General features: G+C 40.3%; 11 protein-coding genes across 24 annotated transcripts; 5 read left to right on the top strand and 6 right to left on the bottom strand.

The window, feature by feature from the left end:
* Positions 1 to 520: 520 nt before the first annotated feature.
* Positions 521 to 12,046, top strand: atad5a (ATPase family AAA domain containing 5a). The gene is made up of 22 exons (XM_006791574.2): positions 521 to 867; positions 2,024 to 2,087; positions 2,187 to 4,009; positions 4,113 to 4,188; positions 4,294 to 4,443; positions 4,952 to 5,084; positions 5,176 to 5,436; positions 5,515 to 5,663; positions 5,856 to 6,006; positions 6,194 to 6,502; positions 6,737 to 6,833; positions 6,935 to 7,017; positions 7,103 to 7,239; positions 7,324 to 7,501; positions 7,604 to 7,756; positions 7,850 to 8,071; positions 8,155 to 8,219; positions 8,323 to 8,512; positions 8,627 to 8,760; positions 10,106 to 10,932; positions 11,032 to 11,190; positions 11,415 to 12,046. The coding sequence occupies exons 2-22, from the start codon at positions 2,037 to 2,039 to the stop codon at positions 11,491 to 11,493; spliced, it is 5,427 nt and encodes a 1,808-aa protein (XP_006791637.2). The 5' UTR covers positions 521 to 867; positions 2,024 to 2,036; the 3' UTR covers positions 11,494 to 12,046.
* Positions 12,047 to 12,487: 441 nt separating this feature from the next.
* On the top strand, positions 12,488 to 19,169 carry adap2 (ArfGAP with dual PH domains 2). Its single transcript, XM_087840278.1, has 11 exons — positions 12,488 to 12,811; positions 13,282 to 13,406; positions 13,509 to 13,600; positions 13,842 to 13,930; positions 14,167 to 14,279; positions 15,462 to 15,611; positions 15,721 to 15,804; positions 15,903 to 15,965; positions 16,272 to 16,349; positions 16,440 to 16,668; positions 18,785 to 19,169. The coding sequence occupies exons 1-11, from the start codon at positions 12,724 to 12,726 to the stop codon at positions 18,811 to 18,813; spliced, it is 1,140 nt and encodes a 379-aa protein (XP_087696404.1). The 5' UTR covers positions 12,488 to 12,723; the 3' UTR covers positions 18,814 to 19,169.
* Positions 19,170 to 19,849: 680 nt separating this feature from the next.
* Positions 19,850 to 41,079, top strand: rhot1a (ras homolog family member T1a). Of its 8 annotated transcripts, XM_035907953.2 has the most exons (21): positions 19,850 to 19,939; positions 20,336 to 20,577; positions 24,649 to 24,707; positions 24,812 to 24,893; positions 25,158 to 25,201; positions 25,293 to 25,346; positions 26,012 to 26,064; positions 26,378 to 26,486; positions 27,593 to 27,694; positions 28,677 to 28,775; positions 28,989 to 29,097; positions 29,248 to 29,368; positions 29,506 to 29,590; positions 29,723 to 29,868; positions 29,997 to 30,097; positions 31,461 to 31,591; positions 32,270 to 32,353; positions 32,512 to 32,634; positions 32,712 to 32,914; positions 34,199 to 34,321; positions 39,997 to 41,079. In XM_035907953.2, exons 2-21 carry the CDS (start codon positions 20,541 to 20,543, stop codon positions 40,112 to 40,114), a joined length of 1,983 nt encoding a protein of 660 aa, XP_035763846.1. In that variant the 5' UTR covers positions 19,850 to 19,939; positions 20,336 to 20,540; the 3' UTR covers positions 40,115 to 41,079. The 8 variants fall into 8 exon arrangements, with proteins under 8 accessions (XP_035763846.1, XP_006791635.1, XP_035763847.1 ...); XM_006791572.3 differs by lacking the exon at positions 19,850 to 19,939 and having other exon boundaries at positions 20,194 to 20,577; XM_035907954.2 differs by lacking the exon at positions 19,850 to 19,939 and having other exon boundaries at positions 20,194 to 20,577; positions 25,161 to 25,201.
* Positions 41,080 to 41,210: 131 nt separating this feature from the next.
* On the top strand, positions 41,211 to 43,899 carry LOC118454200 (uncharacterized). The gene is made up of 10 exons (XM_035907984.2): positions 41,211 to 41,391; positions 41,485 to 41,562; positions 41,695 to 41,727; positions 42,218 to 42,304; positions 42,420 to 42,517; positions 42,600 to 42,946; positions 43,026 to 43,118; positions 43,212 to 43,298; positions 43,389 to 43,445; positions 43,538 to 43,899. Exons 1-10 carry the CDS (start codon positions 41,329 to 41,331, stop codon positions 43,573 to 43,575), a joined length of 981 nt encoding a protein of 326 aa, XP_035763877.2. The 5' UTR covers positions 41,211 to 41,328; the 3' UTR covers positions 43,576 to 43,899.
* A 128-nt stretch (positions 43,900 to 44,027) lies between these two features.
* Positions 44,028 to 50,493, bottom strand: c4h17orf75 (chromosome 4 C17orf75 homolog). 3 transcript variants are annotated; one of them, XM_087839766.1, is made up of 11 exons: positions 50,453 to 50,493; positions 48,967 to 49,134; positions 48,588 to 48,662; positions 48,009 to 48,134; positions 47,461 to 47,591; positions 47,254 to 47,312; positions 47,035 to 47,154; positions 46,161 to 46,225; positions 45,903 to 46,042; positions 45,720 to 45,823; positions 44,028 to 45,384 (listed from the first exon to the last, which is right to left on the bottom strand). In XM_087839766.1, exons 2-11 carry the CDS (start codon positions 49,107 to 49,109, stop codon positions 45,169 to 45,171), a joined length of 1,179 nt encoding a protein of 392 aa, XP_087695892.1. In that variant the 5' UTR covers positions 49,110 to 49,134; positions 50,453 to 50,493; the 3' UTR covers positions 44,028 to 45,168. The 3 variants fall into 3 exon arrangements, with proteins under 3 accessions (XP_087695892.1, XP_087695891.1, XP_087695890.1); XM_087839765.1 differs by lacking the exon at positions 50,453 to 50,493 and adding an exon at positions 49,225 to 49,278; XM_087839764.1 differs by lacking the exon at positions 50,453 to 50,493 and having other exon boundaries at positions 48,967 to 49,281.
* LOC102790164 (BUB3-interacting and GLEBS motif-containing protein ZNF207-like) lies at positions 50,094 to 57,567 on the top strand. Of its 5 annotated transcripts, XR_015718982.1 has the most exons (13): positions 50,094 to 50,228; positions 50,504 to 50,630; positions 50,721 to 50,859; positions 50,934 to 51,119; positions 52,559 to 52,634; positions 52,734 to 52,786; positions 52,937 to 53,085; positions 53,281 to 53,373; positions 54,226 to 54,453; positions 54,608 to 54,737; positions 54,937 to 55,120; positions 55,374 to 55,454; positions 55,970 to 57,566. XR_015718982.1 is itself a non-coding variant. In XM_035907981.2 (12 exons), exons 1-11 carry the CDS (start codon positions 50,188 to 50,190, stop codon positions 55,098 to 55,100), a joined length of 1,386 nt encoding a protein of 461 aa, XP_035763874.2. In that variant the 5' UTR covers positions 50,094 to 50,187; the 3' UTR covers positions 55,101 to 55,120; positions 55,374 to 55,960. The 5 variants fall into 5 exon arrangements, 3 of the variants coding, with proteins under 3 accessions (XP_035763874.2, XP_006791634.2, XP_035763875.2); XR_015718981.1 differs by having other exon boundaries at positions 54,937 to 55,454; positions 55,970 to 57,567; XM_035907981.2 differs by lacking the exon at positions 55,970 to 57,566 and having other exon boundaries at positions 55,374 to 55,960.
* On the bottom strand, positions 57,438 to 90,274 carry LOC102789392 (sterile alpha motif domain-containing protein 9-like). The gene is made up of 3 exons (XM_087840420.1): positions 90,226 to 90,274; positions 87,826 to 87,999; positions 57,438 to 63,024 (listed from the first exon to the last, which is right to left on the bottom strand). Exons 1-3 carry the CDS (start codon positions 90,272 to 90,274, stop codon positions 58,379 to 58,381), a joined length of 4,869 nt encoding a protein of 1,622 aa, XP_087696546.1. The 3' UTR covers positions 57,438 to 58,378.
* Positions 90,275 to 92,893: 2,619 nt separating this feature from the next.
* LOC102789215 (uncharacterized) lies at positions 92,894 to 94,620 on the bottom strand. The gene has a single exon (XM_087840279.1). The coding sequence runs from the start codon at positions 94,595 to 94,597 to the stop codon at positions 93,575 to 93,577; it is 1,023 nt and encodes a 340-aa protein (XP_087696405.1). The 5' UTR covers positions 94,598 to 94,620; the 3' UTR covers positions 92,894 to 93,574.
* An 8,022-nt stretch (positions 94,621 to 102,642) lies between these two features.
* LOC118454205 (uncharacterized) lies at positions 102,643 to 105,319 on the bottom strand. Its single transcript, XM_035908006.2, has 2 exons — positions 105,018 to 105,319; positions 102,643 to 103,475 (listed from the first exon to the last, which is right to left on the bottom strand). Exon 2 carries the CDS (start codon positions 103,472 to 103,474, stop codon positions 102,767 to 102,769), a length of 708 nt encoding a protein of 235 aa, XP_035763899.2. The 5' UTR covers position 103,475; positions 105,018 to 105,319; the 3' UTR covers positions 102,643 to 102,766.
* Positions 105,320 to 107,889: 2,570 nt separating this feature from the next.
* LOC118454213 (uncharacterized) lies at positions 107,890 to 109,781 on the bottom strand. Its single transcript, XM_035908060.2, has 2 exons — positions 109,770 to 109,781; positions 107,890 to 108,837 (listed from the first exon to the last, which is right to left on the bottom strand). The coding sequence occupies exon 2, from the start codon at positions 108,834 to 108,836 to the stop codon at positions 108,027 to 108,029; it is 810 nt and encodes a 269-aa protein (XP_035763953.2). The 5' UTR covers position 108,837; positions 109,770 to 109,781; the 3' UTR covers positions 107,890 to 108,026.
* Positions 109,782 to 116,662: 6,881 nt separating this feature from the next.
* Positions 116,663 to 119,133, bottom strand: LOC102788624 (zona pellucida sperm-binding protein 3-like). Its single transcript, XM_006791566.3, has 10 exons — positions 118,744 to 119,133; positions 118,551 to 118,666; positions 118,364 to 118,467; positions 118,122 to 118,296; positions 117,743 to 117,860; positions 117,583 to 117,665; positions 117,331 to 117,500; positions 117,050 to 117,202; positions 116,895 to 116,975; positions 116,663 to 116,820 (listed from the first exon to the last, which is right to left on the bottom strand). The coding sequence occupies exons 1-10, from the start codon at positions 119,131 to 119,133 to the stop codon at positions 116,663 to 116,665; spliced, it is 1,548 nt and encodes a 515-aa protein (XP_006791629.2).
* Positions 119,134 to 121,095: the final 1,962 nt, after the last annotated feature.

The following is a 121,095-nucleotide window of genomic DNA, read 5'->3' on the forward strand; positions in this document are numbered from 1 at the left end:
TCCAGGTTAAATGAGCTTCAGTAACAGGGTTGCTGATATGTTTTTGGGGAAAAACATTTATTATTCTTCATCTTTAACATATTGATGTGATGAAAAAAATGGTGTAACAATATAAAAGACACAATTAGAAAATGAATTGTAACTCTTTGACATGAAATATGGTTATCAAGAAGTTGGGATAAAATGTAAAAAAAAAAAACAGCTTCTTGATCTATTTTGTACTTTAAATATTTTGGAACCATTTTTTTTTAACAACTAGCTTTAGCTTTTTCTCCCAAGTGTAATTTACACAAAAAAATTATATTTTAATAGCTTTTACGTGGATGGATGGGATATAATTTTGTGAAACGTGAAATGCTCACACTAGAGGGAGCTGTCGTTATTTTACCTCTCCATTAAAGGCGACGCCACACGCCATCTTTGTTATGGGCGGACTAGGACAGCTGATGACGGAGGCGTTTTCTTCCCTGTGATTGGTGGACTGACGCCATGCCAAAGGTCGTGTATATTTCGCGCTCTCGATTCACAACCGAACTGGCGCGCTATTGAAACAGCCGCAGTATGTGAAGAAATACGAACCTTTGGTTCGGTTTCGGAGCAGTTCGGAAAATATCCGTGTAACATTTTAGCACTTTGCCTTCTTATATACTTGTCTGACACGCCGGCAAATGTTTGGAGCACTTCTGGGATCTGTGGGAAGCTTTTAGACTAGCATCTAGCGAAGACAGCTAGCTTGTTGTTTTACAGTAACATATTTCTTTTGGCAACAAACAGACTCACACGATGATTTTATGTTTAGTTGTTTGTTCAGTCAGTCGTAGACGTGAATGACAAACCTTTGCAGCAAGTTCCGGTTCGGCTTCATCGGTGAGTGTTTCCTTTGTTTACGTGGTTTCTCTCTCTTGTGTCGCACAAACCTGGAAGTTCCTGGGCGCCATGTCAGGAATAATATCATTTTACAGCTTAGTTGTTGTTTGCAAACACCATAAGTAACACACACGTGAGCCTACTGTTTATTAGCTTTTTCATACTGACAGTGTTTTAGCAAAACTTCTACTTGGCTGTCGTGACATTAACAAAAAGCGCTGACAGACCACCGCTTTAAAGAAAAGGAAAGGCTTTGTGTTATCACTTGTAAATACACTTAGTGTTAAAGTAATTATTAATATTTCTGAATGTAAATACCACATGCTTTTATCACAATGCCAAAACATAATAAACACTCGTAATCCGCGCAACAAAATAAAAGGAAAACGGCTAAATCATCCAGAACATACCTGAATGCAGATGCATCATATAAGGTACAACTAACCTGCACATAGCTTTATTTTAATTGTTGATTTTCATTCCCCCCCCCCCCCCCCCCTTTCTTTCCCCATTGTTATTTTTCCGGGTCCTTTTTTTCTTGCCACCAGACTCGCTGCCTGGTGATTGTAGTGAATTTTTCACATTCAGCGACTGATTGCAACTTGTGGTGACTAAAGATTGCCCACTCACGACCAATTTTGATTGCACAGGTTGCCTAGTAGGAGGCAACCTTTTTGCAGTCAGTCTGACTTTGACTGACTGCCATTACTCGTTTAAGGTTTGCAAATAGTTACATCTAATTTATAAACACTGACTTATTGTTGGTTATTGTAAATATTGGATATTTACAAAGTTTAACTTTGAGGACATCATTTGCAGTTAACAAAAGGTTCAAAGATCTCAATATAAGTCAATGAAATACTCGGCAAAAATAAAAAAAAAAGATTGTGATAATATCATATTATGGAGTGTCTGGTGAGTCCCACCTGTAGCTTTTAGTTATTATTTTCTCTAAAAATGGTAAAGTCACAGAGGAGGAGAGACGGCTCCTTGGCAGGAATCAGTATGAGGGAAAATTAGAAAATGTCAGGTGACAGGATGGGTCACCTGGGAAAAGGAAAGCAGTTAAACTTTCACCTGAATCTCTGATGTGTCTTTGCTGATCTGTTCTTCTGCAGAGTTGTGTGTAACAGTGTTTTATTTATTTCTGCTTTAGGTCTCGTCAGATAATGGCTGGTGTTGTGGCTATGCCTTCTGTCATTGAGGACTTTGACAGCCAGGTGTGTTATGACTCTGATTTGAGCAGCGCATCAAATGCACCAACTATTTTTAACTGCCTCGCATTTTTATCTTTGATTAAATTTGTCTTTCTTTTGCAGCCTTGCAAGAAATCTCGCAAAGATGGTGGCAGTCCTGTTGTCAAAACAATCACCAACTATTTCTCTCCTGTGCCTAAGCCTGTGGAGAAACCCTTCTCTCCTCCACGTTCCAACAACATCATGAACTACTTTCGCAAGATGGCTCCATCCTGTAAAGAGAAAACCAGCTCACCAGAGCAAACTAAAGAAGCAGGGAGGCCTCATTTTGCAGAAAAACACACCAATCCGGAGACGGTAAAACAGCTGTCTCAGAAACGGGGTCGAAAAACCAGCAAAGCTGCAAGGAAACTTGTGGGGGCTGAAGGTGTCAGTTCCACCGAGGAGTCAAGTTGCGTGACTGTACAAGAATCGCATGAAAGCAAAGACCAGGCTGTAGATGCAGTTAAAAGTTTTGGAGTCCTTGGCAGCGATACAGCAGCTCTACTGGCCCAGCTTAGTGCTGAGAGCTGCATTCCTGCAGAAACATCAGAGAGAAATGCCACTAAGATTATCACGGATGAGCAGGCTGAGAAAGATGATGATCAGGAAGATGGTTCTAAATGTGTTGAACTTAAAACAGCACTAAACACTATTGAGTTGTCTCCGATTGTACCCTCAAAGTATGAAGCAAAACAGGTTAAAACCACACCACAAAATACCAGGAAGAGGCAGCAACAAGAGGCAAAGCAGTCAGAGCCAGAGGAGAAAGAAGCAGAAACTGAGAACTCTCTCCGTGATGTAAGCACGGAGGTCAATGTTGATGACTCTTCTCAGTTGAACAGCAGCACAGTAAGAATCTCCTTTGAGGATTTTGTGCGGAGTCAGAGTCAGGATGAGGCTGAAGAGGACAGAGAAGATGAAGAAGTAAAAGATGATGACCGTAAAATAAAAACTGAGACAAAGGAAACAAACTTGGGTGAGCTGGATATTTCTAAATCTGAAGAAAACATGGTTCCTAAGGAGTCGCCATCATTTCAGGTTTCACCCCGAACTGTCACCATCCAGGCTCAAGTGCACGTCTCACCAAAACAAGAACCAAGCAAAGCAGTGGGAAAGTTGGCTTCCATCTTCAACCGGAAAAAAGGTGGGCGTAGTCCTGCAGAGAGATTCTCACCTTCTCTCGCAGAGGCTGGACACCAGCTTCCTTCTCTGACTACCAAACGGAAATCCAACGTGGTTCTCCAGGAGGAGGATCTAGAGCTGGCAGTGCTCGAGAGCGAATCCACTCCTAAGTGCAGTGAAGTCGAGAGGAAGCAGTTTATGGCCGCTTTTAAGCAGCCCACTGCAGACGGCTCCAAATCCAAGCCTGTCAAGAGCCAAAGCAAGCAGAAGCAACCAGGAGAGCAAAGTTTGGATGCTGCTGATAAAGCTGCTGAAGCTGAAACTGAAAGTCTGCTGACTGTTCAGCAAACATCTCAACCCTCTCAAGGAAAGAAAGCCACTAAGAAGAAAACAGCTAAAAAGGGGAGAAAGAAAGCTAAAGAAGGAGAGGAGACTGTGAGTGCGTCTCCTGCTGCTGCTGATGAAGAAACGCCAAACATGACTGTTGAGGTCGAGGAGAAAAGGCCAGAGTCTCCCATCACCACATCTCCGTCCATGCCAGCTCTGAGAAGATCCAGACGGGAGGCCGTAGTGCAGAAAACACCTGAAACCACCCCAACAAGTCCTCTCAGAAAAACCAGGAGACAAACTCAAACAGAGTCAAAGGACACTGATGTTCCTGCTTTACTTCATCCTGAGGACGGCCCTATAAAGATGTCCACCCCAAAGACCCGCAAGTCCAAATATGGCGTCTTTCAATCGGAGCTGATGTGCCCGTCTGAGGATAAAGAGAGTCCAATCAGGTGACGCATGTTTTTTGTTTAATCTGCCTCCTGATCTTATCCATTTTTAACATAAAAATAAAAATGTGTAATGTTTTTTTTCTTCTTCTTTTTTTTTTTTTAGGATGAAATTTACACGATCCAGTAAAAATGTTTCCACATCTAAGGCTGAAGGCATAAATGCGTCTTTGCCTACTAAAGTAAGCATGGCATTTTTTATTTTGTGAACTTGGGGAAAAAATACTAAACCATCATAATTGTGGTGTGAAGATAATTAAACACTTGTTCTAATTCATCCTATTCAGACATCGAGTGAGTCTAAGAAGAGAGAACAGGCCAAGAGGTTGGTGCAAAAAGCCAAAGTGATTCAGCAGAATAAAAAAACTTTGGAGGAGAAGAGCTCTCTGAGGCGCTCATCGCGAACTTCCATCAAGAGGAGCTACTGTGAAGATGAGGTAGAGTCAGTGGCAAGCGAGGAAGATGAAGTGTGTGTTAAGATGAGGCTGTGAGTGGTGTTGTGTGACTGTGTAAACAAGAACTAAGGCAGACTGGTCTCAGATTACTGAGACTACAAAATCGAACGTAACTAATACACACGTATGTTAATACACACTAAACTACACATTTATTTCTCAGTCATGTTGTGGATGTTTACTCAGTTTAATCCTTAAGGGTCTTTATAAGACATTACTCGGAGAACATTTGACTGTGGTAGAGGTTTCAGAGGGGCGGTTATTTCAAACCTATGCCATAACTTTCCACCTGAAACATAAATCCTCAGTCATTAGTCACCACTGACCCAGATGTTTTTAAAATTGATAAAAATCTGAACAGTTATCAGTCTTAATGCATCAGGCCTAAATATTACCTCGCTGTCGCCCTCATGAGTCTTTCTGGAGTAAAACTTAAAATACAACACCATAAAAAAGGCTCTCTGTGTTTTTGTTTGTTTGTGTTTGTCAGGATTCTGTCATCTGCGTCGATGACCAGACTGCCTCTCCTCTCAAAGAACCTGAAAAGATGAAAACCCAGAAGCCTTTACGCAGTCTGAATGATGTTTTGGGCAAAGCCGCCCCACCTGGCAAAGCCTCTTCAGGTAGTTTTTATAGTTTCCTCTTAACTAAAACTGTAATTTATTGATTTATTTTGTAATATCTTCTAACAGATATGTGTTTTCTTTGTTTAAGGCTCCAGAGTAGGCTCACACAGCCAAGACAAGACTGCTCGCAAGCTGTCAGGCGTGATCTCCATCTTTGATGACAGCAGCCGCGAGGGCTCGGAGAACTCGCAGGATGATGAGCAGTTCAGGGCGCGCAGAGAGTTCCTGAAGAGCGGTTTGCCCGAGTCCTTTAAAAAACAGATAGCCAAGACTGCTGCCACGAAGGAGGCGTACTCTGCCTCCTGTTCCTCCTTTCAGCTAGTGACACACACCAGGCAACCACCAAACGGTAAGCATATTTATATTCAGTAATCAAATATCACACTGAAGTTTTAAGGCAAAGCCTAATTTCTGTGCATACCGACAGATTGCTCTCTCTGGAGTCTGCCATGGCCCGAGTCCTCATTGCTGTGTCAGCTAAAAGAGCTTCGGAGGCAAACATCCAAACCTCTGCCAGCAGTCAGTGGCTCGCTTTGTGTGAAGACTGCACCAGCCTGTCGGAGCTTTTGTAAAAGGGTACGCTGTTTTAATAACCTGATCCTCAACACCCATCACTTAATATCCAGCTGTAATCCCTCCCATCTAAAGGCACATGTATAATAACAATGTTATATTTTTAAAAAAGGATGTTTATATAAAAATGCTTAAAACCCCCTTTTGGCTGTATTGTACTGGGATAAATAAAGAGTGTACTTGTTTTGGTTCCAGGGTTCAGGCTGGAGACCTGAGATCTCTGAAAGTGTTCGTCAGCTTCTAGTTGAGGAGTTCAGCACCAGCAACCCTCAGTTCCCTGCACAGATGTTCATCGCTCGCTTCCTGAAGAAACGCGCTGACCATCAGAAGCAATTTACACACTCAGGTCAGTGTCTATAAGCAGATAAGTACAAGGACACGTGTTAAACTGCAGTGGCTGTGTGTTTTAGGGTAAAAAGACAGTCTGCTTAGTCCTTTTGACTGTAATTAATGTTCACCTTGTTTGAGTGAAAATGGGACAAATGTGCTTGTCCTGAATTATCCTGACCAAATACTGAATTTTACTTTCTCAGAAGAAGAGGCTGCGACCAGAGATGCAGCTGAACCAGCGGGAGGGAAGAGGAAAAGAACGAGTGAAGGAGAAAATATGGCAAAGGTGGCTAAAAAGCGTCGATCCAACCATTCAGAGGAGAACGTCTCCACAGCAGAGCCAACGAAGCGTGGAGGCCGTACAAGACGATCTCTGAGATCCAGGCGAGGAGAGGAGGAAGAGGCGACAGAGAAAACCAAGCCACCGCTCCATGCTGCTCCCATCCCACCTGACGATGACAGCATGTGCATAGTAGAGGACTTGCTTTCAGGAGAGGACACTGGGAAAAAAGGTTTGGTAGCTTTTCTGTGTGTGTTTGAATCACTGCTGTTGCCTTAAAGGAGTCTGTAGTTCTTCTCAGTATATATCAGTATTTATCCGCTTTTGAGATGAAGTTTGTTTTACAGCCTGTTCTCTGCTGCCCCCAACTGGCCAAAAAAAGAAAAACAGTAATTGCAAATATAAATCCTCAGATTAAAATCTGAAACTCAGTCTGGTGTATTTTTTGTTTTGTTTTTTCCTACAGATGTGGTGAAGGAGGATGTGCTCTGGACTGACAAATATCTACCACAACACTCCAGTGACATCATAGGCAACACCGCCTCAGTGAGGAGGCTGCACAGGTACTGTACTCGTTTTTATAATGCTGTGCCTCTCATTTAAAAAAACAAATCTGCACTGTATGGAGATCATATACTGACTCTATATATTCTTTTTCGGCTAGCTGGCTGAAGGAATGGAAACTCCGTGCTGACAGAGAAGAAAGAAAAAAGCAGAAGGAGAAGAAAAAAGAGGACGGCAGCTATGGTGAGAGATAAGAACAACAATAAAAATCTTAACTACTACTTTTAGCTGCATGTTTGTTATAACTATGGATTTTTTAAATCCCCAGACTCAGACTGGGACGGTGTAGAGGACGACTCCCAGGATGGAGAGGACATGTTGTGTAACACAGTGCTGATCACAGGACCCACCGGAGTAGGAAAGACTGCTGCAGTGTATGCTTGTGCCCAGGAGCTGGGCTTCAAGGTACAGACGTGTCACGTGACTCTGATACGATGCGTTTGCTCGATGGATACCTGGATAACTTAAGTTCCTAAATTGTCTCTTCAGGTGTTTGAGGTGAATGCTTCATCGCAGCGAAGTGGTCGTCTTATTCTGTCCCAGCTGAAAGAAGCCACTCAGTCACATCAGGTGGATAGTCAGGGGGTCAATGCCCACAAACCCACATACTTCAACAGCTATGGCACGAGCAGCAGCACCGGCTCTCTCAGGCCTGGATCTTCTCCAAGTATGTGAAAATATCACTCTCTCTTTTTTAAATTTTACATTCTGCACAATCTGCATGAGAATATTACAAGATGACTCTCTGATCGTCTTCCATGTCTTTCAGGAAAGCTGAACTCCCCTCGCAGGGTGGTTTCCTCCCCCAGGAAACCGCAGTCGCCCAGAGGTGTTAAAAAAGGAAGCCTGACTCCAGTTTCTTTAGCTAAATTCTTTAAAACAGCGGCGTCCAGCACCAAGGAGCCACTAAACACTACAAAAGGTAAGCAGACGGGTAAATTTTAATCTTCTTTGATGATAAAACCTGCATGAAGGGTTTTAATTGGGGACTTTATTCTTTCATTTCTACTTCCAGCTGCTTCCAAGAAAGTTGGGAAAGCCAATGAGGCTGTCCTTCCTGTGAAATCACCACCAGCTCCCAAAGAGAAGGGCAGCGAAGAACAGAGCAAGAAGACGCCAACGTCGCTCATCCTGTTTGAAGAAGTGGATGTTATATTTGACGAGGACTCTGGATTTCTAGCTGCCATCAAGACGTTCATGACGACGACTAAGAGGCCAGTCGTCCTCACGACCAGTGGTTAGTCTTTCAGTGTGGCCTGTGCTAATGGTGTGTTTATCTACTGTTTGCATATTGAGTTTAAATGATGTTTGTTTTTGTAGATCCGGCTTTCAGCAGCATGTTTGATGGAACCTTTGAGGAGATACATTTCAAGGCCCCATCTCTGGTGAGTGGAGGGTTGTTCAGCGTGATTGTGTAGGCTCTGATGGAGTCATTCAGCCCAGCATTCATGTTTGGTTTTTTGTTTGTTTGGTTTTTTCCTGCTACAGTTAAACGTGAGCAGTTACCTGCAGCTGCTGTGTTTGGCTGAGGACATGAGGACGGACCCCGCGGACATCCGGTCTCTGCTCAGACTCAACGGCTGCGACATCAGGCAGAGTTTGCTGCAGCTGCAGTTCTGGACTCGCAGTGCAGGCGCACGCCACGGGGCAAGGCCTTTAGTGCCGACGGGCAAAAATGGTAAGAAGATGATCAGGGACAGTTTGAGCTTTAATACCTTCTGTTTTTGCATAATAAAATAATTTTCTGTAGCTGTGACTCGCTCTAAAAGTGTTTTCTCCCTCATTTTATTAGAAACTGAAGTAAAGCCAGAAGCTGAAGAGGCAGCAGACAAATCCACCCTGCCTCCCTGTGACACTGGCTGCACTGAGAGCAAGCTTGGCCTGCTCAATAATGGACAAGAGAGAGACGTTTTGGAGCTGCTCAAGGTAAATTGTTTATTTAGCACACAGAGTGCATAATAGGCAGTCACGTCTATTAATGGATTGTGGCTCTGGTACTCAGGCAACAATTCCTGTCACTCGAGGGGCACCGAAAGTTTACTCACCTTCAGGCTGCTCATTCTTTCAAGTTAATTTTAGATGTATGGAAATACACTATCAAATAAAAGCACATTAACTGGCACATTCGTTTGTAACTAAAGTGTGAAGCAGAACAGAAATGTCAGACTTTTAATTGTATTACACGCATTTTGTAGCTTTTCCTGCTGATAAAGAGCTCCCTGTGGCCATTCATCCTGCATTAAAGTAATGAGATAATAGATTTCTATAGGTTTACACATTTACTTCTTAAAATTTAAGCCCAAAGAGTCGCAGTGACAGATTTCTTTCTGTTGAAATGCAGATTACTCAGGGATTAAATGTGTAGTTAAATCTCTGTACACTGACAGAAAGGGCAGTTTCAAACTTTGATCTTACTCAAATGAGTGTGACACCCCTGATCTGTAGTGTGGACTTAGTCAATATTATTAAAATCTCATACAGGTAATTTGGCTGCAGTGACAAACAGAAACATGAATTAACTAGTAGTAGGTTGGACATCGTTCTGTTATCTAACATTAAATTACACCAAAGGAATCTCTGATTCCAGTAGGGAAAAATGTTTTTGTGAAATCAAGGAGTGGACGATATAGGAAGAAACGCGGACTGTCGTATCGATGTTTGCAGGATGCTGCAGTTAAAAGTGTCAGTAAATAAAAATCCTTCATCCTTCTTTTCCAATAAGCTGCTCTCAGTGATGACACACTTCCTAAGTAACATAACCTTAAAACTCTTCAGGAGATGCACAATATTTTCACGTAATAAAACAGAAAAATATATTTCTACCTCACATGCTGTGCCTTGTAACCAGCTACCACATAACCACATCAATAATTTCCATCCCCTGTTTCCTCCTCCTCTCATATGGAGTGCCGAAAGTGAGAGCACCTTGCAACGGTTCAAGTCCTTTGTTTACATTTGGGTCACACATCACCAGCTCCTCGTATCACCTCCACGATTGATGATTTCCTGAGTGAAATCATCAATCGGGACAATAAGGAGAATGATGTGCTGTGTTTAAAGGGGTGAAAATTTTATTTTGAAGAGTAGTATTGGACGCTTATATGGCCCCACACTTTGAATAATGTCTGGCTTTAACAGGAGGAAAAAGTAGACACAGTTTGTTGGTTTGAAAGTTCAAATGCTGTTATAGTCCTGCAGGACTCGCACAGCACTTTGAGCTGAGCTGGAGTTAAGCGTGTCCAGTATGACTGAGTGTGTGTTGTTTCTGCAGAGCCACAGTCTGGTGGAGGAGCCGGGTTGTTGGGAGCTGCTGACGGACTGCAAACGACGTGGAGTCGACTTGCTCTACTCGAACATGGAGATCCTTTTACCTCTGCCGCTCACACATTTGACTACCTCTACCCGCAACCCAGAGCAGTGTGCTTCTGTATCGCAAGACCAGCCTTCTGCCAGTCCGAAAGAGCAACCGTCATCCACGCTGCTATCGACAGAGTCAGCTGATTGCTCAGACGGCAACAGTCCAGTCAAAATGTCTAACAGGATGAGGAAGAACAAGAGGAGACACAATCTACCTGACCAAGCTGGAGCTGACTCTGACTCAGACTCAGAAGATAGATTTCTTTCTCTCTGTAAGCCTCAGAACGCTCCTCAGGCCAAAGAGAAAGTCAAAGCTTCAGAAAGGGCTAAAAGGAAGCCACTGACTCCTGAGGAGCGCTTAAAAAGCCTCCCAGTGTCACAGTGTCTGGAATCAATAGCAGACTTCTTAGACAGCATGTCCTACATGGACTCGTTGCTCGACAGGGCTGACAGTCACAGAGGTCTGTCATCTGTAAGTGTGGTCATAAAAGATGGGATGACAGACGAGTCAAGTGTGGAGATCGAAAGAGGGAGCTCGATGACAGCAACTGGCCTGGAGATCCAGGCGGCGGTCGAGGCTCTGAGCTTCCGCAAGTTCCGGGTATCGGCAGAGGAGGCTTTGGAGAGAACACGACAGCTGGAAGGGGAGCTGGCCAAAGAGGCTGCAGCAGAGCTCAGCCTCCCCGTGGCTGCTCATCGGGAATGTTTCAGCTTCACACAGGACGGGCCCTCAGAGCCACAGTGAGTTTGGACCCTGAGAAAATGCCACGTTGCCCAACAAACGTGTAAAAGTAGTTTCAATGGTTTTAGCTGACGTTGATGTCCGGTGTTGCTTTCCAGGTTGGTTGAGCGGAGGAGAGAAGTGATGGAGAGTCTGATGCTGAAAGGAGTGTTTGGTACTCTTGGCAACAGTCCACCAGCTGCTCTGGACTATTTACCAATCATGCGCTGCATCTGCAGATCTGAGAAGCTTAAGGAGCAAGGCAAAGTTAAGCGAAGGTGAGGACAGAATTGCTGCTCCTTCAGCTGGTCAGCGGTGGCGGGTTTGGATTCAAACCGTTGGCAGGATGTGGTAAAGATGACGATGGTGGTAGTGAGGTTTCATTTTGTCACATTTGAATATGAGGCTACAAATAAATAAAATAAAATGTGGTGCATTAATGCAAAGTCATTTATATGAGTCCACAGATAATGCTGAGCTGTTTATTTTCCGCCTCCTCCAGGTTTCTGCACTACCTCGACGCGATCCACTTGGGTCTCGAAAAAAGGACTCTACAGCTGCTCGCTGAAGATTTCCCCTAAAACACAAAGACGACCAGACTGGACTCCAGTCACACACAGGCCTCCAATAAGTACTCTCTGGCTCTCAGAAGGACTGGTGTACAGATCTAAATAAATAAGTGTGTGTCATCCTCTGAGATGGTGACAGAGCACACGGTGAGAGGCGCATGAGCACAGAGGACCGCTTCCACATTGGTACCAACATAGAGGCGACTGAATAGTAAAGATTTAATCTGAGCTAAAGGACGGACAACTAACTAACCTCACTTGTGTCATCTTTTGGTGCTCTAAAAACTAAAATTTTACAATTTTGTCATCTTTATATTTTTGTACAGTAGTGCTCTATAGGGATGCGTATCGGTGGTTTTTATTTTGCAAAGTGCTGTTTTTATGAAGTAGAATTTTTTTCTTACTAAGCCCCTGGGGTCCCTCGTGTGTGGGTGTGTGCAAAATATAATTTGTAAGTTACTGAATCGAAGTGCACATGCATGTCTGGCAGCTTCAGATGTCTGCAGCCAAGCACATCTTTCTGCACAATAACTTACAATTAAAGGAATTTAAAAAAAAACCAAAACGACTTCACGCACTCCATGCTTTACACCACCTGTAAGAGATTAACATGTAAAATAAATCTTGCTTCTGTATTTGTGTAAATTGTCACTGATTTATTTCTTTTATTATTTTTTTGGTTCATACAGTTAATAAAGACGTGCAGCTCTTGATCCAAAGCTTACTGTGACATCATCAGTCATTTTGCTCTCTTTAATGTTTTAAATATGGACACTTTCTTCACCACAGTGGGGATTTCCTTACACAGCAATAAACGTTTATCATCCAAACAAGCCTAAAGGTGTCATAAATCTGCTAAATTTAACAGACTTCCGTGTAAATTAGCAGCGCGCTGATGTGCTCGCATCTGCGCGGCGGGCAGACCGGTTTGTGGTTAGTTTCCTCTTTACCTTCATCACAGAGAGTAGCAGGTGTGCTCTGTGCACGAAGGTGCATTGTTTATTTAAAAAAAAAAAAATCAAAGGGAGCACCCTCTGTGACAAGCTCGCAGCTGGACGCGCTCCAGGGGGAGGCGGTCCGCTTCGCGTTGAGACATCCAAAGCTCTTCTGTCGCAAGTTCCACTTTTTCTTTCTTTTTAATTTTTTTCTTAGTCGCCTTTTGTTGTTTGTCGAACCATGTGACCGCCACGCTCAAGTTCAACCGCGGGATCCATCAGTGTATGAGCCTGACTGTGCAGAGAAATGGCAAACCGTGAGCGGAACAAAAAGATTTTACTGGAACTGGTGAAACAGTCAGACAACAGCCGGTGCGCTGACTGCGGCGAGCCCGGTAAGCAAATATATAAACGTTGGTACGTTTGTTATCGAAATAAAGTGAGGCGCGGATCCGAATTTGATATGCGGGTACTACTCAGAGGCCTCGAGATATTCAGATTCATTGATTTATTTTCATGCAGTTTAACCGGTTTGTTAATGTTATTTCTGAGGCTTGAAAAGACTGTTGCCCTGCATGAACGCGTGCACCCTGAAGCATGTCCATCACGACTAAAGCTTGGTGATGGGCTGACATTGAGGGGCTAAAAAGGGTTTCCTGTTTTTGAACTTGAAAACTTAATACTTAAAAACTCAAAAAGTCACTTTCCCGGGCATAGATGAAGCCTAATTGTGAACTAAACATTTACAGATTTCAGTGGAAATCTTAAATGATTGATTAGATTTTGTATATGTTCTTAACCTCCTAATAGAGTGGCAGGAAGAAGTATTTATCTGACTCATGTCTCTTCTTCTCACCTCTCCCAGAACCGGACTGGGCCTCCTACAAGTTGGGAATTTTTGTGTGTCTGAACTGCTCCGGGATCCACCGCAGCCTGTCCAGCCATGTCAAATCTATCAGGCTGGACTTCTGGGAGGACAAACTAGTAGAGGTGATCACTGTTTTATCAGTCACCCACCTCTATTTTTGCTGTATCAGACTGTGTCTGTGTGTAATCCTAATGTGTGTGTGTTTTTATTCTGGGGGATGGAAGTTCATGAAATCCAATGGCAATGCCAGGGCCCAGGCTCAATATGAGAAAGCTGTTCCACCGTACTACTATCGACCCCAGCGGGAAGACTGCAAGTAGGTCTTTTCCAGGATGATGATATTTACCAACCTCTGTCGCCATGGCAGAATCATTTATGTGTAATACCAGACTGCTGACGAGGCAGAGCCACAAAGTAGAGAAGTGAGAGCTTCTGGCTGTAGAAGTGAAATATAGATGAATTTCTGCTGCTAAATCAAGCTTCAATGATCCAGGTTTTTATAAGAGCACTTTGCTATTGAACTGTGAATACTTTTATATTTTCACTGTGATCCACAGTATCCTCAGGGAGCAGTGGATCCGTGCTAAATACGAGAGAAAGGAGTTCACAGGAGACACCAAGTATCCACCGCTGCCATACACCACAGGTGACTTTTTTAACGATTTACTTATGAACTCTTTGGGGCTTACATTCTTGTCAGTATCGGGGTAAAGGAAAACCTGTTCTTTGCATGCAGAACTGTGCCAGAAAAACCCGTTCTTTGCACAATGAACCATCCAGGAAGTGAAATCTAGCCACTGTCTCTTTGAGCAACCAGAAGGTTTTCATTTTAAGTGAAACCTTTTTTCTTATTCCCCTGTGACTCTCTTGGATTCATACTAGGGTTCTATGAAGGAATACTGTTGAAGAAAGGCAAAGACAACACACAGTTTCTGAAGAGAAAGTTTGTGCTGTCGGAGAGAGAATTCACCCTGAGCTACTACAACAAAGAAGATGTGAGTTCCCTGCAGCTTTGACACAGTTACACCACCCGCTAGAACATGAATCACCAAGAGCGATGACCCTTAAATACTGCAAGATGTGTAGTTATTATGGCGTAATCATTGCTTATGTTGAAGAAATTTTATCTTGTATCTAAGCTATTTGTTTATCTTTTGCACACACAACTTCAAATGTTTCTTCAAAGATCTATTGTAAGCAGAAAAGCCACCTTAGAATCAGTCAATCAGTTTCCTATAGCTTTACATACACCAGCAACTATAAAGGCAGACGTTCACCATTTATCGGAGGAAATTCAGCTAATTTGGTTTTAGTTTTACCGCTAAAGGTCAAACAAGGAGATTTTTGGTACTCGTCCACAGATGCTTATCAGATTATCAGGTTATTACCATAATCAGCCATCTGCTATGGCCAGCTAAGGTGAAAGGAGGGAAATGGGATAAAAGACACACTGTGGAAGCAATAGTCTTATCTTAGGATTTATTTGACTAATTTCACTTCGATATATGGTGGATGTTTCCATCTGAAATTCATAAACTTGGATGATTTTTATTGCAGAAAATCAGGGTAATAACTGGCTCACAACAAGATAACGGCAGCAATAATAAAAAGTTGCACACATGAGGTGTCCCTTACACATTACGGGGCCTTATCTATATTATTTGCATCTGCACTGAATCCATGTGGAGCCTATGACATAAGCCTATTCAACTGGTCAACGCCACAGATAAACCTGAGCAGCTGTGATAATGGCGGCATGCAGTTACATTTCTAGAAAGGAGCATGTACGGTTAAGGTGTAGAGTTTCAGAAGAGTTTTAACGCAATTCGTTTCACTATAGGTCTCATAAACGTAAAAGAAAGTTAAAAAAGAACTAAAGGGAAAGTGAGAAGATCACTAAAGTAATTTGGATTCATCCTCTGGACATCATGAATGTTTGTGCTCCAACTGATGCTGAGCAGTTTCGATCTAAGTGACATTGATCCAGTTTTCCCAGCAACAACAGCTGTATAAACTGGATGCCTTCCTGTTATGCCTCCCTCTGGGCTTCAACCAGGGATCCTTCACTTTTTATGCGCCTGTGGTGATCACTACTTGCAGCCAGCATGGCTCAGACAAGTGTAAAAACAGCAGCACAAAGCCTCCAAATCTGAACTGCCCTTGTGTATTTGTTACAGGAGTCTAAAGGCCCCAAAGCTGTAATATCCATCAAGGACCTGAACGCCACCTTTCAGCCAGAGAAGATCAATCATTCTAACGGACTGCAGATCACCTACCAAGACGGGGATCACACCAGGAACCTCTATGTTTATCACGAGCGTTCTGAAGTCAGTCGACATGATCGTCTATAGCATCAATATTAACACCTGGTAGGTCTCATATGTTGTTTTGTGGTTCTAATAGAAGCTCAAAGTTTTTGTTTTTGCTTTACTTCAGGAAATAGTCACATGGTACAATGCGATTCGAGCCGCTCGCTATGCGTACTTGAAGACGGCCTACCCGACAGGAAGCGATGAAGAAGTAAGTGTCAAACTATTTCATTTTAAGCCAGCTGTATGTCAGTTTTTAGCTTGTACATTTTAGTATTTGACATGTTTACTGTCTTGTGTCTTCATCAGTTGTTACCAATGATAACAAGAAACTACCTCAAAGAGGGTTACATGGAAAAGACGGGGCCTACGGTGAGCTCACTGAAGTCACTCGAGCGTCATTCGCACGCCCATATTATTTCTCTTCTACTTTGATTTTTACTCACACTCACCAGCAAAGTTGTTTGTGACTACATTATGTGTGATCAGTACATCTGAATGTGTCTCTGTTCCTCTTTTAGACTCTGACTCACATGTGCGTGCAGCTCGAATCTTTTTTCTTTTTTAAGAATCAGTTTCTGCGATAGAAGGTTTTGAGGAAATGAAGTCGGATGAGCACATTTTTCAAATGCACATTTTATTTTTTAAATCAAATGTTTTCTTTTATTTTGTACGCAGCAAACAGAGTCATTCAAAAGGAGGTGGTTCATTTTAGACTCTCAAAACAGGAAGTTGCTCTACTTCAAAGGCTGTCTGGTGAGGACACTACCTCTTTTTTCAATCTCGCTCTAACCCCACACTGTACACCTATGAAGTATGTGAGTCACGTGCTTTTTCTTGTTGTAGGATGCAGAGGAGCTAGGGGCCATTTTTATCGGCACAGAGTGCAAAGGTTACTCGGTTAAGGAGTGTGTCCCGCTAAACGCCCGGGGAAACAAGTGGAAGTGCGGATTGATGGTGGAAACGCCCGAGCGACAGTTCGTCTTCATGTGCGAGCAGGAGAGGGACCAGAGGGAGTGGCTGGAAGCGCTCAGGAAGGTTTTGTCCAGACCCATGTCACCCCAGGATTATACCAGTAAGCAAGACTTCAGTGTGCTTTAAATATGCTGGTGCCCAATTTTCCATATTATTTTTCTTTGTATTCAGAGGAAAAATTGAACTCCATTAACTAAATACTGTACGCGCTGCCACTAATTAATCCTCCACAGGCACAACCCATAACCATCACCCCATTTTACAGAAAGGGTTGGACATTGTGGAAATTATCAGTAAAAGCAGAATGACATATTTTGCACAAATTTTAAATCTTATCTCTTATCTATGATGTTGAAACTGGGAAAATGTGTTGGGTTTTGCTCATTTTTAATTTAATGAATTAAATGGCAGGAACACATTTCAAAAAAGTTGGGCGAGGGGGATTAAATGACTGGAAAAGTTGTGTAATGCTGTAAAACAAACATGTGATGGAGAGTGATGACAGTAAATAGTTTAAAATACTGTCTATTGTCTATTTAATCCATTACTGACCAGTTAATCCATCATTGGGATTGTTTTCAATCCCTATAAGGGGATTGGAACTAGTCAAACACTTGAAAGACTGCAACTGCAAAGAATTTGAGGAATTTTTCATTCACAGAACAAAATGTTATAAAAGACTCTGTATGAAGAGGACGAGGCTGAAAACCTATATTGCATGACCATTATCTTTAGGTCCAGTCATGATTCTGGTCGCGCTTTATGGTTTTCTCACTGCTGCATGCAAAAATGCAATTTTGCCTTTTTCCTTTTACTTTGTAAAGAAAAAAAATTTTATGCTTCAAAAACACTGCCACCTTCTCTGGACCTCAGTTTTTTAAGGCCTCACTCACCCAGGCCTAGAGACTGATTGGCCAACCAATGGTCACTAGGGAAAAATGTGTATCCCCTCCCTGATTGGCGAGTAGTTGCTAGGTGACACACTCACAATGAAGGATCTGCACTAAAAATCTCTTCATGATTATTCTTGTTGCTAGCACATGGACTTGCAGGGATGACATTTTGTTTGATAAGTGTTGCTAACTACTGCCTGAGCTCCAGTGAAACTTAAAAAGTGCAACACAAACTGGAAATGGAGAACTTTCACTTTCAAAGTAAAATTCCAGCTTTACTGCTGCAACCAGTTCCATTACAGTAGTGCAATCTTTACTCTGAAGGTGAAGGGTCTCCGTTCAAAAACTTGCATCTCTGATGGTATGGAGGCACATCAGTGTCCATGGAATTGGTAGCTTGCGCATCTAGAAAGGCAGCATTAATGCTGAAAATACATACAGGTTTTAGAGCAGGGGTGGGGGAACTCCAGGCCTAAATGGCCAGTCCTGCAGACTTTAGATATCACCCTGGTCAACACACCTGACCACCCTTGAGGCCTGGACTTCCCCCACCCCTGTTTTAGAGCAATGGATGGATGGAGTACCATCCATTGCTTGAATCCATTGCTTGGTATCCTTGGATGGATACCACTACCCCAGACTGTCCTCCTTTTTAAAGAATTCAACGCATTACAGCCACCAAGTACACTGAGAAATAACTGATGCTTTTAACATGGTAGGACCAAAACAGAAAAAATGTTTAGCAGTTTGGAGCATACTGGATGCTCCCATCCAGTATGCTAAACCACATACTGCTCAGTTTAAAGATTCATTATCTATTGTGTTCTACTGTGAATAAAATATGTGTTTAAGTTGATATTTCCAAATCATTTGAATCTGTTTTTATTTATATTTCACATAACACACTCCCATCTACTTTTTAAACTGGGGTTATATTTGGTTTCAATGAATGAACCTTGACATGTATTTACTTAAGATATAGTGTGCAGCAGCGGCAAGACACATGCTGTCTGTCTGTAGCTGTTTCTGTCTGTCTGAGAAGAGGCAGAGAGAAAAAAAGCATCTTGTGTTATTACAGTTATGTATTTTTGGGCTTGTTTAGCACATTCAAATATGGTGTTGGTACGTTTTTAGGTAATATTTTAAGCCCTTAGATGGCATGCTTATCCTCTAAATGTAGCTCGTTACAGTGCAAAAGCAAAGTGCCTCAAGCAATCTGGCCTCCCTGCTACAGCTTTAATATACATATGTAATTATTTATAGAAAGCTGTAGTAGCTGATCGTTAGTGTGTTAAGCTCTAATGATGTTCTTTCTTATTCCAGCCGAAGCCGTCATGAAGTATAAGCGATGATCGATGAAGCTGCAAGCGAGAGAACAGAGACCTGCTGTCAGCTGCACTGACTCTCAGTACTGACTGATTCATGCTGTACAGAGCATTAAAGGGCATCAGTACGCTCACTTCAACTGACACTGTTTCTAATGCTAAAATAAGGCCTCACATGTGTTTATCATTTTACATAAAATGCATTCTGCTGTTAAACACCTGATCAGCATTGATATATCACTGGGTACACCCATGCTGTATATGAATGTATTTCTAAATTTTAATAAATTTATTTTGGATATTTAATGAGTGGATACATTTATATTTGAAAGTGAAGATGCTACATGACACTATGGCCACAAAATAAATGTCTTTTTTTTTGAATGGTGTCTTTTTTGCAAGGTTTTTATTTCCATGTGCAGACAAATTGCAAACACTTATTAGAAATGGTGCTAATGAATCAAGATTATGTCACAATATCACAGCTTTTTAAATTAATGCCATTTTGGTGCTTGCTCTTTCTTGTTCCTCAATTAGTTTTGCTTTTTTATTTTTTATTTTCTCATGCTGCCTTTAGGGGTCGCCAAAGCGGACCATCTGCATCCATCTCTGTCACACCAACTATGTGCATGTCTTCCTTCACTACATCCATCCAATGAAAATTTGAACATGAGCTCGAAAACACAATAACGTTTATAAAACATTATTTGACTTGATGCTTCCATAAACACAGCAAACATACAGAAAATAAAATTAGAAATCAAACCGAATCCATGAATTTAACCTGGTAAAGGCCCGTGTCTGTATGGATTCTGTTCAGGTTTTCTGGCTTACTCTTACAGTCCAGAGCCATGCATATTAGATTAACTGGTATCAAAAAATTGACCCTAGCTGTGAGTGTGTGCATGTGTCTCTCAGTCCTGCGATAGACTGGTGACCTGTCCAAGACAGCTGGAACAGGCTCCAGCCCAATCACAACCCTGAATATGGAAGAACATGGATGGACGGAAAACCTCAGCACTGATATAACAGGCTGCCTGACAGAAACTACGATGCCTTGGCATGAAAACACTTCATCCAGCTTTGTCCATATATCCTGTTTTGGGGGAAATTACTAGCTGAGCTGTTTAACGTGTAAAGCTGTCCACAAAAGGTAAGAAAGGGTCAGTGCCATAATAGATAATATTATAGATATTATTATAAAGCAGTCATCTTATCAACCAAATAAAACCAAATATATTGTTTGCTGCTTGTTTTAGTAAAGTTTTAATTTTTAATATTTTATTTGGACACGCAGGAGACGCCAAATCATTGCACTTCCACGTTTTAAATCCAGGGGGCAGCATGGAGTGTTTTCTTCTCATTTTTTAAAATTTCTGGTGCGCGTTTTGTCCTGTCTGGCTTGCCGTAGATACCCGGTCTTGTAGGTCGGGCATGCCCGTGAACCATCCCCTGCGAAATCCTCTGCCAGCGCCTTCAAGAGAGCGATTAACGTTCGCTTACAGAGATATGTGACACATACTGCATTTAACGTTGTCTTTCTGTCCAGCGGATAAGCAATAAGTCCAGCAGAAGCGTGCGGAAAATTGCGAGCAGGACCCGAAAAGTGTCCGTCCGTTTTGTCCTACAAAGGCGCGGAGTGTTTGACAGCGGCAGGGCCCAACGGTAGTTAACTGCCTGAGAAGGAGGACGGCATCCAGAGGTCTACATGAAACAATAAAGACGGTCCTCTGTGCAGGAAAACAAGTGCCAACATGAGGAAAGACGTGAGGATACTCCTTGTAGGGGAGCGTAAGTAGCAACTTCTTTAATCTTCACTAGCTAATATGCTAGTAGCTACAGCTACTTTCTATCAGTTACATATCGTGTGATGAGCTGTGAGAGTCAGCGGAATAGCTTCATTATCCCACAGAGCTTGATAATCACACACTTCGACTGGTCCTGTTATTAGAATAAATAGCAGGCTTTGTTTATGTCGAGCGGTCATAGCCAAATCATTATCACATGGTGCATGACAGCTGCCTCATCAGGGCTTACATGCACTGCTCGGCTCGCTGCTTCTTATTTGAAGGGAAAATGTGAGCCAAACAGTACAGTTTGGAGTATGGACATCACTATAGCTATTTTATGTTGATATCTGTAGAAAATGTTTGTGTACCATTTTTGTGGCTTGTGAGTCATTCTCAAAGTATGTGTAATGGGATTCAGGGAGAGTCTGAAACCATGCATGCACAAACAGAACAATTACAAGTCAGTTAGGGTGGTTTATTTAACATATTATTGTAGTATTTGTTAACGCGATAGTGATCTGAAGGCAAACCTCTGTATGTTCTAAAGAGTCCTAAAACAGAATATCAATACTACAGATTAGATGTGATACAAGTATTTGTATTTTTTTTAAAAAAAACTACAGTTGCTTTAATTGGTTAATTACTGTAATTTGGCTTATCGGAGTCAAGCGATGAGGATTTAGGAGGATGTAAACTGAGTTTATTAACTAAAGTCCTCTTAATTGGGATACAGCCTTGGTAAGAAAAGCAGAGAAGTAATTAAGTGGTAATAAACACCCCCAGATATCGCAGGGTATAATAAATATGTGAATCATGATTTTTTTTGTGCGTTTTTAATTGTATATTTGTAGGTGACATATTCTGATAGTTCTGTATTATTAAGTGATTGAAGAGCTATTGTGCCGATTAGATGGTGTAAGAGTTTTGAGCTGTGACAAAGATCACAGGAATTCAAAGACTTCTGGAAATACCGTGAAGTTAAGGTCATTCTGTGGTATAAAAAGTTTTATTGGCTTAAGATAACATAACACATGATAAGATAAGGTACGAAATACTTTATTCATTTCAAAAATTGGGAAGTTCTTGTTGAAATGAAACAGTCTATAGTAAAATAGTTTGAATAAACAGAATAAATATTTAAGCTTGTTTAAAAATACAGGAAGCATAAAGAAATTTCACATAAAAACTACACAAGAGAAAGAGGGTGAAAGAATCTAAACGCACTGCTATTACAAAAAACTTTATCTCTTATTAAAAAAAATTAACATCTATGTAGTACAACGAAGCAAAATATCTTATTTAATAAGTCAAAATAAAATAAAATATAGTTTAATACATTTAGCAAGAAAAAAACTACAGCAAATGAAAATAATAATGTTCACTGTTTCTCAAATGTTATTTCTTTGTCTTGTAAAATGGTTTACGTAAACTACTTGAAACCCAAAGTGATCTCCTCACTTTACTCATTTTTTTGGACTCAGAGCTTCAGAACCGGGAAGCTTGAAGCAGAAGATATTACATAAATCATCCATCCATCTATTTTTCTTCTGCTTAAATAATCCAGGTTCACCTTTGGGTTGGAGCCTATCACAACATACATTGGACAGCTTGGCACACTGGCTGCTCATCTATCACAGTCCTTAAATAAATGATTTGAACTTTTATTTTGAAGAGCTGTTTGTTGACCGATTGTGCCAGTTTTACATGGCAGAGGATATTATGGGTAAACAGCTGCATGTTTACAGATCCTGACCTTTTCAAGGACTTTGAAATGACCTGTAAAGCCAGCATGTCCCACCCTGCGTGTTTCACCGTGTCTGTTTGTTCTCTTTTGAGCACACATGTCGACAGTACTATTTATGTTCAAGTTGTGGCTCTTCAGGATGGCACACATTGCTACTTTAGGAGAGTTAGTGCTTAAGGAGGTGCAGCCAGAAAGCTACGTGCCAGCCTGTGTGTTATGAAGTTCAGGTTGTGAGATTAACTGTGAACACACCGAGAGGCAAATGGCAGGGAAACGCAGGGCTGCGGTTTCAAATAATTGCAATTGACTGTTAACGTCTATAAAAATGAACAAATATAAAAAATATCCTGTCACAGGAATCATCAGTGATGTCAGGGAAGTGGTAGCTTTGTCCAACTCACGATTCAAAAGTAAGTTTGCTGGAAAAAGGCAAATCACCACATTTCCAAAGCTGTAAATCGCTCATGTTTCAGGGTGTTTTGGCTTCATTTATTGCATTGTGTGATTCAACTAATCGTTCAGTCAACACATCATTTCACTCCCAGTCCTTAGATCTAGAGTTTGAGGTTTTTCTTGATAAATACTGCCTGTATTAACAAAATGGCAATGGCCACGTCCTGTGTGTAAGACGGATCATGTTGTTGTCGGCTGTTTACCTCGATTGTTATACATTTATTTTTTATTTTTTGTAAATCTGAAGCCTATCCAGCGATCATGGGGCGAGAGGTGGAGCAGACTCTGGACAAGTCTTCAGTGCATCACAGGGCTAACACAGAGAGACAGACAATAACAACTTAGAATCAACAATTACCTTAACCCCACTAACTGCATGTCTCGGACTGTGGTAGGAAGCCAAAGTATTCACAAGGGGGAGAAAATACAAACTCCATACAGAAAGGCTCCGGCCAGATTAACATACATGGAGTTGAACTCAGGAGTAGGGCTGTTCGATATAACGATATATATCGGATGACGATATAAAAACGTCTATCGTTTCATTTTACGCTATCGTTTGTTTCGTGGTGTCGCAAAATAAACTGTTTACAGCAATATTTTTTCATTATTTTGATGGTCACTGGAGTGGCTATATTAATTTCTTAAAGTTCTCTTTTTCTCTTACATTTAATATAACCACACTACAGACAGACAAGTGTTTGTTTTTATGCATTGTCGTTAGAAACAACGATGGTAAAACCACCACGTGTCCGCTTGTTCCACATAAACCTTTCACAATAAAGCTCAAGATCCTATTAAGACTTTTCAAAATAAACTGAATCACATGAAAGATGCAGATTATTTATGGATGAAAAGTAAAAAAGAGCTGTCGGGTGCTAAAAAATAGACCTTAGACTCAAACGTTAGAACAGGCTTTTCCCCGCAGCACGTTGTGTAATAAATATTCACAAAGAAAACGGCAGCCGTTACAACTTATGTCTAAAAATGTATCGTTTCATGCATCGGTTAAAACACTCGACTCCAGGTATGCGACGCGCAGCTGGAAACACTTCACGCAAGTCGAGCTTCCCGAGATTCACAGAATTTACAGAAAATGTTACATTTTTGTGATTTATATCGTTATCAGACGATAGATGTCTTAATATCGGGATATGAGATTTTGGTCATATCGCAGAGCCCTACTCAGGAGTGTTTTTTTGCTGTGAGGCAACAGTGTGGACCACCACACCTTAATATCTTAAATACTACTAAATCTACACTAATTTGAGTTTAAAATACTCATTTACATGACTTTATATGACTTTACTTTCAACAATTTGCTACATGTCAGACACTTTAACCCTCACATTCATATCAATAAGTGTCTTTCACCCTCAGTTAATAGTGTACAGTCGTAATGGATCAGTATATTATGATGGTTCTGTAAGTGCATGCTTTAGTTGGATGAAGAAGAAGGTGCTACCTTTGAACCTGTATTGATTTAACCGTACCATTAACAATAAACCTCTGTTGATTTGATGGTGGGGGTTTGTTATTAGATTTTGCAAATTCCTTAAGTTTAAAGTAAAGAAAGCTCTGATAATTACAGGTTTAATCATTTCTGGATGTTTTATTCACATAACAGTGTAGCTCTTTGACCTGCCTTTCCAGTGCAGGCCTATTTGCAGACTGCGTTACCTCTCCATGTTCTGGATTCACTGGATGGTGGCCTTTAGTGAGCGCTCAGCTGTGATCGGTGGCACTTGGCTGCAGCTCTTCAGCTGCTCTTATCTGTTCCTGTCATTTCACACATCACCCAGATCTGTCATGAAAATGGCAGAGTTTTTGCATGTTAATGACCCTGTTCTATCTTTTTCTTGTTGTGCTCTACAGCTAAGGTGGGGAAGACGTCCCTGATTATGTCTTTAGTCAGTGAGGAGTTTCCAGATGAGGTATGTGTGATGAGGCACTGTGGTTATGGTTAAAAGCCTCCTTTTGAGTGTTCACTGTTGACTGTCATTTTATCATTGTTTGACATCATTGTCCTGTTTTCCAGGTTCCACTCCGAGCTGAAGAGATCACCATCCCAGCCGATGTCACCCCGGAGAGGGTGCCCACACACATTGTGGACTACTCAGGTATCTCCCCCTCTACACACAGTCTTTCAAACTGAAACAAGAACAGTGTAGCTAATAAAAAGAAGCCCATTCAAATCCTTCCGGTACAAGGAAGTATTGAGTGTTCAGCTGACATCATTTTGTGCGTGGCTGCAGCTCTTATCTGTTCCACTGGGTTTCAAGATGTAGGTCATGAGAAGTGTCTCCATTTTTATTTGAGAAAAACAAAGTGACCACAAGAGGTGTTAGGTAACATAATACTGTACTAATTTTCCTTTTGCACAGAAGCAGAGCAGTCAGATGAGCAGCTGTATCAGGAAATATCCAAGGTCGGTGTTATTTCATTCTTGCTTTGCCCTGTTTGTGCTGCATATTGTTGATGTGTGCTTCATAAGGTAATGTTGCTTTTTCTCTTCTTAGGCTAATGTGATCTGCATAGTTTACTCAGTCAACAACAAGAAGTCGATTGAGAAGGTGAGCCTGGTGTCAGTGTACTTATGTTTCATATTACGACATAAGTTGGTTTCTTTGTAAGAAGTTGTCAAAAGCTGGTTGCTGTTATTATTTTACTGTCCATAAACAATCTTTAATGTTATCTTGGGGTGACACCAGAGAAGAGTAATGGATGTAGTGATGGAGGACATGCAGTGGTTGGTGTGACAGGGTGAGATGAAGGCGGTCGATCTGCTGTGGTGTCCCCTTAAGGGAGAAGCCAAAAGAAGAAGTTATTTACACTAAAGCTCACATTCATCCTTTCACACACACACAAATAAAGCTGTTTTAGAATCAGAATACTTCATTAATCCCATTTGAGATATGCAGCACTACCTCCTGAGCCAGCAACAACTCCAATACCATTAAACACCACGGTGGTCACTGGCATCCCTCATAATAAAAGTCAGATCATATTTCACCAGTTAAAAGCTTTTAATGTGACACTGCGGCAGAAATGTTTGATTTGCACTTCCAGTAGCTTTTACTGGGATGGTTGCCATAGACACAGACTGAATTACTCTGCATATATTGCAGTACTTTCATCAGACTGGGTTACCTTTTTTATTCAGTTTGGCCAGGCATTTATTTAAATGAAAACCTTTGTGTTGGTGCTGCATGTTTGTCATTGTGTGTTCCTTCTCTAGGTGACGAGCCACTGGATTCCTCTCATAAACGACAGAACGGACAAAGACAGCAGGTGTGTACGTCAGCTACGGTTATTTTTATCATCAGCTCATCTACCGACCGTTTTCTTACTTAACTTATTCAGTGTTTGGTCTATACAGTGTCAAAAATTGTAGTTAAATTTTTCTCCTCTTCCAACCAGAATAAACACGTTTACAGTATTATTTTTTTTTAAATGAGGCTGGAAAATCCTTCCCTTTAGATACCAACTGCTGATTTTAAAGCAATTATAAAAACACATGATCTACATGATCTAATTAGCTTTAGTCTGATTTTCTGTTGATTGGCTGATTGTTGCTGCTCTGTAATAAATGGCTTCACTGCAGGGTGCCATTGATTCTTGTGGGGAACAAGTCAGACCTGGTGGAGCACAGCAGCATGGAGACCATCCTGCCAATCATGAACCAATACCAGGATATTGAGACGTGTGTAGAGGTAAAGCAAAAGTGATACAAACAGACACACACACACTTGGACTCATAACTATGATTGGGTCTATTGAGGCTGTTTGGAGGTCCCACTCAGTTAAATGTCAAAGTCTGATGAAACTGTTGAGAGCAGTGAAACTGCAAATAAAGTTTAAAAGGCTGATTGAAAATCCAATACTGGCAGAGTGTGTCAGAGAGAGACAACCTGTGTGGAGGACAGATTGACCCCCAGCTGCTCTTAGAGTGCAATCCAGATCCTGACTGCACATACACTCTGAGACCTGAATAGATTTATATTACTGCGCTCCGGGGCCACAGCCTGCTGACTGACTGAATGTGCCGTGAGGCTCGGCTGTCATGGAGCGAGGGAATGGGAATCTGCCTCCCTCTGCGTTTATTCAAATTTCCCTCTGCCGCCTGCGACGGCTCGGTCCTGCCCTTCTGAGCTGGCTTAGTTACGAGGTTAAAAGAGGGACGCATGGTGGACGTGAGGGACAGCACATACACAGTGGGAACAGACTGGGGTCAGTCACTCTGCTATGAGAAATATGTGATCCTGTGAGGTTCTTAGATTTCAGATATAACTGTGTCAAAAATAAAAGCAGCAGCACAGTTTAAAGTACAGTCTTTATGAAGCTTTTTAGAAAATCATGTTTAAGATAAGTCTGCATTTACTCAACCCCCCCAAATGAGATGTTTTTAAGGGGAAATGATCAGAATTATTTGGACAGTAAGCTGCATTTTAAGTCAGTTTTTTATATGGACTGCAGTACCCAGTATAATGTTCAGAATCTCCTTAAGTCAGAACTGTGTTGTGCCTGAGTTTAGTATTACCTACTTCATGCATTCAGCTCTTTTTCTATTCATTTATTTTTTGTTTATTGAAACCATTCATAACAACATGGTAACCTGAGCTGCACAGTGGATCAGTGGTTAGCACTGCTGCCTCACGGTTAGGGCTCTGGGTTCAAACCTCCGGCTAATGAAAAGCATGTTCTGTCAGCCATGCTTTCGTCATACCCATCATACTCTTGGAGAAGAGATTCTCAATCTCAAGAGTTTCACTTCCTGGTAAATAAAAGTTTAAAATAAGGCGGCCTGTTTTTCTCTCAGTGCTCTGCAAAAAACCTGAAGAATATCTCCGAGCTGTTCTACTACGCCCAGAAGGCCGTTCTCCACCCAACAGGACCCCTGTACTGCCCAGAGGAGAAGGAGGTGGGTTCTGACTTGTTGAACACAGGTAGCTTTAATGGAAATGTTGGTTTGCAGCGTTCAGAAACCTGGTGGAGTTCATACAGGTTTGCCTGCTTTAGGCCTAGAGACAGGACAGCGACTATCAGCCAACCAGTGGTTACTAGGGAAAAGATGTGTGTGTTCCCCCACTGGTTGCAAATAGTTGCTGGCAGTTGCTGTGAAAGTGTTAAAGTTCCATTCACACAGGCTTAGAGACCGGTGCTAACCTCTGGTCTCTAGGGAAACCAGAGAGTGGCTTATGGAAGTTGCTTGCGTGAAATTGGTTGCAAAGGGGAATACAGTGCTGCACTGAAACCTCCTTGTGACTGCTTTGCCACTGTTGCCAGTAGTTTACATTGGAGATGTCGACTTGTCTGAAAACCCTTCAAGTGGCAGTGAAACTGTGAAAAGGGAAAAGAGACTGCTCACCTTTCAAGTAAAAGCTGAACCTTTTGAAATGTGTCCACTGCAGCGGTAAGGCACAGCTCAGAGTTCAACTAATAGTTTAAACTACCGCTCAGCCAGTAGTGAGTGCGTGTTTGCAGATAAAACAGCATCTACTGTGGAAACTATGGGCAGCTGTGTCAATCTGCTGGCAATCAATCGCAAGGAAGTTTTAAGTGCATCCTCTTTGTGACCGATTTCAGCTGGCAACAAGTAGCAACCACTCACGAGCAGACTAGAAAAGATTTTTCACTAGCGGCCGGAGGTTGTCAGGGATACACCGACCAGGCTGTAGGTCTGTGACGGCATTATTCTTTGATTACACTCGCAATAAAATCTGCAACTGTGCAAGAATCACCTAAATCTGTTCTTCATGTATTTTATCCTCACTGTGGCCTGTTTTTCTGTTAGAGAGAGATCAAGAGTAAAGCTAAGGAAATAAGAAAAGCAGATTTAAATCTTGGTGCATCACAGAAGTGTATTTTGTCTCCTAAAAAATTGTATTTCTCCTGTATTACAGCTGAAGCCTTCATGCATTAAGGCTTTAACAAGAATATTTAAAATCTCTGACCTGGACAATGACGGCACCCTTAATGACAGCGAGCTCAACTTCTTTCAGGTAATGTTTTCCTCTTTAGTAACATCAGCGTCTGTTGGTTAGATTGTGAGTACTGAGACGGTTTAAGGTTCAGTGTTGGTCTGTTTCTTTATGAGGAAAACAACCTGTAACGGGTTTAGGGAGATGGGCTTTGACATGAAACAGTGCGCTCATAACAACACATGTCACAGCAGCAGCATCTGAAAACTGCATATATGTTGTGTATGCATATAGAGAACATGCTTCAATACACCACTGGCACCCCAGGCGTTAGAGGACGTAAAGAACGTGGTCAGAAGAAACATGATGGATGGAGTCAAAGACAATGGGCTCACGCTCAAAGGTCGGACACTGCCCCGTTCTTCCTTTGTTTTTATGTGTTTCTTATACTTAGTGGCTTTGTGAACATAATTCGTACTGTCTGAATCACTTTTCTGAGTGTTCACCCTCTCTCTCAAATTGTGTCCACTTTTTTTCTTTTTTTTAATTGCAGGCTTCCTCTTCCTGCACACCCTCTTCATACAGCGAGGTCGGCACGAGACCACATGGACCGTGCTGAGGAGGTTCGGTTATGACGACGACCTGGAGCTCACGCAGGAGTACCTGTTCCCCCTGTGAGTGCAGATTAGTTTGCATGTCACTTTGAGGGGTGTTCAATTTTAAGCAAGAAGTGGAGAAAAAAGAAGGTACCTGAATAAAACCAGAAAGCTGCAAATTCACCAAAACGTATGTTTTTGTTCCTTTATACCAGGATAAAGATCCCTCCAGACTGCACCACGGAGCTTAACCACAACGCTTACCTCTTTCTTCAGAGTGTCTTTGACAAGCATGACAAAGTGAGTGGTCATGTTTGTTGGTTTGTTTTTTCCCTTAGCACTTTTATTTCCATATTTATGACTAGATTTCAGCAAGATGAACCTTTCTGTGCTCAATTGAATTTGTGTGTGTTTATCTCTGCGGTCTTCCAGGACAGAGACTGCGCGCTGTCGCCAGAGGAGGTGAAAGACTTGTTTAAAGTGTTTCCCTACATGCCCTGGGGTCCAGATGTAAACAACACAGTTTGCACTAATGAACAGGGATGGCTCACATACCAGGGATACCTCTCCCAGTGGACGTGAGTGTGTATATTGTTACGCATCTGTTTTAACTCCATGCACCTTGAAAAACTTCACTCTGGGACAGATTAACAGGCACTTCTCAGTCATGTAAAATCTTCTCACTTCTCTTCCTTTCCTTTGGTAGGTTAACAACATATCTGGACGTGCAGCGTAGTTTGGAGTACTTGGGTTACCTCGGCTACTCTATTATCTATGAGCAGGAATCCCAAGCGGCTGCAATTACAGGTAGGTAGAATTGGGAAGTAATAAAGTACAGATACTTTGTTACTGTACTTAAGTACAATTTTCAGGTATTTGTGTTTTACCTGAGTAGTTTTCTTTTTTTACTCCCAACATTTTTAAATAAATATATGTATATCTGTCTATACATTTTCAAAACAGGCTCATTACTTTTGGTTTTAACACATTTGCGTTAATATTTTGTCGCTGCGAACCTCCACGTTTGAGCCTAAACAGAAACGCATTAAAGGCAGTCCTGTTTGTTTATTAATCAGCAGAGGATGTCTCAATAAAAAGAGATGACGCGTGCCAAAGTCAGAGGTTAAAAGTGAGAGGGTGTTTTTATTGATTTATGTATTTATCGCCACAACACTGGAACGACTCCAGGTGTCTGTAAGTTGTGGTTGCGCTGCTTCGCATCTAGCTAGCTCTGCTGATGAGGGAGAATAAAAGGAGTGGCAGTGTTTTTATCACCTCAACAAACATCAGCAAAATCACATATAGGGTCTGTACATGTGACATATATATTTTTTTAAATTATTATTGAGAAACATGCTGCAAATCAAACTGAGGTAGACTGTGCTTTTTAAAGGTTGCATGAAAATCCTCTGCAGGTTAGTGCAGGATAAACAGTTTGCAGTACTGTGATGGATTTAGAGTTAAGTATAGCCTGTGACTGCTGCACAGTGGCTGTGGATTCATAGTCAGAGTTGTTACATCAAGTGTAGCAGAGATTCATTCATGATTTTCAGCTGATGATGCTGAGATCCATTGACTGAATTCCACCTTCATACCAACTTTATGCAGTCCAATATAAAGACAGCATAAGCAGTGTACTGTCAGTGTAGAGGATGGAAATCAGCCAGGACAACTCATGAAACATCTGCTGACATCTGGTTGAATTCAGTTGTGTCCATCCACAAAGAGCAGCAGGTCAGCTGATCACAGCCTGTACACTAAGAAAATTTACCGCAGCGCACAGTAGAAATCGTTGAGTTTTGATCCATTACAACTGATTTTAGAGATCCTGCTGAATCCACTTTATCCCCTGATTGTGCTCATTTTCCTGTTTTGAAGCAAAGTCACCATCTACAATGTAGGCAATGTTTATTTTCCTTTTTTTATTTTTATTTTCCAAGCTGAGTATAATTAAATTGTATTCGCATGTATGTTATTTCATCATTATGTTAAAATAGCACAAGGTTCAGTTCACAAAAAAGAAACCTCCAAAGAGCTCATTTTACTTACATTGAGTACATTTCAGAGGTTAAGTACCGAACTTAAGTACAGAATGTCTGTACTTTTACCAGCTTTGTATATTACTAATTGTATTATAAAGCTACAAGAAAAATGTTTCCTGTTCCTTCAGTGACCCGTAACAAGCGCATTGACCTGCAGAAGAAGCAAACCCAGCGCAGCGTCTTCCGCTGCAACGTTTTAGGAGCACGGGGCAGCGGGAAGAGCGGCTTCCTCCAAGCATTTCTCGGCAGGAACCTGCAGGTCAGTGGAAATCTTTAACAGAAAGCCAGTTAAACTTTATGAAACATGCTAATTCTGCAGCTATCGCAACTGTTTCCGATATGTACAAAATAAAGTGGGATGTATGAAGTGAATATAGGTACAGATCTTATAAATGGTGAGTAATTTTTAAAAAAAAAAGGTTAATTTTGAGGACTTTTACTCTAACTTGTCAGAATTTAAGGATAATGGTCACTATGATGAGGAAGCCTAAATTCTAACCAATGCAAAGCTCGTAATTAAGCCATTTTTTTCCTACCCTGTCTACATGGAGCACATCACAGGAGGACTTGCAGCTCTCAGTTGATTTTGCTTACAGATCCAGTGTTGAATGTGAACTCTGTTTCACTTTCAACACTGGATCAACATTTTATTATCATCATCATCTGTCACTGATTGATGGATGGCACTCAAGAGTCACACATGCACAGTTTGACTCTGAATTGGATAAGAGGAAGAGACTGGATGGATGGTTCTGTGCATTTTTACACAGCTTGGATCCCTAATAACATTTTGCCGTTCTTAATGAGGTTATATTCATAATCTAAATCATCAAAAATTAACTACATAATGTAAAATAAAGAATTTTTTCCCCTAAATTAAATAAATAAATAAAACAATAGTCTTGACGGGCGACACTGGCTTTGCTTTCCTCCACAGCGACAGAGGCGGATTAGAGAAGAGCACAAGTCCTTCTATGCCATCAGCACGACTTACGTTTACGGTCAGGAGAAGTACCTGCTGGTAAGATCCATTTACTCTGAGGAGTCATCAGCTGCTCGCTGGATTACTGCTATATAATCTGAGTGCTTTACTGAGTTTCAGCATTACAAATGTTAATCCCTCCGTCTGCACCCTCTGTTGCTCTGTCCCTGCTCCCTGCCCTGGCTGCTCACTACAAGCTCCACGAGATGATGCCGGATTTAGACTTCCTGACGGAGATGGACTTGGCCTGCGATGTGGTCTGCCTGGTGTACGACGTCAACAATCCTCGCTCATTTGAGTACTGCGCAAAAGTGTACAAGGTGTGTAAACTGAGAGCATCTTATCAGGCCTTATTTTAAAAGTCTTGCCTCCTGACATGGAGTTCTTGTGTTGGCAGCAATACTTCATAGACAGCAAGACGCCGTGTGTGGTGATAGCCGCCAAGTCGGACCTGCACGAGGTGCGGCAGCACTACAGCCTGTCGCCGCATGACTTCTGCCGGAAACACAAGCTCCACCCACCCCAGCCTTTCACCTGCAGCACGAACGAAGCACCCAGCAAAGACATCTACACTAGACTCACCACCATGGCTATGTACCCGTAAGAATTAAAATTCAGCTTCACTGTTTCTTCGCCACTTGTGCTTCTTTTACCTCTCTCTTGGGTGATTTTATGACATTTAGCACTCAGTGATGTTAGGAAAATAAATACTAGCCACCTTCAATGTATTGTGTAGCACTGAAACTTTACAGTTTGGACCTTAACCCAATGATTTTTGCAATCATTCGATCACACCGGTCAGTACACGAAGACTTGACACTCTGAAATACACTGCAGCCAGTTCTTTAATTTATGGGCCCTGCAGGGTGTCCTAAGTCCTCAAAGCTCTCTGAGCAGATTGGATTTCAGTAGCTTAATTAATTGGCACTTAACGGATGTGCCCGTTAAAGCTCATTGTAGCAGTCCACAAATCCTATTGGCTAAAATCTGAAATCATTGGATCTGCTGCGCTCTAGAGCATTAGTCTGAGTAGATTTAAGCAGAAGTGCTTACTGAAAGGCGACTTTCTGCTGAGAGCCAGAGAGTAGACTGCTCCGGCGACTTGTAGTTAACTCAGTTATTAGATGAAATAGAATAAAGTCTGAGCTTTAAACTCAGCACTGTGTTGATTTTTACTTTGATTTTAATCGTACAGCGCTTGGTAATTGTAGCATTATCATGCATGCTGTGTGGTCAACTCTCAGACTTCCTGTGCAACTCTACAAAACTGCCCGGATCTTCACTGTGTAGCGTAAATGTTGGTAAGTTTATTGTGTCAAACAATAAGCTCCCATCACTCAGGCGTCATTAGTTTCTAAAGGTGTTTAACAGTTACATTTTAATGCGTAGCAGGTTCAGTGCTTTAGCTGTCTCAGCAGTGAAGCTGCAGATAGTTTGTTTGGTCAGCTGAAACCACTGTGGCTGTCTGTTATTTACAGGTGACTGTGGTCTCTGAAAACTCGTATTGCATAAGCCACGTTTTTCTCTGGTTTTAGCTGCCTCTGAAGTATCTAAAAGTAAACGCAGCTGACAAAAAGTCAGTCTGAGATTGTTTTAGTTGTGATGTCTGTTTTGTGGTTTTCCCTCCTTTCCTCTTGTTTTGTGTTACAGATATCAGTAATTCTATTCCATTGGATGAAAGTAAGAGTTTGAGGTAACCAACAGCAGTGCAGGTTTCATATTACAGTGAAGGTCATGCTTTGATGTAGTTTAGCAGTTAAACAAACTTAATTGCTTTTTATCTGTCAGGCTTTGGTCCCTCCTCCTGTGAGTGTGTGTCCTTCTGTGTTTGTGTGTGTGTTGGCGTGGTGGTGAATACACGCATTTCTGTGTATCTTTCTGCAGCCACGCCCGTCTCCGCTGCATGTGTGCCTGCAACAGGTGCACATATTGCCTCTGTCAGAACCTCCTCAAGTTGGAGCTGCTGCGCAGCATTAAGGCCCAACTCCGCACGGTCGTGTTCAACAGGTTCATACACAAAATAAACTCTAGTGTTTAACATAGACTCATTCCTCCTCTCTGTCTCCGATCCTGGGGCTGGACCTCCACGATGGGACGCAGAGAGGCTTTTACCCAAGCTCACTAACACTGGTGGTAGTGACAGCTCCTCTGCTTTCCCTCAGTGTTCCCCACTGGTCAGGTTTACACTGCATATCAACTGTAAGGAGAGGGGGACACCATTATTGTTTAAATATTTCTGCTGATAAATTATTGGCTTTTCCTGCCACAGTTGGGTTATAGTACTCGTACAGAGCAGGCTGTTCTCTGCTCAATTAGAAACACAGTGATGAAGTCGTTAGCAGTAGTAAAGTTAATAATAATATAGTTAACAGTTAATCTCTGTTATCAAATGATGATCGTGTTTCCCAGAGGTCATTGTTTCAGCTGAATAAGAGCTGAAGGTCTTTAAATCTTCTGCACCGTGTGGGAAAATGCGTCCTCAGACTTTCTCAGGCAGGTCGTCAGGAATGCGTAGAGTTAGCAGCTGTAGCAATGACACAAATAAAAACCAGCTGCTTGACTGTCGATGCAGTTGTGGGTGGATTTTGTGCTATTCAGTGAAGTTTAAACTGTGACGTCAGTTTATCTCTATCAGCTGCAGAGAGATTCTGATGCTGCAGATGGTTCATTTCCTAAAATTCCAAAAGTTATTTTTCCAACTTTAAAATCATAACACATTTGGAATAATATTACATCAATTTACATGCAGCATATTGACTATTCTCACATTCACTGACACAGGCCAGACACAACTGTCTGTAGACCCTAACGGCCTGCTGTCTTGGCTCAGGAGTTCTCTGAGTGAATGAATAAAAGCCTTGTTAAAAGCTCTTAAGCAGGAACTCTTTGCTTGTGATTTAGGACTGCTGGGAGTAACTTCCCTATAAATGATGTCAGATATCTCGCTTTCTGCTCCAGCTCCAGGCAGCCGAGCCGCTCTCTGTACAGTCTGACACGGCGAGCTGTGACGGTGCTCTGCCAGCTAACAAACAGCCTGGTAGCCAGGGAGGTACCTGTGTGACTGTGTTGCGATGCATGATGCTTGCACCACAAACTCGGCTCCTAATACTGACTCCCACACTAACATGCAGTAAAAGAAACTTCAGCCCCAGATAACTGATCGCTTTATATTTGTGAATTTTTTTTAAAACTAAATAACAGAATTTTTATGTTGGCCTGAATTTTGAATGATAAAAAAGGAACTTTGATGATTCCAGGTGTGAATTAGAGCTTTTCTCCGAGTCACGTGTGCCCCCTCCTGTCCTGCAGTGGATATGCAGACAGTAAATTTGACTAACAGGCTTTGTGTGCACAAAATGAGAAACAACCAATTTCTTTGGTTTGTTTGTGGTTCAAAATGAAAACGTCATTGCTCTCTACATGTTTGCATGTTTGATTTCATTCACAGAGAAGTATGTTAAAAAGCACCTTTTGCCTGTTACATCTGTTTCCAGCTGTTTGATTATTTGTGACGTTTTCAGCCTTATTTTGTCTCCATTTCCATTCTTAACCTTGAAGTCTGCGCCCACAGGAGAGACATTAGTCTGAAAAGCATTGCTCTTAATGGGCGAAATAAAAACTAAACCAGTCTGTTTCTTGTCCTCCTGAAGGGTTAAGACTTGATGAACTGATGTTTGAAATCAAATGTGTTTAAATGATTGAATTTGATTGTTTTTGTTCTTCTCCAATTACTCGGTCATTTCATCCTGTTTTCCCCTCCTGTCTTCTATTTCCTGTCTTTGTGTTCTTCCTTCCACTCTGTAGGTGTTCACGCACACGTTTGTGGCTGCCCCTCGTCCTCTTCCTCTTGCATGTGTTCACTCTCTGCTAATCTGCATGGCTCACCTGTTCACTTCAGCCTCTGTATTTAAAGGCATGCCTCAGTCCTCTGTGAAATACTGCCATCTGCTGGCAGCTGGGGAAGGTTCTGCATCTGTCTGTACAGTGTAGTGAGCTTGGTGTTTGAATTTAATTGCGCAGGTTTGCTGAGCTACACTGCAGGTGTGAATGTGTTTAAATGTGTTTTGAGTGCGTGCGTTTCTAATTTTTGTAAATTATTGTTAGTCACTCAGGCAGGGCTAGATGAAGTGTTGCACTCAACAACTAACCCTTGTGTCGACATTGTCTCTGGGAGTTGTTATCAGTGACCTTAATCAGGCAGAGTGAGGGCCTGACAACCTAAAATCTAACATTAAAGTAACATTTCCGGTCCGATTGATTACAAGCATCGAGATTAAGGTGCATTGAGCCAAAGTGCTCATTAAGATTAGAAATTAACTGAGTAACAAGTACAGACCATCCTTTATACTCTGTTGTTAAAGAATGTAACACGCCAAGAACACAAACTATTATTTTATTTGGTAACAAACTATACAGCTTGTTTATGGTGTGTGTGTGTGTGCTTTTGTTTGAGATATGAAATGAAAGTTGGTCAGGTATCGTTGTGGTTGTGTTCAAGCTTTTGTTTCAGAGTTGGTGTTTGGCCTACTTTTCGGACTCAGTGGAGCTGGGCGATACAGATGACTCTTTAGTATTTTTCACATGCTCTCGTTTATCTTATTGGTGCATTTTATTGTATCTCCTTCACTCTTATAAATAAAAACAGTTGTTTTGTTTTTTGTTTTTTAGAAAAGAAGAAATAACCAAAATAACTACTTCACATCAGCTAAAAGGGAAAATCTATTTTGCTGAAAAAGTGTAGTTAATAGTTTTTACTGTTAATGAGGATATAATGTAATATAGAACCAAGTATATACAGTATGCACCACATATATGTGGCCATTTCCTCATTTTATGTAAAAACAGTTCCCACACATATAGTATTTCTCGGCTTCAGTCTCCCTCGTGAATATTTCCGGGGTTTTTTTTCGTCTCCTGTGATTAAAGACTATATTTTTAAGTGCTGTTGGGTCAGACCAAACCTGACAATATTCTTTTTAGCTCAAACAAGTGTTTAAAAAAACAAACAAACAAAAAACACGAATGTTTTTCTGAGCAACCAGAATATTAGGATGGCTGTAAATAGATTTTCTACCAGCAGCCGCCCACAGACTGTGTTTGCAGGCCTATTTATGTCAATGAGGTGATGGTCAGATAACCTATAAAGATAGCCATTACCATTTCCTACTGATTCAGACTACAAAACCACAGTTGAAAATTTTTTTTAAGTGAATGCCTGCACAGACCAGCATCGTGTGACCGGACCACAGGCACGGTGTAGAGTCCACACAGAAACAGAGTTTTGATGAAAATTTGGTAAAAGCAAACGACAGCAGTGCAGATGCAGACCCCGTGTAAACTCTAGTCTGTAAAGGACGTGCATCCTTCCTTTATTCGATGCCAGAAACAAAGGATAAACTCTTAGGGACAGAGTCTACATTTTATTTCTACAACAACAACTATTGTTGCGCAATCACAACTACAGTTGCCTCACGGTGCTTTATATTTTAAGGTAAACCCTACAATAATACAAGAAAAAACGAGAAGACCCCAACAATCATATGACACTCTATGAGCTAGCGCTTTGGCAACAACGGGAAGAAAAAACTAGCTTTTAACAGGAAGAATCCTTATGCAGAACCAGGCTTGGTGAGGGACATCTATCTGCTGCGACCGGTCATGATGAGGAGAATGAGGATCTTCTTTAAAATTAAGTGCAGGAGACTTTGTTGCCCTGCAGGCAAAACACAGTGTAAGATGCTTAACTGTCTTATACACTACAGCACATGAAAACATCCTTCCAGATTCCTCACGTGACAACATGCTGTCATTACTTTCACCTCGCTTACTTGAAGAAGAGATTCTTCTGATAAGATGACAGCTTGAGGGCCTCGTGCAGGTTTCCTGCTGTGCAATACTTATTTGCATATATCCTGTAGCTATGGCAACTCAGTTAACAGGTAACTGTGCGTGTCATTACGTGCTCCATGTTAATTACAATTATGAGAACCTGTGTAAGTGATTTCACTAAATGAATGAACAATGACTAAAGTATAAACACGTGTTAAAAAGAGATGTTGGTATATATTGTATGATGGTGTATGAATTATCTACCTAGCAACCAAGCAAACATCATCGTTTACTATGCCAACACCAATTTGTGTTTAAAACATGTTTACAGAAAGTTTTGATGTTCAGTAAACTGCACCTTCGTTTTTTTTTTTTGTTTTTAATCCCCAGAAAGAAAGTGTTAGCTGGTTGTTAGGGAAAATGTTTCTCGTAGAAACCACTGCCGCCCCTGAAAACTTCCGCTGCGTTGTGGAGGATGCTTGAACCGGGTTTCATGCTTTAATCACTAACTGAGCGGTTCTGGCTGTGATAAATGTGTTGATTGTTTAACAAATTCAAAGTACCTCCCTGCTTCACCTGCTGCATTTGACTCCTTTTGTGACTGTGTGAGAGGCTGCCTGGTTGGGTGGAGTTTGTGGGGTGGGGGTGGTGGTGAGGCAAGCTGCCTGCTGTCAGAGGAGGATTTCAGCCTGAAGCAGCAGGTTTCAGCCATCTCCATCGTGGAGGGGGGGGGGGGTCCATCTTTTATGGAGGCCTCCGCTGAACCAGTAATTCCCCCACAAAGGTAACGACAGAAATCAGAGAGAGGGGATGTTTGATTTTTATACCCATGGAAGGATGGGCGAACACATGCATGTGACTGTATCTCATAATGGCAGCAGGTTTATCAGGTTTTGACCTATAAGAGTCATGTCGATATCTACTGCCAGAGGCGTTTTCCTCTTTTTTTCAGTAGATGGAGCATGAGTCTGGCTTTTCTTTGGATCCTACGGGAGTAACAGGACATTTGAAGGGTTGAGTGGTGATCTGTCTGTCCCCAGATCAGCTTCTCAAATTTCCGATGAAGCTATACAATCAGTATATTATCTATACGGGGCACTTGGGCTACTCCCTTTCTCCTCCCTCCTCCTCCTCCGTTGCTTTTACCTGTCATTGCAGGCTGCATAGTTCACCTTGTGTTTCCTTCCAGCTCAGTCTGTTGTTTTAGAAGTTTTAACGCAGTTCTATGAAGCTCGGGTGGTGTCATGTACACACATGCGCTTAATCTTAAAATAATGCGTTGCCTACCTCATTGTTGCCACAGGTATATTTAGGTGTGAGATTTATTTCACTCTACGCCTCATTTAAATTAAAGCGCTGTTTAGATCTATACTCTGCATCAAAGCTGTTCTCTGCCCTTTGTGAGAGGAGATGAAGCCAAATTATAGAGAAATGATCCAATCAGCAGCACTGTAAATACCAAATTTATTTAGTTTAGACACCACCTGGGCTCCATATAATTTTAACAATCCTTTAAGGTACATAGCAGGTGCTTCTTTAAGACTCTGCTCTTTCCCTTTTTTACGTATCCCAAACTGAAACAAACAATGACAAGAGAAGGCATGTGTTTCTCTTTCATGCTGCCATGAGAGGATCCTCGGATTCGTCATTTGTGGTCAGGCTTTGGGAAGTTTTCACCCAGAGGGGGAAACACATGACTTTGTGTCATTTGGCAATTTCTCTCGTGGTTTTACGAGCAGCAAAATGTGGCACTAGATTCGTCATTGTGTTTTAAGCTGCTCCCCTTTTCTGCTATTCATGTATTTTCCCAGCCTCTCACCTGCTCTCTGTGTGTTTCCTGCTTCTTCTCTCAGGCACATGGCTCAGGCAGACCTGAAGAACTCCACCTTTTGGCTGAGGGCGAGCGTTGGCGCCACAGTGTTTGCCGTGCTGGGCTTCGCCATGTACAGAGCGCTTCTCAAACAGCGGTGATCAGACAGAACCAGACTTCCCCTCTCTGGTCCTTCTGTTGACTCTGCTCCTTCTCCTCCCACCACTCATACCTGGGGAAAGAAAAGACTCACAAAGACTGCCTGACCCACCAGCCAGGCCTCATTTCTTGGTCACCATGAACAAACGTGCAGACTTATAGGTACCTTTTATATAAGGGAGTGTGGTGTCTTTCTCCTTCTTTATGTTTTGAAGAGGGGGGCAGGTTACGTTTGAAACATCACCTCGGTTTGTAAATGCTGGCATCGTTTGGTCTGTTGGTTTAGTCTAGGTGAGATTAGACATGAGTAGTCAGCTGGTCCAGTCCTCTTTTTAATTCCCCCACCTCCTCAGGTCAGTATAATTAGATATTTGGACACCAGAGAGAGGCAGACATCCACAGATCCACCACAAAGGGACTTGAATCTGTTTATAGATATGTAGATGCAGGTATTATGTATGTATTCCTTTAAAAAAACATTTTAGGATCAAAGCTAAAGCCAGAACAGGAGGCGATGGGACAAAGAGCGCTGCATCTAACACTAAAAAGGTCACGGATGCCGTGCACTTGTTTATTTTGTGTGTTTAATTTATTAACCTGTTTCTCTCTCTCGTCTGTTTTCCGAGTGCACCGCATGAAACTCTGGGATTTTTTTCTTTTTCATGTATTTTTGTATTTAGTATTATCGAAGCCATTTTCATGGTGAACGACTACCTGCTGTCTGTTTTTATTTTTGTTTTTCTGCCTTTTGAATAAAGCTTTTTTCCTCCTTATATTTTTATGAAGTTAGACGCACCGTTTAAACCAGGCATCATCATATTAACAGCTGTTCGCCCTTTTTCCCACTTTGAGTCTTGTCATTCTTCATCTTCGGCGTTTTTAATAACGACTTGTGCCGTACGGATGCTGGTGGACAAGGACAAATGAAATGGTTTTAAATATCTGTAATAAATGACCTTTACACCCACTTATGTCACAGTGTGTGTTTGTGTGTCACTGAATAGAAGCAGCAGTCATAGTAGAAATGGTCATTGCTGTACTAGCTTTGTGACGTGAACTCAAACAAATAGGACTTCTGTGCAGAATGCAGAAGTGAGAAGGTGATGTGGCTGCAAGCGATACTGCTCTCAGTTCGAGCGATGAGGAAGTCTCACCACATGCACACAGGTAGCAAGAACTGGCAGCCACAGTGTGAAATTGTAATCTGAAGGTTAACATGTCTGTGGATGGGACCGAGCTGCTTTTTGAGAGCTTTCTACAAAAAAGAAAAGACACGGTGGTAAGTTATAAAGCTCCTTTTGCCCTTGAGTTACTGTGAACGTTACGGTTGTTGTTAGAAAGTGACTTTGGTCACTCTCTGCTGTGGTTGTAGAAAATGAGATGGGTCACATACTGGTTCAGGCTTCAAAACACAACCTTGTTCTTCTACACTAAGAAGAATGGAAGTGCTGTAAGTGTTTTTGTTTTATTTAATTAGTAATTCCAGTTTAATTGTGGTTTCATTACAGGTAGAAGTAGAAAATGCCTCTTGTAAAGATCTCACTGCTTTTTATGTTCACACTGGACATTTTTCTCTTTGCAGTCGAGCTTGAGAGGATTTTACTACATATACACAGTAAGTCTTTCATATCCCCGATTATTACAGTTTATATGCAGGAAGCTGATTTTGCACTTGTGGCAGTAAGTGCCCAAATTAACCACAGTAAGCATTTTTACTGAGTGTTTTTTATTTGTTAGCACTAGCAGTGGTGCCTCACTAATTGATGCCTCTGATGAACTACATTCATTTGATGGCTTCACTCACAGGTTGTCTCACAATAATGTGAAATAAAATTAAAAATAAAATGTATTCTTTCATTTTACCCTACAACTATTATAAGCCAGTCTCACACTCATGACTGCTTTAACCTCTTCTCTTAATAAGGAAAGTGCTGTATTTAAGGCTGTGAGCACCCTTTCTCTTTAAATGAGCACCACTTCTCTGAAATGCACTAGCACATATTTTCCAGTCTGTTTGTGATTTCTGGGGTACTTCCGCAGCTGTTGCGCCGTCTCCTGTACGTGAGTTTGGATTACCTAAATGTGTCATCTGTCCTCTGGGTCAGGTGCAGTCAGTGCGAGAGGTCCAGAAAGCTGACAGGAAGCGCTTTATTTTTGAAATAACCATGACAAATGGGAAGAAAAAAGTGTTGGTGAGTCATTAGTGTGTTTTAGAGATGTCATATTTCTAATTTTGATATGCATGTTGTCAATTGTACGCTCAATCCTTTTCCCTCTTCAACCACTGGACGCGTGTGTGTGGTGCAGGCAGCAGAGACGGAGGACCTCAGGAAGGAGTGGGTGGGATACCTCTGGCAGGCCATGCATCTCTCTGCCTCCATGACCTCCGTCTCTGAGGACGCACAGTAAGATCTGAATTTACAATCATATCCCGGCAAATCTTCTTTCTTTTGTTTTTTTTGACCTTTCACTTTTTCTGCTCCTCAGACTTGATGTGTGTGAGCAGCGAGAAAGACTACATAGCATGGCACCCATCTGCTCACACCGCGAAAGTGTCATGGAGGAGCTTCCAATTCGGCCCCTCTCTGCGCCCCCTCCCTCTGACTACATCTACGCACAACCCCATAAAATCTGCCCCCGCACCAAAGACACCTTGCATCCCAAAGACACCTGGCAACCCAAGGAGACCTCTCAGCCCCAAAACACCTGGCAACCCAAAGACACCTGGCAACCCAAGGAGACCTCTCAGCCCCAAAACACCTGGCAGCCCATAGAGCAGGACAACGAGGAAGACATTTATCAGAACACAGGGAAAGCCTACCAGAATCGCAACGGTAAACATGATCATGACTGTCTCTCTGCACCATCACAGCTTGAATTGTTATTTCTGGTGCTAAATGCTGCTGTTCTCAGATGACTGTCCCAGCGATCCCCAGTGGTCCAGCCAGATGAGCAGTGCAGAAGCCGGACAAGAAGGACACTATGATGTTTTGCCTATTAGAAACAGTATGACCAAAAACTTTCTTGAAATAATAAAGCTTTCACAATAAGAGTATGCAGATGTCCAAGAGGGGGCTCTAATGTGTGTCACATCTTCAGGATTGTGTAAGGTGAACCGCTCAGCGGAGGCAGAAGAGGACGTTTACGATGTCCCTGCGTCCTACAGACAGACTGCTGAATGTCATGGTGAGACTGTGGTTTGCTTGTAGAGGAAAGAAGTGAAAAGTCTGAATATTTGTTGTTTGCTGATGTTTTATCCATTTCACACCCTCGCAGAGAGTGTCTATGACGTGCCAAGCTCACTCCTGAGAACCATGTCTGATCACACCATAGGTAACTTCTATGACTTTACCCAGTTAAACAATTAAATAACCCAGTTCTTCATAAACTACGACACATTTGACAGTGTTTGTTTGCATCTGCAGACGATCAGCCAGAGGAAGGAACCTACTGGAATATATGAGGTGTAGTTTCAGAGCATCGGTGGAGGCCGGCAAACTCGCCAGCTTTGGATTGGAAGACCGTCGCTGCTTCATCTCTTTATCTTTGTGTTTCAGTTTTAAATGAAACTAATCGCGTCTTCTACTCTGGTTTATGCTAGATGCTGGTATGTAAAGACACAGGCAGTAAAAACTGCATCAGTTCTGTGAAATGCACTTGCACACAGTTTCATTGTATCGGTTGCAGCCAAAGGAAGGAACTAAGTGGATGATTTGAGCTGTGGTTTCAGAACATCTGCACATGCAACTCCACACGCTGTCAACCTTGGGAACTGTTCATTTCTGTATTTTGTTTTGTTTTACTAGAAGTAGCAGTATTGGATACTAGTACTATTTATACAAATGTAAATAATATCCCTCATCTTTGTTCAATGTTTCGTCTAAAACTAGGCAACAGATACGACCGCAGCAGAGGTTCAACTGTGGTATTTATTTACTCCTTCTATACAAGACCAGAGAACCACAAACACATTTATAGGTAGATAAAACATGCTGTACAGAAATGTGTACACACAAAGAACTGCAGGGTCAGTCACACTATGTTTCACAAAAGTAAAAACAATTCATTTTACATGTCAAACCTGGTTCACAGTTTAAAAGTATACACCATTATACTTTACTGATATTGCTGTATTACACACTTTGGACTTGATTTAATGGGAATGATCTGAGCTTAATGCTAAAACACTTTAAAAGAAGGAAAGAAAGTAAAAGTCTACTATGAGCTTGTTGTCAAATCTGTATTTTTAATCTCTTATTTCATTTATTTTGTGGGAAACTCTTTAAACGCCACGCACTCAGTTTAGTGATGTAGCGAGCGATCACGTGGTGCCTGTGAGCTGATGAAGGCTGTGATACTGAATGTAAACAAAAATATTCACACATTACAAATACGACAATTAATTTTTTTTTCCGTTACCAGAATAAGACTAAACATACAGTTGGTACACAGAGTATCCTTACTCATTAAAATAATTTAGTAGTGCATATATTGTGTTGAAATACAAGCAAAAACAAGGCGCACGTATGTAACAAGCAATGCGTAAAAAGTGATTTGTGCAGTCGCAGTAATTTTTTTCCTCTCACAATCAAAATAAATTCTAAATATTAATGAATTGATAAGAATAGAATTAAATAAGCCACACTCCACACCCTGTTGTCATCTTTGTCAGTTAGCAAAAATACCAGAAATAATATTTGGTTCATAGTATCGTGATACACAACACAAGCTGCACTACCCTCTCAAAAACTGCAGTTTAAACAATCTGTTTTTCTTCAATTTGTACTTATCTTCACTGAGGTAATGTCCTTAGAAAGTTATAATTTGTGAATTACAGCTGGCGTTAATAGTTGTCATTGTTAATACAGTGATGCTACTAAATCTGTCACTGCTTTACAGTACAGTATATTCCAAGTCTGACCACCAGTCTCCAAAACATAGTTTTATAACTTACACATTTTATTACGCAGCAGCCTCGACAGCTGCGATTCTCTCAGGATATCTGATATTTTAGATTGTAGTGTGAGGTTTGCTGGTAGTGCACGTCCGTCGGGGATCACGCTTGGGCCTGGGATTGTTCCCTGAGGAACTCCTCCAGGACCGTGATGATGCTGCAGGCTTCGGGCAGGTCGCTGTGCTCGGCCCGGGCGTTCTGCAGGAGCACGTCTCCGTTTCCGCAACCCTGCAGGAACTGGCAGCAGCGAAATAGTGCGTAGTGACTCATCTCTGCCTGCCGCACAAAGCGCTTCAAGCTGTTCATGTCCTGGATGGCCTGCAGGGGGAGAGACAAAGTAGTGGGTTTTACAAAAAGGGAAGAGGCGAGGATGAAAAAAAATGCAACAAGTAAAAAAATAAAAAAGAAGTTGTGCCTGATATTAGGAAATGAGAAGCTGTGGGCTAGTGGAAAATATATGAATTGATATGTGTCTGTCATTAATATATTCATTAAAATAACATTTTAATGTCCACTTAAATATAATTGAATGCGTGTTATCTCATAAAAGAACGCTATATTTAAACTGAAATTAATCTGACTTTAGAAACAGAAAACGGGGTCCAGAAAGCCAGAGAAACCCTGCTACAGTCTGTGTGTGTGTGTTTTCCCACCTTAAGTTTAAAGTTCTCCAGAATCTGTCTGAGCAGGAACGGATTGCAACGCTCTGCAGCGTTCAGAAATGCTTGAATCCAGTCATCACAGAAACGGTTACTGACTGAGGGGACAAAACATTTTTATTAGTTGCTCAGACATTACAAAGACAGAGTACATACATGTCACAGTGTGTGAGTTACCAGTTTTTGCGAGTGTGGGCGGGCTGGTGGAGCAGTCTATAATCAGGGCAGACTGTGCGTCCTCTGAGATGGCCTTGCACAGAGAAGCGGTCGTGGTGTCTTGCTGAGAAAGTCCCTGCAAACTGGCTGCTTTGATGAACCTGAGAGCATAACGTGGATGTTTTTTTTTTCTTCACACTGAACTGCTGAACATGAACAACAGGAAGAAAGACAGACCTGATACATGAGGATCAGCATGGACTTCGTCACCTCACTCACCTGGAAACGTCAGCCTTCGTCCGCTCGTCTGAATTGATGACCTCGACATGTGTGTGACTCAGAGCCTGTGCACACAAGGTTTTAGAGGTTGAAATGAATTAAGCTGGAAACAAACCGACAGCTAAACCATGATTTCAAAACCAGTTCACCCAGAACCAAAGTAACACTCATCTTCCTCCTTGGTGTAATTATGTCAAAATGAACTGAGGTTTCAAGCACCTCGTTGAATCTAAGCAATAAAGAATTTATTCTTCTATGAAGGCCAAAGGGGGTGCAACCTGCTATTACTGAGGTGTACTGAATAAAGTGGTCAGTGAGTATATGTAGTTCCAATACTTTTCAGATGTGTAAAATACTGTTTACAAACCAGGATAAAGACTGATCACAGACAGTGAATGTGTGGAAACCCTGGCAAGTCTCACTGTAGTTATGGAAACCTGTGCTTAATTCAATTTGTTTTTTTTAGCGCCCCACACATTTTATAAAAATCTATTTATTCAGTAAAAAAATTAAATTGCCTTGAGTCTTGAGGATCAAGTGAGGAGTGATTTGATGATAGAAATGATGTCATATTCTTGAAATGAGAGCAAACCAAACCTCGGTCACACCTGTAACTTGGTAACTGTTATGTAATATCTTCCTCATCAGGGTTATGTCACAAGCTTCTGATATTATTCCAACACTTGTCTCATGGAGACAAGTACCTATTAAACAAAATTCCTCTCTAGAGCAACTCGCAGTGTTATTCTTGAGTCCTCCATTCTTATCTTAATTATTTATTCTCTTGTATCAGATGAGTGTTTGTTTTGTGAGCACTTATCTTTACTGGATATACTTCAATAAGTAAACAGTGTAGTGGTGAGAAATGACTCACAGCGTGGAGCAGGAAGCTGATGTTGCTCTGGACCAGCTGCACCACTCGATGAATGTGCATCACAGACTCCTCGTACCACTGACTCAGATAGGGGCGCACCTCCGTCTCAAGGTTCTGCAGCTAAACACAAACAAAGTGGGACACATCAGTCTTGCACGGATAATACTATAACATATACATTTAGTGGTACACAGTTACACTGTTATTGCACTGTCATACCTCTGGGGTTTGCAGGCTGCTGTGCAGGCCTTGGACGTACTTATCGAGCTCTAATCTGAATGTGTATGCAGTCAAGGAATTTGAACTGTAACACGGACGCACCACAACAATGCAGTGAAACACATTCCGTAACAGCAAGGAGGATCACGTATAATAGTCCTGGAAAGCAATTTACTTATAACTTTGGCTTATTTTATACAAAAGGATATAAATTCAGTCCTTTTTCAGACCCTCCCATAAAGCAGATGACATATCCATTTCCATCGGAATCCGGCTGTTCAGGAGACCGTTCCTGCTCCAGGAGGCAGCAGTAGCAGCCGACGGCCTGCTCTGGAATACTGTCGAGTAAAAATTCAGAACGGTTGTGTTAATAAACGTATACATTTCCACTGCTGAGACATATTTCCAGTTAAACTTTAGCTTTTCATTAGTGTGGTTAAATGAAACAGGCTATATTCACTATAATATAAATACATAATATGCTTCCACATCATGACCTGCACAAGTCTAACAAATGAGATGAGGTTCAAAACATGTGCTCAAATATCCAGCTGAAGTTAAGCCAGAAGCTTGTGGACTTTGTGTGGATTAGAGAAAATCTTAAATAAATTGAAGCTTGTGCACCCAGTTCTTGTTTTATTTTTAAAGTTCTTAAAGATGTAGCTGTACAATCATTCCACACTGGAAGAAGAACAGTTCAAAGAAAGCATATTGAGTGTGTGTAAGCTTACCACTGCTGTATGTAAAATTATTACCTGAGTTCCACAGTGGCAATGTTGCCCATGCCTCCAAGCAGGGCTCCTTTGCTCAGCCTCCTTGAAATGTAGGTCCGCAGCTCTGGCTCTGCCTCTGATGGCAGGCTGCTGTCAATTAGTGTGAGGCTGTGGGCAAAGCAGAGAGTCAGTGTGGATAAAAACAGCCAGCGCAGGGATGAGAAGTTTGTGGAAGCCACTGAAGTCAATGGAGAGGAGATGGAGAAAGCTGATGACAATAGGCAGCACACAACACACAACTGAGTCACATAGTTGTTAAACTTTTCCAAACTCTACAAAGACATTCAAAGTTATTTTTTATTTTTTATTTTTATTTTTTTTACCAACAGTAGTTGATACATAAAAGTGGAGCCACTGTTTACATCAGGAGGCACCTTAAGGCCACGTAACTCAGAAGCAGAGTGATGACCAGTCGGAACAAAAACCATGAATGAAAACAGCACTGAATCCATGTTAATCGGATTGCCGGTGGCAGCTCGTGGAAACACTGATGCACAACAAAGAAAGCCAGAGAGAAACCAGGCAAAGCAAGTGGAAGGTAGGCGCTGGCTCCTTCGTTACCTAAAGTCTTCCTGACTGGTTGTGGAGTCTGCTCGTCTCTGGTTCCATGCCACATTTTCCCCAGAAGCCTCAGATCTAAGACAATCGACAGTTTACTCATCACCTGGTTAGAGTTTAATGTATAAAGTGGGCTTTACCCGCATAATAGCATGAGAAGGGACAAATACAGCTAAATAAAACCATAAACTACACAGAGATATCTTTCCTGGATGTGTTCAGAAATAAAAGGAGGACAAGGGTTATCCACAGTAATAATCCAAACATTTTAAACATGCTCCTAAATTCGAGTTATCGATGCAAGAAGCAGAACCATAGGTATCATATGGTTGCAGCAAAGCTCTGCAAAGCAGAAACCTAGCAGAGAAATAGCCACGGTTACCTTGTGCCTTGATAAAGATAGATGGTGTAGTAGCAGTTCAGCTGAATCTTCTGGCTGTATCCAGCTATTTCTTCGCTGTCAAAGTCATCTCTCTCCTCCACGTCGATTGAATCTTGGAAGGACGAGGTTTGGGAGGCAAACATGCTGCACGGAGAAAGCTAGCAGCGGCTACAGTGGAAGATAACAAGGACAAACTTTATTGTTTAGCTGAGCTGCTTTAATATGAAAAAAAGGACTGTAAACGTTGCAAGCCCTCACTGATATTAAACTGAAAGCCAACAAACAACGGCTTCGTTTATGGTCCTACTGCGCATGTCCTCTTTGTACGTTTCAAAATACGTCCGACTTCAAAGTGGTTTGCTGGAAGTTCCTGGGTCCGACCAGGTAAATAAAAGCAGAGGGTAACGTCCTATAACGAAAGAGCTTAAAACCCATTAAATCTCGCAACGTTTTTAGTGTCTTTATTTAATGCCAATGTAACTCTGGCGTCTTTTTTTTTAATATATCTTGTTTGTGTTTCTGTTATGATCGGCTTATTTTGCATACTGTGATTCATATAGCTCAATCTTGTAGTTTTAAATTTACTTCATTTTGTATCGTAAATTAATAATAACAGGCTAATAATTAATTAATAATTTGACATCTAGAAATTGATAATTAGGAATTATTATTGTATCCTTAAGCTAATTTGTAAATATATTATGCATAATACCTGCACATGTTTATAGTGTATTTTTATTAATTAGTACACCTGTTCACCGGCTTAATACAAATATCTAACCAGCCTATCACGTGGCAGCACATGTAGATGTGGTCAGGCCGACCTGCTGAAGTTCAAACCGAGCATCAGAATGAGGAAAAAATGTGATGGAAAAAATGTGATTGAAGTGACTTTGAACATGTTGGTCTGAGTATTTCAGAAACTGTTGGTCTACACAGCTATCTCTAGAGTTTACAGAGAAGGCTGCTGTTAAATAACAGATATGAATAAATAAATAAAAATCACATGTATATGAACCTACAGATATGTTTAAGGTAACCAGGTATCGTCAAATACTGAAAATCTTTAATAATAGTGATTTTGTCCTGACAGGTTTTAAGGTGAGTGTTTGTTTAAATCACAGAGGTGGCCGCAGTGTGTTATGGGATGTTGGAGAGCTGACGCCATCTCTGTGAGGTGTTTTTATTTTTAGCAGGCAGTGAACTGACAACGCTAAAATCATGGGCAGGAAGAAGAAAAAGCAGATGAAGCCTTGGTGTTGGTATCCTTTAGCACACCTTACATTATACTGTTATATTACGCCAGTCGGCACCCGTTTCTATGTCTTGTCAGCTAACGGTTGTGTGAATTAGCAGCTCTTAACCAACACTTAGCTAACATGACAGTTATTTGTTTACTTGGGATGTGGTTGTTCAGCTTATTTTTAGCGATACTAAATAAAATACATATTAAAAAATATCTGTAGTAACTAAACTATATTTTCACCTGGAAGTGCAGCGAGTTTATCATCCAAAGTTTCCTCAGCCGTTATCTCAGGTACTGTAACAGAGATTTCGATGATGAAAAAATTCTCATCCAGCATCAGAAAGCCAAACACTTCAAGTGCCACATCTGTCATAAGAAGCTGTACACCGGCCCCGGGCTCGCCATCCACTGTATGCAGGTGAGGAAACGATAATAATGCAAGTGAAGTGAAGCTAAATTGTGTTTTTGTGCAGTGAAGTTACCACGCCGTACCACTTCACATGTGTAGGTACATAAAGAGACCATTGATGGAGTTCCTAATGCAATACCTGGAAGAATAGATATTGAACTGGAGATATACGGCATGGAGGGTATTCCAGAGAAAGACATGGAGGAGAGGAGAAGGATGTTAGAGCAGAAGAACCAAGGTATTAACACCACGATAATCCCAGAATCCATCTCTTTAAGCTACATGTCTGACTCTGCTCATCCTGATTTTCAGAGACTCAGAAGAAGAAGCAGAACCAGGATGACTCTGATGAATATGACGACGACGATGAGCCCGGTCCCTCCTTTCAGCAGCCTGCTGCACGTCAGCCACAAGCTGGCTATGTCCCCCCTATGACCCAGCCTGGAATGCTTCCTGTTGGATCTGGGACCCCAGCATTACCACCAGGCAGCTACTCAGGTGGGGAACAGATACTTAACTTGATCTGCAATGTTCAAGACTGTTGTAACACTGTAATGGAGTCCTTCTTCCTTTTTCATGTCTTAGTTTGAGATGCAAGGAAGGACATCTATCCTTTGTAGCCTCAGCGTAATTTATGTGTAGCATTTGACAGAGATGTATTTTATTAGTTTAGCTATAACAGTGTTCATAAATGTTACGTTAGTTGCTGTGCCACAAGATAGACCTGTTTTTGTCACAAAAATAGTGAAAGGAAGAAAGTGTGGTCATGCTAAAAAAAGTGTCCTCCTTGCACTGTGGTTTGTATATTCCAGCAGTGTGCCTCGCCTCTTTTACGCACGCAGACGTACGCTTTATAGGTTTAAGCTTCTGGGAAGCCTCGTCTCCTCTTTCTTCTGAAAGCATTTTAGGAACTGAAACATCCTTGAAACATCCGTCACAGTCTACAAGGCACGAATTAGAGAAATGAGAAAGGCCTCTGGTGTTTGCATGACTCAATGGTGACCCCATGTGGCTGTTCAACATAGTATTTCTGCTTTTTTTTTGTTTTGTTTTTTTGCCTTGGTGCAAAATTATCTAATTGCTGGTTCCCAAATACTGAGCCTCATTCCTGTTGTTTTGTAAGTTTACATAAAGTATCAAACATCAAAGATGCTGACTACATTATGTGTGCAACACGTAGCTTGTAGCCAAAACGTGGAAACCACATGGTGTACGTTACATAGACACACATCCCTTTGAGGGTACTGACAAAGGGATTCCTCGGGTCAGAGTCGTAACTATTGTGAGCTAAACCGGTACTCTCTTACGTGAATTTGAATGACCTCCTGTGTCTCATCTGAAGTAACTATTTGATCCACAACGGGGCGTAATATATTGTATTTATCAATGATTGTAGGTGCTCATCAGTGATGTTAAACTCAATTTACATTATAGGCTACATACAGCACACTTTGATCATAAGTGGGGTAGATCAGTGAAACTCCCCTTTCTGTCAGTATAAAGAAGTTAAACTGCAAACAGAATCCATCAGATTATTAATATTTGAAAAAGCATTGAAATTTTAACAGCATGTCTCATTTATTTTTGCATAATAAAGTGACGTTCCTGTAGTGAATTAAGGAATCTTTCAGCAGACACTTTGGACTTAAACTGTAATAACTAAATGTGAAAAAGTTCTTGTTGAGTCACAGAATATGTGTTTGTTTATTCTCCCTCTTTTTTTCCTTTTTATTTATTTATTTATTTATTTTACTGTGAGCACGCTGTAAAAAACTGACTTTTTAAAATCTCCTTCACATTTTCTAAAGCTAACCAATAGACAGGACCTAGAGTGTTTGGCCACAATTCTGGCCACTGGGACTTATTCCCCCGGTGCACATAATGAAGTGGCAGGATCGTCTGTTTTGATATAAGTAAAAATGTTTTAATTGCTTCAGGAATTCCCCCGATGATGCCAGGTGTGCCACCCATGATTCCAGCGACGCCCCCTGTAATGCCAGGAATGCCTCCAGGGTAAATCTTTGTCATTTTTAATCAAATCTTTCTATCAGTCAAACCCTATATATTATATATATTGTATATTGTAAACATCATGTTTTCTTATGTATTTAGGATGATCCCAATGGGTGGGATGATGCCTCCGATGATGCCCGGTGTACCACCAGGTAATGCCCTGTTTGCATACACCCTCAGGATCCACTTAGATCTCTGTAGCTCAGTTTCATTTATTTCTTTTTAATATTTTTAAATCCTAAGTAACACTACTGCAGTGAGGTGTTTGCACACATAGAATTAATTTGTTCTGCTGGTATCAGGCATTCCTCCTCCAATGGGTACCCGTCCAGCCATCACTCACATGCCTCAGCTCCCGCCTGCTGCAGGCGTGCTGCCCAGACCTGCAGTTCCTGCCGGCCCGTCGGTGCAACCTGATGTCACAAAACCTCTTTTCCCGAGTGCTGGGCAGGTAAAACCCTTGACGCCTTTTTATTGCTGCACAGTTTTCACCTCCTCTCAGCATTCTGACAGGACATTACAGTTTTCTTCAGTAAGAGATGTCTAAACTTGCACGGGCTGATTAAAAAAGGAGACTTTACACAGGAATTCTTTTAATTAAAAGACTTTTCTGTTTACTTTTCTTTACTTTTTTCCTGTGCTACAGATGGCCGGTCAAGTTGCAAGTACAAGTAAAGCCTCACCAAGCGCAGACACTCAGTCCGCTTCCCCTAAAGCTCTGTTCCCTAGCACTTCACAAGTATGAGGCTGTCTGCCCTCTTTACTCTGACAACCTGCTGCTTTACAGCTGGCATGCACACAACTGTGTATAGTTTGCTTGTGGCGGGCAGGTTGAATCTCTTTCATTTGCAAAGCTGTTTTTTCTTATTTTTTTCTTAATTAAAATGTTTAGCTATTTTTTTATTTGCTTTTTAATTTATCTGCATTCACTCAATATTAAAAATAGCTTCATCACCTTAAAATCAAATGTTAAAGTGAAGAATTATGTGGATATGTGTAATATATGGGCTTCTGTTGTTGCAAAATATGACAGCATGCTCAGCACTTCATTAGTTTTTCTGCAGATCTAAATAAACTGGTTTTATTTTAGTCAAACTTTGAAAGATTACTTATTATGTTACGAAGTTGGAGTAAAATGTTACAGATCCATCTTATAGGCTTGGCATTAATATGGTAAAAGCTTGTTTAGTCAGATGAATTAGATATTTGTACTGCTTCACAAAATTAGTCCTGTAAGGTTTCGTTTTGGTGTTTTAAATTTTAAAATGTAAATTTACAGTTTAGTGAGTATAAAAAATCTAGGGTCATAAATTCTCATTTTAAAAAAGAACACATGAAAGAAACATTTTTCGATTGTCATCTATTACGGATACAAGGAAGAGTTCAAAGTATTAAAATTTCTGTCTATAGCTGTTCCAGACAAATGCATTTTATTCCTGCTCATGAACGTTATGAATGCCAAGGCTAAAAAGGACCAAATAATCTATATCATTGGAGTAATCTTGGAGTTTGACTAAAATTGACCCCCCTGTGAAATTCAAAGGTCTTTCTGCTGAGTGTCTCTAACCTGCTTTCCTGTCTCTTCCCTCAGAGTCAGCAGTCAGTGTTGGGGTCCCCTCACACTCCCCCCTCCACCACCTCCGACCTCACAAAGCCCACTTTCCCAGCCTACACTCAGTCCTCCGCCGGTTTGGCCAGCCCAAATGCTGGCAGCAGTACGGTCTCCAAACCTCCCTCCACAGTAACCAGTAAGCCTGCCACGCTCACCACCTCCAGTGCAACCAGTAAGTTGATCCACCCTGATGAGGATATCTCACTGGTAAGTATTCTAGCTGGAACACTCTTGTTAAAGTAAGTAGTTATGCAATGTTCTTGTTATTTTAAAAAAATATATTTTTCTTGTTTTTTTCCTCCCAGCTGAGCTACACATGTCAAGTGTCAAATCACTTTTATTTGCTTTTTTTGTGCCGTAGGAAGAGTTTCGGGCTCAGTTGTCCCAGTACCAGTGCAGTATTCCTCGTCAAGGCCAGACCACCAGTGCTACAGCGTCAGTGGGTGGCATGATGGCTCCTCAGCAGCACAGCATGAGGCATCCCATACCTGGTATACACTGCTGGTAGTTTTAGACCAACTGTAAACCAAAGAATTTAATTTAATTGGCTTAATTTTTTTGTAGTCTTGAAAATGTTTAACTCTATTTCAGCTTAATTGTTTTAGAAAGTGCTCTATAGATAATATTTGTAGAGTTTTAAAAGGGCTGCAGTAAAAATTATGTTTTTACCAATGAGCCTGGTCCTTGCAGGTCAGTATGGTGGGCCACAGCAGGGGATGCCAGGCTACATACCTGGGCGAATACCTCCGTATATTCAGGCCCCTCCTGTTGTTCCCCCAGTGTACCAGGGAGGCCCTCCACGGCCAACCATTGTCACGAGACCCCCTGTCATGTCTCCTGGAGGCCACTACTGAAGTCTCCCTCTCTTCAATAGGTTTGGACTCTCAACCCTTTTCTAATGCCCTCAGCGGCTAGTAGAGAAACCAGTATTGGTACTATATTACCAAAGTATACTGATGTTCTGCTACTGAGCTATGAGGAAGAGACATTAAATAAACAGCAAAGACAGGAGCTGTAAACATCCCATGGCATGGGAAATATTACATTCAATCTATCAAAGACCTGTTTGATTTGATTCTGATTGAAACCATCTCTGTTTTGTGGCTTTTTTTCCTTTTCATGTTTAGGTGTATAGAAGTGTAGTAGATATGGTTCGTAGTGTTGTGAAGGCGCTGGAGTTACATGGGCAGTACCCACCCTTTATCAAGGCAAGTTTGATGTAAATACCTTTCTGTTCTAAGCTAAACAGTGAGGCCTTCACAGCACGTAGTGCTGTTGGACTTGTGTCCCCAACTTTGTTTGGTGAGGGCTTCTACTACCTGTTCATGCTCTAATTCTGTCTTTGTGTTGATATTTGTATGAACAATTACTCCCTTAACTCTAAATAAAGGAGGTATTTATTAGTATATGTATGACTGTGAAACTGTATTGTGATGAAATGTTAGATTTTTTTGTGTGATGTTGCTGGGCTGAGACGTCACAACAGGTTTGTACTCCTGGTATAAACTGCATTGTGACTGCTCTTCTGTTATTATGAAGGTGAACAGTAAAGATTAATATCTTGTATATGAAATGCAAAATGCTTGTAAATATTGTCTTTTATCTAGGGAGTCTTTTACTGATGCTCTGTACATGTCACTGATAGAAAGCACTGTACAGGTGCATAACATCCAGATCATTAAAGGCTGTAGTGCTAAAACCCAGATTTTTCTTCTCCCTGTAGCAATGCCATTGGGGGGAACTGGCTGAGGCCCTGTCTCAGTGTAGCCCTGTTTCAGCCAGAGGCAAGTCTCACTGTTTTCTGTCTTCTCATTCATTATCAGGGGCCCTCACAGCTTACATGCTGTTGGATATCATTATCCCCAAACTTGCAGCAAGTTTGGTGAAGGTCCTTGTTTGTGTTCTTGTATTTAGGCATCTTTTTCTTTAAACATGTAAACAAACGTAAACAATATTTCATTGTTTGTCATTAAACTATCTACCCTGTCCTCCATTTACTGGTCAAGCTCTAGTCTGCCTGAACCCTAAGCCTGGATACTAAACTCAGTCTCAGTATTACTATCCTGATTCTGTTATCTTGTCCTGGGTTTTTGAACATTTTGTGTAATAGTGTGGAATAGATCAGAAAAAAACACATGTGATCGATCAGGCAGCACTGATCATGGTGGAAGTGTTGTACAAAGTGGATCTGTAGTAAATGACCTGTGAGAATGAGTATTCCTGTGCAGCCATAACCATGGAACAAGCAATTGCCACTATAGTTCAAAAGGGAAAATGTCACTGCTGCTTTTAAAATAAAAGCAGTCCATGCTGCTTCCGTCGGCAAGAGAGGGAAAACCACCATCAGCTTTCTTGACAAAGAATGGCATCACAGCCAGGCACAGAAGAAAAAAGTTTTAAAATGAAACTTGAGTTTCATTTTTAACCAACTTAAAATTCATAATTACTTTTTGGCAGAAGTTTTCTCTGAAATCTTTAGGATCTTTAGACCAGTGAGATCTCTGTGGGTGAGACCATCTGAAAAGTATAGAGCTTTCAAATGTATTTTACTATTAAACAGACTATTAAAGGCATGTTCAAGGCCTAAAAGTTCTACAGTAGCATCACCATTTGCAGTTAAAATGTGTGGCAGGATGTTTGAATGAACAAACTACTTTTCACATGATCCTAAAATGGCTTTACTACTTAATCCTGTTTGTTTTATTAGTTTTCCTCATTTGATCATTTGAATTGAACTATTTACTTGAAGGAGAATCTCTGCCAGTAATGGGTTAGTTAAAGCAGTAAGTACCACAACTATAATTGATTGATGATGTTTGTCAAATTGTATTTGGTATGGCATTTTTTTTTTTTATGTCTGACACAATCGTCTGAAAAAACTGCATCCTTCATAAATCTGAAAGGAATTTTATATTGGTGTGCTGCAATTGTTTTTCACTACTACTAATAAATGCTAGTTAGCATTTGAAAATGATTTCAGCAATATACAGATGTCATTCAGGCAGACTTTATTGGTAAGTATAGTCTTATTATTATTTTTTTAATTCTGTAAACTGTTTACTTCTTGAAGTATACCATTCCATGAAAGAAAATTAATTTGCTCATATTTATGAAATAATGTACTTTGCTTCAGTTTTCAACCTAAAACTTTCAATGTAAAATGTCTCAATTTAAATAAACCAATTCATAACTTCTGATGTATTTAACTTTATTTAACTTGTATTTTTTCTGCACTGGATGTTGAACACTGAGGTTTTCACTAAATAAATGTAAATGCAAATAACATTTCTACATTTCATGATACGAACACAAAATGAATACAAACAGTAAGTTATGAAAGTACTATCATCAAATATTGTCAAGTAGTAAAAGCAATGCTTGTGGGAAAGCAGTCTGTATTTACATGAACGTCTGTACAAGAACTGTATTGTCCCACATTAAAATGATCTCAGAACACATTTGCAGTCTCTCAAGAATATCCTTTTTTTTCCAGAAATGAGGCACACTTTGTTTCACCATCCAAAGATCATTTAAAAAATATGCTAACAACAGAAAAACACAATGTTCAACATTTTTCCAAATGTAAACACTGTTAAAAATAGTTTCAGAAATGATTTACAGTGATTCTTTTTCTTTTTTTTGCATGTTTTTTTTTTTTTTAAATGACTTTTTGAACATTCTTCTTTTTATTTTTGTTATCCTTTATTTATCCAAGTAAAAATGTAATTTGGATTAAAAACTCTTTTTTAAGACATTTTTGTGGGCAAATTTCACAATTTTAGAAGTAAAGAAACAACATTGATATCAAGTCAACACAAACGAGAATCATATGTAATTACCGATATGAACTACTGTTAGAACAGTACAAGTTTAACTCCATATATCCATCCCAGTAAGGACTTATATTAATGCAGCATTGTGTGCATATGTGTCACAGTTGTCATAATTATAAAGATCAGTAGTACATGCAAAAAAAGGTATTTGGAACTGAAACAATAACAAACTCAGAAAGAAATAACTCGTGTTTCACACTGGCCTTATTAAATTTGACTCTGTAACTTTTTATAGCTCAAGATCATGTAAACTAGATTTACTATTACTTATTATTTATTGGAGAGTTACACTGAAGACATTAGTCCATCACTTCGATGTCATAGGCAACTACACCGTCAAACGAAAAGCCCAAGTAGAAGTTAACCTTTTCGTTTCTTTGATGCAGGGAGTGACTGTACACAGGAATGACTCTGATCTTGCTGCCTTTGCGTCCACACTTCACAAACAAGGTTTCATTTTCTGTCCACCCTTCAACCCGTTTGAGAAGTTGCACAACTTGTTCTGTCTTCCATACTTCTCCTGTACGCCATTTTGCGTTTCCTAGAGTGCTTCTGTGAACAATCTTGTTAAGACCTCTTGCCTTTCCCAGACAGAAGTGAGTTATGATCTTGCTTTTCCTCTGAGACCTATGTTGAATCTTTTGCTCATAGAGTTTTTGAAGTGCATCAATGGCAGATAAAAGAATTTCAGTATCATTATGACTGACTTCATCACTTGTCTCGGGCCAAAACAGAAGGGAGAGAAGGAAGAGAGCATTTGCCGGTGACATGTTTTTCCCTTTTGTCACAAATCTCTTGCTGAGTTCTTGTAGCTTTTGAAGGGACAAAAGCTTTGAGGAACCAGGTAGAATACAGTTGAGAGCTATCTGACAAAAGATGAAGTTTGTGAGTTCTGTTGGATCAAGGTCCTTCCAGGTCAGGTTTTCTGGGTACAGGCTAAAGATTGTCTCAAGTTTTTTTCCTGCTTCCTTTGCATTTTTGTCATAAAGTAGGGAGAGGATGGATGTAACGTTTCCTCCACCAAGATTGTAGGTCCTCATCTGTCTTTGGAATGGAGAAAGCTTTTCAACTGGACCAACCATGTCAATGTCATTGCTTTCATTTGCTAGACCACTCTCATCTGGTGCATTGCAGAAAAATCCAGCATATACAGCACTCTTTTTTGTCAGCCACTCTCTTGGCTTGTGCACTTGCTCTGCATCCCTTGCATCAAGCTCTTTATCCTCCTCATTACGGTCAGTTTGAAAATAGCTGAGTTCCTCAGAAATGCACTCAAGTGCTTGGCTCAAGCTTTTCTGTAAGCCTTTCAACTGCTGATGAAACTTCTGCCAGGGTGTTTTGACCTCTGCTGGTATGTAGTCTGTCAGTAGGTACTGCATCAGCTCTGATTTTCCAGTAGTGTTTGAAAAGACGTCTACTCCTGACAGGAATTTTAGGAGGCTGCAGCCAACATCTACTTCCCCATAATATGAGCTGTTAAAGCTGACAGTATCATATATTGGTGTTTTTTCAGAGGCCCGAAAGGCAGAAATTCCTCTGAGCGCTGTGCTTATGATTTCAGTGCACCTTTCAGGAGATGGTTCTTTTTCTGCAAGGGTATCATACAAGTGATAAAACCACCGCTTATAAACTTGTCCTACTGTGTCGAGTATAAATGTGTCATTTGGAAGAAGAGATTTTGCTTCTTTGGCCCATTCAAGAGCCTCTTCAAATCTATTATGAGTGTAAAGCAGCCGAGCAAGCTGTTGTGCTACAAGTGCATCCTTTCCTAAATCTATGTAAGCAGCTTTCATAAGATCAACAGCTTTCTGAACACCCCCTTTATCAACATCACAGACATGCTCAATAAGGGGTGAAAAGGTTGTGTCTTTAGGATCTCCTCTGCTCTTCTTGTTGCGTCTAATGAAAAGAGCTCTGACAAGCCTCAGAAATTCATCTCTGCCAAACCTGTGATTGATCAGTACCTTATCACTGATGAGATCCGTGGCAATATCACTCTGAGGCAAATTAGCAGACAGCTGACTCAGAATTTCTTCTGCCACCAATGGATGAATAATTCGTATGGATTCAATGTGTGTTGAACTTTGGTTAAGGTGGATGAAAATGAGCCTGGCTTCTTCACTTAGATAATCCACAAAGGCATGGTACTGAGTTCTATCCATATATGTTGCAATGCCGAGAGATGCCTCACAGTGTGACACAGATATGTATGAATCTTTTACGTAGCAATTCAAGAGAGCCACAAATCTGATAAGACGAGTTGTGGATGATGAATGATCGGTTTTATCTAGAAGATTTTTTACAAAGTCTTTAATGTAGCTTCGCTCAAACCCTTTAGTCATCAGTACAAATGTGAGGATAAAGTCCTCACATTTGTACTGTGAGGACTTTATAAAGTCCTCACAGTACGGTTCAAGTTGCAGTTTGAGTTGCTCCAGCTTTTTTGAGAACAGAGGCTTCTCTTCTACGGACAGTTTGTGAGTGACTGCTACTTTTTGAGATGGTGCTTTTCTGCAAATTCTTTCTGGATCGTTTGACCTGTTGCAGATGAGCAGGATAAAGCACAACACAGAGGAACTTATCTTTTTGGTTGCAATGACATTTTGAAGGTGCACTTGGATGTCATTGATGTAATCTGGATTGTGGTCCTCTAGCAGGAGCAGCACTGGGACACAGTTATTTTTGTCGCTTTCATCATGTTCCCTCAATTTCACTGCATGTTCACACACAGTTGTGATTTCCTTACCCTGCTTAACAACGGCACATCGCACTTTATTTTTCCACCTCCAGAGGATCTGCCGTGCAACTGTACTTCCACCACTACCTGGATGATGGTATATGTTCACACTCTCTATGGGGCGTATGGCTTTGGGACGATGTGCTATTTTGTCTAGCAAGCTATTTACTTCTTTGTAGGCATCTCTCTCTATTATTACCTCACACTTGTGTTTATCAGCAAGCCGGAAATTGATCCAGTTGATCTTTCCACCTCGATAGAAGTAGCTCTCAGTTTGTTGGATTTCCTCCTTACTCATGATCTCTAGTTTTGTATCATCACACTGGTCAACACTGATGACTTCCAAAGAATCTAGCTTAGCCTCGTCATCGGACTTTAGGAAGCATATGCCTCCATTTCGGACTGGTAATGTCCTTGTGGATTGATTTTTCAATAGTTGAATGCTTTGAACTGTGGCATCCACGTGACTCAGTGGCATTCCAACAATGCTGATTTCTTTGAGATCAGAAATGGGGGAGGACACCTGGGCAAGACTTGACCACTTCTTGTAGTTTTCCTTTGACTCTGATATGACTGCCAAAAATTCATGTCCGCTCATTTCTGAGTAGAATTCATGGAAAGTCTCAACAAGTGGCTGTTCAACATCGGACATGAGCAGGAAAAGGACAACAAATGAATGTCTGGGAAGGATTTCATTACAGATGAGTGACACTACTTTTTTCAGTTTCTTTTTTCTATCTTTGAGCCAGGTTTTCTCATCACAAGGGTGTTCGCCACCAGGGAAGTCGTTTCTTCCATTGCAGAAAATCCAACTTATTCTCTCCAAAAGTTGTAAAGACTTTTTGATGTCATCAGTTGCTAATCTCTTGTCTTTTGCATAGTCATCAAAAAAGTGAAGGTTTACTGCTTTCTGTTCCTTGTATTTTCCACAAAGACCAGACGTCTTTGAATCTGGGTCAAAGTCAAACACACAAAATAATTTCATGTGAACTAAGAAGCTTATGCTGTCAAGATGTGCTGGTTGGAATTTGTTTGTTACAACAATGTAAAACAGAGAGTTGTCAATGTGTTTTTTCCCACATGTTAGGAGGATAGAAAGTTTCCTCTTTTGATCCTCTTCAAACTCCAGAGGAGTTTCATTGCTTATAGATTCTGCCTCCTCTCTTTCTTGGTCTTTTTCTCTCAGTCCTTGAATGAAACGAACAAGTTCATCTTTAGGTACACGTGGTGTGTTTGCTCCAACTCTGTAATAGGGAACTTTCTCTTCACACTTTACTTTGTCTTCTTTCTCAGAGAATTTAGGAACACCAACAGAGTAAAGCTTATCTTTTACAATGCTTGCTTTTGGGACAATGTCATATTCAATGACCCATGTGTTCCCACTACTTTCCTTGTCAAGCACCTCAATGAATCGCGGGTGCCTTATGCATTTTCTGGCATCAACTTTGTGTTGTGACTCTTCAAAGCATTTTTCAATGTAATTTAATGCTTCCATAAAGTTTTCTCGGTTGTTTACAGGTATCCCAATGATTTCTCCATGTTTGTGAGTTCCTTTGACTTTATCCATGATGCCAAAGTGAATTGTCCCATTTGCTCTCATATTCATGCATGCACATGCAAATCTTAACACTTCACTGGCTACTTTTACTTCTAGCTTTTTTGAGTCTAGTTTGTGCGCAATCTCAAGTGACTTATATTCATGACATGGAACCATCATGTTTTCATTCCCTGTCTCAGGAGGAAGCACATGATGTTTCACATACCTGAAGTCCTTTTCATCCTGGTCAAATTTACGATAGTCACAGAAAATCACTTCCGTAGTGGATATGTTATCATTGCTCTCTGTAGGAATATTTTTATCCTCTGCTCCATCACATAGCTCGTGTGATGAAATCTTTGGTTCTTGTCCTACATCTGTATCAGCTTCTTTTTTGCCATCTCTACACTTACGAGGAAAATCACTTTTATTTTTTATTTTCTGCTCTTCCGGTCTTAAAAGTTCATCTCGTTTCTTCAGCAGGTGTTTAATTTGGCCACTTTTCATTCCAATTATTTCGTTGAGGAAATCCCGGTCTACACTTTCGAGTACTGGTCCCGTCACTTCCGCCTCCAACATTTTTACTCTGTACATTTCTTTTATTCCAATGGATTTCAGCCAGGAACTAACATGAGATTCTGTCCAGCTGTTATACGGCAGCTCACACCACTCTGAAACAAAATTTTGAAATCAATTAAGTTATTTACATTAAGTTACTTACTGCCACTTACACCCAACAATTTGAAATAACCTTGTAGTATACTTAGTATACTATACTTGTCTCGGTGGAGTTTAGTAAACTCAGCTCTTTGCTCCCTCAAATATAACAGGAAACTGGAGTAAATTCTACAATCTCACACTTCTGTTTAATCAGTTCTTTGTTTGACATTTATTCAGCTCTGTGAAAACTATAACTTCAATCTCAGCCAACCCGATTTACTTAGGAACAAATAAAACACTGAAAAAAGCCAAACAATAACATTTTTAAGTTATCTAAGTGACTAAAGCTGGGCATACACTGCGCGACTTTTTTCAGTCGTGTTATTCAACTTCTGCACAAACTGTACGATTGACTCGCAGGGGTTAGAAGTTCGTAGGTCATAATGGAGGGTCTCACACTATACAGCCCGATGCTCTGATGCGACCCGAGTGCTCACACTGTGCGTCCATAAAAATGAAGGTTATAACAGAAAATCTGTCGCTCACTCTCCCTCTCTGTCTTTCACTCACACAGACATGCACACCACCACCATCAACTTTGCTAAATTGCTAATGAAAAACATTGATCAGGCAGCTGATTGAGCAGCAATGTAAATCCAACTATTTTCACAGTTGTTGTGGTCGTGATAATTTTGTGAGGCCACATTGAAAAGGCTCGGATGAGCTTTCCAAAGTTCTACAAGTGCCTCCATCGCTTGTGTCCAGATCACACGCTGCACTGCCGTGCTACTCCGTCTTTTTCACCGACATTTATGTGTTTGCGCGTGCGCAGTGTGAGAAGCTGCGGTGACACCCTCACGACGGTCGTGAGGATTTCACACAGGGTTGAAAACAATGTGCTGGGAGTTCGCTGTTCTAGCCGGCTCTTGTGAGCCTTGAACCCCCGGCTAGCTTTTGAGCTGGTGGGTAACTGACGTCTCCGAAAACGTCACAGCACTTGTGATGCCAGCAGATAATTTGAAGTTTACACAGCTACATTCTTGCCTGAAAATATCTTAAAAATTTATTTTGTGACCCAGAAAGAGTAGTAATCAAACTAAGTAACTGCCGCCATTGCTTGTATGTTGTCTTTGCAGATGTTTGTAAAGAGCTCAAGATGTGTTAGCAGTTGTCTTTATCTTGGACACACTTTGCACTTTACTCTTATTTTGATTGCACAAAGAACAAGAGCACAAAGGTAATGTTCATATTGCCACTCCTCAAAAGTTGTAGACTGCTCAAAAAATTTTCCTCAGCTAATTAACACACACAAAAAAACCCTGCACTGAATTGATCTTGTAGTTAGGCCCATAACAACACAGTAGAAATGTTTCCAGGGTAACCTGATTGTCTGAAAAAAATAAGTTTACGATAATTGTGAAGTATCTCATTTATGCTTAGAGATATGTAATTTTTCGATATATTGATAGAATGTCTCATCCTTATTTAGGTCTGCTGAGGGTCTAGGTGCACTCTACACATTCTTAAGGTCATGAGGAGGTTGCATCTTGTCTGTGATATATGGTATGGCAGAACACATACATATCTGTTCAGTGTCAAGCCTTAGTTGATTGCAGCAAGGAGGACTTTCCCAGAAGACTCCTGGCGCCAGCTATATGGGGAGTTGTTCACAGGGTCATATTTTCACACACACCCACACGTACACACAGATATCCTCTATTCACACAAATGCCTATTCTAACATGTCACATGTTAATGAAACTATGCATATTCATGTAACAAGAATAAAAGGAGTGCTACGGGAAAGCCGGCCGAGAGTCTGACGGAGTTCAAGTAAAGGAACGGCGCTTGACCTCGATCGGCCTCCCTCACGCGCGAAAATATATAAAGAGCTCTGTCTTGCATCTTGTTTTGCTGCTGCAGTAGGTTGTCTCATATTGTTCCAGCAAGGTTTTTACTTGGATAAACCTAACATCAGTCATTTTCTTGTAACCCCCAAACATAGGGGGACACTGCGAGTGAACAGTCTCTGGGTCTCACTGACAGAGAGCTAGAAGATATTTGGGTTAAATTTGCACCATATGGCTGAGATGGCATCTCACATCCAGCGGCTGGGAGGACAGCCAGTGCTGAAAATCCCACTTCCTCAGTACTGCCTGAGGGGTGAGAGAGGCCATTGGCTCTGTCAGCTGCAAGCAAGCTCTTAATAATTCAGTTTTGCTTCCCTTGCAAAATTGAATGAGGTGCTGGTGAAATTTCTAATAATTTTGGTTTTATTTTAATTGGTTTTTATAAATACCCTTGGTATTTATTATAAGGTGAGATTTCTGTTTGTCTGCTTTAAGCCTAACAATCTGATGACCAAAATGACATCACCTAAATTTAAGCATACTCAACACGGAAACTATAATATAATTTGGTCTGCATGGGTCTTGAAGCAGCTTCCATAACAAAACAGACCCAGAGCTATTTTAGGCTTCTGGGATGCTGGTGGAATTGCAAGAATCATCTTCCATTTAGCGTGATCAGCTCCTGTGGCCACGACAGAGCTAAAATGCAATGCAGCCCCCCCCCCATTTATTCCAGCCCAGAAGAGTTAAACTAGTTTAATTAAGGCCTTGTTTTCAGTGGTGTCTTTGTATAGTAAAATAGCTATTTTATCCATGATTGATTTATAATTAATAAACAATTTTAAACATTACTGGTTTTCAGTTAAAAGATAAATTTGAGAGGCAATTTAAATGGGCAGTAAAGCATTTTTCATCCTGATTCATGGCTATTATACAGTAAAATGGTTTCTCGTATTTCTTAGGGAAGATATCACAACAATAAAAATATCATATTAACATTATAACCTTTAAACAAAAGCCATTGCTTGGAATATAAAGGAGAGAGCATTTAACCATTAGCATTTAAGTATTAATATTATAGGCTTTGACAACCTTTTAATGGTCAGTTTATTCCTGCGTTTCAAGATTCAAGAAGTTTATTGTCATGTACCTCGTGGTTATGCAAAGCAATGAAAATTTTTACTTTGCAGGTTCCCTTCACACAATTAAATATCAACTAACTAAACTAAAGAGTAAACTTAACTCTGAGCATAGAAAATAATAAATAAATACATTTACTGTATTTTTCAGGCCATTAGGCGCACCAGAGGCGCATTAAACGAAACAAAACAGTCAAACTTTACTCAACTCATTCTTCTTGCTTCCTCCACTTCCGTACCATTGATTCATTACTGTTGAATTCTTTCGCAGCCGCTCTATTCCCATGTTGTTGCAGTATATGAATGACTAACCTCGTATTGTGGATGGATCATCTCAGTTGTTCTCCTGACTGAAGTTTGGTCTGTTTACAGCACCCTGCCATGTGATTACATTTGTCCCTAACCATCGATCACGTAACACATCATTATATACCAGCTAGTCCAACTTCAGTAACCCTACAAACGTGCTGTTTAGTTTTCCGTCTTCATTTATGTTGGAAGTGATAGCAGAGGTGTACATTTAAATTTTTTCAGAAATCTCTCAGAACATGGTATATCATGTTTAGGTGGAAACTAGCAAGCAAACGCCCTGCTAACTTCTAACTCTGTTAAATTTAATAAATTCTGTTTTCATGGATGCCTGGATGTTGAACTTTGTTGTTACACCTGGTAAAGCAGCAACATTGATCATTTTATTATAGATGAAAGAATTTAGACAGTTTTTAACGCTCAGTAATGCCACAGTATTTGTTTGACTTTGGGACCTGAAGCGTAGTTTGGACCCAGATCACTCTGCGAGGCTCCTGACTACGGCAGCCATAATGCTCTGACAATCCATCAAGCGGTGCGGCTTCGTAGCTCAACAAAGTCAAACTAAAACATTTTTTGACAGATTTTTGAGCGCCGTGTACCACATAAAATTGATTCAATGTCAGTAAGCACAACCAGAATTCATACACTGATGATTTTTGAGAAAATTCATTAAGTGCGCCTTATAGTCCGAAAAATACGGTATGTTAATATAAATTTTAATCCAAATATTACAGTGACCTAGTTATATCAGTACATTATTACCAAGAAATTTACTGCTTATCGATGTTTTATCAAATTAGTAGCAAGCAGTAAACTAATTTGAATTAAATTAGAATATTTATTACATTAAAGAATTTCCCAAATATGAAATGAACAAAGTATTTCTTTTTATTCTCTGGTTACAGATAGAAACATAATTGAACTGTACTTTTCTACCTATATTAGGCCTTTATTTCTAAACTGGTCTTTTGATATACAGCATTTAATACTTACCCATGTCTGAGCAGCTGCTTTCCATTTTTTATTGTTTCTATAAATAGCAAAAACATTACATTTAATATTTACTATGTTGTATATTCTAATAAATTGACTTGCACAGGTGCAGTAGAAGTGCATACTTACCACATCGACAAGACTATAGAGCACCAGTTTAGTTGATCATCCCTCTTTCAGTATTTCTGTTGGTGACAAAATCAGGATGCTCTCAAATTTTAAAATGAAATGTTTGAAAATTACATGTACCCAAAATTCACTGTTGACACAGATCAGGCATACTGGGTCAGGGTAATGAGTGGCCAAGGCTCACCAATACATATGGGCAGTGAGGGTTGGCCCATTTGGTAAAAGGAATAGACAAACTACTGGCTGCTGAAAAAGTTCATGATGTTTCTGATAAAAATGTGACAGAATACACAGTGCTACAGTTTGTTGCATATGGAGCTACATAGCCACAGAGCTGTCAGGGTGCCCATACTGACTCCTAAGGAGCTTGGAAAGAAAAGTGTCTGTACTTCTTTGAGTTGCTTGAAGACGTTTCACCTCTCATCCGAGAAGCTTCTTCAGTTCTAAGGGTCCAATTGGTGGGGAGTCCCAGATTTAAACCCAGTGGGAGTATCCCCCCAAAGAGGGACAAAGGACCCCCCGATGATCCTCTACCTAATCACATGAGCCAAGGTGAGAAAGCGGGTGTGGGTCCTAATCAGCCAGGGCTTCGGGTGAGCTCATTGTGAAACCTGGCCCCACCCTATCATGTGATTTCCTGAGGTCAGATGGCCCAGGATGTGAGTGGGCGTTAAGGCGTCTGGGAAGAGATCTCAAAACAGGATTATAGATGGCAGACAGTTGGTGTCGTAAACCACCGCCTCTGTTCAAAGATAGTCGCTCACAGTGGACGTAAATGGCTTCGTTTGAAAGAGGAGTGAAAGAAGCCATTTACTGATTACTGTTATTCGGTTTCTGTGTTCATGCATCGTATGATAAGTTCAAAAAGTCACTTACTCCAGTGATAGGCATAAGTCATATTCTCTTTATGGAACTGAAAGAATTTCCCTCATCTCATGGTTAACACACTCTCAGATATTAGCTTTCTGCTCCCTGGAATGAAGCCCTGGAACAAAAAATGCGAGAGAGAACACAACACTGATACAGAGAAACACAGGGCTTAAATACACTGCGGGATAACGAGGGAAATGAGACAGAGAAGGAGAGCACCATCACACAAAACCTAAGAACTCACTTGACAACCATAGCTGAAACCTGACAATAATCAAAGCAGTACAACCAAGGACTTAGAACATAAACCAAAATATAAAATACAAGAACTCAAAATGCTGCGTCACAAAGATCCAGAACCATCACAGCAGCAGATGCTTTCTAATCTAACTAAATTATAAGCTTTTTTTTTTTTTTTTGTGATTTGCAATGTTAAACTACAACTTTGTTTTGTTTTTTAAAATTATTATTACAGATTTTTTTGTGCGCAGAGACCGTACCAGCAGTGCACAATTGCGCGCGCAGCTTAGAGGGAATATGACTACTGCGCACAAAAAAAATCTGCGTTGCGCACAAAAAAATCTAACCTGAATTGAAATTAAAATTAAAAACAATTCTGTTTTGCAGTATTAGTCAGTAAGTGACTGGCTGCTCCAGTATGGGATTACAACGATACCTTATCCCATAGTCCAGCCGATAATGCGATTCACATTCGTATATACGCAGCTAATCAACGTTGTTGACAGGCTATGACAGCGTCCTTATGTGCCGACACCGGCGTTTTAGCTGGTAAAGCGGCGTGGCTGATGGGGAGTGAAGCCACGTTAATGACAACGTGTACAACCATTGGAGATATGAGCAGGACTGACAGAAAGACTAACCGAAAAAGTGTGGACTTTATACCAGTTTTTAAATTGTGTTGATAGGCCATGTAAAACCAGAGTGATAATAAAAATATATGCAATGTTTAGTTTTCTTCCTGAATACTATTGTTGTTTATATTTACTGCGGGAAGAAACGGTAAAAACGGTGTTTTATAAGGAAAACGCTCGAAAGTACTCCACATGTGAGCAAAAACAAAACAACCCCCCCCCCTTTCCTATTGGTCGAAAAATGTGTCGACCATGTCAGAAAATAATATGGCAACATGGCATTTAGGGAGGGGGGAAGTTTTAGGAGTGACGGAGGTGTTACAGGAGTGATATATTTCCTGTTGTCAGGCCTGCAGGTATCAGGCTGTTGTTCTCCTTTATCTCATAGTGAATTACTCCAGAAATTATTTTTGGAGTGGCACAAATAATTTATGTGGCATCAAATTTGATGCAGAACACCTGATTGTTCTGTAACTAGTTTGAAATGTTTATTTAAAAAACGCCTTGGCTGCATTTTTAGGTAAACAGCTGTAAAAAAAAACTTTGTTGTTTGCATAACTCAGTTACTTTTTTGAAGAAGTAACTATATAATTAATTACCCAGCATTGATCATTATATACTGTATTTTGCAGACAGAGTTACAGGACTCTCTCCCAGACCACAGACTCATAGTCATAATACAAGACAGAGCTTTATAAAAAATAAAAAAAAGATAAAATTAATAAAAAAGTTGTGTTTTCAAAATTGGATTTCAAGTTATTTTTTTTTTTTTACTTCCAATAGTGTTAACATACTACACAGGTCATGAACAAGATTTTTTTTTACATTTTTATTGTAAATGGGCTAAAGCAGTTAATTAAAAGTAGTCTAACATAAATGTAGATGCTGTAATTTGATAATTTTAATAAACCATGAAACTTGGATGGATTAGATGCTGGTGTGACCACAGTGCACACGTCTGATGTCGCTCACAGTGGTCCAAGGGATCGTTCAGGGAGTTTGTGTGTTCGCTCAGACACGTGAAAAATTAGAGGGAACATTGATTGGGAATGTCATAGGCACCGATCGGTTTTCTATCGCCCATTTGCTGGGAGTAAGGGCGCCCTCGTTTGCGAAGTGCGCCTGCTGCTTGCGGCACAGGGTGGAGAGGGCGAGGCGGCGGGGGATTCTCTGGCTGGCTGGAGCAGCATCTAATAACCGACCCGCAAAATAAAACAAAATAAAAACAAACCAACAAACACGAAAACACCAGACATTATGATACAGACTTATAATTTGCACCGATGTTTTTTTCGAAATTCTATACGCGAAAAGTGAGCGCGAGAGCCCTCGGTGCGCCTGCTCGCTGCTGAAGTCAAAGTAAACTTTATTGTCATCTCCGCTACATACAGTCCAGTATATAGAGAAACGAGGCTCCAGTTACAACAGTGCAAGTAAACAAACAACAAATATAAGAAGAGTAAGAAAATAAATATACACTTTAGGACCAGGGGTAAAGGGATCAATAACAATTTAAAATTTATATTTGATTATTTAAAGTCTCGCACACAACCCGTCGAAAGGGTAGGGGGCGGCTGCTTCCAAACAGAGCACATTTCATTCATAATGTTGTTAATCCAAAACCATTATGTATTCATGATTTCGTGAGAAATGCACCCTAGACAAAGTGATTCTGTGAACTAAGGTGTAGGTCTATTAGATCATGTTGTGGTGATCCTCGGGTTGGGGGGTGATTGTTCAAACTGGAGTGCAAAATTAAAACCAATGGAAAATGGACAAGAAAAGTTCAAAGCCATCAGGTGCTCAGTTTAGAAAAAAAGAGAAAAGAAGAAGAGGAGAAATGAGCAAAAGATACAGGAAAGCAGATGTGTCATTGAATAATGGCAGGTCATCCTGAAACAATCAGAATCAGAATACTTAACACTAACAGACTAAACTCCAAACATTATGTAACAGTGTAATAGTTTTGTTGTGTGTGTCGGAACAATGAGGCGACTGCTGAATGTTACAGGTGTTACAGGAGTGATATATCTCCTGTTGTCAGGCCTGCAGTTTTCAGGCTGTTGTTCTCCTTTATCTCATAGTGGACAGAAATAATTTTTTGGAGTGACACAAATAATTTGTGTGGCATCAGATTTGATGCAGAACAGCTGATTGTTCTGTAAATAGTTTGAAATGTTTATTTGAAAATGCCTTGGCTGCATTTAAAAAAATAGCTGCAAAAAACTTTGTTGTTTGCCAAACTGAGTTACTTTTTTGAAGAAGTAACTATATAATTAATTACCCAGCATTGATCATTATATACTGTATTTTGCAGACAGAACACGGAAGTGCAACAGTAGTCGTACAAGTGTCACCTGGCAGTTTGTTGCTCTCTGCCAGGTGATTGGCTGAAGAGCTGTGAAAAGGTAGTGGGTGTGTGCAGTGGCGGTTCTAGCCTGTTCGGTGCCCTGGGCGAACACTCCCTCTATAAATATTGCACCCAGGGCACCGAACAGGCTAGAACCGCCACTGCACACACCCACTACCTTTTCACAGCTCTTCAGCCAATCACCTGGCAGAGAGCAACAAAGTGCAAGGTGACACTTGTTACAGTCGTCAGTCGTCTGACGGCTGTAACAAGCTGATATCTGTCAATGCAAATAATCCGGGCGCTGCAGCTTTAAGCAGCTGCGCGCGGACGGCAATCATTTTCTGGCACAACTTCGTCTCGACAACATCCATATTTTTATATCTATGTATAAAAACAAAACTGAGACGAGAAACTTAATCCGAGCTGTAAGCATCACAGCAGACGCCTTTGTGTCAAAGTAACTGAGGATAAAACACACATAACCGCCTTAAACAAATATTCTGCAGTAGAACAAAAGCGAAAGAAAACCACGAATATGAACATTACCTGATGGTACTGAAGTGAAGAAGAGGTTACAGGGGTTTGATTAGAGACAGCTGCTAAGCGTTTTGCAATTTGGCATAATTTGCAAAACTTTACATTAGCCTACTTCGGTATTGAACAGCAGAAATTAGGCTTTCTTGTCGGAAGACTTTTCAGAAGTAATTTTTTGGACCCCCCCCCCCCCAAAACAAACAAACAAACAAACAAACAAACAGACAAACAAAAACAAAAACAGCGGTGTATACATCGGTACACTAGTACGTGATAAGCAAGCGGATAATGGAGAAAACTGAGATTTAAGATGGGAAACTATTCTTGAAGTACACGGCGGTTGTTGAAATTGTTTTGTGAGCTTTAACCTGAGATTCTGGTGTTTCTGGCAAAATACATTTATATTTTAAAATTCAGGATTCAGGATTTAATTAATCGAGATAGCATTATTAAAACTAAAATCGATTTGAATCAGGAAATCGATCTTTTAAACCCACCCCTAGTAAAGTACTTACCTAATCTGATCAGTAGACTTTTACACCCTTCCTGGAACTGGGGATTTGTGGGTTTGTGCTGCACAAAGAACTGCTTTAGTGATCTTGGGAGTGTCTTTTCTGACTGGGACTAGGCACTGCTGAAAACGAAAGTGCAGTAATAGAAACTATGGAAGAAATTAAAACTTAAGTATTCTCTCGTTAGAAAGTTGAAATGCCTAACAGGAAGTGTTTTTATTCAATTTGTCTCGTGGTTTTACACTGCATGACCGTTCAATGGTGCCATCCTGAGTAAGTGCAGCATAAAAGGTTGGATTGTGAGGTTCTCTCTTTAAGTTTTATTAATCAGCTACACAATGAATGAATGAATGAAAGCCTTTATTTGTCACATACAGGTTGCCCTGCTGCGAAATGGAGACCCCCCCCCCCCCGACCTTACACACAAGACACAAACATTACATGGGGTTACAAGTCGGAGATAGGTAGCGTTACAGAAAAACACCGAAATGTCCACACAACGGGAAGGTACAAGAGGAAAAAAAGAGACCTCCCCTCATGCTGTGCTTCCATGGTAGGACAGCACGAGAACAGGAAACAAAAAAACTCCTCTGCACAAAAAAGCACATGAATGTCCACGTCACAACATAATAAGACATAACAAGCCACAGGGTTGGGTAGGGGATAAGGAGTAGCCCCAGGCAACACAGCAGCAATCCTTCCACAGCGCCGTCTCTTGTACAGCGCGGGCCCAGACCCGCCTCGTGTTCCCGGGGGACAAGAAGCATCGAAGGCGTTGGAAAAAGGGGGGGGGGGGGGGGGGGGGATGACTGAGTGCTTATCAGTGTAAGTGTGTGTGTGTGCGTGTCCATAGTTCAGCTGAGACAGTGTCCTTCGCCCTATCAGGCTAAGTAAACAGTCCTCCAGCCAATCCAGGTGTCCTTGCATGGGATGGGGAGAATAGTCATATCACAGTCGTTATCAGGGAGTGTTTGTCCGGCTTCAGCCTTGGGCCTATACAGCTGGCGCCGTGGTGGTGTCTGCATTTTCATCCCGAATTTGTTGATTTCCTTTCCAAACGAGCAGCTCACGAGAATTTTCAAGCTGATCTTACACTGATGCTGGTCTCTCGATCTCCCGTTGGAGAGCCGCGAGCCTGCCCATGATGGTATCAACAAGCCACGTAGTTAAACCATCACTTGACCCAGCTTACCTACTTAATAATTATACTTAATACACTTAATAATTAGACTTAACAGTCTTAGGACAGTCTCCAACCTTCCTTTTTTCTCAGAAATCCTTGAAAGAGTAGTTGTAAGGGTACTGGGAGGGAATGAGGGATACTAGGTACTTTGTGTCAAACCAGTGAGTGAGTGCACTCCCTGTCACATGTAATAAAGGAAGTAATAAAAGTTAATGGCATTTTTATGAATATCAAAAATTATGATATTTCATAACTTGGTAATAATCAATAATAATATTCCCCAAAATATGAAATAGGATGATTTTGATCCAGAGCTGTTTGTTCAATGGTGATCTTCATGAATTTGCAACGAGATAGTAAGCACAAATAAATCTCAGAGAGGATGGTTAGTTAGAGGTAAGTGTTTTTCAACCCTGTTTAAAAAAAATCACTATCCCTTCAGCTTGTTTGCGGCATAAAGTGTCCACTAGCAGATTAGGTCTGTAATTGTTATTTTTTTTGTTTTTGTTTTTTGGGTTTTTTTTGTTTTTTTTTTTTTTGGCGGGGAGGTGCTACTTTTTCTGCATAAAAGTTTTTTTTTAATAAATATAAAATAGTCATTACTTTTTACATTTTTAACCCATAAAACACATTTTTTGGTACAATCCACTCAAAACTCACTATTTCACTATTTATGCTACTGGAAATTCTTGTGTTATTAACAGTAGAGTCTGGGACATGTAATTGATTAACATCACATTGATTATTATGCATTATTATGCAAGGAGAGCAAAATAGATAAAACTCCCTCTCAGCTTGTTTGTTGCCAAAAATGGCCACCTTTTGTTTACGTCCACAAAATGCTATAAAATTTGTATATATTAAAACATTTTTCTACTTTGACCAACTTGACTCTTTAAATTAGCACCAGTCCTTGTCACCAAAACCAAAATTTTATCTAAATTCATTTTTTACCCTTTAAATGCCAGTGAAATTATATATTACCAGTAACCTTTCAGAAAAAAGGGATAAAGTTCTAATTTTTTCACCATATAATTGATGAAACTTCCTTTTTTTTTTCCAGCTGAGCATCGAGGACAAGCCTGTCTTGCAATTGTTGAGGTCACTAGTGTGCGCCCCATTTTTTCCAGGATCACTCTTCATTTGTAGGTTTTAGAGGACTCCTACTACTGTGAAGGGGTTTTCACAGGACAAAGGTATTGTATTCTAAGACATCCAGGAGATCGTAGAAATGAGCAGTAATGCCCTTCTTGCCATCTTTCCAGAATAATAAGTGACCTGGAAGCTGTTAGGCTTACAACAGTAGCACTTTCTGCACCTGCATAAACTCCAGGACACATTTACTAGCAGTGTTTTTGCTGTATGTGCTGCAGCTGCAGCTTATAATTTTTTTTGAGAGTTAATATTTTGGCTATGGTATCTTGTATGAAATGTACAAGAGTAAAAGTGTCTTGATGCATGCTCAGTCATCCAGGTAAGTAAATCTCCAAAAGTTGATTCTGTTCATCTGCCATTCCATAAGCCTCAGTTTCATTTAGCACAGAGGGTAGAGCATATGATGTTCTACCGAAGATTCAGAAAATGGTTTAGATACTGGAGACAAGACATCGAGAGGGAGAGGGGCTCATTAAAGAGTTCAGTGGGGAGCAGTCCTGATAGTGGTGGCGGACTTGGCATTGAAGAATGCTGACATGACAATAAATGCCTTGCCATATCCCCACGCCGTATATTTGTCATTTTACAGACAGGGCAGTGAAAGTGTCCTGTTGTCCTACATGGCAGCCTGCACCGGCATATCATTTTGTCTGTAAGAGAGGAAAACCCCCCACATGTAATTTAAATGTTTTGGTATAGAATGCAATCAGTTTATCTAACAATCACATTGTACATATTAACAAAAACATCCAAGCCATCCTCAATAATGAAAGCAAAATGGTATGGATCACAAGAGCTGTCAAGAAATTTAGTGAACAGGAAATAAAAACATAATTAATGAAAACACCTTTTTTCTTGCTGATGAATGCACTGAACTGTACAATGTGAATAACAACTTTTAAATCAACAAAGAGACTGTAGAATTGCTGAGAATAAGTGCATATTTATAATTTTAACTATAAGGTATATTTAATACCAACATACCTTTGAAGGCAAAGCATTTTTAATGTGTCCATCTTTGCCCTGACAGTATGGCTGAAAGTGGGGCACAGAGGGCAGTGAAAGAATCTTTTACAACACGTGGTGCATTCCTGCAATTCTGGCTTGGAGGCAGAATTCTAAGTTGACATATGCATCTAAAACAGAAAGAAAAACAGATAAACACCATATACACATTTAAGTTCAGGTTTTAGAAGAAATAACACGTTACACTTAGCATGTAATAGATTTGGGGAGAAAATTCATGAGAGACATGAATAAAGTGCAATATGCAGTAAATGGAACTATGTGCATTGATGTTACAGATAGTGATAGTAATAAACAAATACGTTTGAAACTGACCACTAAATGCTAACCAGAGGTGTCAAAAGTACACACATTTGTAACTGAAGTTTAGATACCTCTCTTTAAGAATACTCGACTAAAAGTTGAAGTATTGACTCAAGTTTTTACTCAAGTGGAAGTAAGAAGTGGGGGGGGGAGGGGGGGCATTAATATATACAATAGAAATAGAACATAAAAATACAAATATTACAAATAAATATAGACAGAAAGGAGACAAAATATGGAGGTGTGAAAAAGAGATGTAGGACTCATATGAGTTGTTCCTTTTTTGATTAAGTGGCTTGGTTTAAATGCACTCACTGTATTGGTACACGGATGTGGGGCGTGACTCATGGGTGTGTTAGGTGATAAATGTGGTTGCACTCACCTGTTCACGGCACCTGATGTTGATGAGCAGAAAGGTAGGGTGAGCATGAGGCGAAACCTTCTGTTGACTGCAGCTTGAGCGCAGCTTGAATCATTTTGATGCATTTTTTGACTGTAACTTGATGGTTGTGTATACTTATGCACTAAGTTATGCAATAGGCCAATGTTGTAATTTGGCATAGTAAATGGTGCAGTTATTTGTGCAGTCTGTGCATTTGTTTAATGGTTTGAGCCCGTGTGCCAATTTGTATAGTGGACAGTTGTATGTGGAATAAAAGTAGCAAATAGTACAGTGGTGTATCTCATGTATTTACTGTTGCGCGTCATCTGTGTCCTCAAGTTTAGCCTGCCGCGGCCGTTGGTTGGAGGAGCCGCAATAGTTTGGAAAGGAAGGAAGCAGTAAGGTCAGTTTCCATTCTGGGTTTTCAGCATTAATAAAGAAACCTGCAACAAGGTGAGTAATGTTTGAGGTCCAAAATAAATCAACACAGAGAAATTTTTACAGTGCTTTTCTACTCTACCTGAACATTCAAAGCGCTCTATACAGGTTGCCTCATTCACACCTCTTCATAGAAGCCCTTTTCTGTGCTTTCTATCTAATATTCACACACATTCATACTCTGATGAATGCATCAGAGAGTGACTTGGGGTTAATGTCTTGCCCAAGGACAGTTAGCATGCAGTCTGGAGCAGCCAGGGATCGACCCAAAAACCATCTGATTAGTAGATGACCTGCTCCACCTCCTGAGCCACAGCCACCCCTTTTAGAGGTAAAGAATCAATTAGAAAGTAAGTACAGTAATTTTTTGAGATGATTTGATTAAAAAAATCATTTTTGCTTCTAATTACATAATTAAGGTGTAATTACATCTTCTAACAAATTGATACATAAACGTATCATTTATCTACTAAAAATACATAGGAGCTGGCGTCATGTTGTGGAAGCTGCCATCTTGCCCCACCATTATACACTGGCTGAGATGGGCATCGCTGCTCCGCCTTTTCATGTTTTATGTAAGTGGATTTATACATTACTTTGAATTTAAAGATGTCAAATAGCTCTTTCACACTACATATGACCATTTCACATTTGTACATGTATATTTTGGTGATCTCTTTCTCAGTATGTTTTTCTTCTTATGGAAATAAGCTAAGATTAAACCGGTTAATGTTAGGCTCCAGTGTCCTAAAAAATCACACCTTTCCCCTGATAAACAAATTGATTGGATTCTCACATTGTGTGGGAATTGATTATCAATTACAACTTCAATGAGCCACTTCAAAGAAAGTTTCACAGCAGCAACAGAAAGTCCAGATGTGGAAACAGAAGGTTTCCACATTAAAATATCGATATTTAATCATTTTGGGTAAAATTGTAGTTTTTCATTAACAGGAACACAGTGGAAAGAAACTATCATTCGGATTGTCTACATTGGAAAGAACTACTCCCTCCTCCGCCTTTTATAGTCATGTGTGAAATACGGCTGTATAAATGTGTGGCAGCCTCTGGCGTGCGCACTCACAACAATGGCTGAGCGTAACTGGAGTCATACACTATATCGCTTAACTCTGCTACGCCTATGTTTGACCTCAAAAGGTCCAAAGTAGTCTATGCCCACATTTGTGAATGGTGGTTTGTCAGGCATCAGCCGATCTTGTGGCAAGTTTGCCATTCTTTGTTCACCAGGTTTTGCAGATGTCCTTCTACATGTTACACACTTTGACAGGATCTTTCCTATTGCTGAATTTCCCTCTGGAATCCAGAATCTTTCTCTCAGCCTGGATAATGTGTAATTCCTTCCTCCATGACCTGTTTCTTGGTGAATGTGTCTCAGAATCAAAGTAAAAAACATGAGGATCACTGGATGCTTAATGTCAGCAGGTAGTGCAGACTCGTGCAACCTACCGCCAACCCTTAAAATTCCATCCTGAATAAAAGGATCCAGCTTCGCAATGTGACTGCTCCTTTTAAGCTTGTCACCTTTATGAAGACTTGCAAGTTCTTCTGCAAAGCCTTGATTTTGGCAAAACTCAATCTCAGTTTCTCCTATTGCAACATCTGAAGTAGTGAGCGAAGATCCCTTAATATATGATTTGAACTGCTGCATTTGGCCTACAACAGGGGTGTCCAAACTTTTTTCACTGAGGGCCACATACATAAAAATATAGGAGGGGCTGGGCCACTTACTAGAAATTAGGTATATAACCTTAACTTTAGTGTATTAAAGTTAGAAAAATCACTTACAAGTGGTCGAATATGTTATATTGTTGAATATAATTAAAGACAAAACTGCCTTCATCTGAGCTTTCCATAAATGGATCTTTATTGATTTATTCAGAAAAAGCTTTGGTAGCTCATTCTCAGAACAGCAGCCTCAGATTTCTTCTTAGACAGAAGATTTACAGCACAGAGAAAAAACAATAAAGGGGAAAAGGGGACGGGCACATTTCAAGTTTGTTATTTAAGCTATTAGGCTTAGCAACACACCTATGAACGTTCGTTTGAAACGGTTATCAACATAACAGACTGAACTGGACTTAATAACAGGAGTGCATAATTTTAGTAAATTATTCTGGTGAGTATCAGCTGCGCTGGGTATGTAAATCGGGACATCCATCCGCGGTGCTGATCGCCACTCGTGCCAAAAATCCAGACAAATGTCACTTGATCAAGGAGCAAATCTGCATCAGATGAGATCAGCTGACTTTGCGTGTACGTGGGCTGTGCACAGCGGTGTGTACTCTGTGTGTTAACAAGAAAAGCGCATATAAGAAAGTGGTGTGCAAAAGCAGGGTAGTGACAGAATTGATGCGCATTATTGATATTTGAAGCATGTGTACGTGCACATTAACACACGGGTACTGTGGAATATATTTTTTACTCACCTAAAGCGCTCGTGCTCTCGTCCACTCCCTGCAAAAAAATAGCAGCTGTGCGGTGTCTGTGGCATCAGTGCTCTCATCGCATGCGATGGAGTAAAGATCAAAAGCACAGCTTTATCAGACAGTTGCAGTTTAATGTTGGCTGACAAGTCTTCAACAACTGGATTTCTGGACATGCTGACGTTGTTGACGGGCGCATTATTTCGGTGACTTTAACGAGACCGTGTTTTATGAGGTCTCCATCTGAAAAAGGCTTGCCATGTCTTGCGATGAGTTGGGCGACATCATAGCTGGCTATTGTAGCCTTTTCCTGGACAAATTACTGTTGCTGACCCCGCAGGAGAGCTACCCTTTGCTTTAATTTCTGCTCTCGCTCAGCACCAGTGTAGGATGCATAGGCCTGATGTTTGGTTTCATAATGACGTCGTACATTATACTCTTTCATAACTGCCATAATTTCAGTGCAGATCAAACAGACACACTTCCCCTTGAATTCTTTGAAGAAATATTCACTCTCCCACCATGTCTGAAATTTTCTGCATTCACTTTCTACCTTTCGCTTCTTCGGTTCTGCCATGTTTAGTAACTAACTTGGGCTAAATTTCTTCTGTGATTGTCCTTTTTGGTGGAGCAACTGCCTCGATCGACAGTAGCTCCCCCTGGTGTTAAAACTAAGAAGTGCAATACACTCAAGCAAAAGTTGAAGTGCGGGCCATATTCGATTCTATTTATAAAATTACTTGCGGGCCAATTAAAAATGGATCGCGGGCCGCAGTTGGCCCGCGGGCCGGAGTTTGGACACCCCTGGCCTACAACCTTTTTGGCTTTCCTTTTGCAGCTTTCACAGCCACTTGCTTGTGACATGAGAAGCTTCCAATGTGCGCTTAGCCTGCGAAGCAGCTGCTTGAACATGATTATCCAGGAAGATGCCTTTTTTACACGGCACCAGTCTGAGTAGTGATCAGTTTGTTTAGTGGATTTTCATGTATTTCTGTAGCATCCACACTCATTGCCTCTTTGACTTCGACATCATTTTTTTGATGTTTCTTTAATGTCCGGTGGAATTGGTCAATTTTTTAAATCTTTTGTCAAAAACTCTGGCCCAGCAATCTAGTTTGGACACTTTATAACGGTGTCTGTGTTTATTCCTCTTGAAGCGTGGTCAACAGGGTTTAATTCAGAGTTCACATACATCCACTGACTTGGTTTTGTGTTGTCTCTAATAAGTGACACTCTATTTTCTACAAATGTCTTAAATCTGATGTTCTCACGGAAGATGTACTTTAAAACAGTGGTACTGTCAGACCAAAACACAGATTCCTATTTGTGGTATTTGCAGATCTTTTCTCATGAGATTGTAAATTTTTACAGCAACTGCAGCTGCTGTCAACTCGAGACGTGTAATTGTTATCTGCTTCAGAGGAGACAATCTGGACTTGCCAATGATAAATGAGCAGTGAGTTTCTCTTTTCTGGTTTGTGATACGGAGGTTGTCAATGGAAAATTGTACTTAGTAGTCAGTATAATCTTTTAATGATATAAGTTTGTATATGGTAGAATACTGCATGTAACCATTTGTGTTTATTGAAAGGATGTCTCATCCTAGGAAGTCTGTAACATTCCAGGGTGTTCTGGCTTTCACCCCCACATCCTAGGAGCATGGGAAAGTTCGTACCTTGTTTTATTGTTTTACGGTAGGATTAACGTAGTTATATCTGTTTCCAGTCTAAGTGGTTTTGGTTTGATGAACTGCTGGACTTTCCAGACCAGCAGTTTAGGGAAGTCTTTATGGGGTCACACTCTGACCCCCCCTCACACACACACACCACACACACACCACACAAGCACCCACTGAAGTGTATAAATAAAGGACCAGGGCAAGTCCTCAGGGCGAGTCTCTGAGTCTCACTCTAGGCTGCCCTTGCTAGCAAGAAATTCTGTGTGTTTCTCCTCTCTGATTCTCTGCTGAAGAAGTGTTTTAGAATATATCTCTTAACATTATTTGGTCCTTCGTAGCCGGAGCAGAAAACATCAGAACTGTTATCTGTGACTCTGTTCCAAGATCCAGCACTGATTCCTGACGCCGTGGGGAACCAGCACTGAAGCCTGTGCACAGCCCTCTTAGACGAGGAGAGAGCCCCAGGACTTGAATTCGGGTCTGGGCCGGTGGCCTGGTCCACGGCGCTGGGATTCAGTCTGATGATCCGAACCACCAGTGAGACGTCGGAGGGTGAGAAACACTATTTTGGTATATAAAACGGCCGCAAAGGTTTAAAAAAGTCACGTGATAAAATAGGTTGAGTTGGCCAAAAGGAACTGTGTTTAGACTAGTTTTAGAGGTAGCTGAAAATACTTCGTGACAAATTAGGTTTAAGTTCGCCAAAAGGAACTGTGTTTAGACTGGGTTTAGAGGTAGCCGTGAAATACTTCGTGACAAATTAGCGCGCAAATGTCTATATGTGTGTGTGTGTCTGGAAGTAAGTTGATTTTACAGCACAATAAGCTGCTGAATTGCTTCCATTTTTGTTTTCTTTGCTGAGGCTCAAGTACTGGTGACAAAGGAGAACGGTTGAATTTCATCTCATAAAACTGATACCGCTTCACCGTTAGGGTGAAGGCCGTATCAGTAAACCACTCTGAAGTCAAGCGTGCCAGCGACGGCCCAGCAAAATCTTTGAAAATGGAGAATAAACAAGCGAAATTAACACCTGATGAGAAATGTTTAGAAAAACAACAAGCCGGAGCAGGACTAATCCAAAAGAAAGGGAGAGGAATGCATAGTGGAAGAGCAAGAGGTAGAGGCAGAGCTACACACACACCAAACAGTGGCTTTAGCACTACATGCTGGAGGTGTGGAAAAGAGGGACATTTTGTACGTGACTGTAAGAAACAAAGACAGTAACTCAGAATAGGATAGCAGCTCAGGTGAAGAGAGCAGTTCAGACTAGGAAGAACGTAATAATCCCTCACCAAGTGAAAATTAGAGATCAAAGTAGTTTAAAGTAGTTTAAAAAGGGTGTTTAAGTAGTTTAAAAGATATAAATACAAGAGGAATAAAGTAAAATAAACAAAAGGCTAAATTACAACTTATCTTTAATGTATTCATACTAATAATAGCAAGGATAACAACCTGTAAACTGGTGTTAATGATGAAATAATATTAATATGAAGAGGCACCTCAGTCAGTCATGATGTGAGGAGGATAATTGTTGAAAGTAATCTGCATTAAGCTTAGGGTTGCTCAAATTCAGTACAATGACATATGAAGTAAAATAGGTAAATACTTTAACTAATTACGTGTATAGAGGCATTTGACCTGTTTGAAAAACTGTCATCCTAATATGAGCCATTGTTGAGATATAGAGCACACCTATGAAAACAACTAATCTGCTGAACCCTGTATGAAGCAGCTGAAAACTACATGATGGAGAAGCTGAATTGAATATGAAAGTGCAAGTCTCTGCCACTGTGGGGCAAAGCACGCAACCACTGTGTGAGGTTGCGTTGTGGTCTCTTCTGAGCTGATGAGCAAGCTACACATTATCAGATTGAGATCTGGCTAAGAACTCATAAAAGAGAGGGAAACGAAACTATGATAACTGTGATAACTGGAGTGTGAAGCGTTTCCGTGAGCAGTTTTCCTGCATCTTGACTCATGTGTGTAGAGTGTTCATAGCATCAGCATCATGTTTTTGTTTATTTGTTTTGGTGGGTTGAAAAATAGTTAAATAAACTTGTGATCATATTTATGGATCACAATGGCACATGCCATTGGCCAAATGATTTATTTACGCAGATGAAAAAAGTGAGTGTGAATGTGTCTGACGTCACAGTGTTTTTGTGCGCTGTGTAAAAGTAATTGCATCTGATTGTGAGAGCGGTGATTCTGCAGGTCACCAGCTATTAAAAAAAAAAAAGAGTGAAAAAGAGACAAAATTTACATTGTAGATGAAAAATAATCATAGGGAAAAGGTTTTGTGTTGATCAGCCAAGAACAACTACAATCTCATTTTCTGCTTTTAAGAAAGGAGAGTTCACAAAAACAGAGAGAGAGATGTGTGTTGATTAAGCAGTGATAATAATAATGAACATGTTTTAGTTTGTCACTTTCAGGTGACAAGCAGACCTGAATCAATTTTCCACATGCAGCGGTCGGAAGAAAGTTATAGTTTAACATCATTAGAAACATTCAGGCCAAGTTTCTGGCTGACTTATTTACAGCACCATGTGTCTCTCAAACTCACAAGCGAGCTCTCACTCCTCCCTGAAGACAAGGAATGAAGCTCCAAAGAGCAATAACATGGCAGATAAAGAGACAGCAGCAGAGTCGTGAGCAAAGACTCCCGAGCAAAGAGTCCCAGCAAGCAGCAGCAGTGTGGACAAACAGCATCAGAGAAGAAGAGCAAACCCATCATCCTGCCTGATTGGATGAATGGTACTGTGTTCCCAACAAGCTGCAAATTCACTGTGCATGTGACAAGAACATTTGAGGAGAACTGAGGAGACTGTTGGAGTTTGACATTTGCCACCTTTGAAGTAAAATGGCAAGAAGAGACAGTGAAACACAGGACAAAGCTGAAGGACAACTGCCGGCTATTGGACTGTTGAAGTGGGAGAGGACAACAGAGTGAGAGGAGTGGTGAGAACACATAGGAATTTTGTTTTCAATATGGGAAATCAAAATTTGGGTTAGCAAACCTGGGAAAAACAAAACTGACTGCTTAAGTGGGAAATTGTGAAGGAGTCTGAAACATTGCAAAAAGAAACATACAAAATCACACACACAAGCAGAACATGCATTAACCCTACTAACACTTCCAAATACAAGAGAACTCATGAAGATTAGACAACATTTTGAGCATGTGAGTCTGTTTACCATCTTGTCCAAGTCACTTAGTGTGACGAGAAGTGATGCAAAGATCAATGGACTCATAGCACATTAGTTACAAAATGATTAAATAATAGCAGAGAAATGTGTAGGAAAGGCAGCTTTAAGAACATGCTCTGCTGGATATGCAGCTCCACAGACATGCATTAAACCTGCCTAATAACACAAACACACATGCAATGAAAATTAGCTTGTTATCTCTCATCTGTGTTAAAATAGTGTGAATTTAACAGACACTTGTTATCAAATGCTGAATTTATCCAATAATAAAAAATTGACTCTCTAGGTTGCAGGACAACAGTTTAACTTTTGTGGGAAAAAAGATTCTGGTTTGACCAACCAGAAATCAGACAATAAATTTAGTTGTTAATATAGTAAATTGGGAGATGCTTCCTGCTTGATTGATGCAGCACAAATAATTTACTGTATGAGGGAAATTCTATTTTTGTGATTACATTTTGAACATGAATTTCTGTTGTCCTGTCATCTTAGTGGGTTAATAGCTGATATGCAAATTAGTTGATCGTTCTTAGATTGAGGAAAGGTGACTGAATCTTAGCATGAGTGAATGAGATGTGTTGGAGTTTGTTAGAGTGGAGACTCTAAAACACTGAGTTTCCTGTTTTGATGTGCGAGTGAATCCTGCACCCAGATACACAACTCTGAATACATAAGAACAAACGTCTTTTGTGAAATAGCTGATGACATGTCTCACGTTTTATGATGACGGGAAAAAAGAAATACTGGATAATATGGATCTGTGGCCCAAATGAGTGAAAGGCACAGACTTGGGGATTAAACTCATAACATATTAGGGTTATGTTGTGTGTTGTGCAGCTGATGGTTGGTTTGGAGTGAATCTAGCTGATGATTTTTCTTTTGTTGTGAAGTTGAGCCTGCCAATTAGTATGATGATAAACCATGCTAATGGTATGATTTACCCTCCTGAGATGAGGAGCTTGTGTCATGACTTAACAAGGCCTTTTTATTTTGATACTTTCACAGTGCACTGAAAGTTTTGTTCGATAATCTCTGTTTGAGCAGATCTGCACGATTAGAACAGAAAGCGCTGTACGACACGTCGTCGAGAAAATTGTTACAAGTGAGTTTCTCCACATTGAAATGGGCTCAGGAGAAAGCCACTTATCTGGGACAATTAGAAAATGAGAGTCCCTGCCTAAAAAGGATTCAGCGAGGTAATCCGATCTAAAATTCTCCTTTTTCTTTTGAAATGACGTCATTTTGCTGAGGGTGGAAATCAAATGCGGCGATAGTTTCCACTATCAGCAAAGAAAGAAAGAATGGATGAATGAATGAATGGAAATAAAAACAAACTGACTGACTGATAAAACCTGACAAGACTTGACCACGACTCAAAGTTAACCTCCACCTAGACAGGCCAAAAGGGTGGATGAATTTACGTGTTTCTTTTTACAGGAGCAGAAAGATGACAGCAACATCCAAGGTTGCATACCGATTTAACTTTTAAATGCCACTTTCTGTGTTTGTGAATCTACCATGGGTGTGTTATTCATGGGTTTGTGTTGCTCACAGAGATTACTGTGAGAAAGAGTGTATACACCCGCGCAGCGCTAACATTTACATTTTCTTCTCTACAGCATTACAATTCTTCATGTGGTTTGATCATGTAATTTATAACAGGACAACTAGTTAATGTTTTTCTACCACAGGATTACTGAGATTTTGTATGAAGAAAATTGTAGTTACAGGCTATATGTTGATGAGAAGTTTCCTGTGTTGAAAACTAGTGTCACTTCTTTCCACAGCTATGGATGGCTAACTTTATGGTCTTTTTATGGCACCTCTGGAAACTGTCGACCTGTGTCTGACCACCGGGATGGTCAATGTGTATTGCTAATGTTTGTTTTTCTAAGAGTACATGTAGAGAATTCAGCAGAAGCGGACAAGTAACATGAGAAAAACAAATAAGAGATGCAGTGTTTATGGAATAATTTAATATGGGGCTCATTAGCTAACCACCATTGAGCTCATAGTGATTGATGAGTGGAGTGACTTTGCTTAAGAGAAGTCACCGATTACATTAATGTTGACTGAGTACATGGGATGATCCATGTCTGAGGCAAATTATGGAACTAATTGTAGTTTACTGATTTGAAAAAACCTGCACATGATACTTGTCTTGCTGATGTTGAATGCTTTATTACTCTTATGATATAATTGTTTATAAGTGTGAAGTTTGATTTCACTTCCAGATCTTGTTTTTCAGGCCATGATGGTGTATATGCAGGCTCCTGGCGGAGCCAGTTTTTAAGCAAACTTAATATGCAAAACACACTAACATCTTTTATTGCAGGATTATAGGTCCGGGGTGGTGCTGCTCCAGAGGAGGAGATGCCCTGATGTTGCCTGGGACATGATCTAGTTAACCTTTTTCTTTAAGACAGGAATCTGGTTTTGATGAGTTGACTCATGGGAGTGTCCATGCGTCAAGAGGAGGGGTCCAGGATTAACATGAACAATGAATTAACATTAAACTATGTTTTATATGATTTTTGCAGCGATTTGTGTGATTAACAGTTCATTCAACGGGTATCAAACCTATGCAAGTGGTGCATCCATGCTCAGATGAGGCTTTGATGGCCTATAAGTGAAGTTCACTGAACTAAAGAATGTGGTTTGATGATTGTTGACATGCTCTCCAAATAGAAGTTTTTCCTCCTAGCAAGGAAATACAGGTGCAGCAGTCATCTCCTGAGAAATCTTCAGAGGCCCAGTGAGAAACAAGAACCATTCCAGGCATAGCTGACAGCCCAGGCAGTGGTTGAGGTCAAAGGTCAAGCTGGTTGGGGCCCATCATGAGATTAGACTTTGGAGCCACAGCAAGGACCACGAAACTGCGTTGGAATGAGAGCTGTGCCAAGGGGGATTTCCAGAGGCCAACAGAGGAGATTGTGGACAACAGACGGGCACCTGAAGGATGAGGGGAGCGTGCCAAGCTCCATCGACAGCGCAGGGGGAGTCCGAGGATGACATCATGATTCTGTGAAAAGCACAGGAACCAGAAGCTATGGTGGTGATGACAGCAGTTTCCTATGAACATCACCTAATGCTGTGTCACTGTACTGTGCATATGATGACACTCTGAAGACTGCTGGGATCATAACAGCAGTAAGATAACTGGACCCAGCACCCTTTCCACAGAGGGGTTTTTCTGCAGAGGATGGACAATAGAAGAGTCATAAATATTCCTATCGCAGGACGAAGGCCTAAAGCAAGGTGATGGGGGTTGATAGAGGCCATTTCAAGTGCTTCTGACCACTTCAACTGCCTGCAAAATAGCGGAGAGACCCTCCTGGATACATCAGAGCAACTGCAAAAAGGTTGAGGTCCCAGAGGATTCCACTTCCTTCACAGAAATCAACTAGTAGAGGAAAGTTTCACCCTCACTTGGTTGCTTCAGTGGCGAGGGGGAAGTGCTGATTGGGCGCCCGTAGGGAATTGCTCGCACTTCAACCTCCAGCCATTGGCCAACTCTAGAGTAACCAAGTAGTAGGGTGTGACGGACCTGTACGTAGCCATGGGAAGGTGGACCCTCCTGGTTACCTTGACTACGACGCTCACCTTTACAGGACAAAGACAGAATCGGCAAATACAGACTATTATGTCTGCTCTCATATGCCCAGCACGCCTTTGAGACAAATCCAGCAGGCCCAAAATCAGGACTATGTAAGCGATACAAGTGACTGGTTTTCTTGGCTTTACATTAGCTCCTGGTTACAGGTGCTAAAAAGACTACTCATCGGAGTTGGGATATTTCTACTTTTATTTTGTGTTTTTGTAACGTGTATACTGCCATGTTTAAAACTCTTGATTAACCGCATAATATTTTCCACTGTTGCTGCATACATAGCCATGACAAGTGATGATAATGACTCCGACCTGTTGGAACATGAAGACTTTGTGTGACTAATGACGATGTGACAGAAAATGTACAACAAGATGTTACATACTGATATCTCATTTAAATTTATACTGACAACAGGAGGGAATGTCAATGGAAAATTGTACTTAGTAGTCAGTATAATCTTTTAATGATATAAGTTTGTATATGGTAGAATACTGCATGTAACCATTTGTGTTTATTGAAAGGATGTCTCATCCTAGGAAGTCTGTAACATTCCAGGGTGTTCTGGCTTTCACCCCCACATCCTAGGAGCATGGGAAAGTTCGTACCTTGTTTTATTGTTTTACGGTAGGATTAACGTAGTTATGTCTGTTTCCAGTCTAAGTGGTTTTGGTTTGATGAACTGCTGGACTTTCCAGACCAGCAGTTTAGGGAAGTCTTTATGGGGTCACACTCTGACCCCCCCTCACACACACACACCACACACACACCACACAAGCACCCACTGAAGTGTATAAATAAAGGACCAGGGCAAGTCCTCAGGGCGAGTCTCTGAGTCTCACTCTAGGCTGCCCTTGCTAGCAAGAAATTCTGTGTGTTTCTCCTCTCTGATTCTCTGCTGAAGAAGTGTTTTAGAATATATCTCTTAACAGAGGTAAGTAACGACTCCATGACCTCTCTCACTGGCATCAGCGAAGTGGTGTAATTGTGCAGATATGACCACTCCAAATCCAGCAGGTTTCAAACACCTGTTGATGGCAAAGCCATGAAGTTTAGGAAGCTCTGAATGCCAAACTTGTGACCTTTGAGCCAGTTCAGCTGGGATTTCCTCATCCCATGAGATCTTCCTGCCACATAGCTCTCGCGGAAAGATTTTTGCTGGTAGAATGTCAAGAGACAGAACGCCCAATGGGTCATATATTACACTTAAAAATGAGAGGATGCCTCGCCTTGTCTTTGGCATAGGTTTGTCATTTATCCTGATCTTGAATACATCTGTCTCTTTGCACCAGTTCACTCCTAGGACTCTTTCATCAGCTAATGAATCATGTCTCAAATCCAAATCTTTAATCTCTTTTCCTCTTCCCTTTTCAGGAATGGAAACAAGGACAACTCTATTGTTGCTCATCCACTTTGTTAAGTGAGATCCTCCACTCTCACACAATGCAGTCAGGTCCCTGACCATAGTACATGCCTCTGTTTCATCTGAAACTGACAGAAGACAATCATCTACATAAAAGTTGTTCAGAACAGCATTAACTGCTGCTAGTTGCATTTTTTCTTTAGTGTTTTCTGCTGCTTTCTTCAGTGCATAGTTTGCACAGCTTGAGGAGGATGTTGCCCCAAACAGGTGCACCATTAGATTTGTATTCAAGCAGAGGTTCATTCAAGTTCCCATTAGCCATCAGAGAAAACACAAAAGATCACTGTCCTCTGGAGGTACTTGCACCTGGTGATACATAGCTTCTATGTCTGACATCAAGGCAAAGGGATCCCACCTAAACCTTGTTAGTACTCCAATCAGTGTATTCATTAGGTCTGGACTCAGCTCAGCTCTCTGTCAGAAGAAGTAGAGCAAGAATCTCTCTTGAGAGGGCCATTGATAACCCAACTCAGGACTGTTCGGACAGCATATGGACCGTTATCTTTGCTATGAATAATCTCCCATGGTTCCATAACCTTGTGCACATCACACCCTATCAAAAGTCCAATGTCTGCATCTGAATGTGGGAACTTGATTTGCTGAAGATGTGGCCACCTTTTTAAGTCATCCTGTGTAGGGATGTTCTCTCTAGACACTGGAATGTCTGCATGAGTGTAAATGTCAGGAAGATCTATATAGGTGTTCTCATATAAACCACACACTTCTAATCCTGATAGGTTGTAGCTTGTCACCAACTTTTCCCATCCCATTGTGCGAAGCATGAATTTTGTCTTCTTACCTTCTACACCAAGTTGTCTCATCAGCTTCTCTGAACAGATGGCTCCCATTGTCCATGAATGCATAAGTCTCAATTAACTTATTGCTTTTCTTTAACTTAACCCACACAGGAACGATTGATAACACATGACTGTCTTTTCAAGCCCCTGTGGTTCCACAAATTCTGCCTGAAAATTGTGTTTCATCACTTGTCGTGGGAATGTCAGAGACATTTCTCTGGATGCACACATCTGCCTTACTGTCCTCCCCCCTTGTCCAGTGAAGCATACTTGTATGTCTCTTAGAGCAGTGCTCACACAATGACCTTTTCTTACAGTCCTTACTCAAATGACCTTGTGTCAGACATGTAAAGCTTTGCTTTGCTTTAAGGAACTCTAGTCTTTCTTTGTAAGGCTGATTTCTGACCTTTTGACGTTCTGCAAGTTTATGCAGTTTTTCGCAGTATATGCATGGCTTCTGGAAGTCACTGGTAGTGTGACAAGAAGCACTTTTATTAATTTGAGGTGATCTTTCATGTGCAACTTGTGTTACACTTGTAGCAAATGTGTTCCCCTTTGCCTGGATGATATTTTCATTCTCACATTTGCAGATGACTTTGCTTTATCTTCAGCATCTGCAGCTATTTTTGCTTGTCTGTTTATGAGTGTGACCAGATTTGAGAACTTTGCTCGCTTTCCACTTGTTTCTTGAATGTCAAAAGCAGAAACTCTCCTCACTTCTCTCATTCTGTATGGCAGTTTAGAGACAATAACTCTTAGGTTTGTGAGGATCTCCATTTTATGCAGTTGACTGATATCTTGCATTGCATTGTTACAACTGGTGAGAAACAGTGAATAGTTATGAAGAGCCTTTGCATCATCTGTTTTGATTTGTGGCCAATCAAATGCTCTGTTCATGTAGGCAGTTGCAATTCTCAGTTCATTACCATAATGACAAAACAGCAGCTTAATTGCCTTACTGTAGCCGTGTTGAGGATTCATGTGCTGATAACTTCTTAGCAAATCTCTGGGTTCACCTCTGGTAAACTGTTCAAGGTATACTTTTGTGCCCTCTTGGCCAGTCCTGCTACTACATCTCTGTGCTATGGGCCTGGGACCTGCAGGTCTTCATCTGCCATCTTTGCTCCTTTTACACAACTTCTTATTAAACAAGTGTTCATGAAACACTTGGTCTATGACACAAAACTGAGGCTTTCATAGTGAATGTCATCTTTCTTAGGACCAAAACACTGTCACTGACTTATATGTAAGAAGTTGAGTATTGTAATTGTTCAATTTTGGCACGACTTGTAGCTTGGCAGCATGTCATAGTCCAAAACTTTATCCATGGAAGCTTATTTCTTTTCTTCTTAGATTCTTCATGCACACAGCTCTGTACACTTAACTGACTTGCTGTATCCAACTTTGGACGAGCTCAAATCGATGCAGTCGTCTCGCTCTGGAGCAGGATGGTTTCACTTAATGTATTGGCTTTCTTAATTTCTTCTTGGAGTTGTCTATTTTTCTTATATCTAAAATAACACTCTGGATGGACAAGAGACTGTTTTATGCGTCAGTTTGTGGTAAAACCATCGTATCGCACCATATCCTTTTGAGGCTTTTCAAAATAAAACATTTAATAACTATAAATGGAGCTAACACCTTGGATGTATCTAGCTGCAGACCTTGTTTATTGAGCTGTAAGTAAGGAAGTAAAATAAGTTGATACTATGAGCTGAGCTGCCCTCGCCCATTGTTTTCAATGAAGTAGTATCTCAGGATTGACGATGCGTCAGGTGTCAGCGTGGTAACTACTGTCAATGAAGAGTCTCCTTTGTCCAGAGTCAGGATCAGTATAACATGTGAAGTTGTAAGAGCCGAGGGTATAAGCAAAACTGTCAATTTACTAGTTGTCTACGTCCCCACTCTCAACCTATGGTTTACGAGCTTTGAGTAGTGAGAGAAAGAACGAGACTGCAGAAATAAGCTTTTTGTGAAAGCTGGTTGGCCTCTCCCTTAGAGATAGGAAGAGGAGTTCAGTCACTTGAGAGGGGCTCAAAGTCTGACCACAAAAAATGTTGTGTGCTCCTTCCTGCTGCTGGCTGAGGTCTGTTGTTATGTTTATGAGAGGAATACTTTTCCTCAGAAACAATAAAGGAAAACAGTCAAAGACAAGAAAGGTCACCTCGTGGTTTTCTGATCTTCCTCAGCTGGAATCATCAGCACTGCTTCCATCAGTCAGCTCATGTCATTTTCTTCCACAGAAAACTCTCTGATCTCCTTCAGCAGGTTGGTAGTGAGCTGATATGTATGCTCTGGATTATACCTCATACTCTGATTTTCATGTCTCATAATGCTGCGTGATGCACATTTGGTCTATTATCAATGCCTCATTCTGCTCCTTGACTCTAATTATAATAAAAGCCTTGTTACTTCTTTTATTGTCTGCCACATATCTTATCTGCTGTTTTTTATACAATATGTTGTGAAACATGAAAGTCCTGCAACAAACAGTCCCAGATGGATTTGAATCAAGTGAATCGTGTTGGTTTTAGGTCAGCAGGTCTCCAGGAAATTTGTATAATTGAAAACATTAATTATTATATCAAATACGACTTTTGAGTCAAGACAGTTACGACACATCACAAAATGACCATCACACACATGAAAATATATTTTATTGAACAGTGTTTTCAAAATTACAGAAATAATCAAAACCATCAGTGAAACAGACTCTTACTCAACATATGTGTCATTTATCCATCAGAGTAATTGTGCATTCTCCTCAATAATTTGGACTTTCATTACAAGTAGATTTTCTGAGATTTACAAAACAAATCCATAAAGTCAAAAGTCAAATTAAGCACATGGAGGCAAAGCCTACAAGAGAACAACTCCTGTTATTCAGACAGTTGTGTCAAAATGTTGTAGCTGTCTGATTCTCGGAGTATGGGGTCTGAATAATATCCCACCAGCAGTTCTGGTTATAAGTGGTTGTAATTTGCTTTGCTTTTTATCCCACACTAAATTCACTGTATAATGAATAAATCCATGTTAATGAAAGTTGTGAAATCAGAGAGGATGTGATTTTAATTTAAAACTTACATGATTTTTTAATTGGAATAATCAAAAAAAACACGGCCAAGATGTGTTTGTAGTCGACTTGGCGAAGCAGTATGAGTTGTTGCACTTCTACACTCTGCACCATAATGAAGTATATTATACTTAATAAGACCAGATTATTGCAGTGCATTCAATTTTATTTTGTTTTTATATAATATTTGTTATTTATAAGTACATTTTTCTTATTGAAAAACATGTAAAAATTCCTTTCTCAATGTTTTTCCGGGTCATGAACGGATTAATGGCATTTCAATTCATGTCAGTGGGGAAAATTGATTTGACATACGAATGATTTGACTTATTAGCTCCCTCACGAAACAAATTAAAGTTGTGAGACAAGGCACCACTGTATATAATAAGAAAGACTGAAAAAATAATTGTTAAAAAACAACAACAGAATAAACACTGAACCCGTTTTTTCTCATTGCATCTGTCTCTTCGTGAGAGAGATGTGTAATGCCAAGAATCAGAGTTGTACGTGTCCAGGACGACAGAGTCACCATTTTCCCTGCTCTCTGGGATATTGACAACAACATAACTTTGTGTGTTGTTTCTTGGTGCTGGCTGACGTCTGTTGTTGCGTTTGTGAGAGGAATATTTTTCTGGGATCACAATAAACAACAACAGTCCAACACAAGCGAGGTCCCCCCACATGTTTCTTATCTCTGATAGCTGGGAGTCATGAACTCTGTTTCTGAGAGCCAGTGAGTTGATGTTATCGAGATGCAAGGAAAACTTTCTCAACACTCTTAGAAGGCAGGTAGTGACCCGATATGTATGTTGTGGATCATACTCTGTCCCTCGAGCTTCATATGTCTCATAATGCTGTGTGATATAGACTTGGTCTATTGTCCGTACTGCCTTGCGCCCCCTGACTCTAATTATAATGCGAGCCCTGTTACTTTCCTCAATGTCCGACTCCACGACATAATCTGGAAGTTCCAGTGATGCATCTTGGTAGATGTTACCGACAGTGTAGTATCTGTATCCCCTCGGCAGTGGGTCTAACAGCTGTTCATCGTTGCGATAATGATGTGAGCCATAATCACCACGGTTTGGGTCAAAGGTCAGCAGGATGATGTTGTTATTGTCAAAGTCAATTGTGGTAGCAAACCAGTGGAGCAAGCAGAGGCTGTACTCGGGCACAGACTGGCCAAAGCCTACTGACCTCAGATCAGTGATTGAGTTGAGAGCTCGTCTTACAGCTGACACAGAGCTGAAGGTCAGGAGGAGAGCCACACAGCAGCTCATCATTCTTCCAAACATCTTCATCCTGGAGAGATTTAAGAAGTCACTGTTTTTATTGTTCATGCATAATTTATATTATTAATTATATTATGGTTAATAGAATATCCATGATTAAGACAGCTTTAAATGTATTCCTAGTTTATAATTTGATAGTCATTCAGCCACACAAACTCTGAAACAGGTTTGACTTGTTTTTCTTCTCTCTGGTTAATACCATCCATTATGGGTTGGAATTGCATTTTAAAATTTTGCTTTCTTTTTTTTAAAATTTTTTTTTTAATTAGGCGTGTGGAAGTTTATCGACGTCCAGACCCTTCAGGAACTCGGGCGGACCTCATCAACACCAGGGGCTCTGCCACCAAGGAGCTGTTTAACTGCCTCAGTGACCTCGCCTCCAGAAATTGGCGGGTCATTCCCCTCATCCCCAGACTCTGCTTCCTCCTCGGAAGACGTGTCAGTGGGATTAAGGAGGTCCTCGAAGTATTCCTTCCACCGCCTGACAATTTTCTCAGTCGAAGTCAGCAGCGCTCCGCCAGCACTATACACAGTGCAGGTAGAGCACCGCTTTCCCCTCCTGAGACGCCTGACGGTTTGCCAGAATCTCTTTTTTATACATAAAATATAATTACCATTATATAAACAATCACATATCTATATCTATACATACATATTTATATACCTAAATGAGTATATACAAAGGAAGGGGGGGCGGGGGGGGAGGAGAAAGAAAGAGAAAAAAACAAACAAAAAAACCCCAAAACGAACAGAGGCTTGTTAGTGGGAAATGTTGTTTTATCAAACAGCTTTAACTTTGTGACATAAAGAGAGAAAATCACAATAACTTGTATCTGTAACTTGTAAAGTGATGCCTATTTTATAGCCATGACCAAACATGCTTTTATTTTCCCCACTTATTCATTACACTTTTGTTAACCCAGAGTTTTATGTTGTCAGGTTTGGCTCTGGTTTCATGATATTCACCTCTCCCTTTCTCAGAAAGTTAAACTAATTATATTGTTTAAAACTGTAATACTGCAGACTAATAGATCATTTTTATGTGAATGAGTATGCTTGTAATTTAAGAGAAGGCGGACTAAGTGCAGTGTAATTGACTCCATATTAAACTCACTTCATTGTATCTTGAAATGTAGAATAAATGCTGCATTAGAGACGAGGGTAAAGTCATGTGAGTGAAAATACATAAAAATGAATCCACCAGGAAACGAGAGAACATACCTGTGTACGTCTGCTGCTCGTTTGAGTGAGGACAGTTGTAGCTCCCTTTATGTTTTGCGTTTCCTGGTAAATGAAACCAGAGCAATAAGCTCCGCTAGTCTTCAAGAAGAAGTTTAATAATCCAGCTGTTTAGATGAGGCTAACAAGGAGTAACACCAGTAGTAGTTTAACAGTCACGTAAATGCAGATTATTGATCTGTTTACGAGCAGGTTTAGGTCCAAAGTTTGAATATGGACGTGTCTGCCCGACTGCAGGGTGAGAGATTGCAGTAGTGCCTGTAATCTAGAAGCTGGTTACAAATGAATTTCAAATAGTGTACAGATGTATTTAATGGCAGCGTTTTCTAGTATGATTTGTTTGGTAATTCAGGTTTTCATCATTTAAAGGTGTTCTATCATTGCTGTCATCATATAATCATATATCTTTCGGCCGTCATATGTAGAAACATGTGATTGTGTTACAACTCAAACAAATGGAGAAATCAAGTAGGGTGGCAAAATCAAAGCCTTTTGTTTACACATATGCAGGTGTTACATTCTGTAATATGCATTATATATGCTTAAGATAATCAAATGCCGCAAAAATACATGTTTTATATAAATATAGTCTGTAACTTTCTTATTTTCTTTAGCCAACATAATTAAACATTTCAGTTGCATAAAACATGTGAATTTTGATTTTATTTACTGTATAGTCTATACACAAAATAAGTATGTATTTGCCTTGTTTGGTATCATTATTTTCAGCACAATCTCATGTCTGAATTTACAACTTTTTTTTCATTGACATCCTGTATTAACACAATTGATCTGAAATCACACAAAATATAAAATCCTAGTAGGAAAAAAGTTATAGCTTTCACTGTAAGACCCACAGACATGTTTATTATTTTCATAACTTGAAATGCAAATATAAATTGTACATTTTAAAAACGTATGCACAAATTTTGTAAACAATAAAGTTATATATAACTATTTACCCTAAAATGCAGCCAATGCATCTGCCGTTTTTTGTAACCATTTAAAAAATATTATTAAAACTAAAATTAGACAACAATCAGGTGTCACAATAAGATGCCACACAAATGATTTGTGCCAGTGCAAAAAATATTTTGTCTGAAACAAAACAGACAAACACCACAGACTAAACCCTGCAGGCCTGACAGCAGGAGATGTATCACTCCGCCTGTTGTCCAACCAGAGACAACGTTTACATTACAATCTGCCTTGTAAACCTTCCTAAATAAAACTGAAACTGCTTTGACAAATACAATAACAACATAGCCTTGAATGTTTGTAACTGCAGGCATTGTTTATGGGGTTGTTCAGAGTAAATACATAATTTGAAACTATATGCTGAAGTGCTCTAATCCATGATTTTTAATGAAGTAGTATGTGGGCACCGATGCCGGGTCAGGTGTCAGAAGTGTGCAAATGAAGCCTCATGAAACCTTAAAACTTTCAATCCGGTTCAAAATAAGTTTCATTTCTCTAGGCTTCATCTGACCACGCCCCCTGCTGGTCAAAACCTTTATTGTCATTTCAACCATCTGTGAGGCCGCGTGGCTGTCGAGCTTTAGCAATGTCAAAAACCTGTCAGTAAGATTTCAGTCAGTGTGTCAATGTGCTCATGAATACTGGGCCGATGGTGAGTTTATTCATTTTTATTAAGAAATAATATTTCTTCCACCTCGCTCGGACTCTGTCAGGTTCTCTTTTTAGTAATAACCTCTATGGCGTTGGAGAAAAGTCTTTCTCGTGATGCTGAGGAGGCAGGAGTGCACCAGTATCCCACAGCACAGACACTCATAGGTGATGTGTTGTACCCCAGTTAATTGGCACGCAACAAATATTTTATAACTATATTAAGTTTTTTTTTTATTTAACGTAACAAAAAAAACAACAACAACAACTTGTGAATATTTTAGTTGTAAAATATTTCATTTCTTACAGGCAGTTTATGTGTAATATTCAGGTCAAAGTGTTTGCAACCAAGGGAAACCCTTCTCCTTTCAGCTGGCTCCGTGAATACAAGCTCATTTGTGTCACAGACAAAACTCCAACACAAACACGCAAATGTATACATGTTCATAATTCACACCAATGCTCAGACCACTTTCTGAACCAGTGATGTTTCAGACGTCACCAGTGATCCCGCTCTCCCTGCTTTATACAGAGAGCGTCTGCCTTTTCGACTCGCTGTGAATGCCTACTAGTTAAACTGTGTGTGCAAAGCCGAGGTTAGCTGCGTAGGGTTTGTTGTATTGAGTTATTCTTCCTCCCTTCCTCAAGCCTCATTTACTTATCTAAAATGCCCTTTGTGTGTGTATGTAACATTGCCCAGTGGCTTGCTGTGCGCAGCACTCATGGTTTTCAGTTATACAATTGGTAATAAAATCCCTGTTTCTGTTAGATTCCTGTGTAAGAGCTGTTACTCTCCCCCTGGCCCCTAGCAGAGGGGGTCGTAACAGTCTAAATGTGCAGAAAGCATTTGTAGAACTTGAACCTAAATGAAAGTAAGAATGAGCCAGCAAAAGAGTCCAGGGTCAGAGATGTAGTAGAGTCTCCAATGTCGAAGCTTATAAATAAATTTTAAATAGAGTGTACATGTTTTTAATGGCACTGTTTTCTGGTACGATTTGTTTGGTAATTCAGGTTTTATTTAATCCAGTTAATGTTGTTCTATAGTTACCATCATACTATAAAACTTTTGAGATCATTCATATGTAGAAAGATGTGATTGTGTTACAACTCAACCCTTTTTTTTATTGTCATCATTTATCAAACTAAGATATTTTATGGCAGAACTTCAAACACTCCACATGCACCCGATACTGATTGTCTTCCAGCTATCATTTTGATTAAATATTAGTCATACACTGCACAAAAACCCTTTGATGCACTTACTGTAATGCCCACAATGAATCTATGCTTCTTCAGCCATCACATCTCTGTGTTTTGAAAATCCTTCGACAGCTGCAAGGAACAATGTCAGTATTTCTGCCTTCTAGAAATTGTGTCAGCAGGGTTGAATAAACTGGATTTGCCTGCACCAGCTGGTCCCCTGAGTCCATTTGTTTGTTCTATGAAATCTGTGAGACACAAAGAAAACAATGCAAATGTTGGCATAGACGCATTTAAATGAATGTCTACATTAGATCAAAGTCAATACTTTAGCAGTGAGTGACGCCATAGAGCTTTATTAAGGACTAAAATAGTTCTTTCTTTTATTATATGAATCCACCTTTAATTGTGCAGCATCACACAATTGTGAAGACGAGTTCGTTTTCCAGGCATTTGCTGTTTACTTACTTGCTGTTCAATGTCATCAAAGAGCTCAGAGTTAGGGTGTTACTAAGCACAGCATCTGAAACTGTCAAAATAATGTTACAGGATTAAACCTCGTTTAACCGTGAAACTTCACTGTAGGTCAGCTTTTCTGTTATTTAATTATCTGCTATAGAAATTCGTCTTTTTCCCCAAGAAATTTGATTCTGTTTTTTTTTTTTTTTTTTTTTTAAGCACTGACAAAATGTTAGTTAGTTAGTTTGTATGTTGTTTCTATAATACTGTATCATGAGTGACATTGAGATGTCGTATTGTGGGGTGTCTATTGATTCCCACATCTACTTACCAGACTATGTTCTAGTTAAGAAGGTTACAAAGGAAGTTTTGAAGCAGTTTTACTTAGTATTTAAAGAATTCAGTCAGCTCTTATTATGACTGCTAAACACTCATTTCCTGATTATTTCCTTTCATTTACAATAAAAACATAACCTTGAGTATATGTAATTGCAGGGCTTTTTAATTGGGCTGATTCTCTATAGTGTAGTTTCAGCTTCCAGTTATGGTAAAATGGTAAATGGCCTGCATTTGTATAGCACTTTACTCAGTCCCTAAGGACCCCAAAGCGCTTTACACTACATTCAGTCATAGGCAATGGCAAGCTATTGTAGCCACAGCTGCCCAGTGCCCCCACAGCTGCCCTGGGGCGCACTGACAGAGGCGAGGCTGCCGTACACTGGCACCACTGGGCCCCCTGACCACCACCAGTAGGCAAACATGGGGTTAGCATCTTGCCCAAGGATTTTTGCAGTTAGGAGGCAGCCTGGGATCGAACCACCAACCTTCTGATTAGTGGCTGACCTGCTCTGCCACCTGAGCTAGAGCCACCACAGTTATGTATGCAGCCAAGTTATATATGTGTAAAAAACAACACTGGATCCTTTTGAAACAGGTAACAAGCTGCAACTTAACTGAATCTGCCCATTTTCTGAGCCTCATGTTGAGTCAGGTGTGAGTGTGCCAGCACAGCAACCAATGAAGTCTCTTCTCTGTCCTGAATCAGGACCAGTCACCCCACATGTTTCTTATCTGTCATAGTTGTCATGGTAATGGGTGTCATGATCCAGTGTTTGTGTTTTTGGTTTAATATTCTTTGATTGTTGTTGTTCTTGGTTTTGGTTATCCTTATTTTTCAAGCTCTCAGCAATCTTAGTTCTCCCTCCGTCTATTTTCATCTTTGTGTTTAGTTTCTGTTCCCGTGTCCCACGTGTCATGTCTAGTCACCCCATCTCTATTTTTGCTCTGTTTTCCCAGTCAGTGAAAACAGAGCGAGCGATGGATAATAGTAACAAACTCATCAGTGAAACAGACTCTCAATCAACACGTGTCATTTATCCATCAGAGTAATTGTGCATTCTCCTCAATCGAGCCACACTGATTCACAAACTGTTACTGAACATGTAAACCTTTTACTCTAAGTAAACATCACACTTTCTTGTTGTTTCTTGGCAGTTTTAATAGGATAATGCGGCACAGGCATCTGAGTGTTTCAGGTTTTCAGTCCAAACAAGCAAACACTGTAATATTCTGACGACTTCTTCAGCTCCTGGTGATCATGTGTTGATCACTGACAGTTTGTACTACTTTTTACTACGTATATCTACTACACCCCTGCAGTTTTAGGTATAATTGGTTGCAATTTGTTTCTCTTTTATCCCACACAAAATTCAACATGTGATGAATAAACACGTTTTAGGAAATATCATGAAATACGAGATGCTGTGATTTTAAGACAACATGACCCGCTCTACTGCAAGAAAAGCATTGCAGTAGTCAACCAATACATAAATCCATGAATCAGCTTTGTCAATAGATACAAAATGTAAACAATCCCCACCTTCTATGTCTAAGAATGATTCCTGTAAGACCCAATAATGCCATATTATGATCAACAGTATTGAATACTGTTTTAAGAACTAACAATACCAGTACACCAAATATAATTTCACACCTTTCATGAGAGCAGCTTCTGTGCTGTGACATTGATGAAAGCCTGATTTGAAGATTTCATGGTAGCTATTAATATTCAAGTACTCACTAATTTGGTTAATATCTACTTTTTCAACAATCTGAAGAATAAATAGACCAAAAATAAAGTCAATAATTATTGTACTTTGTTATAATGTTAAAATACGTCAAATTCTCTCTTTTTCACAAGGAGCTTTATAACCAAAGTTTTCAGTGATTCAGGGAAAATACCAGGAAAAGGACTGCAGGGGCTAAATGACTAAGGGAAGAAAAAACCCTGGCAGGATATGAAGAAGAAGATGAACGATGTAACACAGTTTACTAAGCGTTTTGCAGTAAGTGGCAATACATCAAAACAGAAAAGCTCAACTTAATCTGTGTTGATGTAACCGGTGTGTTCATGCGTTGTGTCTGACAAAGAAAGGTAAAAGAAAGAAAGACCTCCAAGTAAATAACTTGACCGCTCCAGCTCCTACGACCAAATACAAACAGTGGGGAAGAGGGTTAGCTCAACCCATCACATCTTCCAAGTGTTACGATTCTTTGATGTGGGGTTGAGAACAAAACCACCAATACACCAACCAAGTAAAGTCAAAAAACTGATGTATTAAACACACGTGTGGGAGAGGTACACAACGTCACCGTCTGCATAGATCTCAACTAAAAAACACATCAGACTGTTTTTGTATATCAGGTTCAGCCTCTTAATGCGCAAGCAAAAAACATATCATATCATACGTCTATTACAGTTAGTGACCTTTAGACACTTCCTATATCTGTATGTATTAAAGAACCATTTTCAGTCGTCTTAGACTGCAGATATTTCCTGTCGTTCTATTCTTTTCGTACACGACCGGAGCATATCTTGTACTTAACTGTATCTAAGCAAGCACGTCTACAAGTTACAAGCAAAATGCTTTTTTAAGGCTCTGCGCGTTCAATACCTTCTAGCTAGAAGCTATTGAACGAAGCTTCGTTCAATGTTACTAATAAAAGCCCTCTTATCTAATAATGTATTTTCCACACAAGCTAGCCAGAATTATATGTTCATGCTAGTGTTAACGGCACCTAAAACACATTTGTGGCACACACATACTAGACATTTATAGCATCTAACAAAAACAGGCACAATGATGACAATAATTGAACTAAAATCACAATCAGAAACATCAGGGTGGATAAATATACATTATATGTGTGTTGTACAGTGTCTGGAAAGAAATGACACCAACCTTTCTCACAGGCGAATTGTAGAAAATGGGAGAGGCCAAAGGGGTACACTGTATTTATAGGGTTGCACCAAAGAAGAAGAACAATGAGGAGGGGCTCTAACTGATAAAGAACATAACTACAGGCTTGAAGGTCCTAAAAGTCAGGTATAAACTGGCAAATAAAATATGTGGTCTACAACACATTTTGTGTAATTGTAACAATATGTAATTTATGGCCCAGTTACATCTACATTGAGTTTAGTTGATTTAATATTTAGATGAGTATGACAGATACACAAGACCAAAAAAGACTGAAACAAGAAGCACAACAAGACAGATGAAATAATAAACACAGTTTTCGTCCTCCAAATTAGAGTACCTTTCTGAAACGGCAAAAGCATAGTTTTGACGACTCTGTGAGCTATGGAGCACATCATGCTGATGTGTGTTGTATCACAATAAACAACAACAGGCCAAGACAAGCGAGGTCACCCCACGTGTTTCTTATCTCTGATAGCTGGGAGTCATCAGCGTTGCTTCTATAGCGGTTTCTGAGAGACATCAGTAAATTGATGTCATCACTGTCCATGGGAAACCTCCTGATCGCTCTTAAGAGGCTAGTAGTGATCCCATATGTATGTTGTGGATCATACGCTGTCCATTGATATCCAGCTGCCTCATAATGCTGTGTGATATAGACTTGGTCTATTATACGTGAAGTTCGCCGTCTCACATTCTGCTCCCTGACTCTGATTATGATTCGAGCCCTGTTACCGTCCTCTTGCTCTGATTGGATGACATGAGGTGGAAGTTGCAATGATCCTTCTCGATGGATATTACCAAGACTGTAGTACTGATATCCCCTCGGCAGTGGCTCTAACAGCTGTTCATCGTTGCGATATTGATGTGAGCCATAATCACGATGGTTTGGGCCAAAGGTCAGACGTATGTCATCATTTGTGTTGATGTCAACTGTGTTGGCAAACCAGTGGAGGAACCGGAGGCAGTCCTCTTGGGCAGATGTGTCAGAGCCTACTGACCTCAGATGAGTGATTGAGTTGAGCTTTCTTACAGCTGACACAGAGCTGAAGGTCAGGAGGAGAGCCACACAGCAGCTCATCATTCTTCCAAACATCTTCATCCTGTAGAGATTTAAGAAGTCACTGTTTTTATTGTTTATGCATACTTTATATTCTGACACTCATTATGTGATTTATGACCAAGTGAAACAATTATGTGATGACTGCATATTGTGATTAATAGGATAATCATGATTAAGACAGCTTTAAATGTATTCCTAGTTTATAATTTGATAGCCATTCAGCCACACAAACTCTGAAACAGGTTTTACTTGTTTTTCTCCTCTCTGGTTTATACCATTTATTATGGGTTGGAATTGCATTTTAAAATGTTGCTTTCTTCAACTGAAATCAAAAGTTAGTTTTTTGATTAATTGTTAGGAGAGGCTTTTTATTAAGAAAAGTTATTTTCTTATTTTCTTTTTCTTTTTTCCCACTTAGCCATTACACTTCTGTTAACCCATAATTTTATTTATTTATGTTGTCAGCTGGTTTCATGATACTCACTTCTCCATGTGTCACAAAGTTAAACTAATAACATCAAAACAAGATCATTTTGCACTTGAATGAGTATGCTTGTAATTTAAGAGAAAGTGGACAAAGTACAATCCATTTCATCTTATCTTTAAATATTTTGTCATTGGTAGAATAAATGGAGCATTAGAAAAGAGGGTAAAGTCATGGGAGTGAAAATAAAGAAAATGAGAGAACCTGTGTAAGTCTGCTGCTGCTGTTCATGTGAGGACAGTCGCAGCTCCCTTATGCTTTGCTTTTCTTGTAAATAGAACCAGACCAACAAGTTTTGCTAGTTGATAATGGTAATCTAGCCATTTTGATGAGAGTATTAAAGAGCAACATCATCATGGATTTAAGTGTTTCTAGTTTAACAGTCACGTAAAAGCAGATTATTGATAATTTTATGAACAGGTTTAAGTTTAAACATGGACGTGTCTGCAGGGTGAGTGACGCAGTTGTCGCCATAATAAACTTGTTAGTTGTCTCTTAGCTCATTTTTATTTCCACAAATGCAAATACAGTAGCCAAAAGCCTAATTTTAAACACTACTATAATGATACTGTATCTTACATAAAATTGATTCGTGAATTACTTAATAAAAAGGCTATGAAAACTATTACTATTTGTACTAATTACAAATTATTTGAATGTATTTAACTTTTTATATCAAGTTTAAAAACAAAACAAGGAGGTCGAGGCACGATGTGCCGGGAGTGCGGTGTTCCCCCCGCACTCCCGGCACATCGGGAGCGCACTTCCGACGCTCGACCTCAGCTTCGAGCTGGTGGGTAACAGACGTCTCCAAAAACGAGCACTTTTACAAATATGCGCAAATATGTCTTGATGAACCGATCAGATATTTGAAGGTTACACAGCTACATTCATGCCTGAAAACATATTAAACGTTTATCTTATAAGTTTATTAAAAGTTGATCTCACAATAGTTTTGCGATCTCGCAAAAGTTCATCTTATTTTTTTCTCCCATGTCCCAAGTGGCCACTTCATTGTATCTTTAAATATAGAAAAAAAATCCTGCATTAGGGCAAAATCATGTGAGTAAGTGAAAAGGAATCCACCAGTAAACTTACCTTTGTAAGTCTGCTGTTGTTTGTGTGAGGACAGTCGTAACTCCCTTTAAGTTTTGCTTTCCTGGTAAATGAAACCAGAGCAATAAGCTCCGCTAGTGGCGAAGATGAAGGTTGACAATCCAGATATTTAGATGATTTGTTTGGTCATTCAAATTTCCTTATTTAAAGGTTACTGTCATCATATTAACAAACTTTAAGATCCCTACATAGAAAGATGTGATTACTAAATTACTGGATCGGATATTGGAGAGAAATAAAAAATGTAATCCGATCCAAGAAGAAAAGCACCTCACAAAACTTGCGACATGGCATAACTCGGCTCATAACCGTAGCACGTCGGAGAAGTATGCATCACGTGATAGAGCGGCTGTGGGGTGCGAGACCTGTCGGGGTCTGGTTCAGCATTTGGAGCCTCGATCGCTACCAAACCGGCACTCTCTTGTTTGTTTATCGCCCACTTCGCGCCAGAAACAACAGCAGCACGTTTAACCTTGATAAGCTGTTGTTAGAATTTATTTAATATTACTTTCTACACCAGGATCTTTTTCTACGTAGCTGACGGCTGGTAACTGTGCAGGGGCGGATCTAGCAAAGTTTAGCCAGGGGGCCCGATAGGGCATTAACAGGGAAAAGGGGCACAAAGACATAATTTTCTTTCTTAATCTCATTTAAAATGTCTAGCTTTTAATAAATAATTATCTGAATCTTACACCCAAAGTTTTAATCTGATGTAAAATGTATAGAAGTCCATTACTGTATATAGTAACTATTAAGTCTAATATACCCTAGTATGCTAGTACTTTATCCTTTGGGAAGATACCATCTGTGCAGTTCTGTTGAAGAAAGATGTTGAATCTATTTAATTATTAATAATTGATTTCTGTGCATTTTTTTCACACTGCATCAAATTAAAGTTGAGGTGGGGGTGGTTCCCTATTTTTATTTTTTATTTTTTTTGCTGGGAGTTTGCAGCCCTATTAGTTAGGTTGCTTACTCTTTAAAATACCAGGATAGGGAGGAGGGAATAGGTTTAAGTTTATTAGATTGATCAGTATTGCTGAACCATGAAATATTTTGGGTGCAGTGTATTTTTTGCATACAGGTATAACAGAATAGCTTTAGTGTTTGTTTGTTTTTAAACTTGAGTTTGAACTTATACAAAATGCAGCAAGATATAAAAAAAAAACAGTTTTATTGATTAAAAAACACACTATATCGGATTCATATCGGTATCAGCCGATATCCAAATTTATGATATCGGTATCGGACATAAAAAAGTGGTATCATGCCATCTCTAGTTACAACTCAAACTTTTAGTTTCATTATCTCAAACTTCAACTAAAATTGAGTTTTATTTTTGATTTCATTTTTACTAAAAGTCTGTGAAACACAAAGAAAACAATGTAAATGTTGGCATAAAAGTATTTTAATGAATGAATGTGTGCATTCGACCAGTGAGTCAGAAGTCAACACTTTAGCAGTGAGTGACCCTGTAGAACTTTGTTTAGGATTACAGTACTTCTCTCTTTAGTTATATTAGTACACTTTTAATAGTGGAGCGTGACACCATACTGGAGGAGAAGTCTGTTTTCAAGGTGTTTGCTCTTTGCTTACATTGTGGAAATAAAATCATCAAAGAGCTCAGAGCACGAAGCACAGCATCTAAAACTAACAAAATAATGTTACAGGATCAAATTTCATCTAACTCTAAGCTTTACAACATTCCTCATGAAACATCTCCAAGCTGTAAAGCTAAACAGTCACTGTGGATCAGGGGCATCAAACATAACACCCAATAGAAAATGAATGCATAAAACAGGCAGCAACAGGAGCCAGCGTTGTGACAGAACTGTAATAAATGAAATTGATGTACATAATAATCCAAATGAAAATCTAAAGAGGAGACAACAAGTTTAGAGACTCCTAAAGAAGAACCATTGTTGACTGTGGATGTTTGGATGAAAGTGATGCTCAGTGACGAATGTGCACGAGTCAAGCAGATGATGCTGAAATGTTCATTTATTGCTGTTCCAATGACACAAAGATGACTGATGATAATAAGCACATTTCCCCAAAATGGACTATATAATATATAATAAACCCATTGTAAGGAAAGGCATGAAATATGAGACCATGTGGTGTTAATTTAAAAACTTACACGATTATTGAAATAGAAATGGATATAGTTGGAGACGATCTAAGACAGTTTGTTTGAGCAGCAGGCAGCAGAGCTACTAAATGTCATATCACCCTCTTTATTTTCATATCAAGACACCACAGGATGAGTGGCTCTACTGCAGATACCTGCCAGGTTCATATTAATTAAACATGTCAGGTATAAAGTTAGGGCCCAAACTTTCTCAGTGATTTATCTGAAGTAAGTTTAAAAAAAAATTAAATATCTTACTGGAAGTCTGTGCAGTGAGCTAAGAATCAGAGTGATATGCTCTTTAATAAAAATATAGTTGCAGTAGTCAACCAAAAGATAAATCAGTAAATCAGCTGTTCTTTTTTTAAAAAAAGAAGCTGATTCGGTTACAGCCTTAAATATAGATGTCATCTGCATTGTGGAACTTCACATGGTAAATAATCCCCACCTTCTAAGTTTTATTTAACAATCTGAGAATGGTTCCCGTAAGACTCCAATAATGCCAGTGTCTGTATTCAGGCAGATATAATATAATATATAATATAACCCCTTTAATAAGATCACTGTCTTCACAGTGATGAAAGCTTGATTGGAAAACAGCATAGTTGCAATTAATATTCAAATAGCAACTATTTTGATTTTAAAAGTTATTTCGCAATAATCGTACCAATTATGGAAATTTTCCAATCCATAATAATTATATTATATTATATTATATTATATTATATTATATTATATTATATTATATTATATTATATTATATTATATTATATTATATTATTCAATAGGGATTTGACAACGGGAAGTTTTAGTGATGCAAACACAGCACATTCTGTGTGCTGATACTGATTTTAATTAAATTAATACTTGGGCAAGTTTTGAAGATACAGAAGACCAAAAACAACAATAAAAAGAATAATGAAAATCAAACAGATTGAATAACCAACCCAAGTGAACCAATCATTCTGACGTCTGTTGTGAGAGGAATGGTTCTCCTGCATCACAGTTAACAGCAATAGTCCAAGACAGGCAACGTAGCCCCACGTGTTTCTTTCCTCTGAAAACTGGGAATCATCTCTGAGAGACATCAGTAAGTTAATGGGGTCCAAGAAAAACCTCCTCAATGCTCTTAAGAGGTTAGTAGTGACCCGATATGTATGTAGTGGATCATACTCTGTCCCTTGATGTTCAGATGTCTCATAATGCTGTGTGATATAGACTCGGTCTATTCTCTGTGAAGTTCGCCGTCCCACATTCTGCTCCCAGACTCTGATTATAATCCGAGCCCTGTTGCCATACTCATGCTCTGATTGAGGGTGAGTGACATAATGTGGAAGTCGCAACGATCCTTGTTGACGGACATTCCCAAGACTGTAGTATTGATGTCCCCTCGGCAGTGGGTCTAACAGCTGTTCATCGTTGTGATATCGATGTGAGCCATAATCATAACCAGTTGGCTCGAAGGTCAGACTTATGTCACCATTTATGTCAATGTCAATTTCACTGGCAAACCAGCGGAGCAACCAAACGCCCTGCTCAGGCACAGACTGGCCAAAGCCTACTGACCTCAGATCAGTGATTGAGTTAAGCTTTTGTCTTACAGCTGACACAGAGCTGAAGGTCAGGAGGAGAGCCACACAGCAGCTCATCATTCTTCCAAACATCTTCATCCTGTAGAGATTTAAGAAGTCACTGTTTTTATTGTTCATGCATACTTTATATTATTAATTATATTGTGATTAATAGAATAATACTAATTAAGACAGCTTTAAATTTATTCCCAGTTTATAATTTGATAGTCATTCAGCCACACAAACAATGAAACAGGTTTTACTTGTTTTTCTTCTCTCTGGTTAATACCATCCATCATGGGTTGGAATTGCTTTTTAAAATTTTGTTTTCTTCAATTGAAATCAAAAGTTACTTTTTTAATATTAGAGTTTACTTTTAATTAAGAGATTGTTAAGAGAGGCTTGTTAGTGAGAAAAGTTGTTTTCTCAAACAGCTTTAACTTTGTGACATAAAGAGAGAAAATCACACTAATAACTTGTATCTGTAACTTGATTTGTTGGCTGAAGCCTCCTGTCAGCTTCAGATAAATAACAGGGAAGGATCGCTCAACACTTAGTTTACAGAGGATTAATTAAACAAAGCAAACTAAATAATTCTTTAACAAAGAAGTGAAGCATATTTTACAGCCATTAGCAAACATCCTTTTATTTTCATTTTTATTCATTACACTTCTTTTAAACCAGAATTTTATTTGTCAGGTGTGGTTCAGAAACGAGTCCAGTATCTAAAGTAATGCGTGCGACACGACAACAAACAGGTTTCATGATACTCACCTCTCCCTGTGTCAGAAAGTTAAACTGATTACGTTTGTCAAAACTGTAATATTGCAGACTTATTGATCATTTTTCATGTGAATGAGTTTGCTTGTAATTTAAGAGAAGGCGGACTAAGTGCAGTGTAATCCACTCCATGTTAAACCCACTTCATTGTATCTTTAAATGTAAAATAAATGCTGCATTAGAGATGAGGGTAATCAGTAATCTGAGTGAAAGTAAGCAAAAATGAATCCACCAGGAAATGAGAGAACTTACCTGTGTAAGTCTGCTGCTGTTGTTTGTGTGAGGACAGTCGTAGCTCCTTTTATGTTTTGCTTTTCTTGTAAATGAAACCAGAGAAACAAGCTCTGCTAGTCGTGAAGAGGAAGTTTGATATTCCAAATATTTGGATGAGGCTATTAAAGAGCAACACCATCATGGATTTAAGGGTTTCTAGCTTAACAGTCACGTAAAAGACCATTTTATGTCCAAAGTTTCAATATGGACATGTCTGCCCGACTGTAGGGTGAGAGGTGTATTAGAATAATTCAGCCTTCTAGAGATTGTGTCAGCAGGGTTGATTAAACTTTATTTGCCTCCAGCAGCAAGCTCACTGAGTCTATTTGTTTTATGAAATGCGTGACAGTTAATACTTTAAAAAAAAATTTAAGGACTTAAGTGCTTCTCTACTATGTTATATTAATCCACCTTTAACACTGTGTAGCCGGTCTGGCCTGAAACTCCGATCGCCGTGTTCCCTGCGTTGTGCTGTGCGAATGACCAGAGGAGTCAACTTTCACTTTGGCAGCTGGGGCGGATTTATTCTCCCATAACTCTCCTCAGCCGGGCGTCCAAGCGACTGTTCAAAATAAAAATAAATCAGTACAGTAACTTCATCTTACTGGGCTTCTGCATGCACACCTCTGCTCAGCGGGGCCTCTAGGCGACTGAGGTGCAACACAATAACAAATATTATCGTCAAATTGATCTACTAAAATACTCGAACACATCATTAAACATATATAAGAAATTAAAATGCACTGAATTGTGACATTTCCTCATCAACAACAAAATTAAGCTCTAGGGAGACCCTATTTACCAGTGGCAATTTTACATATTTTTTAGTTACATATATTTAACAATAAGTTGAAGTTGTTAACATGAATTACAAACAACTAAAAGATATAACCAGTAACCAGTGACACAAAAATAAAAGAGGGAGCTCACATACCTGTTCAACAGAAAAATAAATTAGTACAGCAACTTCATTTTACTGGGCTTCTGCACGCACACCTTCAAGGGAGAGAAAAGAATAGCGGACCACATGAGAAACCACCTGCATGCTCCTGTGCCCTAACCTGAGATCGGCTAATTAGCATGTTGCAATAAAGTGCTGTACTCGACAGAGAAAGAACAATTCACACTAAAACATCTGACAAAACTGTGAGACAAAATGCATCAAAGGTCAAAGGTCACACAAACAAAATAAAAGCTCCCAAAAAATAAATATATATAAATAAACACATATTCATAACCAAAACTTACAAAGCAAAATAACACTACAGGATGGATCTTTGGTGAAATATAAATTATTTTTTTAATACACCCGTTACAACTGCACCATGACACCATAAGGGAGGAGAAGTTTGTTTTCCAGGTGTTTGCTCTTTTCAAACTTACTGGGAAAACTTATCAAAGTTCTCAGACCTCAGGGTGTCACAACGCACGGCATCTGAAACTGCCAACATAATGTTACAGGATTAAACCTCTTCTAACTATAAGCTTTACAACATTCCTCGTGAAGCATCTCCAAGCTGTAAAGCTTTACAGTCGCTGTAGATCAGGGGTGTCAAACATAAAGCCCAGCTAGGATGGGGTGTCTGGTGATCCCCTCAACTACTTTCCAGAGTATCTTCTAATAAAGGATGTAAGGAAGGAAAATTTGAAGCAATTTTACTTCCGTGCTGATTAAAATTGTGGATGTCTGGCTGAAAGTGATGCTCGGTGATGAATCTGCACAAGTCAAGCAGATGATGCTGAAACTTTCATCCAGTGCTGTTCTAATAACACAAAGATGACTGAAGATAACAAGCACATTTCTCTAAAACACACATGAGACGAGGCTGCATGTGAAGTACAGGAACAGAGGAAACGGGGGTCACCACCTCAACAGCAAACACACAGGGCTAGTCTGCACTCAGATTTTGGACACTTTTGTCTTTTCATTGATGGAAAGTTGGTTTTGTGGCTCCATCCCGCAGAGCTGATCCATCACTTACTGTTGAAGAAACCTGGAACCAGCTTAATGGAGAATTATTGAATCAGCTGGTAGAGTCTGTACCTCAATTCAAGACATTTTAAAAGCCAGGGGAGGTGCCAACAATGCAGTCCTAGATGTATGCTGTATTTTATGGAGCTACTAAATCAAATTATTATTATTTTTGTAACTTAAATGGTTTATTTCCTACAAAATAAAAACCCTGAATCAACATCTGTCTCAGGTCAGCCAATAAGAGGCTATGCTGAAGTGCATGCTCCCTCTTTGAACAAGATAATGAGTTAAATGTTATCTTTTATAGTGGCAGGAAACAGGAACTACAGCAGAGGTCATCCTTATTCTCAGATATATGTAGGTTATAATATAAACATAATGAAAAGAGCCAGACAGGCTGAAGGAGCTGTTATTGCCAATATGCTTTCATATCAAGGACAGACTTAAGTGGGAAAGATTTTGAAGCTATTAAAGGTTTAAACGCTCCTGTCAATGTTCCCTCTAAGGCAGCGGTCTCCAACCTTTTTTGCGCCACGGACCGGTTTATACCCGACAATATTTTCACGGACCGGCGTTTAAGGTGTCGTGGATAAATACAACAAAATAAAACAAGTACCGGTACCGAAAAAAAGAAGATTTATTCATAACATACGTAAAAAGACCCAGGAAAACCGAGTTAACGATAAAAACGATAACAAAATAATGCTGAAAACCGATAAAAAACCCTGAAAACCATACATTTCGCACCTGAGCCTCAACTCTCGCGGCCTGGTACCAAACGACTCACGGACCGGTAGTGATGTGACGTTCTGTATCGAGGCTTCGAAGCTTTTTTTTTTTTTTTTTTTTAACTTTATTTAACAAACAATGAGTATACAACATACGAACAGATGAAGTATACAAAACAACAGAACATGAACACAAAAAGCCAGGGGTAAAAGAAAAAGGTAACAATTATAAGAATACACGCAAAAATTCACATACATATATTGTTTTGAGAGCCTTTTTGTTGGTGGAGTCTGATATTGATTGAATGTACATTTCCACATCCTTAAAAAAAATGACAGAAATATGGTGTTTTGTTAGTAAACTTACATTTATGGATAAAAAATTTAGCTAAAAGTATTAACAAATTTATCATAAAAAAACATTTATCATACTTCTTGGGGAACTTAAAGAAACAGAATAAAACATTTTCCCATCGTAAAGAAAACTCCCTTAAAATATGGACAATAACAAACCTGCTAAATTCCTTCCAGAATCTCTGTGTAAAAGAACAGTACCAAAAAAGATGTGTCACAGTTTCTGGATGATCCCCACAGAATGTACAATTAGTATTTATGTCCCTTTTAAATTTTACCATGTAGTGACTGGCTGGATAACATTTATGTAGAATTTTAAATGAGACTTCTTTCACCTTATTTACAATCAGATATTTATGGGGGATCATCCAGACTGTCTTCCACTTGATATCTGGAACATATCGGTTCCAATAAGATATTATATATGGCGAGGCTTCGAAGCTTGTGTCGAGTAATTTAGGGGGCGTTTCCGCGATGCGCGTATCGAGGCTTGCTTCATTTATGGGAGGAGCTGAAAATGATGACGTCCGAAGCCTCGCTGCCCGGCTGTACCACGTGACTGGTTCATGAAGTGGTTCGAACTTTGCCGCGAGCTATGACAGCGATATAAACACCTCAGACTTCATTCAAGATGTGGGTGTTTGATGGAGAGTTGCGGTTAGTGAGAGTTTGGATACAGTTTGGAGACAGTTTGGAGGTTTGTGAGAGTGAGAAGAGAAAGTCAGGAGAGAATGGAGCCAGCTAAGAAGAGGAGGATGTCCTCCCCTGTGTGGGAACATTTTGATCATATTCCTCCCAACAAGGTATGTAAATTTCTACAGAAGATGTATTTTCATAATACTGATGGTGCAATACAATTTATGTTAAGCGGCTTTACTTTTGTACAAGGTGAAGTGTTTGCTATGTGCCAGGGAGCTGGGATATAACAACAACACCTCACCCATGCTTAGGTACTACAGAGCTTTGCATGAGAATAGGGGGAACACCGATTGTGGAGCAAGACCAGGTGAGCCATCAAATGCCATGATAATATAGCATGCAGTAATGTTACTAAATGATATAACAATATTATACAACTGTAATAAGTTATGTGTGTAAAATTTATATTTGTGCTTTGTCTTTATTGTCTTTCCTCAGGAGAACAATCTCAAATAGATGAAGACCTGGTTAGCATGGTGATTGAGGACTCCCAGCCATTTAGCATTGTGGAGGACAAAGGATTTAAAAGATTTGTTAAATCATTAAATCCTAGCTATGTTCTCCCCACTAAAAAGGTCATAAAAGCAGTGAAAATTTAGTTTTTACAGAATAAAATGTGAACAGGCAGGACAAAGCCTCAGTCTGTAGCTGTCCATACCTCAACGTTACAAAAGCACAATTCAATTCAATTCAATTCAATTTTATTTATATAGCGCCAAATCACAACAAAAGTCACCTCAAGGCGCTTCATAGATACAGAGAAAAACCCAACAATCATATAACCCCCTATGAGCAAGCACTTTGGCGACAGTGGGAAGGAAAAACTCCCTTTTAACAGGAAGAAACCTCCGGCAGAACCAGGCTCAGGGAGGGGCGGCCATCTGCTGCGACCGGTTGGGGTGAGAGAAGGAAGACAGGATAAAAGACATGCTGTGGAAGAGAGACAGAGGTTAATAACAGATATGATTCAATGCAGAGAGGTCTATTAACACATAGTGAGTGAGAAAGGTGACTGGAAAGGAAAAACTCAATGCATCATGGGAATCCCCCGGAAGCCTACATCTATTGCAGCATAACTAAGGGAGGATTCAGGGTCACCTGGTCCAGCCCTAACTATATGCTTTAGCAAAAAGGAAAGTTTTAAGCCTAATCTTAAAAGTAGAGATAGTGTCTGTCTCCCGAATCCAAACTGGAAGCTGGTTCCACAGAAGAGGGGCCTGAAAACTGAAGGCTCTCCCTCCCATTCTACTTTTAAATACTCTAGGAACAACAAGTAGGCCTGCAGAGCGGGAGCGAGGTGCTCTAATAGGGTGATATGGTACTACAAGGTCATTGTACCACTGTGTCCACACCCCAACCACACCTCACCTCACAGTAAATGATCATTTCCATTTTAAGCATTTCCATATAATCATTTTCCATACTGCCAGTATAAATATACACAGTATGCTGCCATCACTACAATATACATGTTTTACACACTCCTTTTGTTGTTGACATTTACAGGCTGTGTGCAAAAGGCCACACTCTTCAAATTCAAGCCAACTAATATTTTTACGTCCAGTAGGTGTCCTACTAGAGCAAATGAAGCAATTGGATGAAAAGCTTCAGTGCTTCATGAAGCTTCATCTGCCCATCACTACGGACCGGTACCGGTCCGAGGCCCGGGGGTTGGGGACCGCTGCTCTAAGGGACCTCCCAGTTCAGATCAATCGCATCACCTGCAGAGGACTGGAACTGCAACTGGAAGCACACCCTCGCATTATCTGAGAGTGCAAAAACCCCAGAGTTCCTCTGATCTACACGTCTGACTCACACGGAGCTTTATATGAGTGCAAATCCGGAGTTTACATCGAAGCTCAAGCTTCAGACGTGCACAGCATGCAGAAAGAAAACCATGCAACTCTATGAGAAAAGAGATGTGGTGCATGGAAATGTAAACCAGTGAACAAGTATCCTCAGGGAGCTTTTCTTCCAGTAGGGTTTTTTGAAAGAAAAAAGAAAAGAGGGCTATGACATTAATGCCAAAGGTTCTGAACTTCTGATCATTTAGGTTTTGTTTTCACAGTGAACTGATGTCACTGATGTTTCAAAGACACTCATGCAACTTTGGTCAGCCATCAAAATGTTCATATAGAGAGATTATTGGGAGCAGCAGAAATTGTGGCCATGTGATGACACATTCACATTTGTCCACCCAACACCCCAACTGATTGTCTTGTAAGTAGAGAAATAAGTTCCTAAATGAAATTCATCTACCACAGTGAGCAATCTAGTTTCCTCCCGTGCTTGAATCAGGCATGACAGACAGCATGGTCTCAGAGACCAGCTCAGTTACTGCAGATTAAACTGAATCATGTCTTATTTCACCCATTTTGTACTATTAGACATTGGCACTGCATGAAGCACTTCAATGTTTTATGTATTGCCTTGACTTTGATGCTGGCCCTCAAAGGGTTGATTATGTCTGTGGATGAGTCATTTTATTGATGGACAAACAGCACATTTCAGTTTCAGCTTGAATATTTCAAATCAGATCTAAATTTTTAAAGTTCCTTGATCGCTTCCCCCCCCCCCCCCAAGCAGTATATAATACATAAGTATTGTTTCCAATCACTAAAAATCTCATGTTAGTGCTGCCATTTTGCTCTGTCTTTCACTACATCCCAGAACTTGTGTCGTCTTCCTCCTGCCTGACAGCTCCATATTTAATATAATCCTGCCATCCACCTGTGCATTGTTGGTCTTATTGATGAGCGTCAAGTCAGACTCAACTGGGTCCCCTTCCATATACAACCCTCATTCGAGACAGACCAGCACCATCTCGCAACCTCATGTTAGAAGACAAGTCCAGTATCAAAATGCAAGTGCACTCGTCAGTTCTTCCCACAGCTATAGGAGTTAGACCCAGCAACATGTTAAGTGCAGCAGTCTCCCATAATCTAAGGTTACTCCATGTTGCCTGCTACTCTACATCATGATCTCCTTCCAAAAGTCTCATCTTGACCAGTGACCCCATGTTTCCAAAGAAATGTGCCTTGTTGTAGTCCATTTGCAAGATTGTGTAACTGTGACAGAACAGATTAGTCAGATCAGAGTACAATGTATAGTTAAGTTTATTTCTTAGGGTCAGACTCTGTAGCAGTTGCATTAGACAGCACGGTCTCCTCCACTTCAAACTCCGAGGTGGTGTTGACATGGGGAGCTGCAGTGGTGCTGTTGTCCAGAGGGGATTCTTCAAGGTTCACTTTAAACTCTGGAGCATCTTCCCCACCTGTAATTGGAGGAAAGAGAACCCCACATTATCACTGTTCAAATTTTTAAAGACTTGACAAGACCTTAGTTTACCTTTTCCAGCCATTTCACTTTTGCCATCAGTCTCATCAAGGTCTGGTGCAGACAAGTCAGGAAGCAGTCCTTTCTCCAAATCTATCATGTTAAGGAGTTTCACTTATAACAAAACCAGACTAAAAATTAGTAATTACTGTTGCCCTTCTGGTTACCAAGTTTGTGTATTCCACTTCTCCACTGGCTGCCATACACAGCAGGTCCACCGATTTTATTGAGACCCACAGGCAGTTTCTCCACAGGTAGAGGCCTGCTCTTCTGTGAGTGCAAGACCTTCACTGGTCCTAGTTTAGCTTCATGTTCCCACACTTCCCAAAAGAAAAGAGGACACGCCATCAGACTTTCAAGCACAAAACTGGGTTAATGCTGACATCTAGTGGTGACCAACATGCACAAAACTAAACAGCAGCTACAATGGACAGACTGGAAACTCTACCCTGATTAGTCCTCAGTCCACTCTTCCTCAGCAGTTCAGGTTCCACTGGTTTCCCAAACCCACGGGGACCAAATCTTCCTTGACTGATGGGCTTACTGCGGGGCTGGACGACTTCATTCTGGCTTTGACACTGCCCACAGAGGTAGTCGTTCCCATCAGCGGACCGCCATCTGAAGAGAATCATTGGCACGTTTTAGTCAGGCCCACATGCATTGACTTTCAATCATCTGTTGGACACACTTTCAGACACACCTTTCATTTATGAAGGTGCATGCTTTATTTGTGGATTCTGCATCATTCACTGGGACAGCAGTCAGACGGCATGTGATGTAGACCTAACAAGAGAATTTGTCAGGAAGACAAAGAAAGCATATCTGCAAGAGTACGACTTAGTGCCACAATACATTCTCACCTCCCCTTTGTCGGCATTGTGGAACCTAAAGGCATCGATCACTAAGTGGAGCTTTTCATCTTGTGCTCTGGGTAGGAAGAAGTCCCTCGACCCTGGAAGCCTTGAGTCAACCAAGCACCTAAACAAGATTTTAGGGTAATGTGAGAGTCAGATAAACTACACTTAACTTGTAATTGACTGTAGAAACTTTAATAAACCTCAAGTCTGCATAACTCAAACCATTCTAGCCAGCCTTTACACCATCTTCATCATCACCAGTTACACTCCCTAAATCGCTCATCACTTAAGCCCCTCATTAACTTTGCAACTCCTGCTCAGGCTTAATATCCACTCTAATGTAGAATTTTCCTTTACCAAATCCAGGCCTTTGTGTGCTTACCCATTTTCAATAAAACTGTATCTGGGTTGAGTGTTCACGTCTGGGTGAAGAGTGGCCACACAGCTGCTCATGAACACCCGGAGTCCCGCGTGTTGTCCAACTCTGACTGAGGCCTCGATGCTGATGGGCTCGCCGAGGTAAAACACATTAACTCCACGTTCGTGCTGCCAGTCGTCTGCACAGAGATCAGAGTGGTGAGCATAAAATCAAGGCCAAGAAGTCAGTGATGGAAGTCAACTCACCTGTCATCAGCTTCAGGTCAAACTCCAAGCGTTCCTCTGCGGTCTGCCTAGATGTGAAGGCGACCCAGGCTGGCTGGAGTGGAGAGCTGGACAAACTGTACTTCCTAAAATACAAAGCACTTTTTAAAAGAGTGAAGAATATATTGATAATCTTTGAAGGTGTACTTTTTAAAAAAGGCATACAAACCTTTCATAATGGCACTCAATTGGAATCACAGCCTCCTCCATTCGGATTACGCCATGAGGAGAGGCCACAGGAGCGTAAATGAGGAGGTTTGTGTAGACCAGACATTCGTCATTCATCTGTGGGGAGCAGGTGTGTTTATAAGTAGACGATGTAAGATTTAATACGTGTCTAAGCTGCAGCACAGATTAGTTACCATGTGTTTGGTGCCGCAGTCCGCGAGGCCAGCGTGGATCCTGTACTCATCCTTCGAGGCCGCTGCGGCTCTGCAGTCGTCGCTGTCCTCCACTCCAAGGCGGAGGTCATCGCTGTTAACAGGAGCTCCAATAGCAAACATGTCTGCCTTGATCACGACCTCCAGAGAGTCCGGGTGGCAGATCACACCAACGGTGTTCACGTGCTCCCGTTCTCTTTGCTCCTGGTGCGCGCTGTGCGCGCTGTGCGTGTGGCCGTGGCTCCACGGACGCGGAGCCCTCTGGAAGAAAGCATGAAGCGGTGGCGGCGGGAAAACTAAAGATGACTGAACGCAGAGTCCCGACAGGAAGAGCCCAACGAGGAGGTCAACCCAAAAATGCAAAGGCTCCATGAAGAAAACAAAAACGAGGCAACCAGCTTCGGACCGCGAGCGCTCCTGTCTGACCCACGAGACAGCGCTCTAGGCTGACACTAGGAGCGTTTTAAGCTTCAACCAATCAGCCTTGTCAGCGTACCCCGCACACCTGAGTCCACTCAAACACTAATGAGCTTCTACCTGCATCCACGCAGTCTCGGGGTTCCTCTTGCCTCCTTTCCTAAACTCCCTTCCTTCACAGAAACCTCATTGAGGTTAAGGAAAAGTGGGTAGGAAAGACGGGTAGGAGGCTTCATATGGATTTGGGAAAAGTTATAACTACGTACTTTATGCAGATCGTGTTAACGAGAGCAGTCTGTGAGAAATTGTTGGAACTGTACAAAGATCTAACACCGAACAAGGGTGCTTTGTGTACCTCGTGGTTGTAGTAGTTGCTTCTATGTGAGTGTTAATTTACTTGTACTGAGAGGGAGCGAACGAACTGGCACATTGGATGAGTGGCTCAAAGATGTGACCGAAGTGCCCAAACATGGCTCTGTCGTGAAACTCTTCATCAGTGTTCACGATGAGTGTTTAGAGCTGACGCCCACTCACTGATGCTCAACGACGACACTGCTCAGATCAGGGGCGATTCTAGGATCAGAGCTTTGGGGGTGCTGAGCACCCAGAGAGCTGCCCAGCCAGGCAAGATAAACTTTACACGTCACGATGAGACTGTCTCTGTCAGTCCCTGCATCCTTAAATGTCTCCAGTTGTCCCAAGTTCTTTATGACTGTCTCCTTGGTGCATTTAAACCCCTGTACCCTGTGTAAACCACTGTCCTCAGTGTCTGTTGTCTTAGTCTCCGTTATCAGTCATCATAATTTTACCATCTCTGTGCAAGTCTGCAAATTTCTTTATTAAATCATAAGATTCTTAAATTCATCAAGTCTCTCTGTGCCTGGGTCCTCGTCACAAAACACAACATCACTGTTTTTGTCACTGTACAATTTAATCCCCAAATTTTGAAAAGTCTATAACAAAACCATCAAATCTGATAAAGTTTATTTAAATGCTGCAAAAGAAGAATGGATTGGAATAAAAAAAATACATATCCTAACCTTAATTACTGCTGGAGAATAATGAATGATGCTCATAGTGAGTAAAAAGTAAACTGAGTGGTTTTTTTGGACAGAGATTCACTTTTAATGAGTTTGTATAATATAATACAGATACATAAAAAACACTCCCAAAACAGAATAAATTATTACAAATAAATTATTACAAAATATTAATAAAAAAATATATAAAAATGGAGGCAACTTTGCCTGTGGTAGAATGTATACAATGTATGAAAAAATCTTTACTGCAGATACTAATTTTACTAATTTAATAATAATAATTTTGTGTTGTAAGATTTATGAGTTTCATGCTTTCGTGGTGGTACTTAGGAGAGCTTGACATTTTTCTCAGGTGGTACACAGTGTAAAAAGTTTGAGAAACACTGATAAGGTAAGTGTATGTGTGCTTTTGGAAAACATTTAAAGCTGCTGTACAGAATCTTTCGAAACAAGCTTAAAACATTTTTAGAATATGAACAGAGCATCCGCTTCTCTTTACAGCTCCTCACTCCACCAGGGCTGTTTGGCACTTTCTGATAGTGTGCAAATGTGATGTACGTACTGCGGCAGTCATACAGACAACTGGACAGTCCAAAAGTTGGCCTACCTATTACTGGCTGAGGTTTTAGTAGAGTTGTGGCTGAACCACATAAAAATATATCATGAATTTTAATCTCCCCAATCAATTAGAATGTTATGTTGGAATGTTGTTAAAGAGGGTCAAAATGTTTCAACCCAGTTTGTTTTGCAGATTCTGTATAGCAGCTTTAATATAGGGAGGACACAACTTCCTGATTGTGTGAGTAAAATCAGGGTTTTTCTCTTTGTCAGTTTAAAAGTTTCTGTTGTGCCTGTCACTGTTTTTTTTTTTTTTTTT

This window comes from Neolamprologus brichardi, chromosome 4 (assembly GCF_056152115.1).
Source record: "Neolamprologus brichardi isolate AB-2024 chromosome 4, ASM5615211v1, whole genome shotgun sequence".
In the NCBI taxonomy this organism is placed as follows: domain Eukaryota; kingdom Metazoa; phylum Chordata; class Actinopteri; order Cichliformes; family Cichlidae; genus Neolamprologus; species Neolamprologus brichardi.

What these genes read in the sequence shown, in the direction of transcription:
- LOC102790164 (XM_006791571.2), top strand. Translation starts at nt 50,188, where the DNA reads ATGGGCAGGAAGAAGAAAAAGCAGATGAAGCCTTGGTGTTG. An exon ending in GATGCCCGGTGTACCACCAG is followed by an intron (nt 52,787 to 52,936) that starts GTAATGCCCTGT and finishes TGCTGGTATCAG; the next exon opens with GCATTCCTCCTCCAATGGGT. An exon ending in CATGAGGCATCCCATACCTG is followed by an intron (nt 54,738 to 54,936) that starts GTATACACTGCT and finishes TGGTCCTTGCAG; the next exon opens with GTCAGTATGGTGGGCCACAG.
- adap2 (XM_087840278.1), top strand. Translation starts at nt 12,724, where the DNA reads ATGGCAAACCGTGAGCGGAACAAAAAGATTTTACTGGAACTGGTGAAA. An exon ending in CGACAGGAAGCGATGAAGAA is followed by an intron (nt 15,805 to 15,902) that starts GTAAGTGTCAAA and finishes TGTCTTCATCAG; the next exon opens with TTGTTACCAATGATAACAAG. An exon ending in TGGAAAAGACGGGGCCTACG is followed by an intron (nt 15,966 to 16,271) that starts GTGAGCTCACTG and finishes TTTTGTACGCAG; the next exon opens with CAAACAGAGTCATTCAAAAG.
- LOC102789215 (XM_087840279.1), bottom strand. Translation starts at nt 94,597, where the DNA reads ATGAAGATGTTTGGAAGAATGATGAGCTGCTGTGTGGCTCTCCTCCTG.
- rhot1a (XM_035907953.2), top strand. Translation starts at nt 20,541, where the DNA reads ATGAGGAAAGACGTGAGGATACTCCTTGTAGGGGAGC. An exon ending in GTCAGGAGAAGTACCTGCTG is followed by an intron (nt 32,354 to 32,511) that starts GTAAGATCCATT and finishes GCTCACTACAAG; the next exon opens with CTCCACGAGATGATGCCGGA. An exon ending in ACTGCGCAAAAGTGTACAAG is followed by an intron (nt 32,635 to 32,711) that starts GTGTGTAAACTG and finishes TTGTGTTGGCAG; the next exon opens with CAATACTTCATAGACAGCAA.
- c4h17orf75 (XM_087839766.1), bottom strand. Translation starts at nt 49,109, where the DNA reads ATGTTTGCCTCCCAAACCTCGTCCTTCCAAGATTCAATCGACGTGGAG. An exon ending in TATCTTTATCAAGGCACAAG is followed by an intron (nt 48,663 to 48,966) that starts GTAACCGTGGCT and finishes CGATTGTCTTAG; the next exon opens with ATCTGAGGCTTCTGGGGAAA. An exon ending in ATTGCCACTGTGGAACTCAG is followed by an intron (nt 47,592 to 48,008) that starts GTAATAATTTTA and finishes TTTACTCGACAG; the next exon opens with TATTCCAGAGCAGGCCGTCG.
- atad5a (XM_006791574.2), top strand. Translation starts at nt 2,037, where the DNA reads ATGGCTGGTGTTGTGGCTATGCCTTCTGTCATTGAGGACTTTGACAGC. An exon ending in AGTCGTCCTCACGACCAGTG is followed by an intron (nt 8,072 to 8,154) that starts GTTAGTCTTTCA and finishes TTGTTTTTGTAG; the next exon opens with ATCCGGCTTTCAGCAGCATG. An exon ending in CAAGGCAAAGTTAAGCGAAG is followed by an intron (nt 11,191 to 11,414) that starts GTGAGGACAGAA and finishes CGCCTCCTCCAG; the next exon opens with GTTTCTGCACTACCTCGACG.
- LOC102788624 (XM_006791566.3), bottom strand. Translation starts at nt 119,133, where the DNA reads ATGGAGCCTTTGCATTTTTGGGTTGACCTCCTCGTTGGGCTCTTCCTG. An exon ending in ACAATGCCGACAAAGGGGAG is followed by an intron (nt 117,666 to 117,742) that starts GTGAGAATGTAT and finishes TTCTCTTGTTAG; the next exon opens with GTCTACATCACATGCCGTCT. An exon ending in AAGTGAAATGGCTGGAAAAG is followed by an intron (nt 116,821 to 116,894) that starts GTAAACTAAGGT and finishes CTCCAATTACAG; the next exon opens with GTGGGGAAGATGCTCCAGAG.
- LOC118454213 (XM_035908060.2), bottom strand. Translation starts at nt 108,836, where the DNA reads ATGAAGATGTTTGGAAGAATGATGAGCTGCTGTGTGGCTCTCCTCCTG.
- LOC118454205 (XM_035908006.2), bottom strand. Translation starts at nt 103,474, where the DNA reads ATGAAGATGTTTGGAAGAATGATGAGCTGCTGTGTGGCTCTCCTCCTG.
- LOC118454200 (XM_035907984.2), top strand. Translation starts at nt 41,329, where the DNA reads ATGTCTGTGGATGGGACCGAGCTGCTTTTTGAGAGCTTTCTACAAAAA. An exon ending in CTAAGAAGAATGGAAGTGCT is followed by an intron (nt 41,563 to 41,694) that starts GTAAGTGTTTTT and finishes TTCTCTTTGCAG; the next exon opens with TCGAGCTTGAGAGGATTTTA. An exon ending in TGTTTTGCCTATTAGAAACA is followed by an intron (nt 43,119 to 43,211) that starts GTATGACCAAAA and finishes TCACATCTTCAG; the next exon opens with GATTGTGTAAGGTGAACCGC.
- LOC102789392 (XM_087840420.1), bottom strand. Translation starts at nt 90,274, where the DNA reads ATGGGAGCCATCTGTTCAGAGAAGCTGATGAGACAACTTGGTGTAGAA. An exon ending in GAGACAACTTGGTGTAGAAG is followed by an intron (nt 88,000 to 90,225) that starts GTAAGAAGACAA and finishes TGTCCTGTAAAG; the next exon opens with GTGAGCGTCGTAGTCAAGGT. An exon ending in CTCGCCACTGAAGCAACCAA is followed by an intron (nt 63,025 to 87,825) that starts GTGAGGGTGAAA and finishes ATTTTGTTTCAG; the next exon opens with AGTGGTGTGAGCTGCCGTAT.